The sequence below is a fragment of the Fringilla coelebs genome, assembly GCF_963513975.1.
Source record: "Fringilla coelebs genome assembly, chromosome: 22".
Lineage (NCBI taxonomy): Eukaryota > Metazoa > Chordata > Aves > Passeriformes > Fringillidae > Fringilla > Fringilla coelebs.
The window spans coordinates 6876055-7013167 of NC_140048.1; the positions used below are offsets into that span (position 1 = coordinate 6876055).

Sequence of the window (137113 nt, forward strand, 5' to 3'; positions counted from 1 at the left end):
CAATGGCAGTGATGATGGCAGTGCTTGGTGGCATCACTGGGTTTGCCCAGCAAAGGGGCAAGTGGAGCCATGGCTGGAATCCACCACAGCATTCCCATCTCAGGGCCCCTGGAGCACTGAGAGCAGCTCCAGGGCTGCTCATCCTGGCTCGTGGGCCAGCCCAGCTCCTCGGCTGGAAATAATGTTCTGGTGAGCTCCAGCCCATCTGTTATCCCTCTCCTTTGCTAACAGAGCCCGGGTTCTTTATGGTTTATTAATATTTATTTAGTCTGTTTGAAACCTAAGCCTGTTGCAGGAGATTTGGGATACATCTACAAGGATTTTATCTCCCAGCTCAGGTGCTGCTGCACCATCAGAGGGCAAATGGGGTGTGGCAAAGGGATTCCCCTTGGAGGTGGTGGCTGGAGCTGGAACACAATCCATGGAACTACTCCTGCTCACACACCTCACCCCACCTGTCCCCAGGGTCCTGTCAGTGCAGGTCTGCTTGCCACCATCCATGCCCTCCCATTTTTAGGCATCTATGCTGGATAAAACCTCAGGGACAGCAAGGGGCTTCTGCCAGGACACAGAGGGAGCAGCATGTGGCAGGGTGATGAGACCATGACCCACAGCAGAGCGAGCCCTCTTTAGAAAGAGCCTGTCAGTGCCCTGGAAAAGTCAGGGATGGGAAAGGAGAGTAATAAAGGAGTTTTTCCATGAGTTTGATAAGCACTGACACGCTGCAGGCTTGAGGTGAGCGGCGCAGACGTCGGCTGTAACGAGCTGAGTGGCCTCTCAGGAGAATACAGGAAATCAAGTTTAACATCAATTTTTAACTCTTGCTCTGCATTATTTAATAAGTGGTTTGAAACCTGCCTGGCATCACGAGAGGTTGGAGCTCGTTCCTGTGCTGGGAGGAGGAAAAAAAAATATTTTGTTTTGCAATTAAAGGAGCGTCCCCCATGCCGCAGAGGCGTCATTGATCGGGGTTTAAAAAGAGCCCCTGGCAAAGCTTTTCTGCTCCTTCAGTGAGACCAAGCAAAGGTGGAAGATGCAGGAGCTAACCTCGATCAAGGCACCCTGTGCCTGTGCCCTTGGCTGGTGCACACACCTGGAGTGGTTTGGAACGGCCAAAAAATGTGTCCTGTCCTGTCCTGTCTGGTGCCAGAAGCAGCCACTGCTCTGTGCTTCACCTTCACAGGACTGGGACTAATCACACTTGTTATTTTACTTCTGCCAAGCTGTTACAACATCACCCAGAACTGCTCTCTGAATCATCATGTTGGGGTGTTTGAGCTGTATTTTCCCTGGCTGCTGGCTCTTCCCAGGAAGGAATGCCTGGCTCTTTGCTGTCTGCTGCTCTTCACTGCAAAAACCCCACGTGGAGAGTGCAGCAGTTCACAAAGCTGCTGAGCTGACCCCAAAACAGGGTGTTTTTGGCAAAGAGGCATCTTCCTGCTGCATCAGACCAGGGATGGTGAGAGGAATCATGTGCAGCATCACTGCTGTCCCCAGAAAGGTGGGGTGTCTGTGTCTCCCCATCAGCAGGCAGGACACAGGCTCCTCTCCAGCTCCTGCTCTTGAAGGGCTTGACTTTTCAAAGCTCTCCAGGTATTTCCCAGTTGGAATAAAACTCACCTTTAACATTTTATGGAGGCATCAAGCCGCTCATGCTTCTCTATCCCTGTTTTAAGGGAAGTTTTATTAGGTCAGCCCATGGATTTTTCAGTTAAAATAATTGGTGTTTTACACCATGGGCATCAATACAAATGTAAACACAGGCAGGAATGGCAGTGATGCATGTCCTGGGTTTGGCCCCCTGGGCTCAGGTTCTCTAAGGACTGACAGAGGAGTGTAGAACAGGGCTGACCAGCTCTCCATGGATCTTCACCCCCAAAGCCCACCCTGTGCTGATCCTGGAGCTCTCCTGTCCCTGCTGGGACCTGTGAGGTGTGACAGGACCCATCCTGGTGGCAGGAGATGCTCTGAACTGAGGGGACAGGGATGGGTACAGCAGCTGCTCTCAGGCTGGGAGGGCTGAGTAGCTCTTCAATCTTCAGCTGGATAATAGCTTCCAGCAGCTTCTGGAAGCACAATTCCAGTTGGAATGTCACACCAGGACATGGCATTCACTTGTAGTGCTGCATCCCTCCCTACCTGGGCAAGTGAACTCACAGCAGGCTCTCTGGCAGAGGGGGAGGGAGGCTCTATATGCTATTCCATACTTCCTCCTCCATTTAGATGGATTAATTGACCTTTAAAAATGTGCCCAGAAAATAAATGACCTAATAAAATGAATTATCCTCTTCCACAGTGCTCGAAACCCACTGTAACTTGAGAGGAGACTAATGAAACATTGAAAGCATTGAAGAAACGACTAATGAAAGAAATAACCCTAATAAAGAATAATTGATTAGTCATTTGAAAGCACTGCAAAGGGTGGGGTGAAGGCTCAGCTGGGCCACAGGCCAGAGTGGTGTGGACTGGCTAGGAGACCCATTTTCCCCCCATTTCTGCTCCTCTGGTGGCAGGCAGGAAGGTGGGAGCTGCTGCTGAGGCTGGTGTGGGACCTGAGTGCCACCAGCATGTGCTTATCTCAAATCATCCTTCCCTGCAAAAAATTAAGGGTTAAAGAAAAGCTGGATGAGACTTCTGGAACTGCTGCCACTTCTTTAATCGTAGTTTCCAAGAATTTAGCAAATTGAGCATGGCAGAGGGAAGCTGGCACTGCTGCCATAGGGAGTGACTTTGTGCTTGGTTTTTGGCACCACAGAGCCTTTATCTCACTGACCTAAGCCTGTGCCTTAATTTTTACGAGCTCCACAGCGAGGCTGCTGGAGCAGAACGGCAGCACTATATCCCAGTTCAGTGAGGGGATATTGCTCCCAGGATGAGAAATAAAAGTGGAAGTGTCCACAGTGAATTTACAGCTGGCGATAAGCAGGGTTTCACCAACAGTCCCCCTGCAAATTCAGTTTATTGTCAGCTTCTCACTGCCTGGAGCTGTGTCCAGGACAGAACAATTCAGGGACACTGCAATTGGCTCCCATCAACCTGCCCTGTGCTGCCTGGGAATGCTCCTGCTGCCCCTCCCAGCCTCCCGATGCTCATCCTGATGCTCAGCCCTCTGGAGCAGTAACAGGAGCAGGGAGCCTCTCCCTGAATGCCATCTCTTGCTCTTGGTAACCCAGCTGAGCTGGGGGAAGAGGAGCATCTCCTCTGTCCTGACTCCCAGTGAGTGAAACCTGACAGCACCTTCTTTTTTCAGGAGATTCCAGAATTGTGGGAGAGGAGGGGGCTGCAGACTCTGCCTTGGATTTAAACAACCCCATTGGTCCTTATGGAAACCCAGAGCACACAGGGAATATTTCTGTGTCTGCTCTGGGGTGCCCTGACCCCCAGGGCAGCACTGACTTTGACCTTCATTCATGGAGAAAGTTTCCCAGACTTCAAGATAGACTGGAATCCACAAAAGTGTGAAATGGATTATAAAGAGCAGTGCAGGTGGATCACTGGGTGAGAAATTGAGGGTTTGGGATTTTTAGGGTGTTGTGGATGGGAGCAAGGTGGAGGGCACAGGGTGCTGTCCTGGGTTTCTTCTTCATGCTTCTTCTTCCTCCTTCTCCATGGGTTTGGGTGGCATTTTGTCATTGGGCAGAAAAGTCTGCACTGCAGCTCTGAGGGATCAGTTATTGGGTTAAAAGGGAAAATAATCTGTGAGTCAGCTCTTAATTGGATAGTTTAGTCTTAAGAGACCTTGTAACAAGAGATTGTTGGCCATTTTTTTGGTGCTTTTCCAGTGTGGTGAGACAGGTGTGGGCAGCATGCAAAACTTTAGATAATAGTAAACATGAACTTGAAGACCAAAAAAATCCTGTGGGTCTCCTTTTCCTGACACCAAACTGCTCCAGGAGGGTCTCCCCTGACAGGGGAGTCCCCTGGGAGGGCCCAGGAGGAGAGAAACCAACAGTCCTGGCTGAGCCACCCCTGCCACACTCCCGCTGGCAGAGCCCTCGGTGTTACCAGCACAGGCTGCCAAAGCACGGATGTATATTTACATATTTTTTTAAGCAGTCATTAGAAATTCTGCAAAAGAAGGTCCTGATGAAGTGCTCATTAATAATCCCCCGGCCTGCAGGTTGGTGATGCAGTTGTTTGCACAAGCAGCCATGTTCCACAATCCCACCAGGATGTTCTCCCGCGATGGTGCCATCCATAACTCTGTATTAAAAGTGTCACACGCAGCGTGCTCTCGTTCCTCAAACCTGCTCCTTCTGTTTGTTTATTTGTTCTTCCAGCACAAAACAATTCAACCTCCACAGTTATTTTAAGCAAATCAGGTTTCACTCAGCGTTTCATTTCCATTTTAAAATATGTCCTTGCAGGAGCTGCGGGAGGTGCGGGCGTTTCCAGCAAATCCATTCATCCTGGTTGAATTGTTTTTGTAAGGGTGTTATTAACACTGGCTCAACAGGATGCCCTCTCTCCCAAAAGATGCCAAATGTGGCAAAAAAAGGGGGCATGGGAGCAGCCAAGCCAGGGAGTGGAGCCCTCACTGGAACTCAGCTCCAAGCAAGGCGCTCATTATTTCCTCAGCCTGATTTTCTTCTTCTTGTCCCAGTCACGACTGCCAGATTAGCTGGAGGTGAAAGGAATATTAAAACTTTAATAAAGTCGTCAAGACTGAGCCACGTCTGGGCTCTGTCCTTGTCTGAGTGTTACCTTTGGTTGGGATTTAAATTTTTATAAAAGATGTCAGATCTGGACAGAGCTGGGAGGAAGAAATCAGGCTCTCCTGTAGTTACTGGTATCCCAAAAGGGAGGCGCAGCAGCACGAGTGAACTTCATACTGGGGGTGGGAATGCAGCTGGGTCTATCCAGGGATGCTTCTCTATGAGAAAATGCTTTGCCCTCTGCCCTAAAGTGTCCACAAATCCCTGTAAATCTATAATTTCATCAGTCAGAGCTTCTGCTGGGAAGATCCATAGTCTGTCTGCACAAGGCCCCTGAGATTTGGCCACAGAAGGTGTTGGGAAGCAGCTCCAGCTGCCGGATCAGTGTCCATAACTTCAGTTCTTGCCATTGATTTTCCTCCTGCGTGCTTGGCACATGATGTATCTGGCTAATAAAAGCTAAGTGGGAGCTACTGCTCATTCCACAGAGCCCCAGTGCTGGTATCCCTCAACATCCTTGTCCCCAGTCTCCAGAGTGACTCACTGACATCTCCTGCATCCTCTGCCCAAGGCTGGTGAGAGGCTTCCCAGTGCCAGTGATGGTGACCCTGGGGTCTCTCACAAGGTGCAGCGATTCCCCAAAGCTGTTATTAGAATTGAAGGTCCTCACACCCTGCTTGGAACCAAACCCTGGCCTTCCCCAGAGGGAAGGGAGCACTTCTCCTGCAGGTCTGGGATGTGCTGGCAGGGTTTGGGATGCAGCAGCTCCAGGTACTCGAGATGCTGAGCTGGGCACCCAAACACCCTTCCCTAATTCCCCTCCACATCCCTGTTTGTGCAGCCCTGGATGCTCCAGGCCAGTGATTAATCACGTGCTGAGTCCTAAATCACAACAAGCAAAAATTGAACCGTAGCTCAAAACCAGCACTGAGGTCATGGCTCAAGGTATTGAAGAACTATGAGGCACCATAAATCCTAATCTGGTTTTGTTAGGGCTTTATTAGGAGGGAACCCTCTTGGCTGGGGGGCTGTGGCTTTGCTGCTGCCCATGTGCCTGCTTTGGCCTCCCTGGGAGCAGGAGAATTCCTCAGCCCTTCAGAGAAAGCACCAAGCCCTCTCCACGTGGCCTCAAGTGGAGACTCCTCATATTTCACACAGAAACTCATCTTCAAATCTCAGCATGACGAGGGCACTTGGCACTAATGAAATGAAAAATGTTTCTGTTAAGCAGAGAAGCAGTTAGGACAGCTTGAAGTATTGTGCTCCTCTGTCAACTCCAAAGTGGACCAATTTTCCACGAGGTTCTCACATATATTTGTTCTTAACCTTAAGAATATGATTGCAGGGATAATAACTCAATCCTGCGAGCAGGAGGGAGAGCAAACAAAGAGCTGCCCCACTGTTTGCCTTGGGAAGGAAGAGCCCAGAGCTGCAGCTGCCTTTGCCCTGGGCATCTCCTGAATTCAGACCTGAAACAGCCTCTCTGGGGCTCCCTGGCTGCAGCCCCCCTTGGCTGATTCTCTGGGGAGAAAAGAGTGTGTTCTGTGTCCTGGAGTGAGTAATGCCATGAGTGTAGGCACAGTGACAGAGCCTCACTAGAAATGAAACAAGATCATCCAGCAGGTAGAGCGTAGGTAGGGAGCTCCAATTCATCACCTCTGAAATGACATTCCAATGCAAATTCCCCAGCTCTGTTGGCAATTCTTAATTGGCCAGTCTATCAAAACAGGTATCAGTGCTGTTCCATCCCAGGGATATGATACTTCCCTCCAGCTCTCAGAAGTGGCTTTATGTGTTTTCCAAATTGTTCTTCGGCTTTGAAAAACCTAATGTAGCCTGAACAGCTGAAATGAAGGGCTGCAGACAGAGTGCTGGCTCCGTGCAGGATCCAAATCCCTCAGCAGCAGCATCCTGGTGGCTGGGGAGCAATAGCACAGAGCAAGGGTTATAAATTACCCAGGATCTCCTGCTTCTATTTTTTCCCCCCTTTTTTTAAACAAAAAAGTGAATTTATGAACACGGACTTTGAATTATTACCCCAAAAAGGCACATTAGGTATTTTACAGCATATTTCATGTAGTTTCTCATCTAAAAAAGGCAGACAGGCAGAGGAGTGTAAAGAACAAACTGTTCTTCACTAATAAAGTGTCGCCAAAGATAATCAGCAATTTCCTTTCACTGTAGAGCCTGTTCATGGGCTGATATTTATAGTTCCTTGTCCCAAGCTAGGCCCCTCTGTGCTCCCCCAATTCCAGCCACCACCCCCAACCCCACTGGCTGCACTTGTGGGGAGAAATTTTCCTTTCTCCCAAGCTTCTCCAGGGTGACAAAAATCTCTATTAAGCCCCTCAGCAGAGCCTAAAGCCTGTGGATCTGCCTGACATTATGATATAGCTCGGAACAGCTCAAAATCCACCCTCGCAAAGTCCACGGGAGTAAGAGGATTAGAAGTGATGGGAAATTAAATGCCAGTTTCTCCAGAAGATGAGCGGAGGAGGCTCTGCTGGTGCCCTCCTGGTTCTCAGAGATGCTGGTCGACAAAAATGTCCTTCCTGGGAGAAGGAACCAGTGCTGATTCCCTGAACTGTCCCCTCCCTCTTGCCCTTGGGTCTGTCCCAGCTGAGCCTGGCTGGATTTTGCCTCTCCCAGAGATGTGGCCCTGGCATTTGGCCTTGCCTGCCCAGCCCAAGCTGCTCCTTCAGTATGAAGGGACAAGGTTTGCCTAAAAACATGTGGCTGAGGCAGCAAATGTAAATTGGATGTATCCATCTGCCATGAACCACTTGACCTGGAGAAGAGTTACGGTGGCTTTGGGAGCTGTTGGGGAGAGGAGAAACATTGGGCACATCGGTTGGAGCAAATGGTAACGAGGATTTATGGGGTCTGCTGGTGGCAGGAGTTTATCTGGGCTCCTACAAAGTGCTCCTGAGAGAGGGGTATGGATGTGTAACTCAACAGGATGGCAGAGGCCACCAGGAGTGTCTCTCAGCCCAGCCTGGACACGAGCATTAAACTGGCCTCAACAAGAAATTAATGAAGGCGTACAAGGCTCCACGGTGGCTTCTCCACGGGAAAGCTGCTCATTTTGGGGTTCTTTGGAGCACACACAGCGCACAGGCACCAACTGGGCTGGCTGCAGCTGCCAGCACTGGCGTTTCCTTCTGCTCCTCCGAATCGTGGTGGCTGGAATCCGCCTCCCCATATGTGGCAGCTTCCCAAAACTGTGCAATTAAACAAGTGGCTGGAAATGAAGCAGGAGAAGGGGCAGCTCTGCTGTGCATGCGGGAAAGGAAACAAATGTTTTCATATAAAGGGAGTTTACACTGCGTATAAATCTGAATGCCAGAAGCTTAATACATTGTGGACAGAAGCTGTTCCATCATTCCAGGGCTATTAAATTTTTTAATCAAACGCTTTAGCTATTAAACTGCTGAGGGTTGGCAAGGGCTGGCTCTTCCTGTAGGATAAACCCACCGCGGTCCAAACAAATACAAAATGAATTCCAGGTGCCAAAGGAATGGAGGAGTCAATATAAGAGTTACATTTCCTGGGGCCTGGCTGGTCCCATCCCACTTGCTGCGAGGTGACCTGAGGATTGGGGGCCCGGGTGTCTGTCCAAAGCCACGCAGGGAGCATGTGGCAGACCTTTGCAAGGACTGGGGGTCTCCTGCCCTGCCCTGCCTCCTCCCAGCAGAGCACCTGGGCACTCTGAGGGGGATGCTGACCACGGCTGTGGCCCAAGTGTCACATCTGAGAAGTCTCACACCAGGAGGACAAGAACTTCTCCTGGACTGTCACAGCCCAGGGGAGGAACTGCTGCTGCTGGCTGCTCTCATCTGCAGCTCTGCCCTTGCCAGCTGTGCTGCACAGCTGGATGTCTTGCTAGCCCTAACAAAAATATGCCTGTGAAAGTCCACCTCCCATGCCCAGCAGAGCTCCAGCAAGGCTGGTGCCACAGGACAGCCTGTGCTGAGCATGTCTGGCTCGGGAACTCTGCTGAGGAGCTGAGAGCAGGGGCACTAACACACTGCCATGGAAAGAACAACACAGAGCAAGCAGTGGGAAAGAAAATATCTGCAGCCTGGTGGTTAAAGCTGGTTTTAAGGGTACAGAGAAAATTCGTGGCGGATGAGAAATGTAGAGGGTCACCTTGATTAAGTCACCTGAAACACGGTGGCTTGCTGGACTCCTGCTCTGGAAGCTGGGCTGGTCATTACTCCTCGTGACACTGCCCACGTTTCCTGAGCTGAAAAGGTGCTGGGAACAGCTCTCCCACCTTGAGATGTGCCTGCCTGGCCTCCCTGCTGCATGGCTGAGGCAGGAACGTGCCTGTCACCCCATTGTCTTCTCTCCCAAAATAACCCATAACTGATGGCACAGCAAAGTTTCAGGGAAGGAGGCAGCAGGTAATTATGAATTCCTGCCTGGACCTTGGCTCCTTCCCTCACATACTGATACCCTTGTAGGTTTTCCCTCAGGCAGAGCTGTAGCTGTGGATTTGCTTTTTATCCCTCTAAACACATAATCCACCCCAAACCCTGCTGGTCCCTTGCAGCTCATCCCGACAAGGCAGCACTGCATGGGCCTAATAACCCATTCTTTTAAAAAACATTTGATTTTATCCCTTCTAATTGTTTTTCCTGGCAATCTTAAGGGAAAAAAAAACCAAACATGTAAAGCTGCCAGGTTTCAAGCCTAAGAAGCTGGATCTTGGAGCTCCCCAGGTTCAGGAGGGAGGTTGTGCAGGTGGGTGGACAGATGGATGGACATGGACAGAGCTGAGCTGTGGGGCACACTGGCCTTGCCCCATCTCCTGATGGTTCCATGGGCTCCAAGCCTGCCTGGGTGCCCCAGCACTGCTGCTGTGGTGCAGCAAAGACGTGTCTGGGAAGTCACTGGTGATGGCCAAAGTTACTTGCTCACAGCAGCTGCAGGAAAAGCAGGAGACCAGGGCTGGCATTCCCCCACCAGAGCCAGCTGCACACCACTCCCATCAGATGTCTGCCTTCTTTTTTGCCTTGCTGATCCCAAAATATAAGTCATTCTGTGTCTTTTCACACCCATACACACACACACACACACACACACACACCCCAAAAGTTTTTGTCCTGGATTTCCAGGCATTGAAATAAGTCTGGAAAAGATTAAACCTCATTTCAAGGTCTCCTGGGTGGAGGAGTTGATTTCTCTGCCCTGAACCTTTCTGCAGCTGCTGAGCTGTTAAATTTTAAGTTGTGATCCTGTGGATCCAACACTTCCCTTGGCCATGCTGGAGAGCCCTGCAGGTGCTGTCACATCCTGATGGTGCCACATGGCACCTTCCCATCCAAATCCCATCCCCTGCTCCTGCCCCTTTGGTGCTGACATGTTCACCACTTTCATTACATCCTGTACAATTAAGCTTAAAAAATACAGAATGTTATCAAATTAGAGTAACAGCCAAGAAGAGACAGAGGCACTTAGCTGGGAAATGGAAGTGTGAGCGTGGAGCACAGACAGGCCCTGCAGGAAATTGAGCTGAGTTTCAATCACTGTAATGACACCTTGTCCAGCCACACAGGGAGAGCAGGAGCAGCCAGCAAACACAGACCAGCTCTGAAAAATGGCCCTTGGTTATGGGCAGGAGGAGGGATTACCTGGGGAATGCAGGAGAGGGAGTTGAGGTGTGGTATTTTCTGGGGTCTCTGTTGTTGGAAGGAAAGATGAATCTGACTCCATGTTTTTAGAACTAATTTATTATTTTATGATACTATATTATATTAAAGAATATGATACTAAAACGATACTAAAGAATAGAGAAAAGATACTTACAGAAGGTTTCGCAAAATACTAATGAAAAACTCGTTACTCTCTCCTCAGAGCCTGACACAGTTTGACAGCGATTGTCATTAGGTTAAAACAATTTACATGAAAGCAATGAAATAATGACCAGTTGGTAAACAAAGTCTAAACCACATTCCAGAGCAGGAAAACACAGGAGAAGCAAATCAGATAATTATTGATTTCATTTTTCTCTGAGGCTTCCCAGCTTCCTAGAAGAAAAAATCTTGGTGAAGGGATTTTTCAGCAAATATGATGGTGACCTTGAGGATCTTTGACTGCCAGCAGCTTTCCTTGTCCTTCCTCCTGCACGCACAGACCTTGCCAGTGCTCAGCACCCCCCAAAGAAAGGTTGCTCAAGCACCAATGTTTGCCTGGAGAGCATGGATCACCTTCAGGGCAAGGGAAATTCCTGCAGGATGTGTCTCAGGAGCCCTGAGATGGGGGAGAACAGAGGTGGTGGCTGTGTGCTTATCCTGGAGTGGGAATTTCCAGTGGGCTTCAGGATCATGCAGCCCTTGGGTCTGAGCAGCTGCAGCAGCAGAAGGGGTGATGCCCTCAGCTCTGGGGGTTAAATGGGAGAAGGTTCAGAACACCTTGAGCTGGTGTCACCACTGTGCAGGTGACACTGGCTGCTGTTCATGGCTCAGGAAAGCAGGGCACTGTGTAATTAGTGTGTGCAAGGAGGGTGATGTGGTTACTGCTTATCAGAGATCTCTGGCTGAGCTGAGGTGTTTCACGTGGCTTTAGGGACAGGGGAGTATTTTTCTTTTAAATAACAGCACCTACATGTTTAATTTAGGTAGCACAATAACCATAAACCCTAGAAAGCAATTCTTCGTTTTAATAATTCATCTCCTCAAGTTTTACTGTGATTGATCGAAGATATTAAATTTAATAAAAAAATTTATCAAGGTTATCTGATGTCAAAATAAAAGAGCACCAGGGCTGTGTTCTCTGGCTGGGGGACTCTGTGTGTTTGTGTGTGTCCACATTGTATATCCACATGGGGGAGAGGGAAAACTGAGGTCAAGCTGCTGCAGCTTCTGGGGAGAATCCTTCAAGAGTGTGTCCTTGGGAGAATCCTTCAGGAATGTCTCCTTGGGAGAAGCCTTCAGGAGTGTCTCCTTCAGCTCTGGCTCCAGCTTCTCACTCAGTTCCCGGTGGAGTTGCTGAACCACGTCCCCTCTGGCTGCAGACTCTGATCCTGGTGTTATTTTTGCATCAAGGGCAGACCCCTGCATGGTGCCACAGCCCTGCCAGTGTGAAGGCACCTGCAGGTCCAGCAAGGAAAGGAATACCTCAGGAAATGAGGGGGCAAACGGCTGGCAGTGCTGGGGATGCTCACAGGGACGAGGGCAGCAAGGAGCAGCCAGGAGCTCACCGAGGCAGAGCCAGAGCCCAGGCTCTCCCCTGGCACTCAGAACTGGATGAGCAGGAGAGCAGGAGCAGAAATCAGGATCCCTAATTAATGTCCCCAAGCACTGGCAGTGACATCAGGAGTTTGCATCCATCACCCAGTGCTGGTGGTGATTACCATAATTTTGCCTTCAGTGCTGTAGGTGTGACTCGATTACGGAAGGGAAACCCCACGACTTTAATGCAGTTATCAATCTGAATTACACCGGGCAGTTTTAATCATGTAGCTTATTCCAGGAGCCTTTCCACGCTGGCTTTGGCATCATCATCCTTCCTGTACTTCTAAAAACAGCCCAAAAGGAAGAAACAAGCAGAGCCCATGTTTGCCTGCACACCAGCCCAAGGCAGGAAGGGACAGGATGGGTGACACCGGCGATGTCCCCATGCTGGGCAGAGCAGCTCCCTGCTGTGCTCCTGCTTGCACACTCAGCCCTGACCAGGAATTATTCTGGTCATGAAGAGGCCAAATTACTTTTTATATTTCTTGTTAATGCTTCATCATCTCCTCGAGCTGAAGGATAAGCTCCCTTTATGAACGAGGTTCAAGACCCATCAAGAATTGTTCAGACAGGTCAAGCGGGAACTGATGTATTCAAATAATGACTGTAAAAAATGTCCATTATCTGTAAATTAGAGCCAGGATGGCCACAACTCCTCTCACCCCTCTGCTCAGGAGCAGTTCTCTTTTGGAAAGTCACATCTTCCAGCCCAGGAGTGAAAAAAAAACCACCCTTAATTTGCCTTGCTACAATATTGAATTACCATTACAGCGCTGAATAAATAAAGAATGTGGTTTCTGGAAATTCCCATAGATCACCATAAAATGCCTCATTATTGTCGATGTGGCTTATGACAGGGGCTATTAACAGGGAATGGAATCAATAATGAGAGGGAGTGCAGGGAACAGGCTGTGATGGGAACCCCACGGAGAAAGGTGGGTTTTAGGGGCAGGCAGGGGTGGGTGGGTGGCAGGTTGGTGCCTGGGGGCTTCCCTGCTCTGCCACCCTACAACTTCCAGTCCCTAAAACCTCACAGACAGCACCATCCATTGCTGGCAAGTGTCAGGCGACAGCAGGCTTTGGGCAGAGCTGCTTTTCCAGATGCAGGAGGGGGAATTTAGGGGGCACCTTTGCCAGCTCACCCAGATAAAGCCAGAGCATGGCCCAAGGCTTCCCAGATGCAGGATGTTTTCCAGGGAAGCAGGCCCACTGGCCAGAGAGGTGGAATCATTCATTTCAAAGTTTAAAGCACATTCTGCTAATCAGGATTACAAAGAGCAGGGATAAAGAAGCCAGCAACAACTCTGTCCTCTAAGTGCTGAATTTGCCCTTGGACACAAAGAACAAATTGATAATTATTGTTCTAATTCTTTTCCCTGAAGGCCTGGCTAGAGAATTAAAGCCTTGAGCTTTCTAGAGACTGAATACCCCAGTTTGTAATTTGCTGCTTCCCAAAGCACATTGTCCTGTGGCTTCCTGCTTGCTCCACCCTCGGCTCCATCAGCTCCCGCCACCCTCACTCCTGTTAAGGGATCACAGGGAGCTCCTTCTAATTTTTCTGTGTTGTAATGAATAAATAAACTCAGCTGGTGTTCCAGAACATGTGGAGACAAGGGGTGAGCACAAAACCTGGCTGCAGCATCAGGAGAGGAGCTGGGATGGGCATGGCAAGGGCAGGATGCTGGTGACACCAGGGAAGGGCTGGTGTCACTAACAGGGAACATTCCTGTTCCATTCCCTAAAAATCTCACTTTGAGAGTCATTCCCAGGCCCACCACTCTTGCAGAGAGGGGAATCAGGTGCATAATGCTCATCCAACCTAGAGGGGCTTGGCATTCCCTGGGTGCTAACAGCACCTCAGGGTGCTTGGGTACGGTGTGGCACTCCCTTCCTCTGCCCAGGACACTTACACCAGCAGAGCGAAGTGCTGCTGAAATGTGATTGCTTTTCATGTTGAAAGGGAAGCTCCAAAGTGTGAATTAAGACTGGCTTAAAACCCTGGAACACAAATGCTGAGGTGGCAAAGCACCCATGGCTCAGCGACGGCGGGGACAGCCCCATCCATCTCCAGGCTCAGCCCCTAAAACCCAATCGGGGGTGTTAAAAGACAGTAGATTTGAATGATATGCAGAGTCCAATATTATTTAAAGCCTCATAAGTCAGTAATAAAGCTTTAAAATCCTTCCTAAATCTTGCCAGTAGCTGGGGCAGGTTGGTTTGAGGCTGGGAGAGTACGAGCTGCTTTTGTTGTGCTGTGAACAGGGATGGAAGGGAGTTGAGAGCATGGGCAGTGACTGGTACCATCGAGGTGGGGAAGAGAGACAAATCTGAGATGCTGTGGACTGTGGGGAACTGCTGGTTGGGGGTCTAATGGCTCCACCTGGGTGCTTCAAACTTCCCAGAGAGAGGTCCCGTAAGAGACAACTTTCTAGGGGTCTCAGGCAGTCCTTCAGCCACAGGGTAACCTCAGCAAAGGGCAGGCAGTTCAGCTCTGAGCAATGATTTCAGCTCTAAGTGATTTCAGCTCTGCCTTGAGAGCTGGCCAACACAGGGACAAAGAGACAGGAGCACCGTGTGGTTGTTCTACAGAGGTTGCCTTATTCCAGCACCCTGCAGAGGATGCCAGTGATGGCAGCTCCCCCCTGAACAGGGCAGAAACTGGGGGTTTCATGGGGAAAGGGGGAAAAACCAATCAGTCCCAACAAATCTACATGGGGTTCCAAAGCATGCTGGGAATTCACCATGACCAGGAGCATTTCTCAGTCCAGGAGAGTTTGAGAAGATCTTATTGTAGCCCACTCAAGGGATACCTCTCCGAGAGAGGGCTGGCATGCCCATCTGTCTCCACAGTGGACAGCTCCTGGTCTGTGTGGGACAGGCTGTGCAGCAGATGCAGACATGCAGCACTGATGTGTCCCAGCTCCTCGGCACTCTCTGCCAGCAGCGTGTCCAGCTCGGTGTTCCCACTGGCTGTGACCGTGCCCTTGTGCTGAGCATGGACTCACAGGGACAAACTCATTTTCCTCTGAGCTTCGGAGCGCTGCCACCGCCGGGCCCATTGCCGCGGTACCGCGCGGCGACCCGGCTATTTATAGCCTGGAAAGGATGTCAAGGGACAGCGTCTGGGGATGGAAACAATACGAGTGCATTATGTGGCCTCCCTGGCAGCCAAAGCTGTCTCTTCTCCAGGGGACTGAGGGCAGCAGCTCCTCGTGCTGTGCCCGCGGGCGCTGCGGTGCCGCCGAGGAGCGGAGCGGCACGCACGGGGCACGGAGCCAGGCGGCTGTCAGGATCCTCACCGCCGCCACTCGCTCGTCACAACGTGGGCTGGAGATGGGAGATCTGTTTTTCCTGGTTAATAAGGTTTATTTTTGTTCTGAATGAATAATACATGATTAGTGTCAAAATAAATTACAGTCCTTCCATTATAAACCACTTTGCTGTTCTGTATCTTCTCCTCTCCCTGTCTTTCTGTTTCTTTCAACTATCTTTCTTTCTCTTTGGCTTCTTCTCTCTCTTTAAAGCTCCCTCTTCCTCTTGTCACCGTCACACCATTCATTTCACAGCAGCAGAACAGAATATAAATGCACTGCCTGAGGGCTCGTCGAAGTTAAGCGCATGTTGCGTGAGGAAGCGCTGATTGGCCTAAATTATGTAAGAGCAACCCCGAAGCGGCTGGGGATTCACTCCTTTGATAGAAACAATAACAATTTCAAGATTTAAATGCCTGCATTTTCCAGCCGCACTGGGGTCCCAGGCTGAGGGAGGGAGTAGGGCTGGGTGCTCTCTCCCACGTGGAGCCTGCCCAAGGGCTGGGTCCCCCAGGGTTGGAAGTTCAAGCACACATGTGGCTCTGATGGCATCCTTGAAGCATCCCTGGATCTGCCCTTTGATAGATTAATTAAATTCCAGATTTCCCCTTGTCCTGTGACTCCAGGCTCCTGTAAATAGTGTCTCTCTGTCTTTTGTGTAGTCTCCCACCAGGCACTGGAGGCACCGCTGCCACTTGCATCCCCACAGCCCTTCACACCACCTGGGGTACAGAAAGTGTCTGGAGCTGGGGGGACACACCTCCCCTCCCTGGAGCACACACTCACCCACCAGCAAGGATGTCACAAAGCTGTCTGGCCACTTTTGCCAAGACCATCACCTGCCTGTGCACCAGGACCACTGAGGCAGGAGGGAGCTGCTGACTCTCCCCTGGCAGAGCCAGGGCATGGAAGACTTCAATCAGAGTCTGCTCACTTGGGCAGCTCTGAGATGTATAATTTAACAGAGGATATTCCATTGCAGACTCCTTGCTAAGATGCCTGCAGCAGGTGACTCAGGTACTGCAGGCTCTGAGGTGGGATTGTTGCATTTCCCACCTGTCACTGAAGAGCCAAATGGCCGTACTTTTCTTTATTCCCATCATTACAAAAAGGAAACAGCTTCATAAAATATTTATATTTCTAAAAATAATTGATTTCCTTTTAAGATCCTTGAAGTGAAAACTTAGGGTGGTATAAGAGCTGTCCAGGTCACATTCCAAAGAGAACAAACCACAATGAAACTGCTGGCACAGCCACTTCAGAGAGAGGACCGACGGCTTTATTTAATTACTTTATACAATCCAGGCTCTACTTCTCAGCCTCAAACAATGAGAACTGATCAGAATCTCTGCAAGGACCCACAGCTCAAAGCTCCTGTAGTTCCAGATTGAGCTGCTGAGGCACATGGGGCTTCAGCAGCTCGGGGAGGGTGGGAGAAGGGGAAAGGCAGCTTGAGAATTTGGGAGTCTGAGGGCACCTGGGAACATCAGGCTGGCTAGGGGTAACAATGAGGTGGGAACACCCACAGGTTAACTTGCTCCAGGGAAAAAAAAACCCAAAAAATTATTATTTCCTTTGGGTGCTCTTGAAGTTTCTTCAAGTTTTGTGTTTTCCCACCTATGGGGGCTGACTGGCACATGGCTGGGAGGCAGGTGCTGATTGCAGCTTCTGTGAGAGCAGCACAACACACAAACACTGTTTTACAGAGATTTTCTCTGCAAAGGGAGGGCTTGCACAGGTTGGCCTCACCTTGCTTTGCCCACACCAACCTGCCCAGAACAGCCCTGCCCCAGTGAGGGCAATCCATGCCTGCGGTATGTGGAAAACCATGGGATTAAAAAGGCTGCCAAGGTAAAATGGGATGGGAGCAGGCTCACTGTAAGGCTGAGGCCCAGCCTCACTCTCCATCATTTCACCATGAATTTCCTTTCACCTGAAGGTTTTCCAAACAAACACTCGCTCGCACCCCAGGGCAGCTGCCCTTGGTCTTTTGTTCTCTGTAAAATGAGGCACACTGCGACCTTTCCCAAAGGGGAAAGACAATCTCAGTTTGATAAATTCCTGGGAACAATGCGCATCTCATTCCAGTTTATTACCCTTGTCAGAAGGTTACAGAAACGCTCGCTCAGATTATGGTGCTTAACCCACTGCCAGCCCCAGCCATAAATCCCAGCCTCTGCCTGCGCTGGTACCTGGGGCAGGGTTTGGGCATCAGATGGATCTTTGGAGCATTGGGAGGCCTGAGCCAGTGGGTCAGAAACCACTGCTGGTTTAACCTCACTCATCCCAATAAATCTCCTTTAGGGCATGAAGATATCAGAGCTGACTGTTTTTTTACAGGCATGGTATTTCTGCCTTCCTGAGGTACAAACCCAGCCAGGGAAACATCTCCCAGGTTGATTTGTGCCAACAGCTGAGTCATTTAACTGGTGGGATTTATACAGGCAGGGACAAATTGGACACCTGCGCTGAGAAAGCGGAGTTCAAGCCAAAATAAAAATCAGCCCCCAATTGTTCGGAGGTGGCTCCGCTATTATCCATCAAGGGCATTGTCTTCGGGGAGACAATTCCTGCTCTGAGTTCGTCCCCACATCATCTGTCACAAATTCATGTCCATTGTTCGAGATGACGACATGTACATAATAATCCTGTGAGTTCCAGCGCGTTCCAGCTCTGCTGTTTAAGCAGCAGCAGCCGGTGAGGGATGAAGGTTTAACACACGGGTGTTATCTAATGTAAAGCTCTTGCTGCCGTGCAACCCGGAGGCAGATGGCTCCCAAGCTGCAGAGGGCTGTGCTCCTGAATGGCTCTTTTTGAGGATGGCTGCACTGGGGTGTTGGGCAGGAGATGAAAGGTGCCAATGACTGCTCAGAAAAAATAAAATGTCAGGGCAGAGAGTGGTGGCCACAGGCTCTGATTTCCCCTGCAGAATGGGCTGAGCAGGCTGGAGGATCCTGTGTGGAGCAGGAGGTGCTGGTGAAGGGCGAGTTGGGGTCTCTGAGGTCTTGTGCTTCCAACCCACAATGGCTCCAGCCTGGACTCCCCATACCAGGGCTCCTTGCTTTCCTTTTAATCAAACTTCAAACCCAGGGTAACAACTTAAACATCCGCAAAGGAAGCAGCCAAGGGAGACATAAGGGCTTGTTTGATCTTCTTCTGAAAGGAGAGCAGGAATCAATTCCGAACAGAAAATGCATAAGGACAGTGCTGGAAGGAAAGGCTGGGTCCAGTCACAGGGGTGGGTTTGTGCTCCCAGGACACGTTTGGCACCTTGAGGGCAGCAGCCAAGCGGGTGGCATGACCAGGATGTGGGTTCAGCACTCATTTCTCCTTGGATTGCATGTGCAGGCAGGGAAAGCTGTGAGGATGAGGCCAAGTTCCCCTGCTGGGGTGGGGGTCCCTACCTGCTGGCAGGCATGTCTGTGCCACAGCCTTCCAAAAGGAGCTGGGGCTGGGGCTGTGTGGAGAAGGAGGAGGAGGAGAAGGAACAGGGGGAGGAGGAGAAGGAGGAGGAGAAGGTGGAGGAGGGTAAAGCCCATGAAATGTTGATTCTCGCTGGCAGAGGGGCGCTGCGGGGCTGGCAGGGAAGCAGAGCCGGTTCCCCCGGCTGGCCTGAGCACATCCCCTGGGAGCTCCTTGCCGGCGCTTCCGTCTGTACCAGCTCGAGCCTCCAGTGCTGCCTGGGGTGGTGCTTTTCAGTGCCAGGATTTAGAAGAATGAAATCTAAAAGCTGGCAAGAGACATGAAGGGAAGTTGCTGCCTCCAACAATAACGGCATATTTCAGTAGCTGAATTGAGTGTGACCCTTCCCATGCAGCAGGTCAGCAAACAAAGCAGGGGATTAATTGCTGCTGTTGATACATATCTTAGCAGCATCCAAACATTTATAACTGTGAGTTAGTGCTGTGCTCACACTGCTGGAGCTGGCGTGTCCAGGCCTGGCACTGGCAGCTTCTCCTGATGCTCTCAGGGACGTCGTCTGGGTCACTTCACTCTGCTTCCAGCCCCATGCTGCACTGTGCTCTGCTCTACTTCCAGAGCCAGACATGCTCAAAACAGGGTTTCCCCGAGCTGTTTTTGGCCTTGGACGGTCCTCCCTGCTCTCTGCATGCCCACAGCACCTCAGTGGCTGTCCCTGTGTCACCCTGCTAATGACAAGGCTTTCAGAAGGGGGTGGATAATAATCACAGCACGCTGTTTCTCACGTTCTCCTCGGCTGGCAAACTCTGCCAGCAGCCTCAGCCGCTACGTCAGAAGCAGGAAAAGAGCAGAGATGGCTCAGCTGTGTGCTCCGAGTGGAGCTGTGGGCTGGGGAACAAGGACACTCCAGAGAGCACGGAGGGGAGCCGGGGGCTGAGCTGGCAGAGCCAGGCTCTGCTCCACTGGCAGCCCATCCCCATCCCTGTCACCATCACTGTGAGCTGGCCTCAGCAGGGACAGGGACAGCAGGGAGCCTCAGGATGGGTCTACATCCTGGAGAGAGGCTGCAGGCTTCAAGAACACTACTGCTTGCCTTTGTTATTTTAATTCTGCACCTTAGATTGTATCACTAATAGAGCCAAACAGTATTGAACTGGAAATGCTGTTTAATTATTTTTCAAAAATAGACCAGGGAAGGGCAGTAAATGGAAATACCAGTGAACACGAGCACGGTGCCAGTCTCACAGCAACAAATGGGGCCCAGCTCTCAGGGCAAGTCAGCTGTGACTCCATCGAGCCACTCGACTGCAAATTATTCCTGTCCTCTGGTGACCATCGTCAAGAAATCACAAGCCCTTCTGCTCCTGAAAGAGCTCATAGGCAGCTAGAATGACCTGCTTGTATTCATGTATTCAACATGGGGATTATTAATTAATATGCTTTATTGGTTTTGTTAAAAGCACCTGGGCTAATTTTAGGGGGGATTTCAGCAATATCATTGCATTAAAGGCAAATAACCTGGAACTAAGGGATTGGTTTTTTGAATGTGGATATTAATGCCTCTCCTGGAGCAGTACTGTGCTGGGGAGGGGAGGCATTAATGGTCCCATTACACTGTGTTACACAAATGGCATGTTGCCCTCATGGAGGGGATTTAATGGCTTGGTGCAATAACAGGCTAAAAGCTGGCAAGGGTAAGATAATGGACTGTAAAAAATATATGTTTATTGACACTTTTCTTCATTGTTTGGATTTCTGCAGGGTGAATCTCCTCAGTGTGCCATGCAATGTTGCGTGGGAAGATGCTGGCACAGGATGAGACTCTCCTCCAGTGGCTGGGCCAGGTGGAAGGGGCCTGGCATGTGGCCCCTCTGAGCTGCACTTGCCAAGCATGATCCAGCTGGGAAGCCACAGCAAACTCCCCCACGTAGCCCTGAGTGGTGCAATGAGCCCCAACTAATATCAGATGAATGCACTCCACAAACTGGGGGGCCCAGCTCAGCCCCCCTGCCCCTGCACGTGAGGGATGATTGCCCATCTCCAAAGGAAGGGCAGGTCCTGATCCCATTTTCCTTTCCCCTGCACACCCAGGGAGGTGGGCAGCAGCCCCAGCCCTGTTGGAAGCCAAAATCTGGCTGGCTCCTCCCTGCAAGCACGAACTGACACTGAGGAGAGGCAGCTTCAGAAACTTGTGCAATGAGTGTTCCAGCACAGGCTTAAAACACCAACTCAGTGAAGAGGCTGTGACACCGCTGGCTCCAGGTCCTCAGAGCCACTTGATCATCTCCTTGCCAAAACACAGAGCCTCCCAAATCACAGCCCTGTGGGCGAGGAGATAAAATCCCCGCTAAAGACGTCACCATCTGGAACTGTCTCATCTCTCCTGCACAATGAGATGTCACCACTTGGCCTCTGAAGCCCAAGATGCATTTTCTAGACTTATCCAGAAGGAAGTTTTGTTAAAGTCCCAGTGCCTGGGCTGCACTCCCAGGGCATATTTCCTAACCCACCTATGGTGTCTTCCACTACTGAGGTCCAACTGCAGATAAGGTGTGTTTGTCTTGACCTTCTGAACATGGGGTTACAAGGGATAGAAATCACTTGGCTGCTTCCCCAAGCAAGAAAATGCTCTCCCAGGGCTCCCCTGGTCCTGACAGTTCTGGTCCCAGGGCTGGCAGCTGTGGTGGGGTATCAGAGCTGCCTGGAGCTGTGCAGTGTGATACAAACCAAGGGGTGGGAGATGTCTGTGGAGACCCAGACAGTCAGTGATACGGCACTTGTGATGATTGTTCTGCCTGGAATCTCATGCATGGGTAATTATTACTCTCCTAATTCCATTATTCACAGTTGTGATAGGTGGTTTCACCTCTATTTCTCTCTCACACACAAAACCCCTTATTAGCATTCCCTGCAGTGAGAGTATTCCCCACCCTGCAGCCAAAACAAGCCAGGAGCAGGCTGGTGCACAAGATCACCGTGTCACTGTTGCCCTTCTGTGGCTCCCATCTCCCATCCCTGCTTTGAGGCCAAAATTGGTGTCATTGGAGGTGGTGCAGGGCCAAAGCACAGCTGTGGGACACGTGTCCCTTCCCAGGGAAGCAGCAGCTCCCCTCCACCTGTCACTGCTCCCTGCTCCAGACCACACCAAACCATTCGATTTGGAGTGTTTGATCTGCTTCCAAAAAAACATAAAAAAAGGAAAACTTCCACTTAGCCTTTCTTATGATCCATAAAACCCTGCTGGAGGCTGAGACAGCTGCTGATATAAAAAAGTTACATTAGGGAAGGAGAACTTAATGTGGCAGCATGGGATGCCTGGGACCATGGATGTCTGGGACTGTGCAAGTGCTGCTGCTGCTGGAATAGAACACTACTGCTGCTGCTGCCACCCCCAGATGTGCTCCCAGAATGTCACGTGCCAGCAGGGCTGGGTGTCTTGGGACTACAAAGGCACCCATGGGTTTCTGATTCCCTGGCTGGGATGTCCAGTGCTGTCAGCATGGCCAGCATAGAATCACAGACTCACAGAATAATTTATTTTGGAAAAAGCCTCCAAGACCATCGAGTCTTTACCCCAGCTGGAAGAGAAAGGGCAAATAGTGGCTGTGTGGAGGCTGAAGGAAAATCCTGCCATCCATCTGAGTGGGCTGGAGGTGAGGCTGGACAAGGCTACATGCAGTTCAAAAAATGTCCCCGCAGCCCTCCCCATCCAAACTGGGGAAGTCAGCAGTCTCCAGACTCATATCCATGATCCATCACTTTGTTTTGCCTCCTGGCAACTGCAGAGGGGGAGGCATAAGGTGGGAGGAGGGGGTGAGTGGAAGACTAATTGCAGCTACACCTGGGGACCTTGGGCACTGCAGGTATTTCAGACAGAAAAAAGTAATTTTCAACAGCAAATTGGTAACTGGCTCTTTAATGTCAGCGTTCAGCTCCAGAAAGAACAGCGACCTGTAGTGATGCCTCAGCACGGTGTGAGCAGCACAAACCCATGCAGCAGGGCAGGGGAAGGGGCAGGACCAGGACCAGGACCAGGACCAGGGCCAGGACAGGGTCCTGTCATTACTGTAGCCCCGAAGTGATGACGCTCGCAGGGGGCTCGCGGAGGCCTTGATGCAACAGTTTAACAGCAGTGTTTAAGAAGAGGAGTTGCCATGGCAACTGCTACCCGGGATTTCGTGTCCTGGTACCGGAGGTGTTGGCGCTGCGTGTGCCCCGCAGTCACACTTTGGTGCCCTGAGCCAGCCCGCGGTGCTCCGTGGGCACCCCCGCGGGGCTGCCCGGGGCTCTGCGCTCCGGATGCTCCCCCAGCCCAGCCCGCAGCCAGGCTGCCGCTCACACGGCCGCAGCTCTGAGCACGCCGAGCTCTTGTCCGAGCTCTGCAAACACTTCCTTGCCCTCCCAGCTCCCCAGATGAGCACGGCGGGATGGAGTTTACACTCTTCAGAACACGATTTTCCCCTAAAGCAGCGTGTGTGGGTGTGCAGGTGCCCAGATGCTGCCCTCAGGATAGGGCACGTGGTGACACAAAGGACATGGGTTATTCCCCATTTGGAATTACCTTGTGAGCTGTGTTAACAGCTCAGCTGCTAACTAAGACTAGATCTCTGGTAGTAATAAAAGCAGTCCCTTGGTGGGTGGGTTTTGGCATTTCATCTCGATTCCAAAATGAATAATTTATACAAGGCTTTATTGGAGCCCAGAGTTATACAATAAATGTTCCATGCAAACACGCTCACATATTTCAATGTTAGTATCTCTCCAGTGAATTTGCCTGGCAGGCCAAGCCAGGCTGGGATTGCCACATTGCTTATTTACGTAAAATATCATAATCTCACTTTTATTTGCATTTCTGAAGTGCCATTAGGGTGATTTGGAACATATGAGCCCAGCCAGGCGATTGCAGCTGCAGCTCCTGGGCCAGGGTAGGAATGACTTTCAGGCCTCTGTGGCCAAGAGTAGGAGTGGGTTTTGGCAAGCTGGTGCTGCAGAGAGGCAGAACCCACGGGGTGAACGTCAGGGCACAGGGGATGAGCATTTGGGGGTTTTTAGGGGTGGTGTGTTTGCATGGGCTGAGCAGATGGAGATGGGAACAGTGTGTGTCACTGGGGGCTGCTGCCTGAGCCTCCTCCTGTCCTGTTTTGGGGAATGAAGCCTCACAGGCAGGTTAAATCAAAGGCAGTTCTTGAAAGAGAAGGGTGGCAGCTTTCAGCAGCGATGGGCTGCAACCCACCCCTCCCCAAACCAACTCTTGAGGGATTTCTTCCTTTCTCAGTGAGGTGAAATACAACCCATTTCCAACGATTTCATTGCTTAAAACCCAGTTGTAGCCTCCAGAGACTAATTACTTTCTCCCTGCATTTGCATCGTTTACATTCAAGTCAGTTTAAGGGATGTGTCATGTTTTGGAAGAAGATGAGAAACTCAGAGGCAAAAATCTTCTCAGAAGCAAAGGGCTCGGGAGGAAGATGTGGGAACAGGCGTGTTGTGATTGCAGCCATTCTGTGAAGGCTTCCACCCTCCCTCCCGTCAGGACAGGGGCAGGGGAGGAGGAGGAGGGTGAGCCCATCCCTCAGCCGAGCCCTCGCGCGGTTCCAGCCGCAGAGGAGGATTCTCCAGCGGGAGCGGAGGCGGGCGGCGTGTGCTCCCCCGCACGCCTCGGCAGGAGCTGACAAGCACCAGCCTGGCGGTGCGGTGCCTGTCTGATCCCAGCTGTCTGGCTCCCGCATGGAGCTGCTCTCACGGCACAGAGGCAGCTTTGAGACAGGCTGAGATGATTTCCAAGTTGCTGCTCTGTGCTCTGCTGCCCTCAGCCATGCTGGCTGCTGTCGGGGTTCTCTGACATTCCCTGTGAGGCTGGGGTCTCGTCTGAGCTCAGGGATGTGCAGCCACAGGGTGATGGGGAGGAAGGGACTGTCCCCCCCCAGCCAGGACAGCTATGGGCATGACCTCTGCTCCCTTCTGCTCCAAGACAGGATTCTCCAGGTGTCTGTGCCTGCCATTTAAATCTCCAAACTTCCTCTGTTGTCATCTGTTTTTCTTCTGTCTCTGCAAATTCTACCTGGAGCTGATGATCCAGCTCAGAGCTTTTCTTGCTCATGGAATGAGGGCTCTGCAGAGGCAAAGTGGCAGAATTGTCTCCTACTGTGCCCAGCTGGGTGACCAGCAGCCCCCTGGGACACTGCAGCTCTGCTCCTCCTGGCTATTGTGGCTCTGGGGAATAGGAACTTCAAATGTCATGGGTGAGCTGGATGGGAGAGATTCCAATGAAAAGTATAAAGGGTTGTTTGAGAAAATTAATTGAATTTATTTGACAAATACTTGCAGATCTAGGGAGCAAGTGCACACATACCTGGAAGAATTGCTTCAAAGAAAGCCTATTGTGCTGCTGTTGCTTGTTCTGCTCCTTTTTCTTCTTTTTTTTTTTCTCTTGGAAGTGCTCTGAGCTGGAGAGCCGGTGACAGAGGAGTGCATTTCATCCACAGCCAACCCAGCAGCACATGGCCTGTTCCGGAGGATCTCCACAGGCCATCATTGTCTGGCCCTGCCGCTGTCTGGGCAAATTTAGCACATAGCCAGTGGGCTGCTTTAATAGGAGTGCTGCGATTTCAGGAGAGCTGAAAATTTATATTCCCCTGTAATTGCCACAGCACACCTTAGTGCTGCTGCTGTAGCAGGAAAATGGTTCTCCCCAGTGCACCGGGGACTCAGCAGAGATGCTGGCACAAACAGGATAATGAATGCTAAGGTACCTTGTGTGTCGCACAGACTGAGCTTAAATATTGAAGGAGCAGTATTCCTGAAAGAGCCACGTCCCCTCCTTGGAGAGGGGCAGGATATTATTTTAAACCTAGGGAGCATTTTGCCCTCTGCACACTGGGATTTGCACTGAGACCTCACAACAGTGATAATGAGATTTGAGAGTTTGGAACACATCTTAATGCACTGTGTCCCTCATATCTCTTGTCTAAGTAAAATGAGTTTGAATTTTTCATTTTAATTGCAGACTTGTGATCTGGAATAGACATTCTTGTACTGAAAAGCATCCGCTTTTAGATCCACTCCTCGGGGCATACAATGACACAGGCACCCCGTGTCAGGCACTGCCTGTCAGAGCACAGCTGGATCCCCGTGGTGGGCATAGCTCTGCAGGCACTCCAGCCAGGCAGAACAGCTCAGGAAAGCCTCATGGCTCAGGAATGGCTCCCCTTCTCTGGACAGGCAGATTCAAGCAGGGTTTTTTGTGCCATGACTGACTACTGAGCTTGGAACAATATTCTCAGAGCCCAACCAACCCCAGATCAGGTGAATCACAGAATCCCAGGATGGTTTGGGTTGGAAGCTCATCTTGTTCCAACACCCTGATGTGCGCAGGGACACCATTCACCCATCCACTAGACCACACTGCTCCAAGCCCGGTCCAACCTGGCCTTGGACACTTCCAGGGATCCAGGGACAGCCACAGCTTCTCAGGAAAACTTGTGCCAGGGGCCTCACCATCCTCACAGGGAAGAATTTTTTCCAATTATCCCATCTAACTCTGCTCTCTATCAATGTGAAGCCATTCCCCCTTGTCCTGTCACTCCAGGGCCTTGTAAATAGTCTCTCTCCATCTTTCTTGTCAGCTCCCTTCAGGTACTGGAAAGCCATAATTAGATCATCCCAAAGCCTTTTGCAGGCTGAACAATCCCAATTCTCTCAGCCTTTCCTCAGAGGAGAGGTGCTCCTCCCCAGTGGGGAGTGGTAAAACTGCTGCAGGCTGAATGGCACCAAGCCTGGGGATTCCCCATCCTAGGCCAGCCCCTGACCAGCTGTACAGGGCTGGTCAGTTCCTCATATCCCTTGGGATCACACTTCCCTGACCTCAAAAGCAAGCTCAGGGGTTTGGCTGTTGCTGCTGCCCTGTGAGAGTCCTTAAAGTCGCTGTTCTACCGGAAAAAAGAAGTTATCTCTAACCCTGTAGGGATTTGGCAAAGATGCTGGCACGAAAATAGTTTGTAATGAGCTTTAAGACATATTAATGAAGAGAAGTATAATTATTATTACCAAGTTCAATTACAGCCCTTGGATTACAAATATTCTCCCACAATCCCTCAGGAAAGCAATGCATCTTGTCTCTGCAATTAAATAAACTGAGTGTCAAGGGGAGGGAAGAGGATTAAACTACAGAAGAAAGAATTGCTTCAACTTGACTGTGGTGGCCCCTCTCCTCCTCCCGCCCAGCTCCCCCTGCTTTGAGGAGAAGAATCCTCACTCAGCACAGCCCAATGGTGATAAAATATTCCTTGAGAAACTGGTGGTTGGCTTCTTTCCAAAGACTCCAGCATCTGTAATGCAGCAGTTGCCATGCTAGTGGAATCTAATAAACTCTTGTCTGCAGTACTTCTGGAAATGCACACCTGTACAGTTCTGCTGCCCAAAGATGCAACCTAGGCACTTCTTCAGGGTTTTTTCCTTCCGTGGTTACCGACTGTGGAGACAAAACCGAGGGATGTGCCCGTTCCCCATGCAGGAGCGTGACCAAAGCACGCAGCCCTGAGAGCCCTGAGAACCGCGGAGCTGCAAACGCAGAGATCGCCGCGGGTCACGCGGGGAAGCTGCACACGGAGTGAGGGAAGCTTGACCTTGGCAACACAGCAGGAACGTCAGCAGTGGTGAAAACAATGCTGTCCCCAGGGAACAGTGAGATGCAGGGGCTGCTCCAGCCTGCTGCCTTCTTGGCCGGAGCAGTTTGTCTCTGGAGAGCTTAGAGGGGAGGAGAAGCCGGTGTTCAGCTGTGTGTGAGCAACAAGGGGCACTGCACTGCTTTCCCTTGCTGGAAGAAATCCATTACACAAAGGATCACCCTGCCATGGATGCTGGCTGGCACAGGGCCAGGCTCACTTCCAGGGCCAGAGCAGCTCTGCTGGTTCTGATGCAGGTGGAGAAGAGCCTGACAGTGTCTGGAAGGTGGAATGGGCAAACTGCAGGTGGCACAGGAGGTCTGGGAGGAGGGACAGAGAGTCTGCAGGTAGGACAGGAGGTCTAAGAGGTGGGACAGAGGTGCACAGTTGACAGTGCTGCTGTCTCTGGCCCCTGGAGCAGTGCAGGCTGCTCCAAGCTGGCCAGAGCAGGGGTTAGTGCTTTCCCTCTCCCCCCCACCCTAAAATCTACCCTGAAACACTTCTGATACTAAAATGCACTAAGTTAAGCACAAAAGCAGAAGTCTCTGGTGACGTGGCTGAGTTTTGGCGGGACGTAGACAAACAATGACAAACCTTGGCATATGGATGGGCATGGAAACCGTGCCAGTAGTGCACAGGTAAGTTACCCACCACCTTCCTGGGCACTGCCTAGGAACTTGGTTTACTTCTCTTCCTATTAAACAGGATAACAAAAGCACAGCCACTCAGTGTAGGAGTTTCTCCTTAAACAGTGCTATTGTCTGCAGATGAAGCAGGGCCAATGCTTGTTTCAATTCCCTCAGAACCCTCTCTCTGAATGGGTTTCTTGTGCACCTGATTGTTGTTCAATCTCTCCTACCCAACCCGGTGTACACACGGTTCCAGGGCTTGCTTTTGATCACGTTGGCTGCAGGACACTTGTTCCTCCTGTGAACCCTGCTCCTTTGTTCCTGTGAGTGTGCCACCCACGGGGAAACCTTTGTCCAAATAATCTCAGATTCCCTGAAGAGCGAGAGCTGCCAGCTTTGCTTTCTAGTTGAAGTGACAGCAAGGAACATACAGATTTATTCTTCTATTCACTGGTGGCTTTCTATTCGTGTGTCCTCGGATCAAATCAAAGTGTCAAAACAACATCCTCGGCACTCCAGCGGCAGCTCCTGCCCACCAGACGGACATGTGAGGAGCAGGTATTTTTAGCAGAAAAGAATAACCAGCAAGGGTCATGTAGTGAAGAAAATAACCCAAGACAATGGTAAGAAGAAACCAAGGCATTGCTACTGGTACCGGGAAGGATTGGTATTGTACCAGTCACCCCTCTGCCCCAGGAAGAAGAACAGAAAGGGACAGGAAGATGTGGCAGTCAAGTTTCTGGCTCTCTGACAGTGTTATTAGAACACTCTGAGCCCTAAACCCTCTTCCTGGGTGGTTTTTAATTCTGACTCTGTGTTAAGCATTAAGCACTATCAGTGCATGCAGAAAAGAGCCCTAGAAATGTGCTGCTTGAGCAGGAGTGCCCAGCTGAAATCTTTCTCTGCTTGCATGATTAATCTGCCTCTGAAGAGCAGCTATTACACACTGGGACGGTGTCTGGACAGTTGTGTGACATCTTCTGTGCAGGATGCGAGCAGTGTGGATGACAAAGGCACGCAGCCGGCCCTGTGGAGAGGTGGGAGATGACTCAGAGCTGTGGCATCGTGTAATGGAGCTGCTCCTGGAAAACCTGCTTCAAAAGAGTCGGGACACAGGAGATCAGCAGCAGTGCTTGATGGAGGCAATACCTGATGTAGGAAGTACTTAAGCAGATTGTAATGAGGATGTGGGTTCATTACCGGAGCCTCCCAGGGCTGATAAGGGAATCGCTCCTGTTGCATTGCAGTCCCCAGATGGAAGGAATGCGTAAGAGCACGCCGCACCGGGCCACTGGAGCCGCTGTCCTAGCGTGATTCCTACCAATGGAACAATATTGCTTGCTGTTGCATGAACAGAACATGTCTCCTCTGATTGTTTTTTCCTGCTCTTTTGAAGATAGATGCTGTCTGAGGATCCCCAGTGGTAGAAGGTCCTCTCTGAGGTGCAGTTACAGCTCTTTACACGTAACCTCTGGCACTGAGAACCGGTGGTAAAAAGAAATAAATCCAAGTGGGGATCTTTTGGCACAGTTTGCTCTGGTTCTGAAAGAAGTCGTGAAAGTGGACAAGAGACTGACCTCAATAGCCTGTTCCATGGCCCTGCTCCAGGGTGCTTCAGCTGTAATTATCCTTTTTTAATTCAGGGAGCTACCGAACTGTGATGAGATTCCTGCAGTGGCTGAAACTCCCCCTCCTGTAGGATACCAGGGAAAGAGACACTTCTTCAGGAAAATGCTGATAGCTTCTTGCTCTGCTAAGAAAATGTCACCTGGCCCAGCTGCCTTCTCCATCTCAGGTGCTCATCCATGGGCATGTGCCTTCGCTTGGACCAGCTCTGTCCTGGGAGATTTCCTCTGCCCAGAAACTGGCAAATCTTATATGCCAATAATTAAATTGTTGAGGGGTTTTAAACTTTACGCATTGAATTATTGCAAGACAAGTGACAGAAAGTGAGCAAGAGTTAATTATGTGACAGGGAGAGAAAGTGCCACTGTGCAGCAATCCTTTCAAAGGCAAACAGAAATATTTATAGACTCAGGACTGCACAACTTGCTGTGCTCTGACTCGAGATGTGCTACTGATTCACGGGGCAGCACTTTGGGATGGGGCTCTGGTGTGGGTCACAGCTCTGCTGAAAGGTAGGTCTCACCTCAAGCTGCGTTCAGAGGCAAGTGCTAATGAGAGAAAATCTGGTAGGATTTTGTCGAATCAGAGTTTAAAAACATCCTGGTAATGTCCTCTTTTCAGTCCCTCGGTGGATTTCCCTTTCTTCATGGCTGGCAGAGCGGCTGTGAGTGCTCACTGAGGTGACCCCTGGCCACACCACACCACCAGCTCTGCGGGGACAGTGCCCCAGCCCCTCCAGATTTGGGGCACACTCACAGCTTGTGCAGGTGCTCATCTCTCGGGTGATTTCCCATCACATCACGATACTTCTGTTCCATTCTGCCTTCCAAGCAGAGCTGCAAAGTGCAGAAGCTGGGAGAGGAGACAAACACGATCCTGAGATCAAACCCGATGAACATCTGCAAGCAGCCACCCCGCAGACACCCTCCTGTGGGACACTCCCTGCCCTCCTTCAGTGCTCTCCAGGAGTATCCCCGTGCAGAGCCACCCTTGGTGGGCACAGCCTCAGCTGTGTGCCCTCCACAGCCCTGGGCCTGGCCCGGGATACTGTCGCTATTTTCAGGGACTGACTAATCCTGATGGGAGCAGGAAGAATCTGCTGTTACCTGCTGAGGACAGAGGGAAGGAGATAATTCATTCCCATCCCCAAAGCAATCCCTGCAGGCAGGTTTTGAGTCAGATTTCCAATCATCTGCCTTTGGAGACCACCAAGCAGGCTTAAAAGAAATCTTTATATTTTTAGCAGTAACATAATAGTGGTGGAAATTTAATAAAATTCACCATCAAATATTTATCCCATTACATTGGCTTAAGTAATTTAAGATGCTGAAATCAACATGGTGGGTTTATATTTAATGAGCCTTGTGTAAAACAGCCACTTCCATCCTTGTCAGGTGTGTAGAGAAGACACTTGCATTCACTCAAAGAATTTTTATCTCCCCAAAGATATGGTGTTAAATAATGTACAACACTCACCAAAATGTTACCTGTCACTGGTGGAAAATCAGGCTGGGGCTCAGTGAGCCTGATGTTCACTGGCATGTAGGACAGAGGAAGGGCATTTTAAAATTATTATTATTTTAAATCTAACTAAGAAAATTATGCTGAGAGCAGCTTGGGCTCAGCTTTTGGAAGAAGTTCAGCCTTGCTGAGTGTGGTGTTCCCAGCCTGTCCCTCTGACAGCTGGGCAGGGTGGGAATGCCAGGACCAGGCTCAGCTACCTGCAGGTGGAGGAGCTGGAGGAAACAGAGAGAAGCTGTTTGTTCATGAGATGCCCTGTTCCAGCTGGGAGCAGCATACTCAGAGCTGCAGAACACAACTGCTCCAGCTCCCTAGGGTGCCTAGCAAAGCAACCAGGCAAAATCCGGGCATCTCTCCCATGGAGACAGGCTGGGAGAACTGGGGGTATCCAGCCTGGAGAACAGGAAGTGCTGGGGAGACCTTAGAACCTCTTGCAGTGCCTAAAGGGGCTTGAGGAGAGCTGGAGAGGACAATGGACAAGGGCATGGAGTGAAGGGACAAGGGGGCATGGCTTTAAACTAAAAGAGGGGAAATATAGATTTGATTTTAGGGAGAAATTTTTCCCTGTGAGGGTGGTGAGGCACTGGCACAGGTTTCTCAGAGAAGCTGTGGCTGCCACATCCCTGGAAGTGTCCAAGGCTAGGTTGGACAGGGTTTGGAGCAGCCTGGGATAGTGGAAGGTGTCCCTGCCCACGGCAAGGGGTCGGAACAGGATAAGCCTTAACGTCCCTCACACCCCAACCATCCTCTGTCTCCCTAATTTGGGCTCCCGGCAGGAGGGCAGACAGGCTTGGTGGGGGCTGAGCCTCTCCCACGAGAACGGAGAGAACTCCTTGTCCCTCCCACATCCTTTATCTCGCCACGTCCCCCCGTATCTCCCCGTGTCGCCCACCCTGCGTGTCCCCCCGTGTCCCCCATGTCCCCAAGTCCACGAGCGGCGCGGCCACACCGCCGGTCTCACACTGACCCCCAGCGTCGGGCGGCGGCTGAGCCCGAGCTGCTGCCCCGGCCGGGAAGTTCGATGGAAATGGAACCCTAATTAAACCCTAATTAGAGCCTGTAGCAAAGCGACGTAACAAAGCGGGAAGCGGAGGGGCGGGAGCTACAGTTACTGCAGCCGTTAAATTGAGCCAGGAAAAGGTTTCTGTAGCTGATGCTTTTTGACAGCCAGGCCAAGTTGCCAGCAAATCATTAAAATCCTTGTAATCAGTCTCCTGGAGCAAAGGTAAGGATTTGGACCCAGTGAGACGCTTGGTGCTGGGAGAGATTTACTTGTGGTTTGTGAAACACTTTAAAAATCAATATGCCAGGAGCAAGAGGGGCTTAGGGAGGGCAGGAGACCTGGGGCAGGTGGAATTCACTGGAAAGTGTTCGGAGATGCCTTGGGAAGGATTTGACAGGTAAGCATTAGAGATGGTTACAAAAAGTGCATCAGTAGCAGGGGTACAAAAGCATGAGCAGTAGGGCTCCAGGAAGGGTTTGGGGAAGGTTCCTGGCAGGGCTCCAGCTGTACCCATCACAGTCCAAAACAGTCCCTCAGACAGGTACTGCAGCCCCCCAGTCTGGGCTGGGTTCTCTGCACTCACTGCTCTCCCATGTTCCTTATGGTTTGTCATTAACGAATGTCACAGGTTTCCTCTTTGTTGCTCTTTCTCACAAAGCCCACGTACAGCTCCGTCGTGTTAATTAATTTCTTCAGATACTGCCTTTCCATGTTTGGTCCTTGATAAAACACTTGCTAGAAATCCAAAATAAGACTCAAAGAGATTTCTCACATGGCAAGCATAAAGTTTCATTATGTACTGTAAATTGCCTGTGATTTCTGTGTCAAGGCTCACCAGCTCCTGATGGGAGCACTCCTCTGTGATGGAAATAAGGGGTTTATTCCATGTAAGAGGTACAAAGGTCCTCAGGTCAGCAGTTCTCAGGGTAGCTGGGCCCAGATCCTTGTGAATTTCAGTTCTAGATGGGGTATCAACTCCCAGAGACTTTCCCAGGACACAGCGCCTCTGGGAACCCAAAATGGCAGTTCACAGAATCGTGGTTTGGCTTAGAAGGGACCTTGAAGATTATCCAGCTCTAACTCCCTGCCATGGGCAGGGACACCTTCCTTAGACCAGGTTACTCAGAGCCCCATCCAGCCTCAATGCTCACCAAAATTACCTGAGCTGGCACGACAACACCATGTGAGGGAAGGGAACAGCAGCTAACCATTTTTTCTTCAAATCTTCAACACAAGACCAACTCTTCCTGCTGAGGAGGCAGAGGAGGCAGCCAGAAGGATGCAGCAGGGAGCAAGGCTCCTGGTTCTGGTTACTGGGAAGTAGATCTTCCTCCTGCTTTCTCCCCAGAAGAATTCAGCCACTTGAACCCCACCCACCTTTTCCGTGGCAGGAAAAGGCCAGCCAGCACTCCTGATGGATGGCTGTTCAGTATGACAGACCTCACATTCAACAGTTAACAGCCAGTATGTTTACAGGCAACATTTTTTTTGGCTGCTGTCCCTGGCATGTCAGTCATGTTTAGCCAAATGAACTGGGAGGATTATAACAGACAGGGACACTGGTGCAAGTGACAGGCGCAGAGACAAGTGCTGCAAGAAGCTCATTTGCACATCAAGTTTCACAGCCCGGCTCTCCCTTCCTGCTCCATAAGCTCATCAGCTGCTGCTGCAGAGCCGCCAGTTTTCACAGGAATGATGGAGCTCACAAAACCCTCTTTTTATTTTTTCTTCCCTGCCTGCTTAGACAACAGATTCTAACATAACCCATTTTTTTAATATGGAGGATAAGCCCCCTTTTATGTGGAAATATGGGTTTAATGTAAATAGCTCGTGCTGCTCTGATTTTCTCAGAGGGCTGTTGGCTGTTGGCAGTCCCCCTGTTGCCTTTCAAGTCACTTGGGAGTCACTGCTGCTGAGATGGGGATGGATCTCAGAGGGATCCACAGTCTCTCCTGGGTGTTTCCTCCGCTATGTGACAGTTTTTATCTCGGCCGTATTTCAGAATATGCAGCAACATCTGAAACTGTGAAATTGTCCCTACCTGTCCCCAGAATAACATGGTTAAAGGAGGGAATAGAGAGAGTGTGACATGAGAGCTCTGGATGGAGCCCTGCTATCCCAGCTCCATCTAAACTGCTGTGTCCCTTGCACCCTGTGTCCGAGACCACCCCACAGAGCCTCATGTGCTTGTAGTTGTGTACCTCACCCCACGCCAGGTCACTGAAGGCCATGGGACTGCTCAGGGCTTTACCACCCCCTTCTCAGTGCTCAGTCACATCAGCTTTCCAAAGCGGCATAAAACCCCAGAAACATACAGTGTTGTGAAAAGTATTTATTAGAATTAGATTTTCCTTACTATTTTCAGTTTGTTGTGGAAATTAAAACAAGAACCACGTTTTCCAGCTGCAGAAATGCTGCTTTTCAGCCAGCTTTAGTCTGTGGCTGTTTACAAGACAGTATAAGTTTTCACTGCCTAATAAAAACAATCATCTGTATTCCATGGCTGCAAGCAACAACACTGTGAGAGAGTGGAGCAAGTCAAGGAGGTTTTGGAGAAGAATATGAATTATCTCACCCGGAGAACAAAGCATAGACGGACCCTGAGCCTGAGGGAAATTGCACAACAACGTGCAGGCGAGCCTCCAAACCTGCATGGTTTAACTGGGGGATTTTATACTTTTGAGAAAAAATGTATTTCTTGAATATCCCCATAGGTACAGTCTTGCCACTTATTTCTGCGATTTAAATTGTTGCTTCTGTTTTTTAAAGCCAGGCTGAACGGACAAGCATTTAATCAGCCAAGTTGGATGGAAGAGCACAGGTACCACTGAGACTCGTGGGACAACTCTGCAATGAGCAAGAACATTAAAGGCTGCTATAAAGAAACAAGCTCCTGTGCCCTCAGATGGACAGAATTATAAAAATCCCCACAGCATCCCCAAAGCACTGAATTAACTGGAGAAGGAGCTGTGTTTAATGTGATGGATGGAGCTCGCGGGCCCCATCGTGGGGACGTGGCCGCCAGGGCACCGGTACCTGCCATCGCTCCCTGCAGCACCTCCCCGGGAACATCAGACAGGATAATTACGTACTTAAATCTGGGTGCTTTACTACATAGAAATTCATCTGCTACCCTCAGAGTCCTTGAAGTTAAAGAGGGATTTGAGTTACTGACATAATTTGTTCCCTGAGGGCTGTGGAAAGCAGAGAGAAGAACATCTGAATAATAACTCTTCGACCACATCTTGAATGGGAGCGAGTGCCGCTCCAGAGTGAGACACAATGGGAAGCCAACGATTTCAAATGTTTATAAGCTACATAGCTCCCAGGCAGGATGGGGCTGGGTTTTTCCCCAAGCAGCTGGGAGGGAGGTCCTTCAGAAAGTGTAATTGCAGCCTTCCAATACTTGAAGGGAACTTATAGGAAAGATGAGGCAAGACTATTTACCAAAGCATGTAGTGACAGCACAAGGTGGAATGGGTTTAAACTGATAGAGAGTAGGTTTAGATTGGATATTGGGAAGAAATTCTTGGCTGTGAGGGTGGGGAGGCCCTGGGACAGGGTGCCCAGAGAAGCTGTGGACACCCCATCCCTGTACGTGCTCAAGGCCAGGCTGGACAGGGCTTGGAGCAACCTGGGATAGTGGAAGTGCCCTGCCATGGCAGGGAGTGGGATTTGGTGATCTTCAAGGTCGCTTCCATCCCACCCTATTTTGTGACCTGGGACGAGCTGCTTTGTCCTCACTTTGCCAGAGCTTGGTTAAGGCGATGCTGTCTGTGGTCCAAGCTAGAGGCTGCTCTGTGTGAGGAGCAGCGGTGTGTGAGGGGCTCCTGTCTGCGAGGGGTACCGGAGTGCGAAGTGGTCCGGTGCGTGAGGGGCTGCGGGCTCCCCGCAGTCACTTGGTGGGATGAGGCTGCCCTTTGCCCGGAGCTCTTTGTCGGTGCCCGGAGCCCCTTGCCCGGTGCCCGCAGCCCTTTGCCCGGTGCCCAGAGCCCGCTCTCGCCCCGGGGTTCCTGAACGGAGCTCCACAAGATGGCGAGCGCGGGCCCGCGCGCGGCCCAAGATGGCGGCGGGCGGCGCGGCGCGGGGCCGGAGGCGCTCGGACACCCGCGGCCCCGCTCGCCCGGCCCGGCCACGGCCACGGCCACGGCACCGGGCCCGGCGCTCCGCGGAGACGGCCACGGCATCCGACCCCGCACAGCCCGCGGGGGAAACAGCCGAGACGGCGAGCCCGGTAGGAGGGAGGGAGCCGGGTGGGATGGCGTGGGAGGGAAAGGCCGCGGGGCCGGGCGGTCACAGAGCGCGGGGATCTCAGGTGATTATTGACAGCTACAATCTGAGCATCATCATGTGGGAATTATCAGGAGAATTGAAGTAAATTTATCGCCGTTCTCGCCCCTCCCACGACGTTGTTTGTGCCGGTGCAGAAATACAGAGCAGATTTAACCGATTGCCTTGCTGGGTGATGACAGGCCTGGCACAGTAATTCCCATTAGCATCATCCTTAAGAAAATAAGAACATGGTGATTGACCTCTTACGGTGCTAGTTTATTCTTTGAGCCAAGTGTTTTTCTCTTGTTGGTGATGGACTGTACATTGTGGTTTATGTAAGCTGTCTGCTCCTCTTTTTCTCTCTTTACATGTACTTTATACTAATTACTTGTCTTAGAAGGTTTGGATCAAAATGCCACTTGTGTGATGGAGCCCTTCTGTTCCTTTGCAAGTAAAGAGAGGAGGTGATTTTATTCTTCTGTATTTCAAGTGATCTTTACGATCCTGTCTTTTTTTTCTAACAGTGTTCTTCACATGAAGCTGCTGAAGGACAACCTGCAAAGAGGATGAAATATGAAGAAAGCCATCTAAAATCAGAGCTAGAGGGACTCACATGTGAAAGTGGAAACCTTGCTGCACTGGGGGAAACACCTAAAACATCTGATAAGGATGGAGGTTCAGAAGATCCAAGAGACAGCAGTATAATCCAAGAAGAAAGAGATGAAAGCATTCCAGAGACTGATGAAGGGAAGCAGGAGAAGGAGCATGGTGTTTCTCCGGAGCCACACACGTTGAAATCCAGCGGTGCTCCGTTAAAAATGGGTGGATATCTGCACCACTACCATGTGTTCAGTGAAGAGGAGAGCAGCTGTGGGAGCTTTGATGGGGCCACCTCGGAGGATGCAGAGCACCCGCGGAGGCCGATGCTCCTGGAGCACAGCAGTGGCCTCTCGGATGAGGACAGCAACCAGCCCATGCCAGTGCACCGGTTCTTTGGAGATGTTGAACTGGTGAGATGATGAGTCTGTTCCTGCTTTAGACCCAGCCCTGATCTGCTTAAAATTTGCCTCAAAACTCTTGGTGAATTTGGCCAGTATTGTTGGGCCCTGTACCTCAGATAAAACTGTCTCCATCAGAGATGAAATTACTTGCCCAGCTAAATTAATTTCAGGTGTAAAATCTTTCTTATTTATACTTTTTAGTCCAGTTCCATGAGATAGGTATTTTTACTGATCAGGACATTATGGAGACACAATATTGTTGGCAAAATAGATTTTTGCTGGTCTTTGATTCTTAACAGAATCATAGAACAGCTTGGGTTGGAGGGATCTTAGAAATCATCCAGTTCCAGCCCTGCTGCATTGGGATTGTTTCCAGGTTTCTGTCTACCTCAGCTTTTGAACTAACCCAAGGGCCAGGGCGTTACATTTGAATCCTTTTAACAAGCATAACTTTGGGGCAAGTGATACTGCCACCTTTTAGGTGTTTCTTGTGGCATTTAGTGAGGATTTTTTGTTTAGGGAGCCCTTCACCCTCTGCCAATCCTCACACCAGTGGAAGGAATGCCAGCCCTGAGGCTGCCCATGGATCTGGTTTGGGCAGACTCCTCTCAAAACCCCACAGCTTCAGCTTTGTGCCACTGCTCCCCAGCTGAGGGTTGGTTCCTGTGTCAGTTGAGGGAGGATGGGAGCTGGTGGAGGTAGGAGTTTTGCCTCCACAGACTTTTCTTGTTGATTTGATCTTTTCCCTCCAGCACCTCCCAGAAGTTGTGCTCCCGAGTGTGACGAGGAGCAGGCGAGAAGCCAGGAAGCTCCATTTCATTGCAAAGGAAGATGATGATGAGGAGGAAGAGGATGATGTCTAACAACAGACTGTGAACAAATCAAACCCTTCTTCTTTCTCTTTGTAACCACATGGCAATGGCTGTGTCAGTAACATGAGGTGTCTGTTTGCCTTTTCTCAGGGAGAGAACTGGGAGAGTTTGTTTCGCTGGAATTGGCAGATACAGTATTCCAGTGATTATCTGGGGCAAATACTGAATTTTCAGTGGTTTGGAAATAAAGTACAATTGAGCACTTTACCACTGATATTTTAGAAAAAAATCCAGGGAATATAGAAGTTCTTACAGCTTTTTTGTAAATTTGAGCCTCTATCTTGAGAAAGTATTTGGTTTCACTCCTTTTTTTGCAAAATAGTCAAGAAAAGGATGCTGGAGCAAGGTTCTTTTAATTCTGCAATGTCTGTGGCATCCAGGTAATAAAGAAGCAAACTGACTCCCTGGTACAAAGAAGGTCAAAGGTCTTCCTTGTGTGGGTTGTTTACACCTAACCCAGGACCAATTAAACCTCTAAAATGCAGTTCTGCTGGCAAAATGAAATGCAGGATGTCAGAGTGGATTCAGTGTGCTCGTCTCTGCAAGTTCAGCACGTTTGCATTGCACGTCAGCTCCCCTAACACCCACCCCGTGGTGCTGCCTCCTCCCTCCACCTGCTGCTCTAAGTGTTGTCCTTTGTTGATTTCCAACTGGTTTCCAGCAGGGATTTTGGAAACAAATGATTTGGTGGTGATACACAACAAATACCGTCCTTTGGATTTGATGGACAGGGAAAGATCGCTGAGGCTGTGGGGCAGCCCCCTCTGCATGTTTAAGAAAAAAAAAAAAAAGGAGCAACCTCAGCCAATTCCAGGAACTGTTAATTCATCCAGTATTTGTGGGAATATTTCTTTGAAAGTGTGATTATGCAATAAGCTTCTAGATATTTATTGTTATAGCTCCTTCTATGTTTCTAAAAATAGAGAGAAAATGTTATCAGCAGATGGTTTAAATAAATATTAATTTCTACAGCTAGAGCTTGTTAAACATTCAAAAGTTGTAAGGCAAACAAATTGCATATGCATGGCATGGTAATGCATTCCCATTTCCACTCCAGCTGATGCATTGTTTCTGTCAAAGATATTTCTTGGCTCCTTTTCACTCTAATTCTGTAACACGGAAAAATCCAGATTTTTTAATTGCATATTCATAGTTCCAACCCAACTCTGTGTTGCAGCAGCTCCTCCCAGCATTCCTTCAGTGTTGTGTTTGCTGCTGGCTCTTTCTAGCAAACACAGTTTCACACACAGACATTCATTTCACTTACAAAATGCATTTTCAGTTTGGGGGACATGTGCCACACAGGTGACACTAGGTTTGTCACCAGAATCCTGCCAATGCTGCCCTCCCCAGTGTCAAACAGTGCAGGAAAGGAAGCTGGTAGGATCAATTGCATACAGTGGAATTAAAAATCCTGTGTTAAAAATGCACCTCCTTGCTTTTCAGCCTGCACTGTTTGGGAGGGGACTGAGTTTGTTGTTCAAAGTAAATCAATGCTCTCTGTAGCAAAGCTTCCAAGACCCAGTAATTTGGGGCTCAGGCAGAAATATAATTTCCACACAATTTCATGTGGACTAACTGGTCCAGGACCAACACTATAAGGGAAAATAAAGCTTTTTCTAGTTATTTACAGAGCAGTAAGTAGCTGGTGCTCAATTCATAAACACATTTCCCTTCATGCTCTATCACACCTGATTAATGTCTCGTGCACCTTCATGTACTCACACACACACAGATGTGGGGGCATTTTTTTATTTAAAATGTTCACACAATTTGCATTGACCATTCCAAAATTGTAGTTGCTATCAGCTGGTATAAAAAAAAAATCAAGTAAAAAATTGAACTATTCCTGATTTGTTGCCTGAGGTAGGAAATGTTTTACCAAAGCAATATTCTCCAAGGCAGTGGGTAAACATTACTGTAAACATGATCATTATAGTTGTCCTTTCTGTGGTACATCAAGTAAAACTCAAGCTGGAGGCAGAAAGTGTTAGAAATGAGAGAGAAATCAGCAGGGAAGATGGCAAACAGTGGTGGGAAAAGCAAAAAAAAATGTCACGGCCTTGCTCTTCTTTCTAGGAGATGCACATCTGAAGCAATGGCAAAGGGGTAGGTGGGGATGAGGGCAGGAGTTTGGCACAGGTGAGGTGGCAACTCTGCTGCTGAATCACCTTTGGCATTCCTGAAGCTACCTGCAAAAGGCACAGATAAAAACATGATCCTAATCCTTCTTTGTTTGGCTTAATCTCCAGAGGAATAGGAGTCTATGAGCCCCTGCAGGTTAGTTTGTAAAAAATGTTTTTTCCAAGTTTCATTTCTGTGTACTGTGAATTTTGGGCCAACACTGGCCTGAGATGACAGGGTAGAATCAGAGTCAGCCTCTGGCTTATTTTGTACCTTTATCACACTTGATTTGAGCTTGATTTGAGGGAAGCTTGTAAGGAGTGGGAAGGCAGCAGAAGACAATTAAATGGGATATTGGAGTGTGCTTTGTGAGGCTCTGGTTGGGTTACCCAGCCAGTCTTGTGCCAGGGATTCTCAAATTTAAGAAATTGGAGCTATTTAAAAACAACAGACTGACATGATTGAAAAAAGCAGCAGGTCCCTTCCAGAGACAGCACTAGGAAATCTCATGGGTTTGCTTCCTCTTTCTGTAAATTCTGGTTTTGTCACAGCTGAGGTTATGATTGGTTTTCTTATGGCAAGCAATATGTACGAGTTTTAAATTATCCAGGGTAAACAGCAGCTGATAGAAGTATTCCCAGTTCACTTCTCTCCCGTCTCGTGTTTTGACAGCTTCTGCCAGTTCTGGGACAACAGCACGTTTCTTCTCAATTCTTGGGGACACAAAAGAGAAGACAATATTGCCATCAGGAGTTTTTTCAGAATAATCAAGCCTCCATCTTCCTTTCAGAGCCAGGCAGAACTGGAATTCTTTCTCCATTACTAGGCATATGATTTTTTTCCCCCCAAGGAAATTAGTTTAGCAAATCTTGTTTGCTTCACACCAACATTTGAAATGGTTCAGAGGGGATTTTGCCGGAGAGGAGAATTCACACGGATAGTGCAGTGAGGAGGGGTTTGCTTCCATACACAGAAAATCTGCACAGAAGCAAAGCAGCTAATGAGAGGCAGCATTTCATCTGTCTTCAGGGTTTTGTTCTCACAGCAGCTGCAGCATCCCAGCACCTTCTCTCACCACATATTCACAGCAGAGCTGACTGCACAGCAGGGGAAAGGGACTAAGGCTGAACCTTTCTGGTGAAGCTGAAGGCCACAAAGCAGGTAGGTCTGGATTAACACTTTGTACATACATGTGGTCGAGATTCCAGGTGCTGAAGAGGATCCTGCTTTCCCTGTTGCTGTAGGGGTTGATGGAATGCTTACAGGGGCAGTCATCTCTGTCAAAAGGTCCCTGTGAAAGGTGTCATGCTTGTAACCCACTTGTCACACCAGAGTGGTCCTGCCACATGCTAGTGAACCAGAGAGATCCTGCACCCACATCCCCCCCAGCCTGACAGGGCACCCAGGAAGCTGTTTCCTTCCTCTAATGTTGAGGGGAGAATGGAATAAACTGATAAAAGGGGAAGTTTAAGTCAGGTATACAGAAAAAATTCCATGTGAGGGTAGGGAGGCCCTGGCACAAGTTGCCCAGAGAAGCTTTGGCTGCCCTATCCCTGGAAGTGTCCAAGGCCAGGCTGGATGGGGCTGGGAGCAAACTGGGTAGTGGAACGTGCTCCTGCTCATGGCAGGAGTGGAATGAGATGATCTTTAAGGTCCCTTCCCACCCAAACCATTTCGTGATTCTTCAGGAAGGCTGCAGGTACCTGACAGGAGAACCACCCCTCTGCAGTGCACAGGCGTGCTGCCTCCTCCTCCTCCCTTCTGTCAAAGTAGCACCCGTTGTACTTCACAGATTTCAGTTTATCTGCCATCAGGTCGATTATCCCTCTGTAGGCATCTCGTGCTGCAGGATGAACATTTGAAATAAAACCAGTAACCTAGAGGGGGGAAACCCAGCAATCACTCCTCTGTTCTGTGGCAGCCTGAGGCTCTTTTCTACAGCACAACTGTAGAAATACTTTATATTCCTGCAGGTACAGAATTACTGTTACAGCTTGACATAAGTTACTTCAACAGAAACTTTTACCTCTCTCATGTAGCCCCGCATTCTGCTCTCACAGCTATGCCGCAGGTAGCTGGATTTGTTCTTGAACCGAGACTCCAGCCCTGGAGGGAATGAGATTATTTTGTACCTCAGCACAGCTCCTGCCCAGCTGGGAGTTCATGCTGGCTTTCCACTACCTCAGGTTGCACAGGCTTTTTAATTTCCCATTTTTATTTTACTGGTTCAGGACTACCCTGCTCTTAAGCCCTTAAAAGGATGCTGAAGAGAATCTACTGAGAGAGCAGGAGCTGGTATTGTTATGTTCCTCATTACTCTGTATATGTGGAACACCAAGAAATTGTGAAAGGAAAGCAATTGTTGGGGAAGAACTGCAGTAACAGCTTGGCAATGGGAAGGGAGGCTTGTAGATTGTAAAGAGAACATAAAGCTGGCAGAGATGTCCCAGTTACTCATACACTATTAGCAAATCATTAAAACATCATAAATGTAGATTTATACTAATGGGGGAAATGCATTCCAGAGCTATCTTTATTAAACCAATAGGGAACACCATTAAAAAAAAAACAATTTTAGCTTTGATACTAATCTACTAACACATTTAGCTTTAGATATAAATGTGCATGTACTTTAAAGAAACCTAAAGACATGTACTAATAGAAGGGATAACTAAAGCCCTGACCCGGCACCCAATCCCACCAGCCAGAAGAGCTCCCAAACTTTGCTTTAAGAGCAACAAAACTGACAGAAGTGACTTTCCAGAGCAGAGCAAGACCCAGGAGACCCGTAGCAGCTCCCTACGGCAACAAACGCACCTTCAAACCATTTCTTGTCGTCTTCCTTGTTCTCGGCCAGGATGTTTTCGCTCAGGTTGTGGATGAGATCCGCCAGCAGCTTCTGCCTGTGGGGAGCTCGCTCGTCCGTCAGCAGCCTCCGCGCAGCCTCCACCACAGCGCCCTGCTGGCTGCAGAAGGCGGCCAGGAGCCGCTCGATGTCGCTGGCACCTGGGGCAGGTGAGGCGGCACCGGCTGAGCCCCCGGGGCCGGCGTTGCCCCCGCGCCCCCCGCCCGGCCCCGCACTCACAGCCCTGCCAGCTCTCCCCGGGGCCCAGCAGCACCAGCTCCGTCTGCGGCGGCAGCGCTCGGAAGTAGCTCTCGGTCAGCTCCGTGCCGTCCTCGTAGAGGCAGAGGCGGCTGCCTGCCAAGGGAAGCTGCCCCACGGGCGGGTGAGAGCCCGGCTCCGGGCGGGCGGGACTCCTGCTCCGGGCCGGTGAGAGCCCGGCTCCGGGCGGGTGAGAGCCCTGCTCCGGGCAGCCCCGACCGCAGCGGCTGCAGCTCCGCACGCGTCTCGGCGGGCAGCTCCAGTCCCGGCCCGGAGCTGTGGCACCCGCTAGTCCCGGTCCCGTCCAGCATCGGCAGATCCTCCCCGCATCTGTAAGCAGCATCCCAGCCTGGTATCGTCCCGTCCCGCACCTGCAGCAGCCGGCAGCCCTTCCTCAGCAACCCGCGCAGGCTCCCGGCCGCCACCCCGAACTTCTGCGGGCTGCCGCACCCGCGCAGGCGGAAGGGCCGCAGCGGCTCCGCCATGGCCGGGCCGGGCCGGGGCCGCTCCGCGCCCGGGGCCGGTGCCGGTGTCGGGGCCGCCCCGCGCAGGCGCCCCGGGGCCGGCGGGGCGGTCGCGCCTGCGCGGCGCGGCCGCGTTGCCATGAGAGCGGCGATGGCGCCGCGCTGAGCCAGGTGGGGCCCGGCCCGGCGCTTCCCCCCGCGCCCCGCTCTCCCTCAGCCCCGGGGACACCCCCCAGGTCCCGCCAGGCTCCCCCGTGCTTTGTCCGCCGCCCGGCCTGGCTGTCCTCCCGGAGCGGTGCGGCCGTGACCCTTCCGGGCCTGCGCCGCTTGCGGGGTTGGGGCCGGCGAGCGGAGGGAGGGACGGGGCCGGTGTTGGTGCCGTAACGCGGCCCGGGGTGGGCAGCGGTGCTCCCGGTGCCTGTGTCCCCGGCAGCAGCCGCGGGGGGTGCGTGGCTTTCCCAAAAAACCTAAATTGACCTTGTGATTTGCTTTTTGTTCGTGTGACTCCAACGCCCAGAGCATCGTGCAGCTACAGGTTTGGTACAGGTTGCTCTTGTATGCATTTGGAACTCTTGCTTTCAAGGTCCATCTTGGGTTAGCAGGTTTAATGAATTGGCAGATTGCTCTGCAAGTGATCGAAATCCTCTTTTTGCTCAGCACTAATCAAACCTGCGCCTAAAGAACATTTATGGTGCCAATGTTAATATATTTGCACTCATCATCTACTGACTCGACCGACCTCGGGATGCAATTATTTGACTGTAGTGCCTCAGTGGGTTTTTGTCACCCTTCCAGGGATGAGTTTAAGCTTGAAGGCCGTGGCTGTGACCAGCTCATCTGCCCAGGATGCCCCACAAGATCGGTTTCACGGTGGTCAGCTCGTCGGGACACGAGGATGGGTTCAGTGCTCGGGAGCTGATGGTTCATGCACCGACAGTGAACGGGTGGCGCTCGCCCAGGTACTGGGAGGGGATGGCCTTGGAGCACTGAATTTCTGAAGCACCAACTTTAAAACGAGTGGCAGATGGACCGTGCATGGCCAGAGCAGTTTACAGTATCCCAAACCAAACTGATAAAACACAAAAAAGTTACTTTAATCCCATGGAACCCTTATCCTGGGGGGAAAAAGCACCTTGGTTAACACCTAGAGGGATTGTATTGTATTTAAATAAAGTCCTGGAAAATGAAGATGTTTTTGTTCTTGTCAGTCTTGGAGTTTGGCTTAGTATGAAAAATCCATTTGACATCTTCTAAACATGTGTGGGGTGCCTGAAGATATGCATACAGTAAAGGGAAGGGAAAAGTCTTTCCATTCTACTCTTGGGATTCTTACAATATTTATATTATTGGCTTACAATTAACAACTTGAAAGTTCCATAAATAAATGTTGCTCAAGTTGGAAGTGAAAGCTGCTTTAAAATGATGATTGAATTCAGAAACTGTGTCTCTTGCAGGCTCTGTCAGTACCCCCAGGAAATCACCCTGCAGCTGGTGGAGAGGTGTCGGATCCGGAAGCTGCAGCTGCTCGCTCACCAGTACATGATTGCAAGCAAAATTGAGTTCTACATCAGTGAAAGTCTGCCTGAGTACTTTGCTCCCTATCAGTCAGAGAGGTTTCAGAGACTTGGGTGAGACAGAAAGTTCTGGACCAGTTTAATGTCTTAATCAGAAAAGCTTCAGGGGAAAATAACACTCAGTGTGGGTTGTGTGTGATGTGGTCATGCTGTGTGAGCAGCTGGGAGATCCTGGACTTCTGTAGATCTGTGACAAAGCTGGAGATGCAGGTGAATTGCCTTGCCAAGTGACAGCACACAGTTATTTCAGTTGTAAGGTTATGAGGGAGGTTTCACAGTTGTTTTAGTTATGAGGGAGTTTTAAACCTGAGGGTCAGAAACCCACCCGTGTGTTTGGCTGTATTCTCTGCTCACGTGTTACCTTTTCCTTCCCAGATATGTCCCTCTCTCAGACAATGAGAAGACTGATTTCAGAGCTCGAGAGTTGAAATCTGTGTATATGGATGCAGTTGGCCAGTACCTGAAGCTGATTTTCCATAAAAATTATGTCAATAAATACAACTTGTATGGGCAGGTGAGTTAGAAGTCCTTACCTGGTAACCTAGGTGACACTTCATAGTAAAGAGCAGGCACAGAAATCTGCTCCCTTGATGTGTAGAAGCAAAAAACATTAGTTGAATGCTCCTGGGTTTATTTAAGTTTGTTTTAAAGCACAAAACACAAATAGCAGGCTAGAAGTGAGTTGGGGTCAGGTGGATGCGCCTCATCCAGAAAAACTGACTCAAGGGCACATTCTGTCACTCTTGTTTGTGTTGAGGTTTAGCCACACAGCAGGGGCTGTGTTTAGGACAAGGAACTCCCTCTGAGAACAGCTCTGGGGTCACAAAGCCACTCTGAGTGCTTTGGACTTGTTGTGGCATTAAGTGAAGGTGTTGCACAGCCACCATGGTGCAGACACACAAACACCTGCTCAGTTCTGCTGGGACTCATTTCAGACCATGGGCTTGTAGATTTGGTGATACATCTTCAATGGAGCAGGAGGCACATTTACCACTCTGCTTCTCTCTGCTTCCATGTCACCCTCCTGACCACAGGCCCTGGTGTCTGTTCCAAGAAAAGAGGAATGAGCTTACACATTTCCATTTTCTGTGAATTTCTGCAGGTTGCCCTGGTAGCTGTGAACATCATTGGGGATCCAGCAGACTATGGCATTGACAGCATGGGCAGTGTAAGTCCAAAGCATCCCCGTCTTTACTGATGCTCCATTTCTCCAGTACAGGTTCCTGGAGTAATGGGATGACCTTTTCTTGTGCCAATTCTTCAGCAGAGCTGTGTTGCATTAATTTATTTTTAATGTTTTCTTAAAGCAAGGAAGTTGACCCTAATATGGGAGTGCAAAAATTAAAATATAATCAGTTGGGGCATTTTCATTTTCGTTGTCTCCAAGTTCTCTTGCTTCACTGTGCCCCTAAACATCAGTGTTCTACATTGCAGAGCTGATGTTGCTTGTGGCAAGTCAGAATTCTGTCTTGAACAGACACCTGATGTTGGTGAATGTACATTAAGATTTTCTTTTTCCACCCTTCCAAAGCCTTCCAGAGAGAAGCTGATAGATCACTACTTGGGAATTAAATTGGATGACCCTGCCTTGGATGGAACTTACCTTGGGTATGTTTGTTCTTTGCATATACCCTGGCAAAACCTCTGTTTGGTGTAAAGCAGTGGTTGATCTCTGTGTTTTGTTAATTCCCTGCTAATGAAAAGAGAAGCCTGCCTTATTGTGGTTTACTTTATTCATTTTGTGCCTTCAGGAAATGTGACTCCATTTCACCTCTGGACGATTTGGCCTTTGACATGTACCAGGACCCAGAAGTGGCTCAGATAATCCGGAGGCTGGATGAGAAGAAGAGGGAAGCTGTGCGTCTCGAGTGCTATGACCACGCCAAGAAGCTCAAACAGGCCATTGCAGACTTGCAGAAGGTGATATTGGAAGATCTTTGACACCTAAGTGGAGCAAAGCCCCAGTGATCCATCAGGGCCTTGCTGTTTGTGTGGAATTGTAATGATTTTCAATCTATTTCCCAAAAGATTAATTTTAAAATCAGATAGCTTGATTGAGTAATTTGTCTGGAAGCAATGAAACAAGTAGAGGAGGGTGATTCCAAGAAGTGCTCAGTGAGATGATTCCAAGGAATGTTCAGTGAGATGACTCCAAGGTCATTTGTACCAATCCTAGGTGGGCGAGCGACTCGGCCGGTACGAGGTGGAGAAGCGTTACGCCGTGGAGAAGGAGGATTATGACCTTGCCAAGAAGAAGAAGGAGCAGATGGATGAGTACAGGCTGAAGGTGTACCAGCAGCTGGAGCTGCACGACCTCCTGGATGCACAGCTGCTGGTGGGTGCTGTTAGTCCAAACTCAGGAGGGTGTTCTAAATAGAAATGGCAGAGCAGCCAAAATTCATTCACAGGTTAATGGAAATTTTGAGATTTACTAGAGCATTTCAGTTTTCTCTTTGGATTGTGGAATTCTCCAACCTAAGACTGTCAATGTGGTGTTTTATGAACATGCTTGGTTCTCCATAAATCCCATTAAACTGTTGAGGTCTCAAGAAAATAGCATTAGAATCCTGAATGTTTTGCATAATTTCAAGACTACCTGATGCAGATGAATAAGGTACTGTCTCATATTTTGGAGGGGTAGAGGAGGCTTAGGGTGGTATCAAGGCTAACCATACAGCATCCATGTGATTTTTTTATATCCATACAGTTATGTAATGTGCTCAGAAGAGGAAATTTTATAATCTCTCCACACATGCACCCACACAGAATTATTTTCTGACTGTTTCATAAGGCTGCATCCAGTGGGAATGATGACACACCTGTGAGCCAGGTTCAATGTTTAATTGAATTCACTAGAAGCCTGTTGACAGAGTTGTAGCTATACTGAGAGATTTTAGCCCATTTTTAGCCGTGCTGTAAAAATCTTCTCCCCTTTCTCAGATCCGAAAAACTGAGTTGCCTTTGGGATCTGTGAGTGGCACTGAGAGCCTCCAGAGCTCCCCTCCTGAGCCTGCAGACCCACCCCAAGGAGAGCCTCCGAGGGCAGAGCCTGTGCTGGAAGAGCAGTTGGTGGATCCCACTTCTTCTGAGCCTGTTGTTCCCTACCAGTCCCCTCTTTCTCCTCAGACTCAGCCCACAACCTCCAAGGAAGTGTTTTCCAAGGAAAATGTGAGTAGCGTTCCCTCTGTTACTACAGAAACCTGTCAGAGCAAACAATCTGATGTCCAACCTTCCAAATAATGTGGTTATTCTCATGGTTAACTGGGTTGTGATGCTGCTTTGATGTGAGAAAATTGCACTGAGGTGAAAAGACCAATTAGTGATAAAACCACTTCGCATCTGAGTCGTTTCCAGAACAACAAATTTTATCTTTTCTGCTAGGCTGAAATTTTACCTTATGATGAGAGACCTCTCCCAACCATCTGCAAGCAGGTGGATGAAGCTGTTGCCTGTATTGAGCCAGAGGTGACTGAGGAGGATGTGGGTGATGCTCCAAGGACTGGTAATGCTGGGGAGCCTGAACAACTCACACAGAAGGCACTGAGGGAAGCCAGCCCTGTTGTGGAAGTTTTTGGAGAGACTTTGGTAAAAACCACTAAAACAAACCCAAAACTCAGTAAAACAAACCCATGGGTTATTGTGCTCTGTGTTAAGAGGATTTTTATGTGTTTAGAGCTGCTATTTTGAAATCTGGGCTTAAATTTGACCTTGGCTCTATGGATGCCTGTTTACAGCATTTTTACCAATCTGTGGCTTTGATGATTGATTACTTGATGTGCTAATAAACAGACAGGATCCAGCAGACTGCTTTAGGGTGTGGACCCAGAACACCCATGACTTGCCACTGTCTTTTGGAGGGAGAGAAACCCTCCTTGTGCCGGGAAGGGCTCCATGAGCCTGACCTGTTAATCCCATTTCACTCATCTCATTTCAAAATGTGTGCTTTTAATAAAGCTAGATTCCTGTGGACAACACCTGGGGACTTCATGCTTCAGTTCAGTTTGAGTCTGGTTCTTTCTATAAGTGTTAAATATGTATTGAAATATCTGTAGGGACCTTTTAAGAGATAGATTGTTCTGTGCTCAGGTTTCAGGAGCCTATTCCAGAACTTGGTCATGTCGAGAAGAGGCTTTACTGGCTGTGTACAAGAAGCTGATGGAGGTGTCAGTGGACACTCCAAAGGAGGATTTAAGGAACATGCTGAGGGCTGCTGTTTTCCTTGTGAAGAGGGCCATCAAAGACACTGTATCTTCAGTAAGTTGGGATAAGTTCAGTGCTCCAGTGAAGAACTGGCAGCCAAAATTGCAGGACCTTGGGGTTAGGATACTTTGAACAAATAGTTTATAAAGCTACCGTTGAATAAAAAACCCAAAAATCAAAACAAAGCCCCTCAAAACTCCCTAAACAACTGGGCAATGTCTGGCATTGAACAGATGGAGAAAACTGCCTTGGGCTGAGCCATGAGCTGATGCAGTAAATGTGCAGTGAGGCTGATCCTTTTTCTTTGTTAAATCTGAAATACAACAATGAAATAATTTCTAGTTTCCAGCTCAAAGTACTGCACTTAGCTGAAGGACACTTGGCCATCAAATAAACCTTAAATAAGAAGAAAAGAAGAAAATTGAGCTGGTACTCTTTATGAAACAATTTCTGAAACCTTTCACCTAAGTCCTAGCAGCAGGTTTTCTGGAAGACAGGTGTCTGAAGTATCTTCCATTAAGGGTGCTACTGTAATTCAGATTAAGAATAGATTTTACTGTATTGTCTGGAAACAGGGGGCTCTGTGTTGGTTTTGCTCAGTGTTTCCTTTTTCTTTTTAACTTAGGTTTTTCAGGCTTCCCTGAAACTTCTAAAAATGATCGTTACCCAATATATACCAAAACACAAACTGGGGAAGCTGGAAACTTCTCATTGTGTGGAAACAACCCTGCCACATTTGCTTTCTAGAACAGGAGACTCTTCATCCCGTCTTCGTCTTCTGGCTTCAACCTTCATCCAGGTGGGTGTTTCCCTTCAAATTAGGGAGCTCCTAGGTGAGAAACTCCTGATCAGAATGGACTGTGAGACCAGGGTTGGCTGCTGTGAACTGTTATAGCTTATCAAGAATCTTACCACAATTTATTGGAGAATAGCTGGGGTTGGAAGGGCTCACTGGAGATCATCCAGTCCAACCCCTTGCCAAATCAGGGTCCCCTGGAACAGTCTGGGGGTACCTGCTGCAGCTCTGATTCTTGTGTTCTTTGCTGTAAGTGGCTTACAGAGATGAGAAAACTGCTTTGCAGAGACAGGTAATTGTCCTTATCCAGTGTGCCCACTAACTCTGTGTGTTTCTAGGAAATGGCAGTGTGTCCTGAAGTAAAACCTCTCCAGATTATTCCAGTGCACCTGGTTAAAACATTAAAACCAAACTCCCCAACACACCTGGCAATGAGTCACGTGGAACTGGTGGAATCTCTCTTGGCAGCCATGGGGACTGAAAACTCTGGGTTTACCGTCAACAACGTCATGAAGGTAAGAGGTCGAGCTTACAGCACAGGGAGGATTTTCTGATGGTTTTCTGGGGGCTTGCCTTGCTTTTTTGGAGTGCTTGAGAATTCCTCAGGAGGTATATTCCCCTGATCAACAGTGCTGGTAATTTTAGAGCAGGTTGGACAGGGCTTGGAGCAAGCTGGTCTAGTAGGAAGTGTCCCTGCCCATGGTATGGGCTGGAATGAGATGAGCTTTAAGATCCCTTTCAACCCAAACCATTCAGGGATTCTATGAAGCAAGATGTTAATATCTGGAAAAAAGAACCAATGAGTTGAAAAGTGTTTGCAACAACCTGTCTTGTAGGAAGATTTCTCCCGCTGCAGGAGAGTCTTGGACTAATAAACCAATCCTTAAAAATGTGAGAAAAGTGAGACAATAATTTTTTAATCATTATTTCCAGTTTGCCACGGAAGCTCTGGAGCACAGGGCTCATGAGGTGCGTGAGGTGGTGCTGAGGATCATCTTTGCCATGTACAGGGAGCACAAGGCAGCTGTGCTGGAGTATCTCCCTCTGGACGACGCCAGCGCCCGCAGGACCGTGCGCTACAAAACTCTCTTTGAGGGCTTTGCCAAAATCGATGGGAAACCTTCTGAAAGTGAAGTGAAGGTATGTAAGGAGAGGCAGAACCTCCAGGGCTGCTTTAGGCATGGTGTATTGTATTTGTGGGGCTCCCAGACAAAGGAAGGAATGATGAATCTGATTCCATGTTCTCAGAAGGCTCATTTATTACCTTATAATACTATATCATATTAAAGAATACTATACTAAACTATACTAAAGAATACAGAAAGAATATTTCCAGAAGACTAAAAAGATAATGAAAACTTGTGACTCTTTCCAGAGCGCTGACACAGCTTGACCCTGATTGATCAGTAAGTCAAAACAATTCACATGAAAATCAATGAAACAATCACCTGTGGGTAAACAATCTCCAAACACATTCCAAAGCAGCAAAATACAGGAGAAGCAATGAGATAATTACTGTTTTCCTTTTTCTCTGAGGCTTCTCAGCTTCCCAGGAGAGAAATCCTGGGCAAAGGGATTTTTCCAGAAAATATGACAGTGACAGTGGTGTTTGGCTGAGTGGTGTCCTGATTTCGTGGCTGGATTGGACAGTGCAGGGAAGCAGAGTGTAGTATCCCATGAACTGTCTCCCCTCAGCCAATTCCCAAGGGCATTGCACCACAGAGTTTATTCCTCCTGTGAGGAAAACAAGACTTCCCCATGGACCTCTGCCTCACTCCAGGTGTGTCAGTACTGTTCCTTAGCAGGGATAGCTGAGTGTACTCCCTGTGCTCACTCCTGGGAATAAAGCCAACAAGGAATGCTGAGATGGACAAGCAGTTTGGCAAATGCACAAATGCTGTCTTCTGCTGTCAGTCCTTGGGAACAGTAAGCCCAAAAGCTCTGCCAAATGTTCCTTTCAGGTAGTGCAGGGGAATTTGGGAGGAGGGAAGTGTCACTGTATCACACCCATCACTTAACCAAGCAGGACATTTCCTCTCCTGCATCAACCATGAGTTCTGTGCTGATGTTTTTTGCAATCTCTTGTGTATGAGGAATGGTTCCAAAGCTTTTGGAACTGACAGAGTATTTATTTCCTGCCAGGCACAGAGAAAAGCAGCAATGGAAGCAGAGAAACAGACAAAGGAAGAAATGAAAGTTCCAAAAGGCCACCCAGAAGCTCTCAAATTAGTGTTACAGGCAGAGGTTGAAGCTGAAGAGGTGAGCATGTTTCAGTTCAAGGTTGTTTTAATCCTTTGCTCCTTGATATCATGGACTTAGATAATGAGCATTGGTGTTGTCTTATTAAAAAGAGCGAGAAATTCTAGACATACCCTGGGTGACTTTTCTCCTCAGCAGCCCAGCTTAAAGTCTGGAGTGTTCTTCCTCCAAACATAGTGTAAAATTTGGATTATTTATTATAACACAACAATAATACCTTTATAATAAATTAATGTATATTATAATATCTTTGTAATATAATATATCTAATACCTTTGTAATAAAGCAATAATACCTTTATAATATAAAATATTATTGTATTGTATATCTTAATACAAGAGATTTGCCCTAGAACTAGAAGCACAAATGTTGTAGTGCATTGGCTGTGCTGCTAAATTTTAAATTCCAGACAGAAATCAGAATATAGTGTGTTCCCTTTCTCTCTGGAAGGCAAATTTCTGAGTTGAATTTCTTTGTTTGATAGGAGAAAGAACCTTATTTTCAGAAGACAGAGAATCAAGGTAGGTAGTTTCAAATAAGAGTTAAGAAATGTAGATTAATTAAAATGTGATCTTGGTTTAATAGTTCTCTCCTTACAGGTGGCCAGGTATATGAAGCTTCAGCAGCAAACATTCAGGAGGAACTTTCCTCTGTTACAAATTACCTGGATAAGTAAGTGAGATGAGCCTCTAATCACCTTAAGCCCTTGGTGTCACCTGTGAGCTCCTAACAGTAATAACATTTTTCCAGTAGATCAAAGCTAATTCCTTCAGCAGTGAAACAATAAAGACTAAAATCTCTTCTAACAGATTTGAAATGATCACCAGGCAATCCTTTGTGCTTTTCTTTGAAGTTCTTGGATAGTGTGACTTGGTACTTTTTTTTTCTGAGTATTTGCTTGTGGGCTAAGAAATAGCCACAGTTTAATGCTCAGCTGCCAGTGTGAAACAGGGGGAAAATATGGTGTGGCTTTGCTGGGTGTTGTAAAGGAAGGGCATAGAAGAAGCCCTTGGAAATTCTTGAGCCAGGAAAGCCAGTTTTGATGAGGTCCTCTCAGAACTTCTGTAGAATTAATCATTCTCTAGGAAAAAATGCTCTATAGTTGTATTTACCCTAAATTACAAGCCAGCACTTGCCCCATCCTAAGCTCAGCTCTACTCAGGGGAAAGAAACTCTTCAAGATATTGTGTGCTTTTGAGAACAGCTTGGAACAGAAGGAGCAGGGCTCATCTATTTCTCTCTGATGTCACTGATGTTTGTATTTTTTCCCAGCTTGTGTATTTTTTGTGGTGAAAGGAACGAGTCCTTCACTGAGGAAGGGTTGGATCTGCATTACTGGAAGCACTGCCCCATGTTAACCCGCTGTGAGCACTGCAAACAGGTCAGACTGAAATCCCCAGAGCTGCTAAATCATGGACTGCTGTTGTTCTGGTTTAGAGGCACTGCAAGACGTTTAACACATGGGCAGGTGAATTCTGAACACACCTGTGTGATTTGGGTAGTGCTTTTGGCAAAGAGCACCAATGGAAAATGAGTTAATAGCTGGACTGAAATGGAATTTTCCCTTTGTCATTTTGGAAAGTGAGGCTGAGCTGATGAATCCCATCTCTGCTTGCTCAGCACAAACCTTGCTGGCTGTGTTGCAGATGCTGGAGATCTGCAGCCTGACAGAACACCTGCTGACTGACTGTGACAAAAGGGACAGCTTTGGGAGGTGCCCACGCTGCAGAGAGGCTGTGCCCAGGGATGAGCTGGCCAGACACATAAAGAGCAGGATTTGCAATCGTGAGTAGCTCCAGACAGGAAGGTGGAACATCAGAGGTTCAGATTTCAAACACCAGGGATCTTTGGCAAGTCAGGCTGCTTGTGTTTCAGACTTAGGGATCTAGGTAAATCCTCAGGAGGGAAAAGATTTGGGATAAATGGCTGAGTTTTCTGGTGCTTGGCCTCTGTGTTGGGAGGGTGAGTGAGAAGACTGGGAAATCTCTTCCATATCCCTGTAGATTAAGCACTATCCCAGCACAGAAAGGCCATGGCCCAGTTGGAGTGAGCTCAGAGGAGGCACCAAGGTGGTCAGAGGGTTGGGTCACCTCTGCTCTGGGGAAAGGCCAGGAGAATTGGGATTGCCTGGAGGAGAAAAGGCTTTGGGGTGACCTAATTGTGGCCTTCCAGTAGGAGCTGAAGGGCCTACAAGATAGGGGGAGAGAGGCTGTTTGGAAGGGCCTGGAGTGACAGGACAAGGGGGAGCAGCATGATCTTTAAGGTTCCTTCCAATCCATGTGATTCTGGATTCTGAGATTCCTTTTGATCTTGTTTTGATGAAGATGATTAATCACAGGGCTTCTTTGGGAGCAGTTAATGGTAACAGGGCAGGAGTTGGGTTAGACATGGGGTAGTTTTATGCTACTTGCTCTGCAGATTCTGTTATTGTGTCTGAAATTAACCTCTCTTTGCAATTCTTATATTATTTTTCAAACAATTTCAGCTGCCAAACCAGAAAATGTGGCAAACCACTGCCCTTTGTGCCATGAGAACTTTCCTCCTGGAGAAGAGGTGAGGCCACCCTTCACATTGGGCAGATGTTGTTATGGGTTGGTTTAATGTGATGGATCTTTCAAGATATATTAAAATAATGGAAATATTAATTTCTGTTTAATAGCAAGGAGCTCAATACTTTGAAAAAGCAGATTCAAGTGCTGTTGATATAAAGTCTGTACACAATTAATTCTAATTTTGGTGGAGTTGTGCTATCATTGCTTTTGTAATTGCCTTCAGGCCTGGAGATCTCACCTGATGAGCAGAGATGGCTGCAAAATGAACCAGAGGAGGACATCCCTCCTGAACAAAACCATTGTGGTGCAGCCTGGTAAGACATCAGTTAATGATAATAACATTTGTACTTGTTACTGTGCTGCCTTTGCTTAAGGAGAGTGTTACATCCCCAAGAGCTGGGCCTGTGCAGCTCCTGGTTTGCATTTGGGAGAGCTAAGTGATAGTTCTTGTGCTGGAGCAGTGTGCCTGGGGAGCAAATTCCCAAAATCATGCAATCACAGTCATGTTCAAAGGAGGACACAAGCTCTGCTGGTGGGGAAAACTGGCAGATTTGATAAATTGATCAGTTCAGGGATTTTTTTTCTGCAGAACAAAATGACCATGAATAGAACAATCAGCTGAACAGTGTTCTGGAAAGCTCCTGAATGCTGACACAGGGAACCAGAGCCTGATTTAGCTTTTAGTGTCCAATCAAAGGTTGCTAATCTGATCCTAATTACAGGGTGAACTGAACAGTGAGTGCTGTGCACTGCTTTTCCAGTCCAGTCCAGACTCAGGAACCTGACAGATTTATCACTGTGCAGCTTTTTCACGATCAAAGAGACATTGATGATGTCAGGTGGTTTTTTTTTTTTCAACAGTTGCTTTTATGAAGAACATGGAAAATCCTTTTATTTCCAGAACAAAGAAGTTAAACAAACTGCCTGCAGCACCAGAACTTTTGGCCAGTAACATCCAAACCTTTCCTCTTTCAGACTCTTTGGAGTTTTCTAGTCAGCTCTGTGTTGAGTTCACCTGCTCTGAGCTGTGCTCTGCTCCTGTCTGCATGTCACTATCCCAGGTTCCTGGAAAGAGCTGTGGAATTGCCCACTCCAGCTGACCTAAGTGAATTGTGGGGTTTAAACTCAGCACTTTCCAGTGTTGAACTGGTTCCCCAGTCCTGTCTGTCTGTCCTCAGCTTTGCTGTTTTTACTGGCTAATGAGATACCAGTAGGTTGGTAGTTTGTTACTGCTTAGAATTTGGAAACAGAAGTAAATCTTGCCTGGATAAGCTGTGATTCCAGAGCTATTTCCTAGGGGTAGGAAAGGAGCCCTGACCATTCAGTCTGACACTGCTGGTGTGGAGCATGCTGAGGCTCAGTGCCTGCCAGCTGCTGATTGCTTCAGTTATTCAGACTTAACAGATCTTGGGAATCAAAACAGTGGATTAAATTCACTCCTGGGACTAGATATGCTTGTAATAATGATCTCTATTTTTCTCTTTGCAGCCAAAGCAGTTGGCCACTATTTAAGGAGACCAGGTCCTTCAGGAGCAAAGTTTCAATCTCCTTCAATAGGAAGCAAGATCAGAACTCGAGGGGGCCCAAATAAAAACACTGGCAAAACATACTCAAAGCGATGACAGGACAAGTATTTCTTCCTTTGTCTGCATAACTGGGCACATGGCTTTTCTGAGCTATTTAAAAATTGTAGGCAACTTGTATCATCTTTTATGTGGGTTGTTTTTAGCCTTGAGCAGTGCCTGGTGTGATCCCCACGGCGTTGCTGTCACTGCAGCACTGGGCTTTGCTTTGCCAGGAATGCTCATGTTGGAAATACCAAATGTTCTGGGACAAAAACATTATTTTGACAGATAACTGTGGTCCCCTTTCCAATCCCATGTAAGTAATTTAATGAGTTCAAAGCCATTATTTATGTCAGGGGAGAGAAGTCTGTTTCCTGGTGCTCAAGGAACAGGAACCACACATGGGGGAAGTCTGACCTTGTGCGTGTGTCAGATTTAGGGTTCTAAAGGCAGCAGAGCTGCAGCCAAAGCACTGCTCAGTCCCAGGAATTTGCACCAAATGGAAAAGTCAGAGTGTTGGCTGGATGTTTTCTTGGTTGTGCCACTGTGCAGGAGGTGACAGGACATTGTGGCCTCTCTCACTGTGCACCAAGTGCCTTAGGAGCCCACTTGGCAGGAGGGTTAAAATAAACCCTCCAAGTCTGTATCCCCAAGAAATGGCCCCTTACAGAGATGAAAAAAATTATCTTGGTTGGGTCCTCAAGAGCTTGAATTAGTAAATTTAGCCCTTTTTGCCTGCTTTAGTGCACTTTCAGCTCAAATACTGAGCTTCTCTGGTTAGATATTGATTAAAATCACCAGCCACAGACTGGAGCATGTGGTTTTAAACAACTTCAGAGAGATAGTCTATTAAGACCAAGGCATGAAGCTTTGTACCAAAGCAGCCATTCTCACACCTCTAACATTCTCTCTTTAACATTCCAGCTGTTGCTTTCCACTGTGGAATTGGTACCATGGGCATGGGAATGAGTGGTGATGATAATCTGAGGGGAAATTTGGGGGTTTTTGCTCCCATGGAGTGACTCTGTGGTGTTGTTTTGTATATAGAGCTGACTTTGTAATGCAGTTTTTCTAGGTTGCCTGCAGCCTGCATACCAGCTTATGGATTTTCCAGGTAGATCAGTGTGCTTGGATTTCAAAATTCTTTGTATAAATTGTTTCTCTAACTCTTCCAAACACATATTTCAATATTTACACCCACATTAGGAACATATATATAGGTTTGTTTTTTTTTCCCTTTAGTGACATGGGTTCCTATATGAGAGCCTGATTCTCTATGCTAAATAAATAATAAATATCTCAAAATAGCCATTGATCTTGCTCAGAGGTGTAAGGATGAAACCTACTCTGTGGTACAATAAGGAAATAACTTAGTGGTGATAAAATAGCAATTTTTTAGAATGTGAAAGGACCCTTTTGGAGTACAGTAGTACCACCAGTGTCGTGTTCAAAGGTGGATTTACTGGGGTTGCTCCTTCATTTACTGGGTTTGCTGCAGTGGCAAAATAAACACTGGAGTGAAAAACACCATGAGGTTTGGTGCTGTGCCACCAAGTGTTGAGCAAAATATTCTAGAGAAAATCCATTGCAGAGGTGTGGGTCTGGGCAGTGAAAGAAGGTCTGCAAAGTGTTGGACTGGAGCCTGGATTTGGCTACAATGGGGCCTCAGGAGGAAAGCAAGGAAGGAGTGTGGTCCTGAGTGATCTCTGTCCATTTGAACAGTGCCTGAGTGTCAGCTGAGGTGTTTTCATGTGTCACTGCACAGATGGTTCCAGAGCAGCCCCTGTCCATGCGTGCAGGAGTTGATCTCAGACCTCGTGGTGTTCCACCACAGCAAGAGAGCAGTTTATACTGATTGCATGTTCCTAAGTGCTGGATGAGCAAATCACATATTGAAATCTGGGAGATTTTATCAGGAAAATGAGTCACTTGTGTTAAATGTCGGCTATTTTTATTGCACATATTTAATAAATTACTTTATCCAATCTGGAGGGAATGTCTGCATTTTCCACCTGCAACAACAGAAATGGGTACAGAATGGGGTGAGGCTTTGGTTCCTGCAGCACCTGTGGGTACCTGTGAGTGCTGTACCTGCGTGAGCCCTGCCTGTGAGACCTGTTCCTGTGTGTGAGCTGGATCTGGACCTGTACATGTGTGAGCTGTACCTAGAGCTGCGTGGGCCATGCCTGTGTGACTTGTACCAATGTGTGCTGCACGGGTGTGAGCTGTGACTGGACCTGTGTGACTTGTACCAGTGTGTGCTGCACGGGTGTGAGCTGTGACTGGACCTGTGACTTGTACGTGTGTAAGCTGTGCCCGGTCCGGTGCGGCACCGCTGGGGCAGACGCGCGGCTCAGCAGCGCTGCGGTGCCGTGTTTTGCCCTTGTTTAAGGTCTCACTGCTCCTGGATGCAGTGATCTCCCATCCCGGCGGGACCGTGCCGCCGCATTCCCGCTGCTGCGTTCCCGCCGCGGGTTCAGGCGGCGGCCGGGCCCTCCCCGAGGGCGGGACCGTGCCGGGGGCGGCCCTTGGACGGCGGCGGCGGCTCCGGGCGGGTCTCTGCGCGATGGCGGCGGCGGCGGCGGGGCCGTGGCCGGAGCTGGAGGCGGCGGCGCGGGAGCGGCGGCGGGAGCTGTCGCTGGCGGGCGCGGCGGTGGCCGAGCGGGTGGCGGCGGGCGGCGGGCGGCTGCCGGAGGCGCTGCTGGCGCTGCCGCTGCTGCAGTCGCTGGAGCTGAGCGGCTGCGCGGCGCTGCGGGAGCTCGGCCCGGGCGTGGCGGCCGCGCTGCCCGCGCTGCACACGCTGGTGCTGAGCCGCAACGCGCTGGGCCCGGCCGGGCTGGGCGCGGGGCTGGGCGGGCCCCTGCCCGCGCTCCGCCTGCTCGACCTGTCCGGGAACGGGCTGGAGGCGCTGCCCGCCGCGCTCGGCGGGACGGGCGGCGGCGCGGGGGACGCGGCCCCGGCCTTCCCGCAGCTGCGCAGCCTCAACCTGAGCGCGAACCGGCTGCGGGAGCTGGGCCCGGGGCTCGCCCGCGCCGCGCCGCAGCTGCAGGAGCTGCTGCTGTCCGGGAACCGGCTGCGGGCGCTGCCCGGAGGGCTCCTGCCCCCCGAGGGGCCGTCCGCGCCCTTCCCGCTGCTCAGCCGGCTGGACGCGGCCGACAACGAGGTGGCCGAGCTGGGCGCGGACATCGCCGCGCTGCCGGCGCTCAAGGTGGGAGCCGAGCCCGCACCCCGCCCGGGTCCCCGCCGCGCAGCCCTGACCGCCCCATCTCTGTCTCCTCCAGAGCCTGGACGTGGCCAACAACCAGCTGCGGGAGCTGCCCTCCGCGCTGGCCGACTGCCCCCGCCTGAAGGAGGCCAACTTCAGGGGCAACCAGCTGAGGGACAAGCGGCTGGAGAAGATGGTCAATGGGTGCCAGACGAAGGCCATTCTGGAGTACCTACGGGCCGGAGGACGGGGGAAGGGGAAGGCTGAGAGTGGCAGAGAGGACGTCAGGAAGAAGAAGAGGGAGAAGCAGCAGAAGAAGGACAGTGGGGATGGGGAGCAGGATGAGGTCGAAGAGGCGAGCAAGCTGCTGGTGAAGGTTCTGCACGTCTCTGAGAACCCAGCGCCTTTGGTGGTCAAAGTGAGCCCGGGTGTCAAAGATGTGCGAGCCTTCATTGTGTGCTGTGTGCTGAAAGGAGTGAACTTAAAGCCAGGAAATGCTCTCAAGAGGTTCCTGACAATGCAGGTAATAGCTGCAGCCTCATGGTAGTAATTTGGAATGGGAATATTGCTAGCAGAGTTGGAAATAGACTGTTCTAGGCCTCTTCCAACAGATGAGTTTGTGAAACTTAAGGTGAGCTCCTCACCCAGCAGGTGTGAGGGTACAGGGTGAGTTGTCCCTGCCAGCAGCACATGCCTAGTCTGTCTGAAATCAGCAGAACTGGTTTTTGGGAAGGACCCACGAGAGCTCAGGTATTGCCAGGAGGGCAATGGACACACTCACATTTGTGTTGTGACTGTAATAGCAGCTTATTAGAGCTGTGGAACCTGTTAAAAGCAAAAAACAACCCTGTACCCATGTGTAGAGATCCCCTGGATTGGCTCCAGCTTCTCTGATCTGTTAAAACCATGTTACACACCCAGCTTCCTGACTGAGGTATCCTGCCCACAGACCTGTCCCTGGGCCTGCTGCTCACCTGTCCCTTTGGAGGCAGGTGGGAGCTGCTTTCAGGTTACAAGGCTTGAGTATTTGGGATTGCTTTCTGACTTAGAATTTGGTTTCCCTGTAGAGAAACCTGTCACCTTTGCTTTGCTACCTTTGCATTTTGGCTGTAACGGAGATACAGGTGAAGGGAAGGGCTCTGTTTTAGTCACCTGGCTGGTAGTACTCCCAGCATTAAATATAGAAGAATCTGCACATAGAAGGGATAAATTACATTGACTTTTTGATCTGTTTTGATGGCATCCTTTATGTTTCAGACCAAGCTGCACGAGGACATCTGTGAGAAGCGCACAGTGGCCACCATTGCCACCCACGACTTGCAGCTGGTCAAAGCTCCTCTGACATATGATGTTCAGCCTCCTGATGAGCTCAAGGTAGGGCTTAAGAGTGCTTTCTTACCCCAGAGAACCTAGAAATCAAACTCCAGGAACTTTAGATGTACTGATTTCCTTGCTGTCCTGCTGTACCAGCTGCCTGGTCTAGTACTAGTGACTGAGCCTGTTTTTCAAGTGGGTGTTACAGCAGTCCATGTGAAATGGAAAGTATTTCCATGCTGAAAAAGGCATGACAACATGCAGGAATATTGTTTAATTATTGACTTGCTTACAGGGGAGTGTTGTAACCCTGGTGTTTTGAGTAGAATTCAGTTAAAATGTTTTGTTTTCCTGCAGATCATGCCCCTGGGTCGGAAGGAGATCAAGGCAAAGGACCTTCTCCGCCAGCTGCAGCTGGAGGCTGAGGAGCAGCGGAAGCAGAAGAAGCGTCAGAACGTCTCTGGGCTGCACAAGTCAGTGCCTTGTTGTGGTTTTCCCACGTACATTTAGGTGACTGCACTGGGGATGTGACAGATGTGTTTAGAACAGCAGATAGAAGGGAAGCAGAGAGGATTGAAGGGTGTGTGGTGCACGTGCTGTGAGCTAAGGGAATCAGGGATGAGGTAAAGCTGACGTAGTGGCAGATGGGCTGTAAAGCAGTGTGTGGCCCTGCCCTGTGCTGAGATCACACACTAATTCCTTTTTGTCACTATTTCCTCCCCTTGTGTCCAGCTGCTCTCTCAGTTGCTCACTTCTTGCTGCTTTGTTCTCGTGGCAGGTACCTGCAGCTGCTGGATGGCAAAGACAACTACCCGTGCCTGCTGGATGCTGAAGGTGCTGTGATTTCCTTCCCACCAATAACCAATAGTGAGAAAACAAAGGTACTTCCCATTCATGGAAATACATTAATAACTAAGCAGTGTTTCTTTCTATTGAGAGACATACACAGTTCTGTGAAACTTGTGCTTGTGGTCCAAGTGTCAACTCTTACAGTTTATATGGGCTCCACTGTCAAACTGAGAGGGATCTGGGAGTTACAGTTTTACCTCTTTAAATCTGTTCCAAAGCACCAGCCTGCCTGTGCAAAGGCTTTGTTGAAGGGTAAGAATGTGGCTTTTGATTTGTAAAGAACAGCAGAGCTTTGCCCCTGATTAAGCTGAGTGAAAGCCTTCAGCTCTGTGTGCTGGGACATGTCCAGGGGGCTGTGGGTAAGCTGCTCTGACTCCTGACTTGCTGCTTCTCTGAAATTCTTACAGATTAGAAAAGAGACCCGGGACCTGTTTCTGGAAGTGACGAGTGATACCAGTTTACAGATCTGCAAAGATGTGATGGACACCCTTATCCTGGTAGGGAGTTCAGGAAAATATTCTTCTGTTCTTGGGGGGGGCTCCTACCAAACGTGTCATTGCTCACATGCATTGAGAAGAACACAGAAGCTGATTTGTATTTTGGTAGTATTGTTACTCCCTCTCTTTTTTCACTGCCACAGAATTGATGTTGTTCTCTGTACTTTGCTTTTAACAGAAAATTGCAGAGCTGAACAGATCTGCCTTGGACAACAAGGAAGGCTCTGGTTCAGATATGGAATCAGATGCTCTCTGTGGACCTGGGAATTTGAACCTGCCCTTGGTGGTGGAGCAGGTGCGAGTGGTGGACACGGATGGGAACTTGAAAGTACTTTATCCTTCAAAAACAGACCTGGCCACAGTGTCCTCTTTGCTGACTGTGATCCGTTAGCAGCTGCCTGAGCTGAGAGAGGATTCCACTGCCTTTATTTCGGTTTTTTTCCGTATATTCAACAATGCAACTTGGTGCACAGTAAGATGGTTTGGGTTTTTAAAGTAAAGATGTGGAGCATCCTGCTGGGAAAGCAATGGCTTCAGAGTTTGATGAGCTACAGCAAGGAGAATTGGGATCTTTCATCCTTAACTGAGATCATCCATGTTAGGCCTGTGCAAAAGAGCAGCATCTTCAAACATGGACTGAAGGCAGAGAAGCTGTTGGATGTCAGAATGCAGTAGAGAAAATCATTACAATGTTTAAAACAAGCACAGTCCCATTTTTCTGCAAGATCACTTTTTCCTCCTGGTGTTTCATCTGGATCATTATTGTGGCAGCAGAGAAATGCAGTAATGACAGTGTGGAACTGAGGTCCTCTGCTGGGTACAACCTGGAGCCAGAATGCCAAAGCACTTTGCTGACATCTTGTTCTGCAGAATTTTATCTGGAGTAACTGTGAACGTTTAGTTGCTGTCAGAAGCATTTAATTGCTGTCAGAACTTGAGGGATGCGTTTTAAAGTGACGGTTTCTGTGTTCAAGCACAAGCACAGCTTCCATTTTTAAGGGATTTTTTGAGTCAGCTGCAGGGTTTGTGTGTCTCAGTGCATTTCAGGGCCATCCTCCACCCCTGTGGGAATTGTGGTGACCTTGTGTGTGCCCAGAGAGTTACTGTGGTTGAGCACTGGCTTTGTTCTTGCTGGGGAAGTTCAGGTCCATTCAGAGCTGCCTCCAGCTGACACTGCTGGACTCCCTGTCCCCCCAGAGTACAGCCACTGATGCCCAGAATGACCCTCCTGCAGCTTTCTGCCCCACTCACATATTTTTACCTTCCAAAATACAGGCAGTTCTTGTTTGGCAGTCTCTGAGTGACCTATATGTGTGGGTGAGCACTGGTGTAAACTCACGCCTCTCCCTAAGCCAGGGTGACCCCCAGACTGACTCTCTTCTGGTAAAAATGATATCTCAGAGCTCTAACTGAACTGCTGCTATGTCAGAGACATCCCCATGTTGGGACTTGCACATGGAATGGAAAAATAAAACAGCTTTTGCAGCCCTGGCACTGTCCCTCATTTTGGCATTGGGGGATGTTCAGTCAGGTCACTTACAAGCTTCCCAAGGCAAAAATAGCCAAGCCATCCTTGTGCTTCAGGCTTCTCTGGGAAGTCAAGTGTTACTACAGACTAAAGACTTCCACTGACTCGTGCTCTGAGTTGGCTGAAACAATTCAATCAGATACTCCCACAGAACTTGGTGTCAGTAAAATGAGTTTAATTTCTTATAAGGCACCAGCTCCAAGCTGAGAACCCAGAGCCTGAGCTGGTGATGGGTTCTGGCTTGGCCATCAGACCTTTTCCATCTTGGAGGATTTCCTTCTCCTTGCTGGTGATGCTGTGCTGCTGTCGCTGCTGATCAGTGACGTCCTGCTGCTCTTGTTCTTCAGCATCTGCTGGAACTCCGTCCGCTCGTTAAAGATTTTCTGAAAATCAGCCATATGTGAAGAGGTGGGAAGGCTGGGAGCAGCACTGCAAAATGTTCTCTTACCTCAGCAGTCCCTTCCTGGCTGGAAGCTGTCTGGAAGGGCCACAATACCTGCATTGCGTCCAGCAGTTCATCATCCGTGAGCTCGCCCTGGGGGTCCTGGCTGCCCTCCACGCTGAACGTAGCCTGGATTATTTTGTTTCTATACCTTTCAAACTTTGGATAAAAGAGGAGAGCAGGTGTGTTCAGGCTTTATGTGCAATTCCTTGGCATCTGCACTGATTTACAGAGACTGTGTTGTCAGGCTTGGGCAAAGGAGTGGTGAATGATGATGTGGAAAGTGTTTATGTGAAATTACAGGCAGTTTGGGCTTCACTGAAAGTGCTGTGGTAATCATGTGGGTCTAGGTGGGCCAAGGCTCTTTCCCTGGCACCTGGCACATCTGCCTGCAGGAGATGACTTTAGGGTGGTTCTTGTTACCTTGGGTCTGGAAGGATGTTAGAAATCTGACCTGAACTCACCTTTCTCAAGTTTCTGGTATTTGAGGTCTCTATTCTTTTTAAAAGGCACAAGAGCTGCCTGCTCCACAGCTAGGGAGCAAATGGATTGAGATTCCCAAGTGTGTCCCAAGAGGGAGACAGGGCTCTGGGGTGAAAGAGGCCACGCTTACCTTGCTGCTGATGATCTCCAGTGCCACTCTGTTTTGCAGCTCCGTGTGCTGCAGTGCCTCTAACTTGCTCTGGGCCTCCTTCAGGGCCTGTTTCTGCTCCAGGAACTGGAGGCGGTTGGTCACAGCCTCAGCCTGCAGCTGGCTGATTGTCCCCTGTAACTCACTGACGGTGCTGTCCTGCACACTCAGCCGGAATTTCAGTTCTGTAACAAGCTGAGCAGATACAGAAATCCAGTGAGCAAGTTTTGGCCTCATTTTCCCACTATTCGGTCCACATGTTTCCTGGGCAGAATCTATGGACTGACAATCTCCCCAGTAGTGGTAGCTGTTATTATTTGGTGTTTTCTCTAAAACTACTTGGATTGAGTGGGGGTTTTATATGCCAAACGCCACCAGCCCTAAAACCAGCCCAGTGAAGCAGCAAACACCAGACTTTTCTGTAGAGGCTTTGCATGAATTCACCTCTTGAAGGTTGTGGTTCTCCTCCTCCATCATCACCACTCTTTCTTCCTGCCTCTGTTCTTCTGTCATGCTGCAAAACTGGAAGAATATTTCAGTTTCACAGCTACAGGTGCCCCTCCTGCCTATGACATGTTGTAAAAATCCCAAATTCCCAGCTGCTGTATCTCCTGGTAGCCATGGCCACCACGCTCTTGGGCCGTACCTTGTCAGACACAGTTTGGAGCTGGACTTCTCTCTCTCTGAGCTGCTTCTTGAGCAATTCCTTTTCAGATCTGATTCTCCTAAGCTCAGATTCTTTGGTCTCCATCTCTCTTTGCAAGGAAATGATGGCACCTGTAAAGTGGGAGAGTATTCTGTTAGCAAAGCAAATCCCTGCTGAACACCCTGTGGCTGCTTTTTTCAGGTGAGCATAAGCAAAGCCACTGTGGGAACAGTCTGGGACCATACTTGGGTCACATTAATGCTGCAGCCACAGTAATTCTGGGTGATAATGTGGTTTGTGGGATGTGGGTTTGTACAGCCTGGAGAAGAAAAGGTGTTTTCACTTCAGGGTGACCTAATTGTGGCCTTCCAGTACCTCAAGGAGCTGACAAGAGAGAAACTGTTTGCAAGGGCCTGGAGTGACAGGACATGGGGGAATGGCTTCACACTGATAGAGAGCAGAGTTAGAGTGGATATATGGAAAAAATTCTTCCCTGTGAGGCTGGGGAGGCCCTGGCACAGGTATTCCAGAGAAACTGTGGCTGCTCCATCCCTGGAAGTGTCCAAGGCCAGGGTGGACAGGGCTTGGAGCAACCTGGGATAGTGGAAGGTGTCCCTGCCCATGTCAGGCGGTGGCACTGGGTGATTTTTAAGGTCCCTCCAACCCCAGCCATTCTGATATTCCATATGTATTAAACCACCCGGTTTTGAGGTGGGCACTGCTCTGAGGACACACAGAGTGGGCACCTCGAGCCCTGCTTTGCCACTGTGCTCAGCGCTTTCTCTGCTGGGTTTTCTCATGTTCTTCACTTCCAAGGGCAGAGAGAAAGCGTTTTCAGAACAAGCGCCTGTGAGCGACACCCTGCAACGTTTCCAAGGTGAAAGGAGCCGAACTGAATGAGACCTAGGCAGGTAAAGCTGCGCTCTGGGCACCTCCCGCGGTACCTATGGCCATTTTGTGGTCATCCTTGGCTTTCCGCAGCTCCTGCCAGAGATGTCCGATGGCTGCGGCGAGCGTTGCTTCCTGCGAGTCGTCGATTTCCATCGCCCGGGGCCGGGGTCTCTCCCGAGGTCTCTCCTGCACCGCGGGGCTCGGAGCGGGGCCGCTGCCGGGCAACGGCGTGAGGCGGGCGGGCCTTCCGCTTCCGAGTCAGCGGGGCCATGGGGCGGAGGAGGAAGACGCTGCACGACTACGCGGCCGAGTTCTCGGAGCTGTCGGTGCGGCGGGAGCCGGCGGGGCCGGGCCCGGCGGGCGCCGTGGAGACGCTGTTGTGCACGCCGTGCCAGCTGCCCCTGAGGGTGCGCCGCGACCGCATCCTGGAGCACCTCAGCTCGGGCCGCCACTGCCGCAACCGCCGCCTGCTCCGGCAGCTCGGGCTGCGCGCCCCGGGGCTCCGGTGAGGGATACACCGCTGTTCGGGCTCATCCGGCCTTCCCCTGCCTCACCATACCGACACCTGTTCGGGATCACTCGGCCTTTCCCTGCCTCACCAGACCGACCCCTGCTCGGGCTCACCCGGCCTTCCCCTGCCTCAGCCGCCCCATCTCAACCTCACCCGGCCCCAGGACAGTGTCCCCAGCTGGACCAGTGCTCGTCCCCCTGTGCTGGGCACTGCTGAGGCCCTTTGAATGCCGTGTCCAGTTCTGTTCCTCACTGCAAAGCAGACATTGAGGGGCTGGAGTGTGTCCAAAGAAGGGCATGGAGCTGGGGAAGGGGCTGGGGGGGTCAGTCCTGTGAGGAGTGGCTGAGGGAGCCATGGGTGGCACTTAGTGCTGTGGTTTAATTGACAAGGAGGTGCTCAGTCAAAGGTTTGCCTTGATGATCTTGGAAGTCTTGTCCAACCTTAATGGTTCTTTAATTATCTGTCTCGCCTGACTCCACTCAGGAAGCATTTGGACCACATCCTCAGACATATGGTGGCATTCTTGGGGTGTTCTTATGCAGGGTGTTCTTCTCAAGAGATGGGTTTGATGATCCTTGTGGGTCCCTTCCAGCTCAGGATGTTCTCTGATCTCTGTCTCCTCAGCTCTGCAGGTCCTGACTCCAGCCTGAGCCTGAGCCTGCCCCTGCCACTCGACGTGCCCTCCCTGCTCTCCCATCCCTCCTTCCTCATCACCACTGGATCCAGCACTGGCTACAGCATGGTCCCCTCCCCGCCCTCCTACCACAAGCTGCTGGTTCCCCACCACCCCATCCCCACCACACACAGGGGTGACCCAACACCCTCCACCTCTGCCAGCCACCCCTCACCGCTGCCCACCTTCCACACCAGGATTGCCCCTCTTGGCCAAAGCGGGCCCGCACCTGATGCCTCCAACAGCCCGACACCCTCCTCATGCCATGGTGGCAGCGGTGTCGGCCTCGTGCTCTTCGGCACAGGACTCGTGAGCACAGCCTTGTTGCAAAGCCTGCTGGAGGAAGCTGGCTGCTGCCTGCTCTACGTGCTGGAGGATCAGCTGGAGGAGGTGGAACGTGCCTTTGGCACCAAGATCCCGGCTGGCACCAGGGTGCTGCGGCAGCAGGACGCCACCATCGCGCTCAGCGATCCACGGTACTGACGGCCACCAGCTCCCGGGGGTGGCTCTGCTCAGGGCCTGGGGGTTCCACACAAGGCTTGCCTTCCCCTCTGGGAACTCAGTAGCAGCCCCAGACTGTGCCTCTGGCCACCAGCTCCCAGGGGTGGCTCTGCTCAGGGCCTGGGGGTTCCACACAAGCCTTGCCTTCCCCTCTGAGAAACAGTAGCAGCCCCAGACTGCCTCTGGCCATCCATGTGGGAGTGAGGGGCCCTTTTGTCACCTGCCCATGGGTCCTTCAGGAGTCTCTGAGAAGCTTAACTGGGCTTGCACACCCAGATTAATGGAAACTTGGAGGTGTTTAGATACAGGCAGTTTTGTTAAGAAATAAAAAATTTCCTCCATTCCCACAGAACGATAATAAATGACACCTTCCCTGCTGCCTGCCAGTTTTCCTGTCTCAGAGCAGTAAGCTGAGTTTGGTGGCTCTTGGTATTCTGAGATACGCGAGGGTTGGTGTAAATAGGGAGGATTGTGGCATTTTGCTTTATAGTTGAACTGATCAACTGTCACATCACTAAAGTGCTGTTGCTGTCAGTCTAAAATATTGCAGGAGCAAAAGGCAGAGCTTTTAGGAAAGGCAGATTTGATACTAGAAAGTAAAGAATCACAGGAAGCTGAAATGCATTGATCAGCAGCTCTGCCACATAAATACTTTGGATTTCTCTGTGTGTGTTAACTGACAGGATTTAAGTCCTTTTTAAAGAAAGCCTTTAAAAGACTTTCTCCTTGAAGATGCAGGAAAAGCAGTGCAATTCCTTTGTGCCACTTGTGATTTTAACCTATGTGTGTCACTCTATATTTCATCTTTGAAGCAAGCACTGAGTTCCTTCTATAACCCAGCTGGCTCTTCCAGGGCAATGGGGTTTTAGTTTTTTTTAACTGTAACCAAATAGGGGTTTTGAACACTGTTTGATCTAGTGAAGACCTTGTTCTTACTGAAGATCTCTCTTGATTCCTGCAGAGTTTCTGGAGCCATTATTTGTTCCCCACCTGACAAAGCCCCTGAGATGGTAAGAGATGCCTTACGAGCAGGTGAGAGGAGCAGCTGCACATTCAGCTTTTCTCTATGCCCATTGATGTGCACTTGTGAGTGTGTTTGTGTTTCAGCAGCAGCCCTGGAGCTGTGCACGCTCTCAAATTGTGTAATTAAAGTGCCTGAGATCCCTGCTGATGTTAATGGCTGGACACCAGTGGGGTTTGTGCTATGCTGGTCCCAGTATGACTGGGCATTGTCTCATCCTATGATCCCACCAGGACTCACAGGAGAGCTGTCACCAAAACAGTCCCACTCCTGGGACAGCTGAAACCACAGCAGGCAGGCAGAAGGGGGTAAATGCCATCGAAACCAGAAATGTAATGAGCTGTTAGTGCAAGATCAAGGTGTTTTGTGCAGCTGTGTCTCCCCTGAGCCCTGTGTGTGTCCTGTTTTGCACAGGTAAAGGTGTGTTCTGCGAGGGGCTGCCCAGCTTGGACAGACAGACAGCAGAAGCCTGTTTCGATGAGGCCGACAGGTGTGGGAGGCCACTCGTGTGTGGGTTCTACAAGTAAGACCAGTGGTTTTCCTGTGATTTATTCTTTATAAAATCCCATGTCTGGAAGCAGCACTGGTTCCTCAGGCTCTCCTGCCTTTGTCCTCCAATCAGCTTGGTTTCACCTTGAGAGGAATAGTGGGTTTGTCTTTCCAAACAAGCTGTGGGTCTGCTGGGAGATAAAACTAGCACTGGGAGATAGAAAGAAACAATAGGAAGGATTCCACTGATTGATGAATGGAAAATGATACTTGCTTTTACAAATAAACTTTAGGTTTGCTGATAAATGAAATCAGACATTGAGAGATGGAAGAAACAATAGGGAAGAAAACCCCCTAAATTACATAAGAATGAAAAATGAAAAGGGAGGGTTGTACATTAGAGGGGAATCTTTGGTATCAGGCATATTAGGAAGTCTGAACCTCTCAAGTATCTCAGAAATGGGGAAAGAGAGAAGGGAAATGTGGCTGGGAAATTCAGATAAAAAGGGAGGCTGTATCCTCCAAAAATTGGAGAGATCCCAGGGAAATGCCCCATGGCTTCTCCCTTTATTCAAATAAAGTAAAAAGGACTCCTCAGTCTCCTTTTTGGACATAAACCTCTGATGTTTGTGGATTAATTTTCCTAAGAACCTCATCCTTGTTTCCCTTGGAAGGCGCTTTGACCCAGCCCTGCAGTTCCTGTACAAGAAGGTGCGGGACAGCCGGGCCCTGGGCAGGATCCACCGGATATCGACCATCAGCAGCCTCTATCCTGCAGCCTCTCTGAGCCTGCTGAAAGCCTCAGGTACCCAGCAGCTCCCTTCACTCAGAGTCATGGAATGGTTTGGGTGGGAAAGCACCTTTAAGCTCATCTGTTCCACCCCCTGCCATGGGCAGAGACACAGTAACCAGACAAAAGCCTGTCCTGGAAATGTCTTTGTGTTCTGTGGGAATTCCCCTGAATTTGTATAGCCTTAAGATCCATGGGGAGGAGTGTTTTTTGAGGAGTGTTTTCTTTACCAAACTTCATTTCTGTGCATTTTTTTGTCCCTTTATTTCTTCACTGTGGGGGCTTTTTATACCATCTCTGTGCAGTTCAGAAATGTACATTGGCTGCGGGTTTCAATATGGAGACATTAATGCCCAGTTTTTGTTCTTCCAGGTGGAATTTTTTACAATGCTGCTGTGCATGACATAGATATCATCAGTTTGTTGTTAGGAGAGAGTGTGCCAGATATGATATTTTCCCTGGGCCATGCCTTCTGTGCAGGTAGGCATGAGTCTTTTGATGGTTTATTTGGTACGTCTGGACTTCAGGGTTAAAACTAGGAAGAAAGAAGGAACAAGAGCATTATAGCCATGACAATTGTTCCATCATGGAGCAGCTGAATGAACAGGCTGGTGGGACATAAGGCAGGTTCCTTGGGGGTTATTTGGTGAAGATCTCTGAATCTGGTGAATCTCCTCCTGATGTGAAGCAGTTGCAGTGGAGTTATGATTGAACATGACTCTGCAGCACACCAGATTTGGAACCAGAGTGCAGAAAATAACTGAGCTAAGGTTTGAGCTCACAAGAATGTTAATGAAAAGTTCATTCTCTGCTTTCTCTGGCCCTTCCCTGTGGGTCCCAGCACAAAGCTGTGCCTTTGCTCTGGGTCATGTTGGGCTGCCATGCACACTCTGGGTTACCACACTCATTTAAATGAACAATAAAAGGTGGAAGCTGCCATTTTTGAAATGGAAATGCAGAGTTTTAATTAAGGTAATTGCAGCAGCTGCCAAGCTTGGCTGGCTGGGGTGAGGAGGGGCAGGATGCAACGCTCTCTTGCATGGCACAGCATTGAAATGCAGCAAGAGCCCTCCAGGAGAGTTCTGTACTCTCTGCCTTGCTCCAGCAATGTGCTGGAAGTTGCCTGATCCTGGAAGCACAAGTGGGTGCCCTCATTAGAGAGCTGCAGGCTGGGAAGGTGGAGTTGGGCCTGGGGAGGTGTGTTCCTGCAGAACTGCCTGTGTTCCATCAGGAATGCTGGTGAAGCAGCTGGGGTGCTTCAGTCCTGTGGGAAGCTGTCACAAAGCCAGTGTTGCCTCCCCAAGGAAGAACAGCAGTTTGTAGCTGTAGAACTTGCTAGTTTGCTGTTCCTGGGGTGAGCCAGGTCTGTTTTGTCCCCAGACATAGGCTGCCTGAGTGATGTGGACACAGTCACCATCAGCATGAAGTTCCCCAGCGGAGCCATTGTCACTCTGGACATCAGCCAGCACTGCACCAGGAGCTGTGACCAGCGGCTGGAGGTGGGGTCCTGCTGCTCAGTCAAGTCTGTTTTGAATCCTCTGAGTGTGCCTGCAGCACATTTCCCAAAATCCTTCTGTTACCAAATCATTGAGGTTGGAAAAGACCTCCAGGATCATCAAATCCAACCTGTCACCAATCCCTACCTTGTCACCCAGAGCAGAGCTTTAAGTGCCATATCTCTTTGTTTGGCTGTTGCATCAGCAGCAGTGGCTTCTTGTCCTTTCTCAATCTACAATCTACTTTCTCTTTTCTCACCCAAATTTTCTCTCTGTCCCATGCATTATGTGGTGTCAAGAGCTGCATGAATCATACCAGAGCAGGAACTGGTGTCAGCTCTGCTGAGGCTGAAATTGTGCAGATTTCCATTGTCCTTTCCAGGGTGGTCTCAGCTGTGTAGCAGGAGTCCAGCATATGAAAAGGGAAGAAAAGTGTAAATTCCTACAGTAATGAATAATTACAGCTATGGGGGCTGATCTTGGGGAGGAATTTCTGTTAAGCACTTGTAAAAGGGGCTTTGCTCAGGTGAGGTATCACACAAGTGGAAGCCACTGTACTACAGCAGATCCATGGTGTTTCTGTTGTGTCTGAGCCATACCAGGGCTGGGACAGGTGTGACCCCTCATTCCAGAACCTACTTTTGTCTTGGTTTTACAAAGCAGGCCTTCTCTAACCTGGCCAAGTGTGTGAGATTGAAAGTGTCGTAACTTCAAAATGTTTTTTCTTCCCTGTTTGGTCCTTCCCTCAGGTTCATGGGTCTCAAGGGACGTTAAGGGTGGACAACCAGACCCCCCTGGGCATCACAGAGCATGGGACTTCTGTGTCCATCTGTCCCCAAACCCAAGCTGAGCGCTACAGAGATGCATACAGGGAGCTCTTCCGGCACTTCCTGAGAACCCTGAAAGGTGGGACAGGGCTTAAATGGATGGCTGGTGTTGCTTTGGCTTGGCTTTCTTAGGGGATGCACTGTGTCAGGTCATGGAGGTGGGTGGGGAATGATGATCTGAAACTCTGTGCTGGGAAGAAATGAGAGTTGGGAGGGGAAATTGCCTTGGACCTTACTGCCCTTTGTGATGAAAGCCACTGTTTATGACAGCCAAGAGATCCTCAGACAGAGTTGTGGCTGCTAAGAAGGGGTAGAAGTCACAGAATTACAGAGTGGCTTGGGTAGGAGGAGGCTTTGAAGATCATCTAGTCCGAGCTATTTTTGTTTGACAGTATTTCAGTTGTTGTGGCTGCATTGACAGGGCAGGAGGAGGGGCTGAAATGTTTTAAGTCCTGCGGCCCAGGTGCTGTGGTGGGATCTGGGCTCACAGGGAACCAAGAGTTTCATCCAGTGCTTTGTTGCTGTCCCACAGGCCAGGAGCCCCCCGTGGTCACCAAGGAGCAGTTCCTCTGCACCATCCAGGTCGCTGCAGCAGCCGAGCAGTCCTGGAGGAGCGGATCTGCCGTGGACTTGCACAGCGGTGCTGCAGATCCGCCTGGGCTCAAGGCTGAGCTCGTGTGACAGCCACTCCCACCCAGTGGCTCAACAGAAGCCTGGATGGTGATTTTGGTGTTTCCACTGGGAATGCCCAGCAGAGGCACTTCTGAAGCAGGAGCACTTGGTGCTGGGGCAGGGCAGGGTTCCTAACCATGTCAGCCAGAGCCTGCAAGAAATTCCTGGTTTCATCCAGGGGGCTTTTCTTCCTGGAGGGTGCTGCCACAGAGCTCTGTTTTCCTGGGAGAAGAGTGGTGCTCCTTGGGCTAGGCAGGGTGGTGTAGGACCACCAGTAGCTGGGATGAAGGAGAAATCTCCCCTTGGAGACGAAACAGCCACTGCCTGCCTGGAGGAGAAGTCACAAGCAGGCACCTTCCCAGCAGTGCCACAAGGAAGGTGATTTAATGCTCAAAAAAACACAGGAGCATCTCTGAGTATGTTTAGATTGGATATATGGAAGAGATTCTTCCCTTTAAAGGTGGTGAGGGGCTGGAATGGATTTCCCAGAGAAGCTGTGGCTGCCCCATCCCTGGAAATGTTCAAGGCCAGGTTGGACAGGGCTTGGAGCAGCCTGGGATAGTGGAAGGTGTCCTGGCCATGGCAGGGGCTGGGATGGAATGAGCTTTAAGGTTCCTTCCAAACAAACCAGTGTAGGAGTCCATGACCCTGTTTGGGATACAGGCCCCAGCAGAAGGCAGAGCCACAGGCCAGGCAGTGTCTCTGCCAGGAGCTTTGGACTTTTGTCATGTGTGGAGCTCTCTGCAGGTGTGTGGCTCTGACTGTTCCTGTCTGGCTGTCACAAGCCAGTTTTCAAGATCTTTTGAAAACTTTTTTTTAATATATTTTTATTGAATTACAACAACATTCTTGACTTCTTCCATTTCAAGTCATTAGTTTATAAACTTCTTGCAAGAATCAATTTCCAGTTCCTACCTGTGGAATATATACTCCTAAAACTAGAAATAATAGTGAAATTTGTGTTCTTTTTGGGAAATTGTTTTTAACAGTGTCATTTTTCAAGCTCAGAAAAACTGTCTTAATGCTTGTTCTCCATTCCATTCACTGTTTTTTAGCCATTTATTGAGAAAAAAAGTTTTATGTATCCAGAAGCTGGTTTTTGCCTCTCTGTACTTACTGTAGCAGATTAGTACACAATGGTGGGTTTCTTTTTTGTTTCAGTAGCTTCAGGCCCTTTGAGGTCTTACAGTTGAAGGTTTACTCTGGGTTAAGAGGGCACTTTCTGTCCAATTTTAATTTCCAGATGCAAGAATTCCCACATCTGCTTTTATTGTGTTACAAAACAAAAACAAAAACAAACCAACAAAAACAAAAACCCAAAACAAAACAAAAGAGTAACCACAGCTATAAAAATAACACATTTTCCAAAGATAACATTACAAAAAATACAGTTCCTATCACAGAGTGATCCATTAATACTGCCAGGAACAGCCCCGGGAACGCTGGAAATGTGAGTGGTTGTTGCAAAAGCTTTAAAGCATTAAAGTGCTTCACTGAGCCATTTCCTGGGGACACAGATCACTGTCAGCCACGCCCGGGGAGTTCCCAATCCCAAAGGTTCCCAATCCCTGTGGTGTGAGGGGTGTGGGATGGCCTCAGGGGTGGTGAGTGCACCTGCAGCTCACCAGTCCCCGAGGGAGAGGAGGGACAAGGGGCAGCCTCTGTGTGCTGAAGGCTCAGAGCTGCTGGGACACCCAGAGAGGCCCTTGGAGGAGGGTCCCAGCCCAGGGCTGTGGGTGCAGCACAGCCAGTGGTCACACTCCTGACCCCACTGGAGAGGGAACAGCCACTGCCTGCCTGGAGGAGAAGTCACTTCTCAGGTGAGCCCTGGTGGGATTCAGCACTTCTGCTCTTGCTTAGAGGGTCCAGGGCTTTGGGAAGGGTATCCAGCCCCTTCCCCAGCCTGTGGGTGATGGGAAGCAGGTGCAGGGCTGCCTTTGGAGGCCTCCAGAGGGAGAGTGCAGCAGTGGGAATGGGCTGGGCAGCATCATCTCTGTGCAGATTCCCTCAGGCTGCCCAAAATCTCCAGTGACCCAGGGCTGAGGGGGGAGATGCAGGAGCTCCCTGCCCTCCCTCCCACAGCGACAGCTCCTGGGATTTCCAGTGCCTTTCAAAGACCTGTTGTGGCACACTGCCTTCCCAAAAATGTAGGGAATAAACAATCAGTGAGGAAACACACCTATTTGTGTCCTTGCTTTCTGTGAAGGCTTTTTTCCCAGTCTGAATCAACAGAGACATTGCAGCTGGGGAAAATGATGATGAACAGAAGAGAACTGAGCAGCCAGTCCATGCCGTGCTCAAAAAAGATGGAATTTACACCATGACATTCCAGCTTGTCAGGTCTGACCTGTCAACAAAACTCCCCAAGGGAGCAGGAAAGGATTATCCAGACCTCTGACAATCATTGGCTTTCCCCTTCCTTCACAACTGCATGCAAGAGACTCAGAGGAAGGAAGAAACTGAGTTTTGAATAGATAAGGCTGGAGACAGGATTGTCTGCATGTTTACATGCTACAACATGGAATTAATTTACTTGACACTGCGGTGTCTCAGGAGTCAGTATCAATTTTTATAGCTTACATGAAAATAAATCTTTCTCTCTCCTTACAGCACAATGAGTTTACTGTATGTACATTCTGTTTATATACACCAACCTTTAAGTACAAGAACACATTGGTAATGGACAAACAGGGTCTTTCTGGCTCTACAGAGGGCTGAGGGAAGGGGTGCATTTGGCAGTCCATGGAAAAGCAGGACATGGCTTCCACCAGTCCCTGGCAATGCCTGCACAGGCCAGGTCAGGGCTGAGTTCTGTTGCAGTGACAAAGCTCTCTCAGTTTGGGATGCCATGAAGAACACGGACGGTGAGCACGGATGTCTAAATGTGCTGTCCTTACACTGCTGGATGCAGGGATGCTCCAGGAAAACACAAACCACACAGTGCCCCCTGTGCCACGGGCAGGCAGAAATCCCACTCTGGCTGCTGAGCTGGCTCAGCTGCCCTCCTCCTTTCCTTCCTCCTCCTCCTACCCTCCAGTTTCCTCCCCAGGCAGGCACCCCCTGCCTGGCTCAGGGCCCGCAGTTCCCCTGGATATTACAAAGTTAAACTTCTCCAGGTGCCCAAGGCTGCAAATACATTTTGAGGGGTGGGGGGGGTTTGTCACCCCACCGCTGTCTCGCTGCCACCTCAGGAGCCCCTCAGTTGATCTCTCCCTCCGTGAACTCCTCCTTTATGGACTGTTTGCGGGATTTGCAGTCCGGGAGGTCGAAGCCGAAGTCGGCCCAGTCGTCGGCGGTGCCGCGGTTGGGGATGGTGATGGTGTGGCGCACGCGGAAATGCACGGCCTCCATCACCCGCTGCCGCTGCAGCTCGCCCGAGCTGCCGATGGAGATGGTGGAGGCGTTGCTGCTGCTGGAGCGGATCAGCTGCTGGGCCCCGTAGTCGTGGCTCTGCTTGAGCTCCTGCAGACCCCGCCAGATGATCATGCGGTACTGCTCCGGGATCTTCAGTGCTGCGAGATCCTGCAAGGACAACACCGCTGAGGCACGGCCGGCAGAGGTGGGGCTGGACCAGCAGGAGAGAGCCCCAGGTGGTTTTTGGGGGGAAACAAGGGTGCAATGCCCAACAGAGTGGGACTGGACCTCCCGCCGTGACCATCATGGTGCACCCATGGCCGTGGGTGCATCTCCTGGGTTATTTCTCTTTTGTAACCAAGTTACTCAACCGCAGCTTCACAGGTTGGAGATTTTTGTTGTTTTGGGAGGGCTTCACATCAAACTGATGTGGAAATGGGAGGGAAGGAAGTCATCATTCCCCTTGGGCACAGGTTGACATGGGTATGGGTACCTCATCCCCTGGGTTATTTCTCGTTTGTAACCAAGTTACTCAACCACAGTTTCACAGGTTGGAGATTTTTGTTGTTTTGGGAGGGCTGCACATCAAACTGATGTGGAAATGGGAGGGAAGGAAGGGATCATTCCCCTTGGACACAGGTTGCAGAGCAGCGTGTGGAGCATCCTTGTGACTGTGCACTGAGGATGGCCTCTGCTCTGGTCCTGGCCCAGGAGGCTGGAGCAGCACCAGCCCCCAGCACTGAGGTGGGTGACAGCAGGAGAGGTGGGTGACCTCAGACTGGGGACATGTGCCAGGACACGCACCAGCACAGTGGGGAGCTGCCAGGGGTCTGTGTTAATGCCAGCACAGAGACTCACGGGAGTGTTAACTGGAGCAGACAGTGAGTATGCAATTAGTAGCTACAAACACTGACTCAGACACACAGCTCTGCCCTGACACAAGTTTTGGCCATTCCTAAACGTTCCTGTGGACAGCTGACAGGCAGTCATGGAGTTAGTTCAGCAAATGGTCCAGAACCAGGCTCAGGTTACACAACTGGCCCCAGCCACCAGTGACAAATCATCATCTCTCCTGCGGGATGCTGTAGCTGCCAGGTAGAGACACTGCTACACCTGCCTGGGGCAAAACGAGGTCAAAACAGGGCTGGGCAGGAGCTTTGTCTCAGTCAAAACACCACCTCTGGGATTTACAGGGTTTTCCATAGATCAAAGGGTTCGGGATTATTTTTTGTTTTCCCTTTTCTTGTTCCTCTGATGGGCTGGGGAACAGCTCTGGTGCTGCCCCTGGTACCGGCACCAGAGTGTGGCAGCAGCAGAGCCTGATGCTCTGGGCACACACAGGAATCTCCAGCATCCCCTCCATGCTTTTTCTGACAGCTTTTGCCTGACCTGGGCTATTTCATTCAAGACTTCAGCCTCTTTCATTCTAAAGATTAGCAGGGGAAGAGGTGAGACCAGATTAAACCTTCCCGAGCTGCAGTGGGGTGTCCCTGCTGGCTCTGTGGGATACGGGGTGTTCCACTGAGCACCTCAGCTGTGTTCTCTGTGTTAGCTGGAAAATCTCCCTGAGCTCTGGCCTGGGGATCTTTCATCTCTGTTGCTTCTGAGAGTCTGGAGGAAGCAGTTGACACTGATTGTGGTTTTTTGGGACTGGTTGTGATTTTCACCAGGGCCTGAGCAATAGCTACCTCCAGAGGACCAACAAGGGGGCAGGAATGACAGGCATCAATCCTTGGGACACATTCTCTGTGAGGGGATGGGGCACAGGTTTCCCTTCCTCCAAAACACTTTCAGTTTTGCTTTTCAGACCAACAGATGTGGGAAACAAGTGGTAAGAACAGATCTCCCCAAAGCATTTACCTCTATGGATAGGTTCTGCAGGTGGTAAATATTCTGTAACCCTTGTGAGGTGAAATAGTCGATGCAGTTTGGACACCCCAATCCTGTTAAAAAACTGCAGAGAAAGTTTGGAAAATAAAGTGGCATTAAGTTCTCACGAACAACAGCTGTGTCCCATCTCTGTGAGACAGACCATGTCAGGTGGGGGATGTGGAGAGCCCCATGGGTGCTCCACTGGCACTAAGGTCAAAGCACAGTGTGGGGTTGTGTTCATTCCTAAAACTACACATGGTTTTCTCCTGATTGTCTGAGATTTTGGCTCAGGAACTCATATAATAAGAGGGAGCTCAAGCTACTGGGGAGGGGGACCAGGGCATGCCCTGGGCTCTGCCCTGTGCAGATGCTGGCCCAAGGTCTGTCAAAAGATCTGTGGTCTTTTTTAAGGCCAAAACATTCAAAACCTGCAGAGCTGTTAATGCATTTCTGATTGAAATAAGCCACATGGACTCATTTCCAGGTGTTGCTGGAAGGGGAAGGGGAAAGCTCATAAAGCTACATGCCATTGGACAGGGAGGACAAGACTCACTTTAGGATGGACTTAATTTCTAATTGATCAGAGATCAGGGAGGTGTATGAGGGCAGTGGGGGCTCCTGCCTGATTGGTAGCTGGGCTTTGGTTGCTGAGGTGAGAGGAACAGCAGTGATTTCTCAGTTGGGGCCAGTGGCCAGCTGACCAGTTGCCAGACAGATGGGAAGGTTAGAGCGAGGGACACAGCGAGAAACAGAGGACAGACAGACAGGACACCAGGTGCCTTGCCTACCTGACGAGGCTGGGGTCAGCACTGTAGGGTGGAGGGGGGGTGCAGTGTGACCCCGACACCATGGACTGGGATGAGTGGCCCCCGTTCATTTCTCCATTGGTCTGCATGGGGTGGCTGTTCAGCATTCCGGGCCCTGGGCAGTGGCAACAAATTGCACCCGTTAGACACCACCCAGATCTGATAACCTGTGGGAACCCAGGGCACAGGGAATATTTCTCTGTCTGCTCTGAGGGGTTCTGACTTCCAGACAAGCACTGGCTTTGACCCTCACCCATGGAGAGAGCTTCCAGGACTTCAAGATAGCCTAGAGTCTACTAAAATGTGAAATAGATTATAGAGAGCAGTATAGTATGTCACTTGAGTGAGAAAGTTAGGTTTTGGGATTTTTAGTATGTTGTAGATGGAGGCAAGATAGAGGGCATTGGGCATTGTCCCAAGCTTCTTCTTCATCTGCTCCATTTTCTGCAGTTGGTGGCACAGGGTGATTGGTCAAGGAAAACTGCAGTTTTTGGTTATATGGACAGACCAGGGATGAATTATTGGTAGACAGGTAAAAATAAAGAATGTTTTAAAAGTTAATTGGATGGAGAAAGTTTGAAAGACCTTGAAACTGTACATCTGTAGCCATTTTGCAGTGCTTTTCCTGTGTGCAAAGTCTGGTGTAGACAGCGTGCTGAAGTTTTGATAACATAATAATAAACAACTAGCTGAAGACCAAAAAAAATCCAGTGCATCTCCTTTTCCTGACACAGAGCTGCTCCAGGAGGGTTTCCCCTGACAAGGAAACCCCCAGGGAAGGGTCCAGAAACATAGAAATCAATAATAACCCCCACTCCTGGGCAGGGAGAGCCCAGCCTGCTGACAGAGGACGTACCCATGGGGCCCAGGCTGGGTGCAGAACTGGAGCCATGCTGGGCAGGCTGCCCCACCAGCTGGTTCACAGAGGGCAGCTTGTTGATTCCTCCTCCGTGGACTTTATTCATGGGGGAAAGGACGGGGCCGTAGGAGGAAGGCGTCTGCAGCTGGCTCCTGTTTGGGGTGGGAACACACTGGTCAGGCTGGGGTGAGTGGGATGGAGCTGCCCTGCTCTGGCCTGCAGCTCCCTCCCAGCTCATCCAGCCTCCCTAGTAAGGGTGATCAGGGGCTGTGGGGGTCTCGAGGAGCTCTAGGGGTCTCAGGGACTGTGGCAGTCTCAGGAACTGTGGGGGTCTCAGGAGGCTGCAGGGGCCTGGAGGATTGAGGGTTCTCAGGGATTGGGAGGGTCTTGGGGGCTGTGAGGGTGTCTGGGACTTTGGGGGTCTCATGTGCTCTCACAGTCTCAGGGGCTGTGAGGGTCTTGAGGGGCTGCAGTGGTCCGGGGGACTTTAGGGGTCTGGGGGCTGTAGGGGCCTCAGGGACTGCAGGGGTCTCGAGGGGCTGCAGGGGCTTGGGGGCTATAGGGGCATCAAGGGCTGTGAGGGGTCTCAGGAACTATGGGGGTCTCAGGATCTGCAGGGGCCTTGAGTAGTTTCAGGGTTCCAGGGGACTCTGGGGATCTTAGGGACGATGGGGGTCTCAGTGATGGTGGAGGTCTCAGAACTGTGGGGGTCTCAGGAGGCTGCAGGGGCCTGGAGAACTGGGGGCTTCTCAGGGATTGGGGGGGGTCTCAGGGGCTGTGGAGGTCTCCAGGGCTATGAGGGTCTCAGGGCTGTGGGGGTCTCCAGGGCTGGGGCAGCACTCACTGCCTCTGATGGAGCTGCTGCTGCTGCTGCCGGTAGGAATCCACCAGCTGCTGTGGGACCAGCTCCACCAGCTCCAGGCTCTCCTTTATCTTCATCAGGATCTCAAAGTTCTCCCGGCCTCGCACCTGGAGGAGGGAACAAGACCAGGACTTTGCTTTATTCCCATCCCACCTGGCCAATTCCCCATGCTCCCTTTTTTCCACCCAGACTGACCGTCACTGTGGCCAGGGACTGTTTGGGATGCCTCAATCCCTTGGACATGTGTGTCCATGGATGCTTTTGCTCCTATTCCCAAGGCCCCTGCTGTCCTACAGGAGCCTGTGCAGCCCCAACCTGCCTGACATCCCCTCCCCAAGGTGCTTCTGGCAGAGGGGACAATGTCCCACCGCTGTCCCAAGCAGATTTCTGACCCCACTGCAGCTCACCCACACTTACAGGCACGTAGTACATCTCCTCCTCCCCATGCCTCCGTTTCTTAATGCCAGTGCCCAGTGCTGGGATGCCCTGGGGGCTCTGCTTGAAGGCTGGAAAGTAGAGGGGGAGAGAATTGGTAGAGTCGTGGGAGACAGGACATGGCAGGGAGCACCTCAAGCTGTGCAGGATGCTAAAACCATTCCCTTGGAGCCTGCATGGGAGTGTCACTTTGTTATTGCCAATAATGAATAAACACATCTGACCATGAGAGCCTTGCCCAGGCATCTTTGGGCTCTGCGAGGAGAGGGGCGGGGTCCAACTTATGAGATTTAGTGGAGAAAAGGCAAAGCATCATCCCTGAGGGTGAATTTGAGCCCAAACTTGTGGAGCACAGGGATTTCGGGTGCCCTGAGCCCGCCACCCCGTCAGGGGACTCACTGCGCTTGTTGGCGTTGCCGTTCTTGGCTGTGCTCTCGTTCAGGGCTTGCTGCTCTCGGAAATGATCCTCGTCGGCTTTCCGGTCCCTGCCGGGACAGGCACAGATCCGCCCCTCGAAGGATCTCCTCCCCAGGACCTGGCCGCTGGGAGAACAGCACAATCAGTGACCCTGCTCCCCCTTGGGAAGGGCACTGGGGCTCGGTGCGGGCAGAAACCACATCAGCGACCCTCAGCGAGCCCCTGAGCAGCTGGCTCCTGGGGCAGAGGAAGGCTCCAGCTGACCTGTCCCTCCTGTCCCTCCGTGCCAACCCCTCTCCAAGCTGGCAGAGGGGAGCATTGCTCTGCAAAAAGCTGGGACTGCCCCATCCCGTTCCCTGGGGATGCTCCCTGCACGGGAGGGTTCCTTCCCCAGCCCTCCCGCGGTGGGAGGGATGCCCAACCCTGCTCCCGCAGCCACTCACTCTCTCGTCTCCAGGGTGATGATGATGAGGATGGGCCTCCTGTTCATCCCTCCCACGCAGCTGCTGTTGCACATGAAGTTGTACAGGATGGTGGTGAACTCGGTCCCCACCTGCCCGGGAGGGGAGAGCAGGTGCTGAGTGGGGAGTGATGGGGGGAGGCAGGCTGGGATCCCCATGGAGTGAAGAAGAGGAGGGGAGACAGCCTGGGATCCCCAGGGAGTGAAGAAGGGGAGGCAGGCTGGGATCCCCAGGGAGTGAAGAAGAGGAGGGGAGGCAGGCTGGGATCCCCAGGGAGGGAAGAAGAGGAGGGGAGGCAGGCTGGGATCCCCAGGGAGTGAAAAGTCAGGGCTGGACCCTCTGGCACAGGGCTGGTGCTTTGGCAGGATGAGCAGAGGAACATTGGGGATGGTCCCAGCTGGAAAGAGGGGACTGGACAAGGACTGTGGAGGCTCCCAGGGAAGGAGTACCTGGGTAAAGGTACTCCCTTCCACAGGCACCTGTGGAAGCACCCCAGGGATATCCTGTTACACCTTAGACTTCCCAAGACTAGGCAGCTCTGGGATGCCTCACAAGGCTGGGAGCTGCAGGTTCTGGAGTGTAGCTGCCACCAGTGCCGGGGACAAACACAGAGTGGTCTCAGACGTGCCAGGACAAGGGGCACATTGGGCCCAGCAGCCCAAATCAGGGAGGCAGGGGCTGGTCCTTGTCCCCACCACGAGCAGCCGGGTACCTGCGGGGGCTCGTAGGGCACCATCACGCTCTGCCGGCCCGTCACGGGGTCATCCACGTACTGGGACAGGTTGTTGCCTTCCACCCGGATGAGGTGGCTGGCAGGGGCCGACTGGCCTGCAAGGAAAACCTGCAGTTAGAGCCAGGGCTCATCCTGAGCACACGAGGGCGGTGACACCAGGGACATGCAGAGCCCTCACCGTCATTGAAGTCGCGGCCCAGCTCGTGGTTGGGGCAGCGTTTCACCACCTCGGTGACGTGCTCTGCCTTCTTGTAGACGGGCATGGCCCGGATGATGGTGCCCGGGGGTGGTGAGGTGGACACCTTGATCTGGATGGGGCATGTCTTGGCAATCTGACAGTAGAGCTTCTTCAGCAGCGGGGAGTACTGGAAAACAGGAGACATCCCTCAGGTGAGCATCCCTGGTGGGGTGGAGGGTGATCCCCCGGCCAACCTTGGCTTCCTCTGCTGCTCTGGTGTAAAGGCAGAATTCCTTCTCTTCCCTCTCCTCTGGAACTGTTGAAATCACTGTTGAAATCACAATTCCACCCACACTATGTTTCCACATAAACCAGATACAGCCACCTCTTGGGGCAGGGAAGGGTTTCCCAGATGGGCAAGGGCTATGGCACCGCAGCACTGAGACAGAGGGAATCTCACTGGAAATCACCAAAAGCCTCATTCGTGCATCACTCAGCCCATTTTGGAAACAATCCCAAGTCAGTTATCACACACAGAGCACTCAGGGCACTGACACACCACAGCCTGAGGAGATCATGCTTGGTGCCATTAGCAGTGTCACAGCTGACTAGGCAGGACCTGGGAGTTTAGTTCTGACACAGATGGGTTTGTCCTGATCCTTCCTCAATCCTTTGCAGCAGCAGTGGTTCATGGAGGGGACAGGGCACAATGGGGACCACTGCCCGGGCTGGCTGTGGGAGGAGGATGCTCTGTGGCAGCTGGAGGCATTCCTGAGTAGAAAATGGTGTGCAACCACCAAATTCCTCCCCGTGAGGGCACAATGCGGTTTGCCTGGTGGCAAACTTGTCTCACAAGCCCCTTGGATGGGGGAAGCTCTGGGGGCAGCAGCATGTGCCCCTCCAGAGCAGGGCTGGGGAAGGAGAGCCTGTCCTTCACCTTCCAGGAACTGCCCAGGTGTGGGGATGTGCAATTCCCTTCCACCTCAGCCGTGCCATGCTGTTTTCCATCTCGCAAGGAATGTGTTTGCTATACACCAGCCCACCCCTGTGCTCAGAGCAGCCCGTCCCTGCATGGCAGGGCATGTTCCTGCTCCAGGTATTTTATCTCATCCCCACAACACAGCGCCCGGTGCCAAAAAAATACCACCGTGCAGAGCGTTTGTGGGGATGTTAAAGCTTGTCCTGAGCCATCCAAATACAGGTGTGCCAAGGGCAGGCTCTGCTCTCCCTGTGCCAGGCGGCTCCTGAGCTGGGGCTGCCCAAAACGGGGGCTCAGCACAGGGCTGGAGGGTGTTCAGGGGCTCAGAGATGGCTCAGTCCCCACTTTTCCTGGCTTTGAGCATGTCCCAATGCAGTTGTGGATGGGGCAGGAAGGATTTGTCTCCCAGCCCTGCTGCCCTGGCTGCAGGAGTAGATCCACCTGTGGCTGAGCAAGCTGCTCCCACCACCAGGACTGGGACAGAAACCATTGCCAGGTCTGTCTCGTTTAGGTGGTTTCTGTGGAAGTTCTGGGAAGACATAAAGGGCAGAGGATCTGCCAAGGCAAACAGCAGCAGCTCCTGCAGCTCCTCCAGCACTGCACGCGTGGTGGCCAGCTGCAGGTACCAGCTCAGTGCTGTGTCCTGGGCGTCCCAAGATCAGAACCTGCTCAGTGCTGGGGGGAGCAGGAAGATGCTGTGGTCACTGGAGGGTGGTGACTGAGAGGTGTAACATGCACTTGAACCTGACAACAAGAATTAATCCTTATTTTTGTAGGCACTTGGGCTCACCCAACAAGAGAGGATGCTTGGAAACCCCTACTGAAATCCCAAAATTTTGCACTCACACCAGATGATGCTGACTACACCTTGACTCCATGGCCAGGTTAGCTTCCTGGGTGTGATCCTGCATCCCCAGCAGGGATTCTCAGGGATCAGGCCTGAGCTGGAAGCATGGGCTCCACTCACAGTGTGGTGGCTCTGCTCTGCCTGGCTGGAAACTCCCATGTGGCTCCAGCCCACGGGACCCACTCACCCACCACGATGGGGTTTAACACCCTCCTTTAGAGGAGCCACCGTGGCAAAACAAGGGTTATTTGGAGGGGGCTCTTCCTTGCCAGGTGTTAAAATACTGACAACTCCTGTCAAAGGATCTTTTCATGTAGACATTCCCGGGCAGCCCTCAACATGCCTGGGAACTATAACTGCTCTGGAAGAGCAGAGGTGCATTATGGCAAGTTCTTTGGTAACAAATTCTCTCATTATACCATGTTATGACATGGATAAATCTCTGTTAAATAGCAGAGTGATGCCCTGCAGGGGGAAGGCGGCCGCTCCGTGCAGACTTGCCTCTGCTGATAACCTTATCGTGTCCCAACAGCTCCGGGATCGCCTTCAAAGATCCCTCCACAATAACAAACTATTCTTTTAAGGAACTCCCTGCTGATAATTCTGGGCAAGGAAAGTCCAGGCTGTGCCCTGGGCGGCCGCGCTCCTGATTCCTCTCCGTGTGGAGCCGGCCTGTGCCACATCTCCAGCTGCAGCCAGGGCTGAGAGGTCCCACAGACCCAGGCTGCTCATGGCCACCAGGACAACCAGCACTGTGTTTTTGGGATGCCAGGAGGTTCTGCATGCCCAGCTTGGCAAGACACACTCTCTGTAGGGGACAGCAAAACCTGCACTGTATAGTGTCCCTTCATTATCTGTATTTGATAATTATTGGCCCCATGCACATCTCTGCTGGGCTGTGCTGCATCACTTGATGTCCTGGTACCTCCCAGCACAGCCATACCCTGCACAGCACCCTGCAGGGACCACAGGCACCATGTGCTCCTCGAGTGGGACATGAGGCAGTGGCAGAGCAGAGCCCAGAGATCAAAATGCTGGGATTTAATCTCAAACCAGCACTGCTGCTTGGCTCTCTGTGTGCCATGGCTGTGTTCCTGCCTCCTGCACGGGGGAACCTCAGTGTGTTCACCCACATCCTTCACATTCTGCAGTGTTTAGACAAACTGACCTCTCAGGACTGGCCACCTGTGGCAGCTGGGTAACAGCCAAAGCTCAGGTCACTTGACCTGTGGCCAGCTTGCTGCTGGGCATAGAAACAACATTTTGGGGCACCTGAACCCCTTCCTGGCATGCCAAGACCTCAGCTCCAGGATTCCTTTCACACCTACAAAGAAGCCAGGGTATGTTCTGCCCTGGGCATCTCCTGTCTGTTCTCCACACCCTTTTCTACCCTGGGGACCACTGGTGTCTGTCTCTACAGTTACATTAGGACTCAGGTCATCTCTGCTCCTGGAAAACATTGGAGACTGTCTGTTATTGAGTATTACCATGTGTTTGAGGAACACAAATGGTTTCTGTGGCTTGTGAAGGCTGGGTTGCTTGAACCAGCACAGAGCAGCAGCAGCACTGATAGTCTCCCCTGGAGCCTATGGAAACACACAGAACCTCTACTCCTTTGGAATTTCCTGCAGCTTTCAGCATCACCCTCAACTTCTGGGCTGATACTGTGATGCCAACTTTGTCTCTGTCCCTTCCCAGCTACTGCTGTCTGTCCAGAGTACTGGGAATAAGCAAAAAAAAAGGAAAAAACAAATTATTTAACTCCTAGCAGCCTATCATCTCTAAGCTCTGTTTCCCCAAGAGCTTGGTACCACAAAGGGTCTTTGGATGTATTTCAAATGCAGCTGCTTCTTGGGTGAGATGAGACCATGCTGCACTGCACCACTGCCAGATGGAACAGGACATAAACCAGTCACCAGGACTGGTGCCAGGACAAAAACCAGTTGCCCCATAGTGCTACCAGTCCCCCCATGGTGCCACTGGCCACTGTGAGGCTTCACCACAGTTATCCTGGTGCTGCTGCCCCAAGGAAATGTTCTGGACACCCCAAGATTCCACTGAGGGAATGCCCACAGTGCCTCCTGGATGCAGTGCTGACGTGGAGTCTCAGCATCCATCACTGCCTACCCTGAGAGAGCACCAGGGGATGGCTCCAGAGGCTGCTCAGCCCCAGGGCTGCCTCCCCATGCAGGAAATGAGCAGGAAGAGGTGGTTTTCCCCATGGATGCTGACAGCCTCACACAAAAAATAACCTGAGTCCTCGGCTGGAAAGACTTCCTGGCCGAGTCCATCTCGCCTGGCCGTCCCTGGGCAGCAGAACCGCTAGGAGGATGTGTCCCAACAGATTTGGAGCTGATAAAATCTTATTTATCTTCAACTGTTGACACCTAAGAGTCTAGACTTGCCTGTTGGGGAAGGCGCAGCCAAGGCCTCCTTTCCCTCTAGAAGGAAATGATTTGCTCAACAATTGCTTTTTCCACAAATCCTCCCCTCCTCCTCCTCTTCTCCTACATTCCAGGCTTCTCATTAGCTTTACTCAAGACGTGTCCAGGACTGCAGTCAATGGATCCCCAATAAAGCCACTGGCCTGGCAAGGGAGAGAGAAGAAAAGTGCTGCCTCCGGCTGCTAATTTCCTTGCACTCCCCAGCAAGCAGCTGCAGAGCTGCATCCTGGGACAGGTTGGGGCAGATCTCAGGCGAGAGGTGATAATAACGTGTCTGTCATCTTCCCCAGACATGTAGCATCTTGCAAACCGCAAATACCGTTAACCGGCTCGGACGAATCTGTTACGACAGATCCTGGAAGACGTGCCGGCGGCACAGCTAATTTTTTTTTCTCTCTGTCTAATTTTTTTTTAATAACTATTTTTTAATCACCGGCCTGTAAACTCCTCACTGAGCTGGAAATTCCTCCCCAAGCTACTTTGTTGCTCATTTACTACCAGCCAGGTTTGAGTACGGCTGGTGGCGGAGAGGAGAGGGGAGTGTCCAGCGGGGCCTGAGGTACCTGTCCAGCACACAGGAGGGCTGAACATGGGGATATTGCCCTGGGGATGGCTGTAAGAGGTACCCTGGTGCCCTGTGCCTCCAATCCCTGCACCACAGCGGTGCTGGATTGGGGTGATGGCCGTAAGGGATGCTCCAACACCCACCTCTCTGTGCCTCCAGTCCCTGCATCACAATGCTGATGGGTTGAAGTGATGGCCATAGGGATGCTCCAACACCCACCTCCCTGTGCCTCCAGTCCCTGCATCACAATGCTGATGGGTTGAAGTGATCGCCATGGGGATGCTCCAACACCCACCTCCCCATGTCTCCATTCCCTGTGCCACTATAATGATGGAGTGAAGTGATGGCCATGAGGAATGCCCCAACACTCCCTTCCCTGTGCCTCCATTCCCTGCACCCCAGCAGTGATGGACTGGGGTGATGGCCATAAGGGATGCCCCAACACTCAGCTCCCTGTGCCTCCATTCCTTGCACCACAGCAGTGATGGGTTGGAGTGATGGCCATAAGGGATGCCTCAAAACCCATCTCCCCAAGTCTCCATTCCTTGCACCACAGCAGTGATGGGTTGGGGTGATGGCCATAAGGGATGCCTCAAAACCCATCTCCCCAAGTCTCCATTCCTTGCACCACAGCAGTGATGGGTTGGGGTGATGGCCATAAGGGATGCCCAACACTCCCCTCCCTGTGGTCCCAGTTCCATGGCACTAATGCCTTGGGGTGACACCAAGCTCCCACCAGCTGTGCCCAGCACAGGGGGTCTCAAGGCACTCAGCAGAGCCCCCTGATCACCCCAGCCATCATCAGCTGCAGGGAACCTCTGTCTCCCACAGGTCTCCCAGCCCTACAGACTGCTGAGGTCTCAGGGCCCTGCAGCAGAGCAGCACAGGGAGGCTCCCTGTGCTCCAGCCTCTGTTCTTCTACCTTAATTAGCATGCCATTATGCTAATTAAAATTCCTTGGTTCATCCCCAAAGGACTCCTCTCCCTGCCTTCCCCAGTGAGCACATCCTTAAAATAACTTCCAGTGGGGATCTCTCTCACTCACTGCTGATCCAGCACTGGCACTCGGAGGGTTTAATCTCTCCTGGTAGGTCTGACTCCCTCTGTGTGGTGGATACTCAGATCCCCTGTCCAAGCCAGCCCAGAGCTCCTTCCCACTCAAAAAAGGAAGCCACAAATCCAGCAAGGAGGTTACTCCACACTGCCAAGGATGCAGGGAGCAGGCTGGGAGGTGAGGGAAGGGAAAAGGAGGCTGAGTTGGCTTTGGGAATTGCTGCTGGGAAGGAAATGTGAAAACCAGCACAGCAAGAGCAGGATTTAGGGGGAAATCACCAGCTCTGGAGCATCCCAGGAGGGCTGTGCCAGGCAGGAGGGGCTGCCCCTCTGCCCTCTCTCAGCCACTGCCTGGGGTGGGCACGGGCAGTGTGTGGGTTTGCCAAGGGCACACCAGCATCCTTTCCCCCTCCCATGCAGCAGAGATTGGGGCTCCCAGCCCTCTCCCACCTCTCCTGCCAGGGAGCTTTGCCTTCCCCATGGAGCAGCACTGCCAGGAAGCCATTCCCTTGACCTGTGCATACCAGACACGTTCAAGATAGTGGAACTGATAGCGGGATCGTGTTGGAACATCACACACCGAATTCCTTTGCCTTTTTTCTTAATTCCATTGTGTCTGGAGCTCCTGGAGCCTCATCCACACCCTGAGAGAGCTGGTGGAAAGCCTCCAGTGGTTGGCTTCGATGGGCTCTGGAGCAGGCTGGTGCTGAGGTTGCTTTCCTACTTCTGGCACGCCAAAATACCCACACTCATTTGCACTGCTACTCAGGGTGTCCTCAGCTGTTTCTGCCCAAATCATCTCCAGGCCATGGCTGTTGGACAGCAACCTCCCTGGGATATGGGAAGGTGCCAGAGTTTGCAGAGGGGGTTTGTGGTACAGTGATGCTCCTGAAGAATTTTCCCTCCTCTTCATACCTGCCTCTACCCCAAAAAGCCACAGACAGTGATCAGCAAGGGACAACCTGCCTCCCAGCACACTCCCAGCATTGTCCTCATTCAGCCAGGACCAGAGAAAGCATTTCAGCTCCCCAGTGCTCATGCTCCAGCTGCAAGATCTATCAAGCAAATGGAACCAGTTCCACATCTCCCACTGGCTGACCACTGGGATGCAGACTGGTTTGCTGTGGCTGACTGCTGGACAGCCATCCGTGGAAGCAGGAGCAGCTCTCCTCCTGTCCAGCCTTCCCCTCGCAGGCTCTTTGCTCCCCGAAACAGCAAGACCACCCTGGGTGTGGTTCGTGGCTGTATCAGAGACCCCCTGCCTGCTTGCTCGGGGGTTTGTCCATCTCCCCCCGGCTCCAGGGGCTCCGTGTGAGCCCCACACCGAGCTGGAGCCCCCACGTCCCTCTGCAGCCCGGCCGCGGGAGGCCAAAGACCCCATTAACACCTCCGCAGCTCTGGCACATGCGACAGCGTCCGGCGCGGAGGGAGCCCCGCTCCGCCGCCAGCCCGACTTGAGAAAAATCCTAATTATCCGTCAGTTACCAGCTGGCCGGCGTGGCGAGGGGCTGCGGCGAGAAAACCACGGCGATGGGCTGCGGCTGCAGCGTGTCCGGGCAGCTCCGGGCAGCGGAGCCGCGGTGCCGCCGGGGCCGGGCAGGATGCCGGCGTGCCCCGTCTTGCCGTGCCGCAGCTCCCGGTGCTCTGCCTGCCGGAGGGGGGCTTCCAACCCGCAGGGAAAAGCTTATTTTCGGCATCTGGCCGTTGCTCTCTGCGATAAGAAGGCCATTAAAAATGAAAAGGGAGGTGGAAGCAGCTTGAAGGGCTTCCCACAGGACGGGCGGGCGCGGATGCTGCTGTCCAGGGCTGGGCAGAGCTCAGCCCTGGGGTCGGGACATCAGTGTCACCCATCACTGCCCAGAGTCCCCTGCCAGGACAGAGCTGGGTAATGTCAGTCCCAAGGCTTCACCCTTCTCCATTCACCTCTTTTCTAAAATGAGAAAATCGGCATTTTGAAGCAAGAGAGAGCAGCTGATGATGTTCTGGTCCCAGTGCCCACACTGCTACCCTCAGACCCCTTCCTCCTCCTCCTGCATTGAGTCAGGGGTGTCTGCTAAAGCACATCTTATCTCTGGAGAGATATGCAGACTCCTCATTTGAATCCTTCAGGAGTTGGGAGAATCCACCACATTCCTTGGTAAATTGTTCCTATGGTTAATTATCCTCACTGCTAAAAAAAAAATATACCTCCTTGTTTCTAGTCTGAATAATCTGCCTGGCTTCAGCTTCCAAGTGCTGGATCTAATTATGTCTTTTGCTTTTAGATTAAAGAGCTGGCTGCTATCAGGAACCATCTCCTGGGCACACCATGATCGAGCCCCCTTGCTCTTCTTGGGGGGAACCTCCATGCAGAATGTTTCTGTGGTATTGCTCTACAAGGCATCTGCTCCAAACTGTTCATTTTCTTCACATATCCCTCCCAGGCCATGTCTGTTTTGTCAAGAGAGGGTTTAAAGTGTGGGCAGGAGCACTGTGTGTGGACAGGGCTTGGGGACACCCCTGCCCAGGTGAAACTGATTTGCCCAGCCCTGCAGAGCAAGGGCTTGTCCAGCACTCTACAGGGGCCAGCTCATCTGGTCCTTAGGAGCTCCAAGTGAGGGAGAATGGGTAATGCCACATCTCCCAGAGGGATTCAAGTCAAAACCCTTCAAAACCAGGAGGCCATTGGGCTACACACTTCCATCAACCAAAGCTCGTGACTATATAAAAAAATCATGCCAAATCTTTTGACAAGCTGACTCACACAAACCATTTGTTTTGGCATTGCCTGCTCACCAGCTGTCCTTTCCTCTGTGGCCAGATCCTCCATGATTCAACCCCAGATTGCAGGAGACCTTCAGCTGAGGCTCCTTCCAGCACAGCAGAGCCCTCACTGCTCCAAAACGCTGCCCAGAGTGTTGGCTCTGCCGAGCTTGTGGTCAGTGCTTGGTGGCAACTGATCAACCATCCTGGCATGGATTATTGGGTGCAGCAAAGCTCAGAGTATCCAAAAGCCACGAGGCTTCCCCAGGAGGAACAGGCTGGGTTGGTTCTTCCCAAGTGCTGCCCCAAAGCAGAGCACCAGGATGGTTGGTGCTGTTGGGCATGGTGTGGCCATCACTGCTCTGTCCCCTGCCCTACTGACCAGACATTTCCCTTCCCAAGTGCCTGCATTCCCCAATGGCTTTTCCTTACCTTAGGTGTGTGTTCCCAGCTCGTGTGGAGCTGTTATTTGTGAGTTCATTGATAACACAGAACACATTTGTTTTGCTGAGCTCCTTTCCCCATTAAAGCAGGATGAACTCTCTGGTGTGGCAGTGGCACTGCAGAGCTCACGGTGAGTTGGAGGAAGGCAGTGGCCTCATCTTCCAGCACTGACCATGCCTGTGACAGCCCCAGCCAGGAGGACACCAGGAGGACAGGGAGTGACACCAGCTGTCACCACAGCAGAACCATTTCTCATGTGGCACCTTGGCAAGTTGGACACGCTGCACCCGCCTTGGCAATCCTGCAGGAATCACTGCTTCAAATGAAACATCCCCTGTGCTCTCCTGCAGGAATCACTGCTTCAAATGAAACATCCCCTGTGCTCTCCTGCAGGAATCACTGCTTCAAACGAAACATCCCCTGTGCTCTCCTGCAGGAATCACTGCTTCAAATGAAACATCCCCTGTGCTCTCCTGCAGGAATCACTGCTTCAAATGAAACATCCCCTGTGCTCTCCAGGGTGCCAGATGCTGCCAACACACTGCTGCTCTCCATGAGGCTCAGCTCCAGTGCAGCTGGGCACTGGCCCTGCAGCCAGCCTGCTCTGGGGAATGCAGCCACCTCAGCATTGTGGCTCAGAGGGTCACACACCTCTGAGTGTCCTCCCAAGTGTTAAAGTCACTTCAGGCATTCAAATCCTCACTCTGGACCCTTCCCAGGTCCCCTCCTTGTAGCCGTGGGTGGGCCCCAGCCCCAGCTGGTGGATGCATCCTCCACAGATGCTTCCAGCCACCCCTGAAATGAGCCCACTCTCGGGGCAGCTCCCGGGTCCAGCTGCTCCCCCGAGGCTGGGAGGGCACCGTGTGGCACTGCCTGCCCTGGACTCCCACAAATGCTTGGGAAAAACACCACAACCTGTCCTGGTGAGCCCAGCCCCAGTGGGACACAGCCAGAGGAGAACACTCAGCACAGGGTGATGCGAGATAGCCTGAGCTCCCTTTAGTTAGAGCTGAGGAAAGATCCCGGGGAATGGGATGGCTTCCAGGAGGGGAGCCCTGCTGCGCTGGATCTGCTCCACCCCAAAGCCATCCCACTCCGAGCTGGGGACAGCGGCAACGAGCACTGGACACGCTCTGGCCCCATCCCTACGTGCCGGGACAGGACACGCTGCGGTGCCGTGTTTCGGTTTCCATTGGGACGCTTTAGGACGGGAATGCCTCCCTTCCCCTTTCTCTTTCCCTTTCCCTTCCCCGGGCGGGTCCTTTTACCTGCGGCTGACAGGAGCTATCCCCCAGCAGGGACAGGAGCGGGCTGGAAACACATCCTGCCCGAGGATCCCCGCTTTACTCACTTCCTAATGAAATGCCGCAAGGGAAGAAAGTGGGAAGAGTGGAGATTAACCCCCCCCTGCGAGGGCAGGGCGCTCAGCCACGGCGCTGTCCCGAGTCCCCGGTCCTGTGAAGCAGCAGCCACCGCCTGCGGGGAAGCTGCTGGACTGCACCAGCCGCATTCGGCTGCTTTCAAACACCCGCTCGCTGCTGCTTTCCCACTGCAGCACCCATTGGCTTCGGCAGGACACGGCCCCAGCGCTGCGGAGCTGCCGGAGCCCGTCCCCTCCTGCATCCTCCCCAGGACAGCCGGGAGCATCCCATCGGCCGCTTCCCCGGGTGTCCCTGCACGACAGCATCCGAGGATGCTTTGTGTCTCCCGCAGGAGGGACTGTCTTGGCGATTAAACACGTCACCTTCCGCCAACAAAGGTCATTATCACAGCCGGGGCTTAAGTACCGCTGGGCTGCCCTGCCCGTTCCATGGCAGTGTCAAACCGCAGCCCCGGAGGGAACTCTGCTGCTCCTGCGGGGTGTCAGCGGTCCCATCCCAACCTTCCTGCTCTGCCAGTGCTTCCCGGAGGAGAAAACCCGCCCGGCTGGAGCAGGTCAGCTGCTCCCTCAGAGGCACCCGCTGCGGGATTGACACTTGTGCCACTGGCTCTCCTTAAAACCGCCGCGCTGAGCCAGCAGCAGGGCTCCGAATTTAGGACTTTTTGCCACAAAAAGCAAAGCATTTCCCGTGCGCTCTGCCCGGTCCCTGGCTCCCTTCTCGCAGAGCTGCCCCGTGCCGGGCAGCAGGAGCAGCCGTGGAGCAAACCTGCATCCCGGCTCTGGAGCGACAGCAGGGGCTGTGCAGCCACCCCTCCGTGCATCAAAACCCGCTGCGCTTAAAATCCTGCTCTGTTATTTGCTGTGACTTGGAGGGATTAAGTTACTCCTCTCATACGGGGTGAAGAAGGACTGTAAATGACATTTTACAGCACAGCTGTAAATGGCATTCACAGCACAGCACAGCTGGGGACGGTGCCGGCAGACACGAGCAAAGGTCCCTCTCGCCCACGGCCTCGCCTCTGACAGCAGCCGCTGGCGAATACGCCGGGAAACACCGTGAGAACAAGGCAGGTACTTCCCCAGGACATTCCTTTTCGGAGGACATTTACCCACAATTTAGGCAACAGCCCCGAGAGAAGTGACATTCCATCCGCCGTGCTTCACACCCCTTTGGGAGAAACCCCCTGGAAAGCGAGCAGGGATGTTTCCAGCACGCTTCCCTTCCCAGGGCCACCACCTGTGCCGGTGAAGTGGCCATCAGTGGTGGCTGCATCCCGCAGCTGCCCCGTGCCACCTCCCCACCGCCACCACCCTGGATGCTGGCGCTGAGGACGCGCTCGGCCGTGCTGAGCATCTCCCCAGCCGAGGTAGAAGAGCAAAACTTACAGTCCAGGTGGCTGATTTGGCGGTGCTGGATTGCTGGAAGGTCACCTCGAAGTGGTGGGGGCCAGGGTAGTCGGTGTTGGAGGGGATGACGGGGGCCGGGGACATGGCGTCGAAGGTAGAGCTGGGCTGCGAGTAGGGCGAGTGCGTTGGGACATTGGAGGTGTGCTCGGAGCTGTAGGGGCTGGTGGAGGCTGCTCTGCTGCCGATGCTCTGATCCATGCTGTTGTTCAGCAAATTGAACTGGGACTGGAGGAAGGGAAAAGGGGAGGAGGGAAAAAAGAAAACACCAGCCAGTTTAGAGACAGGGAAACCTCAGCCACCTTTCTCCAGGGCTGGGGTGTCCTGTTACAGCCTCCTTAAAGGGCCAGCGTGCGGGAGGGGAGTCAAAGGAGCTGGTCTGGGTGGCTCGGGTTTTCTGACAGGTCGCCACTTGTGTGAGGGATGAAATCCGTGCGCTTAAATCACCCCCCTCGAGCTGCTCCATCCTCGCTGGAGGCAGCGAGGTGCCCCAGTCCCGGATTTCTGGAGCACCTGCCTCGGGAAAGCCACGCTTCTGGCAGTGGGGAGAGGGCAGGGATGTGGTGGGGTTTGCTCAGGTGTGGGAAATGTTCCGCTGCAGGTGGGGAGGGACAGCCCTGCCCTGTCCCTTCCAGCAGCCAGAGTGGCACAGCTCGGTGAAGCCACCCTGCCAAGGTGAGCAGCTGTCCCCGGCGATGACATCGTGACATCTTGACATCGCTCCATCGCCACGGCCATTCCCGTTTCCCGACCTCTTTTCCAGCCTGTCCCTGGTGTGTTCACTGGTCACTTACACACCCCACACCACTCCCGGGAGTGCTTCCCCGAGCCGGCCAGCCCCGAGCAGTGGTTTGTAGCTGGTTTCCCAGCGGGATGGCTGCTCCCAGTGCCTGATGCTGCTCTAATTTGGGGAAAACCTCAAACCTACAAAGGAGGCTGCGATGCACAGCGCTGCTGCAAAGCCACAGGGCAAACGGACCCACTTAGGCAGGTCCTGGCTCTTATTCCAGACCTCTTGGACCAAATCATGACTTTTTACAATTTTTTCCTTATTCCTCTTCTGACCAGTTACTGTCAGATTCTTCCAATAAGAGCTGGCAGTTCCTCTACCCACAGGCACAGCCCAAACACAGTGACATTCCCAAGAGCTCTGTGGCTAAAGAAATCTCAGTATTTCCTTAGAAAATCAGACTCAAATACAACTGTTTCTCAGAGCAAGTGGGATGGGTTTTTCCCCCCAGAAATCTGCAATTCCCAAATTGCTCTCACCCTGCAGCCCCAGGGGCAGTGGCAGTGCTGGTGACCATGCACAGTGTCAGGTGCATTGCCGTGTGTCATCCTGGTTCCTGGCATTGGAGCAGGGACACAGCTCCTCTGGACTGTACTCATGCCTGGCAGGGACTGTCCCTGTCCCCAGCACCCACTGGGGCAGCTCTGGGAAGCCAAGAGCTGTGGAAGCAGCCGTGGGCACAGCCAGCAGGCTCAGCCTTCTCCAAAGGGCTGCAAGGCTCACGGCTCAGGAATCAGGAAACGTGTTTTAACTTGGGATCCCAACCTCACCCAACCCTCTTCGATGTGGAATGGTTTAAAGGCAATCATCCTTCTCCAGGGAAGTTCTCCTGTTGCCTGCATCTCTCACAAGGTCGTTGGAGCCTGTGACTAACTGGAGGAATGCTGAACAAGATCTGGCTTGCTTTTACGCATCCAGCCATTTTCTCCCCTAAAATATGTGCCTAAATCCCTCTATTCCTCCTCACTGCTCTATAAATAGCCCAGCCAAAGACAAGCCAAGCTTTCCTTAATCCAGACTTCACCTGGAGAAAAACTTATGAGAAACTCTGGCAAAACAGGCACGTTAGGAAAGCTCTTGCCATCCAACTGGGAAATGCAGCTCCTGCGGGGACTGCGGGCAGGGCAGAGCCACTGAGGTGGCACAGGCAAAGCTGAGGGATCAACCAGAACAGCAGCATGGGAAAAGGGATTGCTGCTGGATGGGGCTGCTCACAGCCCAGCTGATCCAGGAGTACCAGGGCTGAGCTGTTTTGCTCCCATGCTCAGAGACAGGAGCGTTCATGGGGACCCACCACAGAATGGAGTATCTCGAGCTCTGTGTGGGAGAAAACCTTCCCTCAGGAAGAATGGTGAGATGTGAGACCCAAGGTGTCACCTCTGCCAGGCTGGGCTGCCCTAGCACAAAGCAGGAGGCAGCACCCTGAGTGCCCAGACTTTGGGAATCTGCTGGCAGAGACCCAGAGTCAGGTGCGTGGACAAAACCACAGACTTACTGCTCAAAATTGATGAAATTGTGGAGACATTCCCCTAAAGGATGAATAGAAGGCAGGAGTGTTTTTGTGTGTGTGTGTACATATGTACATACACACACAGGGATAATTATTCACACAACTGCAGCAACGACCTCCCGTGGAACAGCCCCAACAATGGCACACACGGGCTTGGTACCAACACACTGAAGGTAAAACCAGGAATGAAGGGATCTCCTTCTATCTCCAACTCCCTCTGTGCCTGTGCTGGACTGTTCTGAATCCCAGGGACAGACACAACCCCTTTTCCCTAAGGAAACAATCTCAGCACTTGAGGACAGGGCTGGAAATGTATTACCTGCAGCACAGGTCCAGCTTCACCTGCCCTGCCCTCCCAGGGATTTCCAGCAGGGAGAGGAAGCCTGCCTGGGGAGGCAGGTGTGCAGTGTGGGCTCAGCTGAGGAGGTCCCCACTGGATGACAAAGTGGTGCTGGAGGTGTCCAGCACCTCCAGGTGCTCCTTGGATTGATGCTCTGGCTGACCTCCTTCCTACCTGTGCACACAGAGCTGCACCCCCAGCACCTGAGCTTTAAATCACACCTTGGGCTCTGCAGGAGGAGATGGGACAAAGCAAGAGCAGCAGTGACTGCCGAGGCTGCAGCATCCTGCACCAACACGAGCAGGGCTGGACCAGCTCCAGCTCCTCCAGCAGCTGCAGGACAGCGACAGGAGTGCACTGGGACAACCCCTGGAGCATCCAGCACCAGGCTGGGCGGGCAGAGCCGGAGCAGGGATCTCAGAAGTGGAGGATAATTCTAAGAAGAGCATCAAAGCAAAGCCCGCCCGCAGCAAGCAGCACCTACCGTGGTGTAATGCTGCATCGGGTCGCTGATGTAGAGCATTTTAGTTGTCTCGGGGCTCACGGAGCACGGGGCAGCCTCCTGCCACGGGAGTCATGGGGTCGGGCCGGCCGCCGGGGAGGGGTGGAGGGGGAGGAAGGAGAGCGGGAGCGGGGCCGGGCGGGCAGCGCCAGGGATGCTGCGCTGGCCGCCCGTCCGTGTGCCGCCGTCTGTTGGCTTTTTTGCTTTTTTCATCTCCCTTAGTTCTGTCAACTCGCTGCATCCAACAACAAAACGGGGCCCACCCCTTCTGTCCCTCATGACTATTCATTAAAGCACAGGGCAGGCCCCAGCTTGCCCAGTGATGGACTGGGCGATACCAACCATCCCCACTGCAGGGAGAGCAGGGGTCCAGCTCCACCAGCAAACCTGCCCAGATGCCGTTCCCCAAAGCTTCTTCCAGCCACACAGAGCTGGAGACCTGCTGGGCTGGCAGCTGTCACCAGCACAATGAGGTGCCCACCCTGGAACTGACCAGGCAGGGCAATGGCTCTGTGAGAGCTCCGTGTTTGGGAGATGTGGAGTTGTCTATGGATGGATGGATGGATGGATGGATGGATGGATGGATGGATGGATGATCTAGAGGGACAGACAGCAATAGTTAGGGATAGATGCCTGACAGAGCATTGGGGTGACCTGCTCAGTGCCACCGAGCGCCAGCACCACTGTGGCACCGATGTGTGCCAAGAGCAGCGGGAATCAGCATGGACTGAGTGGTCCCTCCCCTCTCCTGCATTCCCCTCGGGCTGTTGGCATCCCGTTACCAGAGCCCTTCTTGTCCAGAGCCCTTCTTGTCCGGAGTCCTTCTTGTCGCGCACCCCAGGCTGCTCCGGCCCCTCCGGGCTCGGCTTTGCATACAGCAGGAGCGAGGGGAAAGGCGAGGCTCGCTCAGCGAGGGGCACAGCCACAATTAGCAGCACTCTGCCCTGCTCCTGCCCGCTGTGAAAGGCCGCGGAAGGGAGGGAAAGCGAGCGGAAAGCGAGGGAAAAGGGGCTGGGGGAGGGGAGGCAAGCTGTCGGCGAGGGAAACATCGAGTTTCTGGAGGGAAAGAGCGAGTTTCCGGAGGGAAATATCTTCTCCCCGCAGGGAGACGCAGCCAACAGCCGGGGCAGCCCCAGGGATGCTCCCGGGCATCGCTGACACGCCCAAGCGGCCGGGATGTCTCGCACGGCCGCGATGCTTTTCCCAGACTTTGTCTCGGACAGAAGCAAAGGTTTCTGGCAGGAAGGGCAGCGGCACGGACCGGGGGCTGTGCTGCGAGCACGGAGTGCCCCTCCAGCTGCTCTGCCTCCGCAGCAGCTCTCAATGGCTTTTGTCCCAGAGCGAATGACACTCTGCTGCTGTTCTGTACTCACCTAGGGCTCCGGGCCCCGCTGCTGCCTGCACTGATGCTGTCTAACAGTAAATATCCGGTTTTACTGACCCTTGTGCCATTGATTCACCCTCACCAGTGCCAGCAAGGTTGATTTATGAACCAGCAAACACTCCAGTACCTCCCCCACAGCCCCCAGCCCACCCCTGCAGGGAATTCCAGCGTGTGCCCGGCTCAGGTCCCCATCCCTGCTGTGTGAGCACACTCACCATCACCGAGTCAGTCACCCCTCTCATCTGGAACACGTCCATCGTGACCTCTGTGCTGTTGGAGACCTCATTGCTGCTGCTAGGGTTGGCTGGAGGCAGGTCAAAGTAGGTGCTGTCTGGTTCCCTGAGCAGGAGGTGAGGGCACAGTCATCTCCCAGCTCTCCAGCACAGCCTGTGCCACCACCACCACCCCCCAGAAACTCACAGTCCCCTCAAACCTCGTCCCTTTCCCAACTTCTTCCTCCATCCTCTGCTTTTATTTCCACCTGGCAGAGCTGTAGATGTAGGAAATTCTGCATCCACCCAGCTACTCCAGCATATCTGTCACCTTGGGATGTCTTTACGTGAGAGGACCAAGGAAGGAAGATTAAATGAAGCACAATCCTTCTCCCTTGCTGGATTAGAGCATGAGGCTCACAGGCCAGAAGACTTGCAAACATCTTGGTGGGGCTGGAAGATGTTTAATTTTGGAATTAAGGGTCCCACCTTGAAGGGAGCTCTGCTCTGACCCTGTCACTGTCCCCATGCTGCCCTGGAGCATTTTACAGACGTGGCAAATGGAATGCCATGAGCAGAGTCTGAAACCAGGGAGCCAAATTTGCCAGGTGGCAAAGGTGTCTGTGGAAAGCAGAGGATGCAAAAGGAAATTTGTCTTTGTCAAAGAGCCACTGCTGCCTCTGAACACCCCCCACGGGGAATGAGCCCACCCCACTTACAGTGAGCTCCAGAGGTGCTCGAAGGTGGGGCCTTCATCAGCTGGGGATGGCTGGGACATCTTCACGGCAGGGGAGTCTGACAGAGGATAGATCACCCTGGGGGAAAGGGAAACAGCAGGGTTAGTGCTGCCAGAGTGCTGTGCTGTGCTGGGCTGTGCTATTCCGTGCTGTGCCATTCTGTGCTGTGCCATTCTGTGCTGTGCCATTCTGTGCTGTGCCATTCTGTGCCGTGCCATTCTGTGCCGGGCTGTGCCATCTCACTCCAGCAAAGCAGCTCTCCAAGGAATCCCTCAATCCCAACTCCCTCCCAGCAGCACAGCAGGGACCAGAGAGCCCTGGAGCTCGTGGCAGGGGACACACGGGTCAGGGACCCAGGGTCCCTTGTGAGGGACACACAAGATCAGAGCCCCCAGAGCCATCATGGGGACACCCAGGACCAGAGACCCTCAGAGCCATCATGGGGACACAGAGCACCAAAGACCCCCAGAACCACCATGGGGACACCCAGAACCAGATCCCCCCAGGACCATCGCAGGGACACTTAGGAGCAGAGCCCCCCAGAGCCCCCCATGAGTGACCACAGCACTGGCCACCCCCGTGGCCCATGGTGGGGGCAGTGCCCACAGCCCAGCAGGGCAGGCAGGGATGAGCCAAGCTCAGCAGAATGAACCCGTTTTTCACCCAAAGCCTCCCGGACGCTGCTGCACAGTCATAACCAGAGCCACGCTCACTCCAGTTCATTCCCCCCGTCCCTGCAGGAGCATTCTTGGAGCAAAGCAGCCCAGCCCAGCTCTCCCCGTGTGCCCAGAGCCTCTCAGAGCCAGCAGCTGCAGCCGGAAGTTTCACGGAGCCATCTTGAGCCTCGTGCTGCCTTCCCCTCTGGGCAACCATCATCCTCCTCCCTCAGCCTCTCCCTGCAAGCAGCAGGACCTCTCCCCTGCCCTGGCTGACACCCCCAGGCACAACTGGCTGTCCCTTTTCCCCACGCTGGTGTTGGCATCCCATCTCATAGTGAAAACCTGACACATTCCTGTCCTCCCTCCTTGGGCGGGGGCTGCTGAGTGCAGGGCTGAGCCAGGGGTGCTCCAGTGCAGGGCAGCTGCTCCTTGAGCCAGGGATGCTCCAGTGCAGACTGGCTGCTCCCTGAGCCAGGGATGCTGGAGTACAGGGCAGCTGCTCCCTGAGCCAGGAACACTCAGGTAGAGACCCTGGGACTCAGCTAGGGATCTGCTGGCTGCAGGGGAGGGAGTTAAAATGAAAGCAGGGAAGTTTTCCCCGTCGGTTTTGACAAAACACAGCATCCGCAGCCACCCTGCCTGGAGGAATTCCCACGGCACAGGAGGGCACAGGAGGGCACAGGAGGACACAGGAGGGCACAGGAGGGCACAGGAGGGCTCGTTCCTCACGGGTCCCATATCAGAGAGAGCTAAAAGCAGAGTCTGATGTCCTCCCATCCCTCCTCACCCCACGTGTGACACCCAGAGAAATGAAAGGAGCCACGGGCAGCTCAGAGAGAAGCCCAGAACAGATGCAGGTGACAGAACAGGACTGCTGGCGCTCTTACCCTTCTTCCATGCTGCTTTTCCTGGCCCAGGGCAGCTTCAGGAAGTAGCCAGGCCTTTTCCTCCCGAGGAGAAAGCACCTCTGCACCGCCCCGGCTGTGCGGTCATCAGGGGTGACACCAGCTCTAACCACGTGGCCGCTCTCGTTTTCAGAAGGGAACAAATCTGACTATTTTAAGGGCGTTTCAGAAGTTCCCTTTCACTCTATCAAAGCACAACGTGGCTGTGCAAAGCCAGGCCAGCTTCCTCTCGTGTTTGAGCTCTGAACTGAGGGGTACCAGGGGAAGCTGGGGTGGTGGGGGCTGTTAAAGCACATCCCTGCTGCTCTGATCCCTGCTCATCACCTCTGCAGCAGGACTGACAGCCCAGCAGCAAGCACCTGGGCTGGTAAAGAATTTACCAACCAATTTACCTACAAATAGGGCTCCCCAAAATTTGTCTGGTGCTGATCTAATTCCCTCTGGAAGGAGGTGCCGTGGAAAGCCCTGTTTCAGGGATTAGTGGAGGCATTCACATTTTTGGGGAGCTGGGAAAGCACTGTGATGGTGAGGTCCTGCAGAAGGAAAAGTCGCCCTGTGGGAAGCAGTGGGAGCTTTGTGCAGCACCAAAATCAAAGGTAAATTAGGAGGAGCTTCAGAGCCTAATCCTGCATTGCTCTGGAAGCATTCCTGGTGGCTGGGATGCAATTCCTGTGCCCAAGGCTGGGCAGATGGCACCTGGGGCTGAGCCCAGGAGCAGCCACAGCCCAGCTCAGCTCCCTGCTGTCACCTGGGGGGCTTCACCCTCACTTCTTCCAGCAAGAGCTCTCCAGCCAGACTCCCCCAAGAGGATTATCACCTGCAGAGACCCCAAGCTGCTCATTAAAGGGGAGATCTCCTCTCCCAGGGAAAGGGTGCAGCAAGGAGAATTGCAGCAAGGAATTCTCCATCCCTCCCACCTCAATGTGCCAGGGAGGCAGTGGGGGATGATTGGCACAGCTGGCACAGCTCGGGAGGGACCTGCACTGGATTTATTGTAGGTTTATAAGGGAAAAAAGATGGAAAAGGGCAAACCAGGGGGTTGGTGCTGGGATCCAGGGTTGCCGGCGGGATTTGCCGGCGTTCATCGGGAGAGCCGCACTCCAGCGTTCCCTGGGTTGCTGCTTCCCTCTGTTGCTAGTCAGGGCATTGCAGGGAGGCTGCACACGGGAAAAGAGTCCGGCAGCGGGGAGAGAAAACCTGCCGAGAGGCGATGCCCCACCTCCGGGCCCCCTGGGACCCGGCTGCCACCCCCGGGATGCGGGAGCTGCGCTTCCCTCTGCCCCGGGAGCTTCCCTGAGAACGGCCACTGAAATCCTGCCCAAAGATTAGTATGGAAAAGCTCCACGTACTCGGTTTTCCACGGTACTGCTGAACCCCAGCCCCAGAGACAGAGGGAGAAGGAAAAGCAGGGACCAAGGTCCCTACAGCCACCCCAGTATGGGAGAAAAACTCCCTGGAGAAGAGAGGAGATGAACCTCAGCCCATCCAAGCACGCCTCACTCACGTGTTGTGACCACAGAGGTCACATAATAAATACAATAAAAATTCTAATAAATACTAGAATGATTAATAAGGTCTAACAGATAATTGGAATGATTATAAACTCAACTTTTTCATCACAATGGGCACCGTGGGCTCTCAGCCTTGCTGGGAACTGGCTGGGTTTGCCCACTGAGTTTCTGCACTCTCTGCAAGGAGCATCTTTGGCTCACTGTTGACTTCAGGGCTCAGGTTCAGCACCAGAAATGCTCAGAATTTGTTATTCACTGCTATCCTGCCCCTCCAACAGCCCAGAAGGAAACATGACAGGGGTTTACAGCCACCTGAAGGGGAGATAAGTGCACAAATCTGATGTAACAGGGTTGTAACCAATTCCTAAGGACCCTTTGGGAGAGCAGGAATTCTGAGAGCTGTTTCCACCTCTCACATGGAGCTGCTCCATGACTTGGGAACTGGTCCTGGCCTTTCTCTCCTCCTCACAAAGCCCATCAGGCTTATCCAGCCCACAGCAAACAATTTAATGTCTGAAAAAAATGCTGCCAGTCCCATGGTGCCAACACTGCCCTGTGCTATCATTCATTTGTCCCAGACTGTTAAAATGCAAAATGAGGTTTGTAAAAGCAATGGAGAGGCAGGGAGCTTTCCTGCAGCTGGGATCTCAGGACCCTTCCATGGGGTCCAGCAGCTTATCAACTATTTTCTCCCAAGGTGGAGGCAGAAATCCTCTCAAGATGGGGCAGGAGGCTGAGGCTGCTGCTCCCCCTCCCTCCCTGGCAGCCCTGCACAGGGACCTGGGCCACCTGCATCCCACCAGCATCCAGCCCCTCTCCACTCCTTTTCCCATGCAAGGTTCCTCCAAAAGCGCTCTCACTCCAGAGTTAAAGCACTTGGGAGCAAACTTCCCAAAAAAGTTTTCCAGAAAAAGCACCAGTCCAGCTGGTACCTGCAGTTTTTCCCTTAAAAGATACAAGCATGGCTTGCTTTTCATTCGCAAAAACAAGAGGGAAAATAACATGAAATAGAAACTTTAAAGAAGGCAAACTAATAGAAAACTTTCAGTCGAGAGAAGCACTTCAATATCGTGTCACACCCCTGCCACAAATCATCCTCCAGCTGCATTACCCAGAAACTCACACACCCCCAGAGCTAGGGGCTTCCTCTTGTAGGTTTTTTTTTTCCTCCTACCTGAGTTTTGAGCTCCCCCGGAGGTTTCCCGCAGGCAGGAGCGGCCTGGGGTTGAGGAACTACGTTATTTACTGCCCTGCACGGGAGTAGCGTCCCGGTCGCCAAGGCAATGACATTGGAGCCGCTGAAAGCTGTGTGAAAAGTGAGGCAAAAGCTCCTGCGCTCCTTCCTGCCATAGGAGGCAGCTGCGAAGGGGGTGGGGAGTGCTCAGCCGAGCGTGCCAGGGAATTAAAGCTGGTCACCAGTGCGGGATGCTGGAGCGGGGCCGCTCGGTGTGGGAACCCAGAGCACACAGGGAATATTTCTGTGCCTGCTCTGGGGTGCCCTGACCCCCAGGACAGCACTGACTCATTCATGGAGAAAGTTTCCCAGACTACAAGAGAGACCAGAATCCACAAAAGTGTGAAATAGATTATAGAGAGCAGTGCAGGTGGATCACTGGGTGAGAAATTGAGGGTTTGGGATTTTTAGGGTGTTGTGGATGGGAGCAAGGTGGAGGGCACAGGGGGCTGTCCTGGGTTTCTTCTTCATGCTGCTTCTTCCTCCTCCTCCATGGGTTTGGGTGGCATTTTGTCATTGGGCAAATTTGGGACCAGTTGTTGGGTTAAAAGGGAAAATGATCCAGGTGTCAGTTCTTAACTGGATAGTTTAGTCTGAACAGCCCTTGTACCAAGAGATTGTTGGCCATTCTGTGCCTTGTAATGAAAAGCTGCAGAACTCACAGCAGTGAGACTGTTTCACTGATAAGAAATAATAAAACCTGAGTGTGAACATGAACTGCTGTCTGCAGTGCCTTCAGTCCAGACCCAGATAAACCCACAGCTGGCACCCCTTCAGCCTGGCAGCAGGGCTGGGCTTTAGTCAGCCACAGGGGACACGGTTTGGGTCAGAGGGGCGCTCAAAGATCATCTGGTTCCACCCCTGCCATGGCAGGGACATTTTTCACTGTCCTGGGTTGCTGCAAACCCCATCACAGAATCTCAGAATCACAGAGTGATGAGGTTGGAAGAGACCTCCAAGATCCTCGAGTCCAACCCATGCCCTGACACCTCAACCAGACTATAGCACCAAGTGCCATGGCCAGGCTTTTTTAAACACTTCCAGAGATGGCGATTCCACCACCTCCCTGGGAAGAGCATTCCAGTACTTTGTTATTCTTTCAGTGAAAAATCTTTTCCTAATATCCAACCCATCCCTTCCCTGCCGTAGCTGGAGGCTGTGTCATCTGGTTCTACAACCTCCCTTCAGGGTCCAACCCAGCCTTGGGTACTGCCAGGGATGGGGCATCCAGCAAAGGGCACCCAGGAGGATCAAGGAGGTTCTTCCCCTCCTCAGATGGGTGGGCTGAGCAGGTTTGGTGTTTGCATTCAGCCAAGTGACCAGGTGGGATGGAAGGATGTTGAGATGTTTGAGCATGTCCAGAGGAGGCAACGAGGCTGGAGAGGGGCTGGGAACACAAACCCTGTGAGGAACCACTGAGGGAGCTGGGGGTGCTCAGCCTGGAGAAGAGGAGGCTCAGAGGTGCCCTTATTGCTCTCCACACCTTCCTGAAGGGGACTGTACACAGGTGGGGTCGGTCTCTTCCACCGGGCAGCTCTGACAGAACCAGAGGACACAGCCTCCAGCTATGTCAGGGAAGGTACAGGTTGGATATTAGGAAGAAATTTTTCACCCAAAGAATAACAAAGTCCTGGAATGCTCTTCCCAGGGAGGTGGTGGAATCACCATCTCTGGAAGTGTTTAAAAAAAGCCTGGCCATGGCACTTGTTGCTATAGTCTGGTTGAGGTGTCAGGGCATGGGTTGGACTCAATGATCTCAGAGGTCTCTTCCAACCTCATCGTTCTGTGATTCTGTGATCGTCTCTCCCAGGATGGGGAAGGGCTCTGGGGTTCCCTGAGCTGTTTCCCCCAGCGAGCAGTGACTTGCCAAGGCGTACAGAGAGGGGCACTGGGTGAAGGCAGAACAAGGGGGTGCAGAGGAGCCTCAGCCCATGGGAGCAGAGTTTTGGGGACACTGGCTGTGTTTTGGGGACACAGACATCCCTGTCACCCTCCCCATTCCCCCTTGGCTCTTCTGCTCCCTGGGCTGGCTGCACCCGGATGGGGCTATTTCCCAAAGGCATATGCCCCCGAGAGGGGTTATCTGGGATCTACCCATAGTGTGCCTGTATTTATTAATTGATTGATTGACTGATTGATTCACATCCTTTTTCTGGGGTATCTCTATTCCAATTATTAGTTCCTCTGTCCTCTCCGGGGAATCTGGCGGGACATCCCACCTGTGCTCCCATTGCTGTCGGTAATTAGCCGGCAGTAGTGACTAGCCTGGAGGGCTGATTAATTAGCCAGAAGGGCCGGTTAATTAGTCACGGCTACTCCGGGCGCGGGAGGCTGCCCGCGGAAAAGCGCCAGATAAGGGAGGGTTCCCTGAGGATATGGAGAGGAGGGGGAGCGCCCCCCTCAGCTCATTAACGGCGTCATTACCCGGCTCATTAGCGGCTCATTTGCATACCAATGCTGCTCGCGCGCCTTTCCCGCGCGCTTCCCGCCGCTTGGCGCCCCCTGCCGGGCCGGCGCGCGGACCACAACTCCCGGCGTGCCCCGCGGCAGCCCCTCCCGCGCGGCCCCGCCCCTTCCGGCGGGCCCCGGCGGAGCGGAGCGGGCCGGGCGGAGCGCGGCGGGTTCGAATCCCGGCGGCGCCGCGCCCGCCATGAACTTCTCGGAGCTCTTCAAGCTCTCGGGGCTCCTGGGCCGCTTCTCCCCCGACGGAAAATGCCTGGTGAGTGCCGGCCGCGCTCAGGGGGGCCGTGCGGCCCGGGACGGGGCGGTTGGCGCGGCCCCCAAGCGGCCGCCGCGCGGGGCCCCGGGCCGGGCCGGGCTGAGGGCGGACGCTCCGGGGCAGCGATGGAGCCCCGGAGCCTGCGGGCCTGAGCTCAGAGGCTGCTGCCGGGAGGCTTTGAGGCACGAAGGGTCAATACCGGAGACCTGAGTTAGGTTAAATTAACCTTAATCGGTTAGATGAATTAGTGCTTTAAGTTAAGTAGTACCTGAAGGGAGCCTACGGTGAAGATGCGAGAGGGACTTTTTACAACGGTTTGGAGACAGGGAGAACAGCTTCGAACTGCCGAAGGGCAGGGTTAGGTGGGATATTGGAAGGAATTCTCTGTGAGGGTGCCCAGAGAAGCTGTGGATCCCCCTGGATCCTGGAAGTGTCCAAGGCCAGGTTGGACAGGGCTTGGAGCGCCCTGGGACAGTGGGAGGTGTCCATTAATGGGCTTTAAAGTCCCTCCCAACCCAAAGCATTAAGGGATTATTTGAAATAAAATAAGTTATGAGACAGAAAGTAATTTTTTAAAAAACTGGAGTCACTTACCCAGCAGTGATGGAATTGAGGATTCTATTTATTACTATAAAACCCCCTTTCCCCCGGGTTAGTTCTCACTGTAGTTTGCAGTGGAGCTCAGTGCATATAGAATAGAATACAGAATCCTAGACTGGTTTGGAGTGCAAAGAACTTTAAAGCTCATCCAGTCCCACCCCCTGCCATGGGCAGGGACACCTTCCACTGTCCCAGGTTACTCCAAGCCCTGTCCAACCCGACCTTGGACACTTCCAGGGATGGGGCAGCCACAGCTTCTCTGCGCAACCTGTGCCAGCGGCTCACCACCCACAGGGAGGATTTTTTTCTTTGTAAACACAACATTGACCCTCTCTGAACTAAACCTGGCATCACAGCAAGCCTGTCAGGGACAGCCCTGGTGGCTCCATCCAGGATCCTGCCCCAGCTCAGCCTTGTCCCTGTCCCCCCTCCCAGGCCTCGTGTGTGCAGCACCGCTTGGTGGTTCGGGATGCCAGCTCCCTGCAGATCCTGCAGCTCTACAGCTGCCTGGATCAGATCCAGTACATCGAGTGGTCCTCGGACTCCCTGTTCATCCTGTGTGCCATGTACAAGCGGGGCGTTGTCCAGGTGAGGATGAAAGGAGCACAGGGCGTGTGTCCTGCTGGGGTTTGGGTGTGGTGTGAGTGAGAGCTTAACAGCCAGCACTAGTCTGAAGCTTTGCTGAAGCACCTGATGTTATTGATAACACAGTTGGAGGATAACCCAGCACACCAGGATTTTGAAAGGCATGACAAACATCTTAGTTTGAAAAAGAATATTTAGGATAAAAATATCTAGCTAAACAGATCAGAATTGGAGGTTATCTTATGGAAATAAATAACATGCAAGCTTGTTAAGTGGACTAAACCTGTTTAAATGTTGGATATGCAGTATATTTGTCACAGACAAAATCCAACCCACATCATTTGCCATTCCCATGCCCACCCAGAGGTATGGCACTCACTTTTGCAGCGGGATCCAGCGCCAGTCCTTCATGGCTGCGGGTGGTTGGGTGTTGCTGAGCTCCCTGAGCTGGGATGCAGGAGCCTGTTGCCAGCTGCAGGGAATCCTCCTGAGCAGAGGTTTGGCTGAGCTGATGCTTCCTGCGCTGTCTGGTTGCTCCCTGCCCCAGGTCTGGTCCCTGGAGCAGCCGGAGTGGCACTGTAAGATCGACGAGGGCTCCGCGGGATTGGTGGCCTCATGCTGGAGTCCGGACGGGCGTCACATCCTCAACACCACCGAGTTCCATGTGAGTGTGCAGGCTTGCTCCCATCGGTGTCAGATGTTGCTGTCTGCCCTTTGCCTCCTAAAATAACCCAAAGCCCTTAAAGCTGCAGCGGAGGTGGAGAGCGCAGATGCAGCTCTGTACTTCTGTGTGCAACTCGGGTTTGTTCCAGGTTAGGTGTTGGTTGTTCCACTAACATTTTGTCCTCTTGCTTCTGGTGAGAAGGGAGAAAATGGGGACTTAAGTTTGAAGGTAAAATTGTGTGGTTTAGAAGATATCCTGATGTTTTTGATTTTGATGGCATTCATCACAGCAGTCTTAGAAATCCAATACGTTGCTTGCACGGTGAGAGAAGCCCAGGATTTCTAGTTAAAAAACCCAAACCATAAATGTTTCAGAGTGATTTTAAATTAAAACTTACAGGCTTATTGACCTATGAGATGAGATTTAGATCCAGATCCTGAAAATATTTTCCCAGTTGTTAGATTTGACACACAGGAGCCAGACTGCTGGTGGAACCACTTGTGAAATTAAAATCATAACACCTTTAATGCTTGTTAAGATCCATATTGGGGAATACTACTAGTGTAGAATCCAAATTGGTTTATGGATGGTCAGTTTGCTGGAAGGCTTGTGGATTCTGACTTTTCCACCTTTTGGATTAGAGCTGATGATTCCTGTTATTGAGTACAAAAATGAAGGGTCAGAAAATAGCCAAGAACAGCATGTGAGACACTTTCTTTTTGTGTTTACTCTTTCCAAACCTGTGGAAAGGTTTTAGGTGACAGGATCTTGTGCCATAACACTGGTTAGCACAGAATTCACATGCTGCAGTGCAAGATTCCCCCTTTTTTGGGGCAAATCCCAGTGTTAGTGGGATATGGCTGTGGACAGCAGTGTGTGTGTGTACAGACCCACTCCACCATCCCTCTAGATAGGAGTGATAAGTTTAGGCCTTAGTTTTCCCAGGTGTGAATTGCCCTGATAGCAGCAATAAAAATTAAAACCAAGCCCAGAGTTCCAGCCTGGAGGCAGAGCAGCCATCCCTGCTGGTCAGGCAGCAGCAGAGGAGGCAGAACTGCAGGCTGGGGCTGTGTGAGGCTCCCAGAGAAGATCTCGTGGCACGTGCATGTGGGGGTGGACCAGGGAGGATTTATTGCCTCCCAACAGAACTCGGTTTGACCTTAGAGGATTTCATTAAGCCTTTGCCAAGTTGGCATCTGTGTTGGGATAAGTTTCCTTTCCAGCTGTAAACAGGTTGCTAAATTAGCTGTTGTCAGACAGCTGCCAGGGCCAGGCCCTGGTTGGAGCTGTGTTTACTCCCTCCCTGCTAAATCCACAGTCTGGGGGAATGGATGTGGGCAGCGCTCAGGATATTTAATATCAGTGTCTTATCAAATCCACTGATTGCCTGGAGGGTTTGGGGGTTCCCTGTCAGCCAGCTCACCTGGGCTTGGGTCACTTCCTAACAGCACCAAGTAACCACTTGTTATTCCTCAGGTCAATGTGTGAACTCCACTGAGAGCTCACAAGGAACTTTCTTATTCCCTGAGTTTTTTAAAGGTTATGGTTGGGCTAATTTCTTTCTAGCAATCTTTACTTACCAGTGCCTCAGAAAAATCATTACAGAATCCCAGAATGGTTGGAGTTGGGAGGGCCCCCTGGAGATCATCCAGTCCAACACCCCTGCCAAGGCAGGGTCACCTGGAGCAGGTGACACAGAAATGCATCCAGGTGGGTTTGGAATGCCTCCAGAGAGGGGGATTCCATGCCCTCCCTGGGAAGCTGTTCCAGTGCTCTGCCACCCTCCATGGAAAGAAATTCTTCCTCATGCTGAGGTGGAACTTGTGTTTTAGTTTATGGCTATTACTCTGTGTCCTGTCAGTGGCACCATCCTTTGACACTTGGAATTCATCAGCTAATTTGTAGTGTTTCTTTGTGTTCCTCCTCTACTGAAATCCACTCTGGGAGGCAGTTCCACATTATCAGTGTGTCTGGTGGAAGGTGTTGAACCCCATGTGACTCCTTCCAATGCCAGAATTTACAGGCACAGGTAGAGCTTAACCAACAGCTTCAGGTAAAGGATCTGAAGGAAAACAAATGGATCCTCTTCACGTTTCTGAAAGTGCTCAAAGCCAGACAGGACTTGGAGCAGCCTGGCCTAGTGGAAGGTGTCCCTGCCCATGGCAGGGGTGGGATAAGATGAGCTGTAAGGTCCCTTCCAACCCAAGCCATCTTGGGATTCTCTGCTTCCTCATGACCCTCACATTTTGGGATAAGTAGTGTGAAGATGTTCTGGAGTGTTTCTCTGAAGAGCTGTGCTTACAAACTACATGCTTGGTACTTGTCTCATTCCGTGTCAAGTCCTTAAGCATTAAGGAGCTTCTTTGGAGCTCCAGCAGCAGGGAGAAGTGTGTTTCTGTGTGTATCCCAGCTAATCCTTAGTAACTGTGCGTGGCTGCGTTGGCTGAAAAATGCTTCCTGGCGAGGAATGTACTCTGAATAATCTTCTGAAATCCAGTGCTGACAGACACTGCTATGTAAGGGGGCTGAGTGACCCAGTCAAGTCTGGGACAAGAGTTGACAGTCATTTGAGCTGTAGGTTGTTTAAAAGTGTGTTTTTGTCTGCTGAAAATCACCAGTCCTACACCTGCCTGGAGCTGTCAACATCGGGCCGTGGTCCTGGGCCACTGTTTATCACGTTACCATCTAAATACTTTTTATTTCTCAGCTGTTTTTAGGCTATTTTAAAAATGCTTCTGCTTTTGGTTTGTTTTTCCACTGCAAAACAACAGCTGAAAACTTCTCAGACACCATTATTGTGAGGATTTGAGTTTGACAACTCCACTCAATTGAGTCATCTATGCTGAAGAGAAAGTATCCCCCAAAAGGAGCAGTGGAGAAGGGCTTGCTGTGGACTTATCTAATCATGGGCTGTTCTCCTTCTATAAAAACAATTGTTCCTTCTCCATGAATTCCCTGAGAAAGGCAATGAGCAGCAATGGAAATTTCCTGTCATTTTTGAAGCGTTTGGTTTCTTTTCTCACCCTCTGCGTTTGCTGTTTCTGTTGCTCCTGATCCTGTCTGCAAGCTGTGACATAATCCTTCTAATCTTCTTCATCTCATTTATTTTGGCAACTTAAATGGGATTGTGGAATGTTCCAGGTGGGAATATGAAGGTTTTCCCTTTCTGTCACAATTCAGTTGTAAACACAAGGGAAGGGGGTGTGAAATCCATACATTAAGCACATAATGCAAGTTTCTCTGTAGGAATGTCTGAGTGGGCACAAATGGAACAACAGAAAAGGATCCTACTTTCAGGAAGCAAAATGATTTGGTTTTGAATGTTCCTAGCACTAGACCAAACCATCCAGTTGTGTGAGTTGGATGAGAAGTTACAATGGAATTATAAAATGTATCTGAGTGCTTCCCTCCAAGCCTGCAGCCCTTGCAGCGGAGAGAGTGGAACAGACAACCACAGGATGAGAGGAAACAGCCTCAAGCTCTGCCAGGGTAGGGTCAGCTTGGACATCAGGAGGAATTTCTTCATGGAAAAGGTGGTCAGGCATTGGAAGGTGCTGCCTAGGGAGATGGGTGGTGGAGTCCCCATCCTTGGAGGTGGCACTTGCTGCTCTGGGCTGGGTGACAAGGTGGGAATCACGCACAGGTTGGGTTGGACTTGATGATGCTGGTGGCCTTTTCCAACCTCAATGAATCTGTGAATAGAGGATTTGAAACATGATCTTTAAGGTCCCTTCCTGGCTGTGATTCTATGATCTCGTTAGATGTTTAAAGGTGTGTTGTGGCTGACAGATGGAGTGAAGATGAGGGCTTTGCTTTTCAGACACTTAGAGGCATCTTGTTTAGTTGTAGTCTGGGTTTTTGTGGGTGTATTTTTGTGTGTGTGATTGTGCTGGCTGTACTCTGTGGGCTCTCCCCAGTGCTGCAGAGGCACTGGGGCAGTTTGTTGTCTGTGTTTTGGGGCACACAGGGCAGGGCAGTGCCCCCATAGCAGTGTCAGGGTGTGATGGCACTGAAATATCCAGTGCCAGGAGTATGTGTGCAGCTGTGAAGAGCAGGTAAACCATTATTGTCTCCTTCAGGAGTCAGAAACCTTGACCCTTTGGAGAAGCTGCTGTTTCTACAGCAAATGGAGGTTTAGTTTGGATATTAGGAAAAGTTTCTTCATGGAAAGGGTTGTCAAGCATTGGGACAGGCCCCTCAAGAGACGGGTGGAGTCAACATCCGTTGAGGGATTTAAGACATTTAGATGTGGCACTTGGGGACGTGGTCTAATGGTGGCCTTGGCAGTGCTGGGGAAATAGTTGCACTCAGTGCTCTTTGAGGACTTTTCCATCCTAAATGATTCTGTGCCTCTGTGATGGAGCACAGATGGATGCAGAAATACTTTGAAACAAAGGTAGCCTTGCCTTTTCTCTGGCTGGGCCTCAGCAGGGCAGAGGTGACAGTGGGAGGTCAGCACAGGATGTGCTGTGTCCCATCTCCAGAGATTTGTGTGCTCTTGAGCTCAACATGAGTAGCAAAGTGTTGCCTCCTGAGGCTTGGAGCAGGCAGTGTGGTCCAGGATGGGAATGTGTTTGATGCCCAGCAGGCCAAGGGAGCTGTTCATGAGGATGAGTAGCAGCACTCAGATGCCTTTGTCAGGAAAAATGATGATCCAGCCCTGAGCATTCAAAGCCTGCAGCTGCTAAGCTTGTATTAAGTGGCTGGAGAATGTGTGCTGTGTGTTTTGCTCAGGGGAGGCAGGGCAGCCAGTGCATTTAGGGATGCAATTAATAGTCCCCAGCAGCATTTCAGTGCTGCAGTTGCTGCAGAGGAATGTGTGGAGGCATTGTGGTGGTATTTTTAAAGTAAATCTTGCCTGAGGAGCAGACTGACAAGGCTGGCTTTGGGTGGCCGGAAGTGAGCAGCCCCAGGGTCATTAATCAATAAAAGTTGATTAATGTTCATCGCGTGGGTTCCTCCAGGAGCTGCTGAACTTAGAGGAGGAGGTTCTGTCCCTCTGCCCTGCCCAGGTGAGACCCCACCTGCAGAGCTGCCTCCAGCCCTGGGGTCCCAGCATAGGAAGGACCTGGAGCTCCTGCAGAGGAGGCCCCAAGATGATCAGAGGGATGGAGCAGCTCTGCTGGGAGAGCTGGGATTGTCCAGCCTGGAGAGGAGAAGCTTTGGGGTGACCTCATTGTGGCGTTCCCGTGCCTGAAGGGAACTTATAAGAAAGGTGGAGAGAGACAATTGCAAAGTGCCTGGAGTGACAGGGCAAGGGGGAATAGCTTGCCACTGACAGAGGGCTGGGTTAGGTGAGATACTGGGAAGAAATCCTTTCCGGTGAGGTTGGGCAGGGCTTGGAGCAACTTGGTCTACTGGAAGGTGTCTGTGTCCATGGCAGGGGCTGGGACAAGATGAGCTTTAAGGTCCCTTCCAGCCCAAATCCTTCTGTGATTCCATGGAGAAAGATTTCTGCGTTACTTCTTCAAATCCCAGAAGTTTCCTGATGTGTAAGGCAGGAGGGTCTGTTTGGGATTCCATGGATCTGTGATGGGGAGGCAGTGTTTATTGGGATTCTGAAGCTTGGTTTGAACCCTGTAAATCCCTCGAATTCTGCTTCCCACCAAGACTGATCATGTCAGCAAGGGAAAAACCTCCAACTTCTGTTGCAACACAGAGCCTGCAGTGTTACCAGTGAAGCAGATCCATAGGCTGCTCCCTCAGCATCCTTTGTCACCATTGAACAGTGCCAGGTACTTCAGGGAAGGAAAATCTGTGTTGAGGACAAACCTGCAAAAAGGTGTAGGAGAACCTTCTTCCTGGGACTGCTGGGGTGCTGCTGGACTTTGTGGGGTGTGGGAGGAGGAGGAAATGGGCACAATGCTGGTGTTTTACATAATGGATCAGAATTAATTTTGGTGTTCAATAATTCAGGGGAAGACACCTTTGTGATAGTTTCTTCACTGGAAAAAGTCCTACCTGTAGCTGTTCCTTGGTGCAGTAAAATGCAGGACAACACAAGTTAAAAACCTGAGCCTGGAAACTTTCCTTGCTCCAGCTCCAAATGCAAAGGTTCACGTGCCATCCTGGTGAATGCCCATGTGTCTGGGGCTGCCGTTGCTAAGGGAGAGGGAGTATTTGTTTTTAATTGGGTAATGTGCAGATGGCAAGGCAGAGCCTGCAGTGCAGCTGTGACCTTGGGGAGCTCTGGGGAGGCTGGGTCTGCCTTGGTGCTTGTGGAGGCACAGTTCTCCAGAAATCCCCCAAACACCAGTGTAAAGCCTTGCTTTGCATAGCAGGTTTTGGGTGTCTGAATTGTTCAGTAATTCTGTAAGGCTGCCTCCTTCTTTGTGCCTGAGGAGGGAAGAGCAAAACACAAATCAGCCATCAAAGCTGAGGGTTTCTAAATATTGTAAAATCCAGCTCAATGTTCATACTTGGTAGCCTTTTCCCAAGGGATACAGTGTTCTGAAGGGGCTGTAACTTGTCATCCATTCATAAAGGCCGGACACTCCCCATCTCTCCTCCAGATTCTGTTTTTCCAACTGCACAGTGACTCTGGGCAATACATTGGGAAGATGTTTGTGCTAATGTCAGGAACTTCAGTGTTTGTGAAGAGGTTTGCTCCATATCAGTGCTGTGAATTTTGTATCCTCATCTAGAGAACTTGTGTAAGCTTGGGTAAATTCCCTGCTAACTGCCAGAAATAGGGAAAGAATTCCTCATAGCTGTTTCCCAGGTCATCTGTTATACAAAATAGCTGCAGAATTAATTAATCACAGAAGTTTCATTTATCCACTTTGTTTTGCTGAATTAGGTTGATGTTTTCCTGTTAAATATTATTAATTTTTTTTAATCTACACAAATAACCAAAACTGCTCCCTGTCTCTGTGCCAGCTGCGAATCACGGTGTGGTCCTTGTGCACCAAGTCTGTGTCTTACATCAAGTACCCCAAAGCATGCCAGCAAGGTAAGTGTCACACACCTGGCTGGGAATGGTCCTTTAATGTGGCAGAAAGGGAGAATGACTTTAATGTGATGACAAACCCCATTTTTGGGAACAGGGTCTGGTCCTGTCCCTTCTGAGCAGCACCTGCAGCCAGGTTGTGGTGTCTGAGTGAAGGATTGCAGCTGATCCATGTGCCTGCTCTTCACATGTGCATGTATGTTGTGTTTGCCTTTGAGGGATCCTTTAAGACATTAAATTATGCTGGATGTGCTTGCCATGAAAAACGTTAATCCAAAGTGACTTTTGTCATCTTCTGCATATGGAAAGGCTGGAAAGGGAAGCTTGTGTCAGGGCTGTCAGACCACATGGCTGTGGTGAGCAGTTTCCTGCCCAAGGCTTGTATCCCAGAGATGACAAAGACAATTATGTATTCCACGTAAAATCCAGGAGGATGGGGAGCAATGCCTGGGAGTTGGTGGAGACCTGATGGTTGCATAACTGATCCATTTAGCCAGGCTAAATGAAGTGGTTATTTGAAATCTGTTGAGTTTATATAACAACTGTCAGTGGTTAGATGTGTTTTGAAGCACGCTGGAGCTCTGCATCCTGAGAGATCGTACATTCTGAGCTTAAAAATTGCTGACACAATGAATCAGTAACACTGTGCTTTGCCTTGATTAATGTGACCTTCTGTGAAGAGATTCTGTCTCCTCTTTTAGTTCTGCTTTGAATTGGGGGTAACTGTGCCTCGCTGGAGACTCATCAGCTCTTCTGCCTTGTTGTCTGATTTCAATTTATGCCAGTTTTCATTACTCTGTCCCATGGCAGGGGTGGCTTTCACCAAGGACGGGCGCTACATGGCCGTGGCGGAGCGCCGCGACTGCAAGGATTTCATCAGCATCTTCGTGTGCAGAAACTGGCAGCTCCTCAGGGTAGGCTCTGCCTCTACTCCCCCTCTGCTCTGGAGTTACCTGCACATACTGCACACACACAATAGAAACAGTGAGAGTAGCAAGTGCTTGGTACTTGCTGGTATTGGCCACAGGCTGGATCTGGGCCATTGAACCTCACACAGAACTTGTCTGTATCCTGTGTCACCTCTAATTTGGGAATTCTGAGCCTTACCAGAAGCTGACAGAAATACCATTAAATGTTTGTCATGTTCCTGAGCTCTTCCCTAATGAACCTTGGAGTGGAAGCTGTGGCTGTCCCATCCCTGGAAGTGTCCAAGCCAGGCTGGATGGAGCTTGGAGCAACCTGGGGTAGTGGAAGATGTCCCTGCCCATAGGATGAGAGGAGCTGTAAGGTCCCTTCCAGCTCAGACTGTTCTGGGATTATGTGATCCTGTACTGAGCTTTAAGACAAGGAATTAGGCTCCTGGATTTTTGACTGATTCAGTGTAACTAGTTTAATTCTCTTATGAAATGCTGTTCATTTGAAGGTATAGAAACTTTCAGCTTTTCTGTAGAGGGGATCAAAGATCCACTGAATGCAGCATGTATTACAAGAGGAAATATTTTTGTTGCTACTCTGGCATACAAAAAGCTCTTTTGTGTTTGTGGTAGTCCTTGAAAGGTTAAAACTGAACATTCTGTCAGCTTAGATGCACCAGGATTTGTTGTTATCTTTCAAATGGTTTTGTGGTTTCTCTTTTGTGGGCAGCATTTTGACACTGAAACCCAGGATCTGTTTGGGATTGAATGGGCTCCCAATGGCTGTGTGCTGGCAGCATGGGACACATGCCTAGAGGTAAGGGGAAAAGCAGATTATTTTCTTGAAGAGCTCAAGCTGGTCTTAGGCCATCATGTATAAAGCAGTGACTAAAATAATTAGTGTTTAAAATGTTTCTTTTGAACATAAAAGGGTGTGAGTCGAGCTTTTGTTAAATATTACACTTGTGTTGGGGATGGGTGTCCTTGCAAGTGGATGTCACTGTTCTTTAAACCTTCAATAACAGCAAATTATTTCTAATTTATCTTGTTAAAAATTGTAAACATTGCAGAAGCTGCTATTGAAATAATGAAAGAATAATGGAAGAGTGTAAGTTTTCTACAGCTTTACTGACATTGCACTGACAGTGATTTTACAGTTACTGAAAGTACTCATGCAAAAAGAGAGCAAGGAAGCCTCTTAACTCATAGATAAGAGACCATTTGTACCTTTGTATTTAAGTTGCATGATAAACAGGCAGAGTTTGGCAGGATGATTAGCCTGCCTGTGGTTTTTATCAGCATTGCTGGATTGGAGTGGCTGTGCTGTGTTTCAGTACAAGGTGCTGCTGTACTCCCTGGATGGGCGGCTGCTCTCCTCCTACCGTGCCTACGAGTGGCCCCTGGGCATCAAATCAATTGCCTGGAGTCCCAGCAGCCAGTTCCTGGCCATTGGCAGCTTTGATGAAAAGGTGAGAAGTGTTTCCTCCCTCTTTTATCTAAATCATTTGAAGAACTTTGCCCTAACAGTCTCCCCTTGCCACGATTCCTGAGCCAGGTTCGTATCCTGAACCATGTGACATGGAAGAAGATCACAGAGCTTGAGCATCCAGCAATCATTACCAGCAAAAAGACTGTAAGTGTGGATCCCAAATCCATGGAGTCCTTAGCAGAGCTTGGGTGCTGCTGTTTGTACCTGAAGGATGATGCTGAGTCCATTTAATTCTGGAGACTTGTCTTTTTTTTTCTTGCCAGGGCTTGGGAAATTTCATGGCAACCTGGGAGTGTAACAAAAAAGTGGGAATCCTTTCAAATTTGGTGGAATATGGGTCTATGATCATCTCTCTGGAGCAGTAATAGATTCTGAGATGCTCCTGTCACATGCCAGTGTATTCTGGGTGTAGGTGGTGGCTGCATTACAGATTTGGGTGTGCAGCCAATGGCAGACTGGAAAGCTGAACAGGAGAGATTTTGTCTCAGCTTTATACAATTCCTAACTTTAAACAGTGCTGGAACTGGATTGTGTTCAGATTTTCCATCCTGTGTGGACAGGCTCATCCAGCTCACCTAAAGGGCATTTCCTGGAACATTTGTCAGCATTGATTTTTATCCTTTATACCTGTACCTGCAAGGCCTGACAGATTCTGGGCTGTTGGCAGCAGGTGCAGAGCTGCTGTTCCCAAAATCCTGAGCTGATCTCATCCCTGGAGGTAATGAGAACAGTGTGTGGTGCTGTTTGCCATTGCAGAGGGACTGAACAGACCTCCTGGAGGAGTTTGTGTATGGATTGTAAGCCTGCAATATTCACATGACTGCCTCTTAGCCAGAAGCCAGGCACGAGCCATTAAAGCACCTCAACAAAGCTTCTCACGGCTGAAAAATGCCTTAACTTCCAGTTAGGTGTAAAATATGTCATGGAAAACAAATGGAAATAGCTCTGTTAATCTCCACTACACAGACAGGAATTGCAGTTGCTGTGTTTTATCCTGGTGCTTGTGTTCAGGAATATGTTGCAGGCACACTAAAATATTTTTGCTATTTTCCTCTTGCAGCGCTGCACTTTGTTTGTGACAGAATCAGATTAAAGATTTTGGGTTGTAAAAATGAGATTCATGTTCCTGCTGTAATGGGGATGATTTAATTTGCTGTCAGAAGTAATGAATGAGGTGCACTCCCTGGGGCTTATTCTCTGGAGTGTTTTTCCTGATCATGGTTCCAAATGGCCCCTGATTCACTGGGAATGCTGGATTCCAAATCTGTCTACTGAAGCCCTTTCCTCTGTTCATGAACCAGGGGATGCTGATATGTACTAAATGTGCAAATGAGCCAGTGGGATGTGGGTATTTGGTAACAGCCCATGTTCAAACTCTCTGAGGCCCTTCTGTAGAGCTCTCACTTGTTTCTTTGTAGATTGTGTATAAAGAAGTGGAGAAATCCCCAACTCTTGACCCAGAGAGACTTTCTTTCCCTCCAACAAGAGCATTGGCTAGTTCTCTCTTCAGCACACAGAGTAAATGTAAGCCAAAGTTTACTCAAACCAGACACTTGAGTTTGCCTTGGGAAATCTTTAAATAAACATTGTAGGTGAACTCTGCCCCTTGGATGGTGGAACAGATCCTCTGGATGTTCTCTAGGGCAGTAAAAATCAGTCTCAGTCTTTGTGGCACTGTAAATCACCTTTGATTAACAGTGTTTGAAGTACTAGTTAAAAGGTAGTAGAAAAATTAATCTCTCCTCATTTTCCTGATTTAATCTCAGTCTTGCCTGAATTTCCAGCCTTTCCTTTTCTGTAGAAGGGCAGGAGTAGTAGTAGGGTGGCTGTGTGAAGATGTAGTATCTTAAAGCAATTGAAACTTTGATTGGAATATCTTGGAGAAGAGTAAAATATGGTCCTATCACTTCAGAGATGAGGGGTTTTAGCAGTTGGATATAAATGCATTGTCCATCCAGGCTCACTTAGTGAAATACTTTTATTTCCTGTTCCAGATGACATTTGCCAAGTGCCAGTTTCTTTACACTACATCAAACCAGTTGCTGACAAGGCAAATCCCAAAGTGGGAGTTGGGATGTTGGCCTTCAGTGCTGATAACTGTTTCCTGGCAACCAAAAATGGTAAGTTCCGACTGCCCTGCCTTAGAGGAGAAACCATGTGGGGCATGTGGGGGTTTCCTTAGCAGAAATGATCCTTTGCACTATAAAAAGAGTCACAGCCCTGTAAAATCAGCTCTGTTGTGAGATGTGTAACTACAGAGGAATCCCAGCCTGTTTCCTAGTGTGTGTTAACTGTTGTGAGCTGTCAGAACTGCTGATCAGGGCATGAACTCAGCCTTGGCTCTGTTTTTAATGAAAATAGTGGGGTTTTATATTTCTTCAAGTTTGTATGAGCACGCTGTATTGAAATTTAAACAAATCTTCCCACTTAAGCCTGGGTCTCTTGAAAGGCATAACTCTGCACAACCTATAGCAGGAGGAATTCTGACTTCCTGAATAGTGAAAGTCATGGAATTAATGTTCCCTTTGGTCCTGAGGGGCTGTTTGTGCCTGGATGCCAAAGCTCTGGGTCAGGTGCAAAACCCATCAGACAGACAAATGTGATAAAACCCAGGGAAGGACTGGGAGATGGACTAGATCACTTTTACCTTTTTTTTGCAATATTTCCTGAAGGCTCTGCTTGGCAAAACTCAAGTGGTGCTAACCCTGGGGTGTACCTAAAGGTTTGTGTCGTACTAATTTGTTCCTGTGCATTTAGAAAAACCACATGTGACCCTTTAATCCTCCAGCTATCACACAATTACTGCTTCCTCTGCAGATAACATTCCCAACGCTGTGTGGATCTGGGACATCAGGAAGCTGAAGCTGGCAGTGGTTTTGGAGCAGCTGTACACAATCCAGTGCTTCCAGTGGGACCCCTGCCAGCCCCGCCTGGCTGTGTGCACAGGCAGCAGCAGAGTGTACCTGTGGTCCCCAGCTGGCTGTGTCGTTGTGAAGGTGCCTGGGGAAGGTGAGCACACGACCTCTCAGCAGCTGTTCAGTTGTTGGAACCCTGGGTGCTGAGAATTTTAGACTTTCTGTGCTGGAAAAAGTTTCTCCCCAAGAGAACACTGCATTTGACCTGAGGCTGTGGAGAAGCTTCCAAAATGGAATGACAGAACTGGGATTGTGGGTGTGGAGTTTGAAGAGAAATGTGTAATATTACAGGGTGGAAAACTGAAGAGTTTAAGGTTTTAGAATATAGTGATATATATAAAGTAAGATGGAGGTTTTAGAGTGGAGGCTTCTCCTTTCTCTTTCACAGGTTTGGGTGGTTTTGTGGAATTGGATAAAAAAGTTCACATTGCGGGGCACGGGTGGTTGGTTATTATGTTAGAAGTAAAATCATTTAGGTGTCATTTCTTAATTGGACAGTTTATCCTTAAAAGGCCTTGTAGAGAGAGAGAGATGGGGCTCTACTTCTAGTTTGTTAGAGTGAAATGCTGCAGAACTCAGGGTTTGTGAGACTGTAATATGGGTAAGAACTAATAAACATCTGAGTCCCAACAAGAAATACCATCTCACACATTTAATCCCGACCCTAACAGAAAAGAAGTCAAGAACCTGGACTCAGTGAAAACTATAATTCCATTTATAAATTGATCTGAGTGTTATCCTGGAAATAGCTCAGGTGTGTTGTTGGAGCTGCTTAAAAACAGGTGTTTTCACCCTCAGGAAAAGAGGAGCTCATAGTGAGACACAGGAAATGCCTCAGGGCCAGCACAGGGCCAGCAGGGATTTGTGTGGCTGATTTCAGCTGCCTCTTCCTCCAGCAGGAGGATGGGCTGCCAGCTCCTGGCTGACACACTGATCTCTTCCTGCAGGTGACTTCCAGATTGTGTCTCTCTCCTGGCATTCCAGTGGGGACTCCATGCTGCTCCTGAGTAAGGACCACTTCTGTGTGTGTTACTTGGAAAGAGAAGAGGTAAAATAAAAGAACTAAAATGCATTAAAACTGCTCCCAAGTCTGAGGAAGAAAGAGGAAAGGAGTGAAAACCTGTTGCCCAGTCTGAAGTGTTTGTATTTATGTTATTTATTTGAAGGAACTCCAAGCTCAGTGTGTGAAATACTGTGACTGCATTTGAATGAAGTGATGTAGCAAGTGAAATGTAAGGAATGAGTGTCTATTGCAAAAAAATCTGAATATTGAGGGAGTTGATCTTTTTCAACTCTGAACCCTTATTTTCTAAAACTGTAGCTCTGTGTATATATAATGTATAGCTATTATTTAAATTTTCTATTTCCAATAAATATTTTGATAGTTACAAACTATAAACCTGCACCTCTGCACTTGAAAGTCTGTTTCAGTGTGATCAGTGATGTGATGATTTATCCCAGCACAAGGAAACTGTTACTTGCACACAAATAATTTTGGGTGACAGTAACTGTACCTGGGCCACCATGGATTTATTACACAGAATCTTTGCCAGAGGGATCACAATTTGACACTTCAAGATGCTGAATTACAGGTAACTGAAATGGGAGTTTTTGTCCCAACTCTGGTGCCAAATAGGAGTGGATGGTTTGGCAGGGAAGGAGCAGTTGGATATCCTTCCTTGTTTTCCCCTGTGTCCTTCCAAGGAGGGAACCTCTTGTGTAGGAATTTACTGGATGTTTTTTCTTTTGTTACCTAATTTCACCGCCTCAGTCTCCAGAAAATGAAGAACAAATACCAAGTAAGAGTTGAAATTTTAACTTTACTGCAAGGTTAATGAAAATTGAACAGGTAACTTAAAAAATGCATGGAGAAGCTTGGAAAGCTGGAGTCAGGACCAACTGTAAAAGGAGTTTGACAAACATTCACCTACATAAAGATCAAAAACCCCCACCACTGTGGCACAGTGTTCATCCAGCTCTGATGAAGGGCATGGAGAGAAGGTCATGCACAAGGAAAAAGCTTGTTAGAGTCACCTCCTGAGCAATTACAGCTGTAATATCTTCTGAATTTCATCCCTGGATGAGAGGTTCAGGGCAGGAATGTATGAATCAAGGCTAACACACAGTGCTGAAAGTTTTCTCTGTCTCCATTAAAAAGTCCTGGCCCAAACTAGAGTAGATTTAAGAAAAATGGCTAAGAGTATCAATCTAACCAAAATAGAATTCCTTTTCAGTTCTACAAAGAACAGCTTTGAAGGCAAATGTGTTTGTGAGGCTTTTGGCAATGTTCTCTCACAGCAGTCTTTATTCTGTGGCTGCAGCAAAGAAACAGAAGTAGAGAGGAAGTTCCAGTAGGTTCTTAAGAGGGATTTTCACAAGAAGCTCAGAAATGCATACTGAGTTCACAAACTGCTGCTGAGCAGGTGGAACAGTGCAGCTTTAGCAAAAGCTAGCAAATACTGTTAAAGACTGACTGACAGCTTTGAAAATTCCTAACAGGCATTAATCAGAGCTCTGAGATCATGGTGATTGGAACAGCAATTCCTCCTAAACAACACAAGGGAGTCCCAAGCACACAACAGGATTTGACACCGTACACAGGGATCCAGCAGGTTCCAATGGCACCAAGGTCCTGCTGTGCTCTGAGGGTTTCAGCAGGTTCCATGGCACTTGATGGACTGGGAAGAGCAGGCTCTGGGACACAGAACACACCACAGCTCATTCACTCTGCATAAGGACCAGTGAGGGCTGTAAATCAGGTACAAAATACAAGGCTGACACCACCCTGTGTCTGCTTTAAATCCAGCCTGTGCATTCCCCAAACAACCTGGGAACTGTCCTACAACATCCCCCTTTCTTTTCCTTTCCTTCCCCTGGCAACTTTATCACGTGCTCTGCCCTCAGCACCCTCTCCCCAGGGCACCACCAGCAGCAACTCACTTGCCCTTGAACAGGTGACACACAAGGGGGTTTAAAATCCAATTTTGCCTCTTGTCATGGAGTAGCCCAGCTTGGCCTCGTTGTTGATGAAGGACATCAGTCCCAGGTAGGTCTCGATGAGGATGGGCCGCTCCAGCACCAACACCCCGTTAGCACTTCCTGGCACTGGGCCCTCCTTGTGGGCTTTCTTCACAGCCTGGATCAGCTGTGTTTGAAAGTTTTCCAGCTGGAAGAAAAGAAATCACCTTGCTTTTGTATTGTTTTACAAGCTATTAAGCAGATAGGGAATGGTGAAGGATTAGCATTAAAGCTGTAGCTGTAAGGGCTCTATGGGCTGTGATAGTCACAGTCTGATATTTAACATCAGTGATTCAGTTAGTTTCACACAGGACACTGCTGATGTGTTACTTAAACAGGGTAAAGATTTATCAGTGACCAGGTGCTTATTTCTGACTGTGGTTCTGCTCTGCTCACTGATGTGTTATGCTTAATAGTGTTCTAATTTCAAACTTTCAGAGGGAAGCACCTTTTACAAAAAGGTGCTTCACCTCAGTGAAGGTTTTCAGTGAGCAATTAAACTCTGTTAATTAGCTGGCAGTCCTAGATGAAAAGTCCATCAGCCTATCAGGTAAGTAAGAGCAGAAACTGCCCAAGAGCCATTTGCTTTTGGGCTTTACAGGACACTGCACCTTTGGAAGTTTTGGCTTCTCCTGTGTTTCATCCAGTTATGGGTGGCTGACAAAAGTGGGCAGTGGGGCCACCTTGCAAATCAAAATTTGGAGACTGGAAAGATGGAGCTGCCAGTTCCACCTCTGATGTAACTGATTTTGTTTAATTGCTGTGTTGTGTTGAAGTTGTGTCTACCCTACGAGCTCAATGAGCTGCCTGGAGCAGCTCCTTACCCGGCACAGGGATGAGATCTTCTCGTCAGCATCTGCCATGGGGTGCTCGGTGAAGGTCATGTAGGGGATGTTGGTGGACCAGGGGTTCCACCTGTTGATGAAGGAGGCTCGGCTTTGCTTGTCCCACTGGATGCGGATACCGACACCTTCCCTCCTGACAGTGCAGAATGAACAGGGTAAAACTTGGCTTTGAGCAAGGTTAAAATGTTCTGTCTAAACTAAACCTAAAAATGTTCCGTCTGAAAATGACCCACTTGGAACCAGAAGCTATCTTGAAATACAAGTGATAATAAATTTTACTGAAGGAAAGAAATGCAATAATTCAGCCCCTGGGATGTCCAAAGGGACATTCTTAGGAGCTTGAGAGCAAGAAAGTGAAGAAACTGGGACACCCTGGCCATCCTTCACAGCCTGTGACAGCCCCTGTGTGCAGGGGACCTGCTAGTCACAGCTTTCTACTCATGCTGAGGTGGTGTTACTACTACTTACTGCATTATGTAATGGTGATGAGTTTCTACTCCCAAATCTACTCCTCTTATCTTGAAAGTCCTTGAGCAACTTGCTGTTAGTGCAACTACTTACTCTACCCCAGCAAACCAGCAGCTACCCTGAAGACTAACAGGAAAGCTTCAGGAATTGTTTGCAAAGTTAAGCAAACAAAAGGAAGAATTCTCAGATCACTCCAGTGGTCAGGCTGACAGCTCAGTCTGCTCCCAATAACCTGTGGCTGCTTACTTGTTGAGAGATTTGGGTGGGAACACAAACTCCCCCACGGAGATGGTGTCCACAGCACTGAGGGCAATCCTGGTGACATGCTGGCACTGCAGGCTGATGAAGTTGTACTTGCAGACCAGGAGGGACCAGTCGGTGATGAGGACAAGGCGCTCCTTCTCGTTGTTCCAGTGATCGATTCTGGGGAGAGAACGCCACTGAGCTTTAAGTGGTTTTGTACTCCTGGCTAGGGACAGCCAAGAGCTTGGCAGAAAGGAGAACTGCTGAGGAGAACAACTCTGGAGTCTTGGTGACGCTGTATCTTCTGTCACTTTGCTTTGTATCTGCAGGGCTGAGGGTCTGTGCCCTGCTGCACACACGGGGCTCTGGGTCAGTTTATTAAAGCTGTGACCGTGCTTTACTGCAGCAGTGGCTTCTCTATGGGACTGGATTTGGTAAGGGGTTAACTCAGGAGTGTTGATCAGGAGCTGGAGAGCTGCGTTATAAAGAAATAATGAAACAATGACGGCTGCAGCCAGCCTGGGCCATTCCGGGCCTCGTGCGCGCGTTAATATCCACCAGGTTTGATACAGAACAAGCGCCGTGGGCTGTGCGGCTCTGGACCTACCCCGCGGGCCGAGGCTGTCCTGTCTCTCCTCTTCCCCCGCCCGCAGCGCCCGTCCCATCCCATCCCGCCGCGGAACTCACTCGGTGAGCAGCCACACGCTCTGCACCTCCCCGTCCTCGGCGGGCAGCACGACCACCCGAATCTCGCTCACCGCCTGCTCGATGGTGCCGGGCTGCGGGGGGACAAGGCAGAGGACAAGGCAGAGGTCAGGGCGTGCGGGCGGTGCCCGCGGCCGCCCCCGCGCCCCTCCCCGCGCGCACCCGGAACACGAAGTACTGGCGGAGGCGGCCGGCGCGGCCCGCGGTGCGGACACTCAGCGGCCGCAGCGTCTGCCGGGCCGGCGGCGCCGCCGGCTCGAAGGGCGGCCCGGCTCCTCCCGGCACCAGCGTGGCGGCCCCGGGGCTGCCGGGGCTGCCGGGGCCGCCGGCCGGGCCGGACTCGTCCGCGTCCCGCAGCTGCAGCATCGCGGCGGCGCCGGGCGGGCGCTCGGAGCCTTCCGGGGCGGAGCGGGGCGGGCGGAGCGGCCGGAGCCGCCTCTCGCTCCGCGCAGGGCCGGGAGGCGGCACTGCAGCCCCGCCCGGGATGCTCGGCCGGAACCCGGCGGGGTACGGGATGCGGGATGAGGCCCTGGTATCGGGTGTTGTCATCGTCACATAGCGACGGCTGCTGGGAGCGTCGCCATCGCACAGCCGGGGCTGTACAAAGCGGTGGGTGCCGTCACCATCCCTTGCTCAAAGCTGATTAGGTTCTAGGTACTGCCACATGGCCAGGGCTGTGTCAGGTGCTGTGACCATCGGGCGCCTGGGTTGTACAAGGTGTCAGGTGCTGTCACCATCGCACAGCGAGGCTACACCAGGCCGTGGGTGCTGTCACTATTGCTGCTCAGAGCTGGGTTAGGTACCAGATGCCATCACTGTCACACACTGGGGCTGCACCAGGTACTGGGCACTGTCACCATCACAAACCTGGGGCTGTACCATGTGAAGGATGCCTCACCATCCCCTGCCCAGAACTGTATCAGGTACCAGGTGTCGTTGCTGTCACACACCTGGGGCTGTATGAGGTGCCAGGTGCCACCATGGTTGCACACCCAGAGGTGTATGAGGCCTGTCTCAGCTCTGCTGTGGATTTTCAGGGCTAGGACAAGAACCCACACACATCACACAATGTACAGTGGGAGGCCCTGAGCTCAGCCAAAATTCTGCTCTGCTCTGCCCAGGTGGTCTGGGCAAGACTCTCATATACCCATAAAGGAACAAGATGTGTGGGTCTACAGAGTTCAGGCACAGCTGCTGTGAAACAGATCTGGGTCAGATGTGCAAGATCCTTAAATATCATCAGGACAGAGCTCAGGAAGGTACCAGAGGAGGGTGGGATAGGGACAGGATTGTGCCTGGAGAGCCCTGGCGCCCATATCACATCCAGCACACTGATAGCAAAGATTAAATAATGCTGGGGAATGAATGGCATGTTAATGTTTCAGTTTCTGTGGTCTCTGGCATGATTGCAGATATTATCATCAGTATTTATGGAGCTGTATCATATCTTGGACCACTTTCAGGGCTGTTTTTCACGGAGCCAGAGGATGACATCCTCGGCGGGCGGCTGTGCTGGGAAATGATATAAAATTGAAAACATGCTAAATTGACTTCACAGACAGGGTAAGGTTTCAGATATCTGTCTTTCACATGTGTCCCATGAATCCCCCGCTCTCACATGGGCCTCTTTAGGTGGGAAACCTCACTACTGGCTTTGAAGGGACTTTAAAAGGACTGCACAGCTGAGTTTGTGCTGGGTCACTCCTGGCTTTAAAGGGACTTTAAAAGGACTGCAGAGCTGAGTTTGTGCTGGGTCACTCCTGGCTTTGAAGGGACTTTAAAAGGACTGCAGAGCTGAGTTTGTGCTGGTTCGCTCCTCAAAGTGCAGCTCTTCCCACTGGACCTTCTCCCTGCAGGGAGCCTGGCTGGGGTGGCTGTGGCTGGAAGAGTGGCCAGCCAGGCCCCTGCAGTGAGTTGTGTCCCACCTGTGTGACAGCCAGGATTCTCACCTGGGGCAGCGTGGCAGCTGTGGCTGGACCAATCAATCCCCATCCTTGGCCTCAAGCCGTGTCCTGGAGAGGGAGCCCGACTCCCAGCCCTGCCCACTGGGAGCAATCCCTGCAAGTCTAACTGGGAGCAGCCTGTTTCCTACTGTAAGAAAGTTCTAACTTTTTAATCCCCGACAGAAAAAGAGAGGCCTGGATTTATTGTATCCTGGAGCTCTCTCTGTTGTTACAAAACATCTTTATGTAGCTGCCCTTCTTATCAAGGAAGAATGAATGATGTTTTCTTCCCATCCGTTAGGCTTGGCTGATATTTTACTGCTAAGTGGAAGCATTAACCCCCCTCACCTGCTCTTTTCTCTTACTCGAGGATTTATGGCACTGCTGTGACCTTGGGAGGGTTCTGGTGTAAGGAGCAGCTGCTTCAGTTCTTTCCAAGAGCCAGCAGCTTTTGGGCATGGCCCTTGGGGACTTTAGTCTTGATTAATGGTTGTCCTTCAGCCACAAAATATGTCCATGAAACTATCCCAGCCTTCCTCCTTCTTATGTTGCCTCTCTGATGGAAATCAGTACCTGCCCCAGGCCAAAGGAGCTCTGGAGGGCACTGGGGCAGCTCAGAGGTGCCAGGCTGCTGCTCTGATTCCTCCTGGCCCTTGGGGAGGGTTGGCTGGCAGGTGCTTGAGATGTTTAGTGCAGCATCCCTGCTCTCCTCCTCCCCATCCCGCTGTGCCAGCTGCTGTGTGCAGTTGGAGGTGTCCCTGCCAGCAGAATTTCCTTGGGAAGCAATCAATTTTGATATCTGTTGGAGTGCATGGGCAAGATTGAATCTCTGTGGGATGTTTCTCGAGCTTCTGGGAAAGGGATTTGGGCTGGTGTGTCCGCACACAGCCTTGGGTAGTGCAGGAGAGCTGCGTGTGGAGAAGCAGCCCCGAGGCACCGCTGCTCCATCCCTGCATCCTCCCCCTCCTCTGCTCGGGGCTGGGCACAGCTCGTGGGAGGGATTTCTGACTGACAGCGAGGAAAGAGGCAGGAGAGCATGTGAGGGAAAGGAGCTGGACCTGGGAAAGGCAGGGGGAAGTTTTGTTACTGCCCTGAGCCGCAGGGAAGCTGCTCTGGTGCGTGTGTGTGTGCGGAGTTCCTCAGCTCAGGATGCCCGTGCCTCTCTGGATGGAGTGAAGGATCACCCTGCCTGCTTCGGGAAGAGCCCCTGCGAGGTGAGATTCTCCTGCCAGAAGAACAGCCCTCCTTCCTCCTTCTCCTTCCCCTTGCCAAAGGCTGGATTTCAAAGTGCCTCGGGAAGGGGATGGCAGCTCCGGAGCAGCTCAGCCCGCATGGGGCTGCTCTGCTGGGCACAACCCAGGTCCTGTGAGCCCCCAGGTCCTGGAGCTTTGTCAGGAAGCAAATCCCAGGAGGAAAAGTCACTTCAGTGCATTTCACTGCGAGCAAACGAGCGTGAGAAGCCGGGTTTGGTTTGGGGGGAAAAAATCCAGCTGCAACCTGCGCTGTAATTTCCAATGGAGTGAAGAAAGTCGCTGAGCGGAACCCGAGAGGGAGGAAGCATCCAGGAAGGATAAATCCGTTCTCCCCCTGCCAGCACTCCCCTGTGCTCCCATACCTTTGTCCTCTGCAAGGACAGACAGACAGACACTGGCACGCTGGGAGCAGGAGCCTGTGTGTGGAGGAGGAACCGTGGAGCTGTGCTGGAGGAGGCTGCGGGATTCCCGGGATAACCTCTGGAAGCACCTGGAGGGAGAGCAGCGGCCGCGATGGAGTTTCCTGCCGTGGCACTGTCACTCATCGTGGCGCTGCGAATGTCCCCGCTGGCTGCTGGCAGCAAACTGCAGCCCCACATGTGAGTAGGAAGAAAAGAGCTCCGGAGGGGTTTTGTCGGGCAGGGAATGGAAAAGCAGGAGCCAAAGGCAGTGTTCAAATCAGAGAGTGGAGGGGCAGTGGGGAGGAAGCTGTTGTGGGTTTCTTTATTTGCTTCTAGATGTGCAGAAAGGGGAGCAGAAAATTGAAAAAGTGGATAGTCTTTTCTTGTAGGAGGGAACTCCTTGGTTTAGCTGAAACTTGTCTGAGTGCAAGAGATGATTCCTGTGTGAATACTTTGCCCTTTCTTCCAAGACCTGCTGCTTTTATTCCACCTCACAAATCTTTCTTATTCCACGTTCCTCCCCGCCCGCTGCTGTTACTCCAGCAGCACGTAGGCTGCTCTTTTTAATTACATTTTACAGTTACAGTTTGGTGTTAATCATTTGGCTGCTCTGGAAGACTTCCTTGCAAATTTGGCCTCCTGCCAGAAGATGGTCTCTTAGAGCCAGGGGATCACTGTAATTCCCTTTGTCCATGGTGAGGGGTGCAGACTCCAAGCCGCCCTCCCTGAGGGGTTTAATTCTTTACAAAAAAGCGTGTCCTTTAGAAGATAAAGGTTTTGGAAGAAGCAGCTTTTTCTCCCCACGTCAGGGTTTTGTGCTCCTGCCCTGACAGTTACTTTCAGGACTTCTTGGATGGGGCACTGGAGCAGAGCCCTGTGCCAGCACGCCGGGGTTGGAATTGAGCAGCCTGGAGAAGTCAGATGCCAGCTGTGACCTCTAAGCTTCACCATGTCCAAATGAGTTATTTTCACTTTGTTTTTTTAATAGAAAGTATCTCTAAGAAAACTCTAGGTCCCGTTGGAAGCAGCAGAATCAGCCCCAAATACCAAGTGGCTCATGGAGTCGGGGACAAATGTCTCACTCTTCATCCTTAGTTAAACCCACTGACTTGTGCTTGGAGAAAGAGCTGGGATTACAGAAGAAACAAAGTACATTTCTTTGATTTATTGGAATTAGCCTCACAGCTCTTAGCTCTGAATGAGCATGAAACCACCCCTGTGGCTGGTGGGCCTGGCACTGTTTCTTTTCCCTGCAGATTAACTCATTGAGGGGGTGGATGCAGGAGGTTGCCCAAACCCTTCCTGCCCTGCCAGCAGGAAATCCAGGCAGTGGGAACACTGCACCCCTCACAGCTGTGAGCCCTGTCTTGGTTTGAACAGACAGGTGTCTGCTAAGGAGGCAGGATTGCAGGATTCTTCCTTGAAATGGAAAATGCAAACCCCCTCCCTCTGAAATATTATAATTTTGAAACTAAGGGGCTCTAAGGCAAAGATATGGGAGTAGGAAAATTAAAAATACAAACGCAATAGTAAAAAAAAGAAAAAGAAAACAAACCACTGGCAGAGTCAGACCATGCCCTGCTGAGCCCCTGTGTGCCAGGGTGGGGGCACAGCCCCATCCCATGGGGGCTCAGCCCTCCTGCAGTCCCAGCTGTGGTTCTGCTGCAGCAGGATCCTGCACAAGGGGGGAGTTTTCCTCTGCAGCTCCAGGGCTGCTGGAGATGGGCCTGCTCTCCCTCTGGGAATGCAGGGGGCAAAGGCTGCTGTGCTGTCCCAACCCTCAGATTGTATCCAGGTAGGAATGCTTGGCTCCTCCCCTGGGCGGAGCATCTCCCCATGGGATGATGGAATTTAATCAGCCATGCAGGGACACTCACTGGCTGTGGACAGAAGAGATCTCCCAGCTAAACCTGAGACATCCCTCTGCATCCCTTGCATTCCTCTGCATCCCCCCCATCCCTGCATTTCTCTGTTCCAGGCTGAACGTGTGTGCAGAGCAGCTGCTGGGGGTCGTGGGGCTGTGGCAGCCCCTTGCAGCTGTGACCCCCTGCATCCCTCTGGCTCCCCAGCATCCCTGACACCCCTGTATTTCTCTTTTCCAGGCCGAACGTGTGTGCAGAGCAGCAGCTGGGGGTCGTGGGGCTGTGGCAGCTGTGACCCCCTGCATCCCTCTGGCTCCCCAGCATCCCTGACACCCCTGTATTTCTCTTTTCCAGGCCGAACGTGTGTGCAGAGCAGCAGCTGGGGGTCGTGGGGCTGCGGCAGCCGTGCGTGCAGGCGCTGAGTGCCCGGGTGTGGCAGCAGGACTGCGGGGGCCGCCGCTGGTGCGCGGGCTACGAGCGCAGGTGGGTGCTGCTCCCTCCTCCTGCCGGGAAATGGAGGGATGGAAACGTCCACAGGCGCTCCCAAAACATTGAGGATTTCTCTTAGATGAGTCTTAGTGAAGTAAGAGATTATAAAGGTGTGGGTTTTTTCTTAACACTGAGGGAAAAGGGAGTGATTCTAAAACGTTAATCTCTTATGATGATGAGAGATAGTAAATAATAAAATAATAATAATAAATAAAATAATAAACAATAAATCTGTAGTAGCAGAAAGCCCCTGAATGGGGAATAATGAGCATTGACTCCATGATTACAGAAGGCATTATATTATATTATATTATATTATATTATATTATATTATATTATATTATATTATATTATATTATATTATATTATATTATATTATATTATATTATATTATATTATATTATATTATATTATATTATATTATATTATATTATAATCATATCATATCATTCTACTGTACTATACTATGTGGTGGTGTTTGCAGGGGTCCCACGATGACGGAAGAGATGAGAACCTTGACTCCATGTTTCAGAAGGCTGATTTGTTATTTTATGATACATATTATGTTAAAAGAAAATGATATATTAAAACTATAGTAAAAGAATAGAAGAAAGGATTTCATCAGGAGGCTAGCAAGGAATAGAAAGGAATGATGATAAAATCTCGTGACTGACCAGAGAGTCTGAGACAGCTGGACAGTGCTTGGCCATTAATTAAAAACAACCACATGAGACCAATCCCAGATCCACCTGTTGCATTCCACAGCAGCAGATAATCATTGTTTGCATTTAATTTCTGAGACCTCTCAGCTTCTCAGGAGAAAAGATCCTAAAAAAAGGATTTTTCATAGAATATGTCTGTGACAATACTACACTACTATTATGAAAAACCCACTGCCCTTCCCAAAGAGAAGGTCTGTCCATTGTTCTCATTGTGAAGAAGCTTTGTCCTTGTGGTGGGCTGTTTCCTATCTTCAGACAGTGTTTGACATCTGTTTCCTATGATCCAGCCACGTTAATGGAATGACTTTTTCTCATCATGTGCACCGTTCCTGTATCTCTAGATATCTCCTCCTTAAAGGCCCTCAGTGCCTCTTGTCCGACAGAGCTGATGGCAGGAGCTGGGCCCAAGTGAGGGTTATTGGCTAAAATCACAGTAAATGTGGCTGTGGGGCAGGACCACCCATGAGGGCAGGGACTGCTGGGTCAGCAGGGTTTGCTGCAGGGTCACCTTGCTCCTTTCCCTCCCTGAGCTGGACCATGCTCAGGGCCACATCAGAGGAGCTGCAGCTGGGCTTGCACAGGGGAGCACGGGGCTGGAACATCCCCTGAGTGCTTGTCCACCTAATCTCACCATCCCTTGGGTTCCCAGCTGGCCAGAGATGGGAGCTTGGGCAGGAGGAGGGCTCTGAACATGTCTTAAAAAGGTGTGGCATTTACATTCTCTGGAAAAATCCCTTTGCCCAGGATTTTTCTCCTGGGAAGCTGAGAAACCTCAGAGAAAAAGGAAAACAATTCTTATCTCATCTGCTTCTCCTGTGTTGTGCTCACACGTGGAATGTGTGTGGAGATTGTTCACCCACAGGTGATTGTTCCATTGCATTCTGCTGTGAGTTGTTTTCACTCTTTGGCCAATTGGTGCCAAGCTGTGTCAAGGCTCTGGAGAGAGCCATGAGTTTTCATTATTATCTTTTCTGTATTCTTTAGTATAGTATAGTTATCTTTAATATAACATAGTGTCATAAAGTAATAAATTAGCCTTCTGAGAACATGGAATCAGATTCATCATTTCTCCCTGCCACGGGCAACCTGCAAATACAATAAAAAGGAGCTTTTCTTACCTGTGCAGCAGCCAAACTACAACGTGCCCAAGCTGCTTCCACCCTCCACCTGCTCTTCCGGCCTCATTAGGCAGCTACAAGCCTTTGCAAAATAAAAATGGTAGTTGTCGTTTCAAAGAAACATCTTGGACTCAAGACAGCTTTTAAGTCCTGTCTTTAGGAATTCCTCCTAACCTGTAATTGCCAGTAATTACCCTGGTGATGAGATCTGTGTCCTGGTAACAAAGGAGCAAACAGAGTCTGACTCTTGGCTGCGTTTGCAGGGAAGGCTTTGAAAGGATGGGTGCCCTGTCTGCTTCCACTTCAAAGGCTGGGAGCTCTTCAGCCCCAGCAGTCCATCCTTAAAGGATGGATTTGACACCACAAATCAAGGGACTGAAATGAAATAACTTTCAGTTCTGCTTCATTACAAATCTCAGAACAACCCAGTGCTAAAACTGTTCCTGGTGGAAGCACAGGAGGGAAGCCACTGAGGGATCTCACCCGAGGAGCTGTGAAATCCAGACAGGGAAAAGACTATCAGCAGAACATTCCCTGGGCAAGGTTTTGTCCCAGATCTGCTCTCTCTAAACTTCTGGGAGTTGCCATTGCAGCAAGCTTTTCCAGGAGCTGGGAGCTGCCCTGCCAAGCTCCCTTGTGCCGGGCAGCAGCGGCAGCGGAGCGCGGTGTCGGCGCTCGCGGGGATGCTGGAGCTGCTCCAGTTGGACCCAGCTCTGGCAGCTCAGGAAGTGTATTCACAGCTCCAGGATCTGGCCTGAAACTGGCCTTTGAGTTCCTGGAGGTGACTGGGAGAAGCAGCATCTGCTCAGCTGGAGCATCCTCGAGCTGTGTTCCTGGGGAAGGGATGTTTGTGCATCCCTTTGTGCAGCTTCCCAGTGAGTAATGACAGCAGGTAGCTTTGCTCAGCCCTCCATAACCAAGCCTGAAGGAATCCCAGTGCTATCCCAGAGGGACTGGAAGGGGATTTTCCAGCAGCAGGACACAGCAGGATTTCCCTGGGTTTCATTAGTTCTGGCTCATTCCCCGTTTTCTGTGCCAGGGACTCCTTAAAGCACAAAAGAAAAGAGAAACACTGAAGATAAAACTATCTCCTGTGTGGCTCTTTCCCATCTGCAGCACCCAGATACCCAGAGGCACTGAGGCTGTCACAATATTTGCCTGTCCTGAAGGGTCTGGAGTGTCCAACAGAGCCACCCAGGAGGGTGGGATGAGGCTGCTTGGGGCACTGCTAGGGCACAGGGAGCCCTGAGCTGTCCCACATCACTATTTTGAGCTTTTCCTCCCCATCTTTGTCATGTTCACACCACCCTGCATCCACCATCTCCCCTTCTCCTTCCTGGGCTGGGCTGGAGAGAGCTCCTGGTACCAGGAGGATCTCAGTGAGCTGAAGCCTGGTGCCTGTCAATTGCTTTCTCAGCTGCTTCTGGAACACAACAATTTCCTTCATAATTTGTTAACAGCTCATAGAAAGCCAAAAAAAAAAAATTATTGGTATCTGCTTTTATTTTTCTCAGCTGTGCTTCCACGTGCTGCTTGGCACGCAGGAGTTGCTGAAGGTTTCCTTCCCAGGGATTAAAGGTTCACTCTTATTTGGGTTGTTTTTTTTAGGAACATCCAGACAAAATCAAACAAGTCAACTGAGTTAGGATAAATATTTTCAGTGGACATGCACAACACATCTGCCGTGCCAAATATTTGTTGTTGTTTGCCTGATTTGCTTTGGTGGAGCAGTTTCATGTTCTGCCAAGGGAGCTTTTTTA

General features: G+C 50.8%; 10 protein-coding genes across 16 annotated transcripts in view; 6 read left to right on the forward strand and 4 right to left on the reverse strand.

Annotated features, from left to right (window-relative positions):
• Positions 1–36098: 36098 nt before the first annotated feature.
• On the forward strand, positions 36099–39280 carry LOC311161967 (UPF0688 protein C1orf174 homolog; the record flags this gene model as incomplete). Its single annotated transcript, XM_084220023.1, is given in 4 exon segments — positions 36099–36115; positions 36117–36300; positions 36863–37348; positions 38092–39280. Coding segments are annotated over 4 exon segments (798 nt in total). The 3' UTR covers positions 38203–39280.
• A 716-nt stretch (positions 39281–39996) lies between these two features.
• On the reverse strand, positions 39997–43949 carry DFFB (DNA fragmentation factor subunit beta). 2 transcript variants are annotated; one of them, XM_084220272.1, is made up of 7 exons: positions 43810–43949; positions 43421–43547; positions 43153–43341; positions 42362–42441; positions 42039–42212; positions 41526–41626; positions 39997–41048 (listed from the first exon to the last, which is right to left on the reverse strand). In XM_084220272.1, exons 1-7 carry the CDS (start codon positions 43921–43923, stop codon positions 40832–40834), a joined length of 1002 nt encoding a protein of 333 aa, XP_084076398.1. In that variant the 5' UTR covers positions 43924–43949; the 3' UTR covers positions 39997–40831. The 2 variants fall into 2 exon arrangements, with proteins under 2 accessions (XP_084076398.1, XP_084076397.1); XM_084220271.1 differs by having other exon boundaries at positions 43153–43301; positions 43421–43949.
• A 74-nt stretch (positions 43950–44023) lies between these two features.
• Positions 44024–58788, forward strand: CEP104 (centrosomal protein 104). Of its 2 annotated transcripts, none has more exons than XM_084220121.1 (22): positions 44024–44073; positions 44698–44861; positions 45357–45530; positions 45852–45990; positions 46579–46644; positions 47008–47084; positions 47228–47396; positions 47653–47811; positions 48417–48644; positions 48858–49061; positions 49563–49730; positions 50302–50475; positions 50811–50987; positions 51406–51612; positions 52615–52731; positions 53216–53252; positions 53331–53403; positions 54004–54112; positions 54378–54516; positions 55217–55284; positions 55507–55597; positions 56772–58788. In XM_084220121.1, exons 2-22 carry the CDS (start codon positions 44749–44751, stop codon positions 56903–56905), a joined length of 2823 nt encoding a protein of 940 aa, XP_084076247.1. In that variant the 5' UTR covers positions 44024–44073; positions 44698–44748; the 3' UTR covers positions 56906–58788. The 2 variants fall into 2 exon arrangements, with proteins under 2 accessions (XP_084076247.1, XP_084076248.1); XM_084220122.1 differs by having other exon boundaries at positions 45357–45515.
• Positions 58789–59414: 626 nt separating this feature from the next.
• LRRC47 (leucine rich repeat containing 47) lies at positions 59415–64180 on the forward strand (the record flags this gene model as incomplete). The annotated part of the gene is made up of 7 exons (XM_084220197.1): positions 59415–60056; positions 60130–60576; positions 61311–61427; positions 61725–61840; positions 62146–62248; positions 62624–62713; positions 62892–64180. 7 exons carry the CDS (start codon positions 59415–59417, stop codon positions 63102–63104), a joined length of 1728 nt encoding a protein of 575 aa, XP_084076323.1. The 3' UTR covers positions 63105–64180.
• A 177-nt stretch (positions 64181–64357) lies between these two features.
• CCDC27 (coiled-coil domain containing 27) lies at positions 64358–67023 on the reverse strand. 3 transcript variants are annotated; one of them, XM_084220199.1, is made up of 6 exons: positions 66905–67023; positions 65961–66091; positions 65759–65836; positions 65297–65509; positions 64738–64842; positions 64358–64624 (listed from the first exon to the last, which is right to left on the reverse strand). In XM_084220199.1, exons 1-6 carry the CDS (start codon positions 67002–67004, stop codon positions 64490–64492), a joined length of 762 nt encoding a protein of 253 aa, XP_084076325.1. In that variant the 5' UTR covers positions 67005–67023; the 3' UTR covers positions 64358–64489. The 3 variants fall into 3 exon arrangements, with proteins under 3 accessions (XP_084076325.1, XP_084076324.1, XP_084076326.1); XM_084220198.1 differs by having other exon boundaries at positions 64358–64842; XM_084220200.1 differs by lacking the exon at positions 65759–65836 and having other exon boundaries at positions 64358–64842.
• A 122-nt stretch (positions 67024–67145) lies between these two features.
• Positions 67146–74832, forward strand: LOC311162071 (myo-inositol 2-dehydrogenase-like). 2 transcript variants are annotated; one of them, XM_084220203.1, is made up of 9 exons: positions 67146–67356; positions 67987–68511; positions 69498–69568; positions 69972–70080; positions 70721–70851; positions 71209–71316; positions 72217–72335; positions 73082–73238; positions 73692–74832. In XM_084220203.1, the coding sequence occupies exons 2-9, from the start codon at positions 68102–68104 to the stop codon at positions 73838–73840; spliced, it is 1254 nt and encodes a 417-aa protein (XP_084076329.1). In that variant the 5' UTR covers positions 67146–67356; positions 67987–68101; the 3' UTR covers positions 73841–74832. The 2 variants fall into 2 exon arrangements, with proteins under 2 accessions (XP_084076329.1, XP_084076328.1); XM_084220202.1 differs by lacking the exon at positions 67146–67356 and having other exon boundaries at positions 67932–68511.
• Positions 74833–77029: 2197 nt separating this feature from the next.
• TP73 (tumor protein p73) lies at positions 77030–95883 on the reverse strand (the record flags this gene model as incomplete). The annotated part of the gene is made up of 11 exons (XM_084220423.1): positions 95650–95883; positions 83809–83995; positions 83610–83725; positions 82880–82989; positions 82419–82561; positions 82002–82090; positions 81567–81691; positions 80720–80874; positions 79846–79978; positions 79046–79139; positions 77030–77353 (listed from the first exon to the last, which is right to left on the reverse strand). The coding sequence occupies exons 1-11, from the start codon at positions 95866–95868 to the stop codon at positions 77030–77032; spliced, it is 1695 nt and encodes a 564-aa protein (XP_084076549.1). The 5' UTR covers positions 95869–95883.
• Positions 95884–108043: 12160 nt separating this feature from the next.
• Positions 108044–123671, forward strand: WRAP73 (WD repeat containing, antisense to TP73). The gene is made up of 12 exons (XM_084220015.1): positions 108044–108170; positions 109206–109358; positions 109903–110019; positions 116899–116971; positions 117779–117882; positions 118613–118699; positions 119217–119351; positions 119438–119515; positions 120790–120895; positions 121366–121491; positions 122189–122380; positions 123234–123671. The coding sequence occupies exons 1-12, from the start codon at positions 108102–108104 to the stop codon at positions 123341–123343; spliced, it is 1350 nt and encodes a 449-aa protein (XP_084076141.1). The 5' UTR covers positions 108044–108101; the 3' UTR covers positions 123344–123671.
• A 180-nt stretch (positions 123672–123851) lies between these two features.
• TPRG1L (tumor protein p63 regulated 1 like) lies at positions 123852–127952 on the reverse strand. 2 transcript variants are annotated; one of them, XM_084220099.1, is made up of 6 exons: positions 127728–127952; positions 127548–127639; positions 126864–127040; positions 126129–126282; positions 125227–125452; positions 123852–124980 (listed from the first exon to the last, which is right to left on the reverse strand). In XM_084220099.1, exons 1-5 carry the CDS (start codon positions 127929–127931, stop codon positions 125258–125260), a joined length of 822 nt encoding a protein of 273 aa, XP_084076225.1. In that variant the 5' UTR covers positions 127932–127952; the 3' UTR covers positions 123852–124980; positions 125227–125257. The 2 variants fall into 2 exon arrangements, with proteins under 2 accessions (XP_084076225.1, XP_084076224.1); XM_084220098.1 differs by having other exon boundaries at positions 123853–125452.
• Positions 127953–131274: 3322 nt separating this feature from the next.
• MEGF6 (multiple EGF like domains 6) overlaps positions 131275–137113 on the forward strand; it is a gene marked incomplete at its 5' end in the record, with an annotated part of 92343 nt that continues 86504 nt past the window's right edge. Inside the window, 2 exons of the mRNA XM_084220167.1 lie at positions 131275–131360; positions 133379–133507. Of these exons, the coding sequence (XP_084076293.1) occupies positions 131275–131360; positions 133379–133507 (215 nt within the window). The remainder of the gene's footprint in view (positions 131361–133378; positions 133508–137113) is intronic.

Coding starts and splice junctions, on each gene's coding strand:
- DFFB (XM_084220271.1), bottom strand. CDS start 43,923: ATGGCGGAGCCGCTGCGGCCCTTCCGCCTGCGCGGGTGCGGCAGCCCG. Junction 43,302..43,420: donor CGGGGAGAGCTGGCAGGGCT/GTGAGTGCGGGG, acceptor CGCCTTCTGCAG/CCAGCAGGGCGCTGTGGTGG. Junction 42,213..42,361: donor TGCGGGGCTACATGAGAGAG/GTAAAAGTTTCT, acceptor TCCCCCCTCTAG/GTTACTGGTTTTATTTCAAA.
- CEP104 (XM_084220121.1), top strand. CDS start 44,749: ATGCCCCACAAGATCGGTTTCACGGTGGTCAGCTCGTCGGGACACGAG. Junction 53,253..53,330: donor TCAGAAGACAGAGAATCAAG/GTAGGTAGTTTC, acceptor CTCTCCTTACAG/GTGGCCAGGTATATGAAGCT. Junction 55,285..55,506: donor ACTTTCCTCCTGGAGAAGAG/GTGAGGCCACCC, acceptor AATTGCCTTCAG/GCCTGGAGATCTCACCTGAT.
- CCDC27 (XM_084220198.1), bottom strand. CDS start 67,004: ATGGAAATCGACGACTCGCAGGAAGCAACGCTCGCCGCAGCCATCGGA. Junction 66,092..66,904: donor TGACCACAAAATGGCCATAG/GTACCGCGGGAG, acceptor CCCACTTTACAG/GTGCCATCATTTCCTTGCAA. Junction 65,510..65,758: donor AGAACCACAACCTTCAAGAG/GTGAATTCATGC, acceptor GTATCTGCTCAG/CTTGTTACAGAACTGAAATT.
- LOC311162071 (XM_084220202.1), top strand. CDS start 67,961: ATGTTCTCTGATCTCTGTCTCCTCAGCTCTGCAGGTCCTGACTCCAGC. Junction 68,512..69,497: donor ATCGCGCTCAGCGATCCACG/GTACTGACGGCC, acceptor TGATTCCTGCAG/AGTTTCTGGAGCCATTATTT. Junction 73,239..73,691: donor CTTCCTGAGAACCCTGAAAG/GTGGGACAGGGC, acceptor GCTGTCCCACAG/GCCAGGAGCCCCCCGTGGTC.
- WRAP73 (XM_084220015.1), top strand. CDS start 108,102: ATGAACTTCTCGGAGCTCTTCAAGCTCTCGGGGCTCCTGGGCCGCTTC. Junction 110,020..116,898: donor TCAACACCACCGAGTTCCAT/GTGAGTGTGCAG, acceptor TCTCTGTGCCAG/CTGCGAATCACGGTGTGGTC. Junction 117,883..118,612: donor GAAACTGGCAGCTCCTCAGG/GTAGGCTCTGCC, acceptor TTTTGTGGGCAG/CATTTTGACACTGAAACCCA.
- TPRG1L (XM_084220099.1), bottom strand. CDS start 127,931: ATGCTGCAGCTGCGGGACGCGGACGAGTCCGGCCCGGCCGGCGGCCCC. Junction 127,640..127,727: donor GCCAGTACTTCGTGTTCCGG/GTGCGCGCGGGG, acceptor GTCCCCCCGCAG/CCCGGCACCATCGAGCAGGC. Junction 125,453..126,128: donor AGATCTCATCCCTGTGCCGG/GTAAGGAGCTGC, acceptor CTTTTCTTCCAG/CTGGAAAACTTTCAAACACA.